The sequence below is a fragment of the Rhopalosiphum maidis genome, chromosome 2 (genome assembly GCF_003676215.2).
Source record: "Rhopalosiphum maidis isolate BTI-1 chromosome 2, ASM367621v3, whole genome shotgun sequence".
Classification (NCBI taxonomy): domain Eukaryota; kingdom Metazoa; phylum Arthropoda; class Insecta; order Hemiptera; family Aphididae; genus Rhopalosiphum; species Rhopalosiphum maidis.
The window spans coordinates 8,995,816-9,097,051 of NC_040878.1; the positions used below are offsets into that span (position 1 = coordinate 8,995,816).

At 27.1% G+C, this 101,236-nt stretch overlaps 7 protein-coding genes and 1 pseudogene across 11 annotated transcripts; 4 read left to right on the forward strand and 4 right to left on the reverse strand.

Annotated features, from left to right (window-relative positions):
• Positions 1–1,638: 1,638 nt before the first annotated feature.
• On the reverse strand, positions 1,639–16,802 carry LOC113551332 (chorion peroxidase-like). 3 transcript variants are annotated; one of them, XM_026953515.1, is made up of 15 exons: positions 16,747–16,802; positions 11,315–11,461; positions 10,767–10,843; positions 8,884–8,977; positions 8,404–8,795; positions 8,058–8,231; positions 7,612–7,690; positions 6,341–6,486; positions 5,970–6,211; positions 5,089–5,221; positions 4,753–4,990; positions 3,637–3,729; positions 3,408–3,577; positions 3,214–3,322; positions 1,639–1,747 (listed from the first exon to the last, which is right to left on the reverse strand). In XM_026953515.1, the coding sequence occupies exons 1-15, from the start codon at positions 16,752–16,754 to the stop codon at positions 1,702–1,704; spliced, it is 2,148 nt and encodes a 715-aa protein (XP_026809316.1). In that variant the 5' UTR covers positions 16,755–16,802; the 3' UTR covers positions 1,639–1,701. The 3 variants fall into 3 exon arrangements, with proteins under 3 accessions (XP_026809316.1, XP_026809314.1, XP_026809313.1); XM_026953513.1 differs by lacking the exon at positions 1,639–1,747 and adding an exon at positions 2,306–2,509; XM_026953512.1 differs by lacking the exons at positions 1,639–1,747; positions 16,747–16,802 and adding an exon at positions 2,306–2,509 and having other exon boundaries at positions 11,315–11,478.
• A 1,825-nt stretch (positions 16,803–18,627) lies between these two features.
• LOC113551333 (chorion peroxidase-like) lies at positions 18,628–29,105 on the reverse strand. The gene is made up of 15 exons (XM_026953516.1): positions 29,039–29,105; positions 25,700–25,846; positions 24,956–25,032; positions 24,326–24,419; positions 23,846–24,237; positions 23,139–23,312; positions 22,625–22,703; positions 22,317–22,462; positions 21,956–22,197; positions 21,509–21,641; positions 21,157–21,394; positions 19,660–19,752; positions 19,430–19,599; positions 19,240–19,348; positions 18,628–19,081 (listed from the first exon to the last, which is right to left on the reverse strand). The coding sequence occupies exons 1-15, from the start codon at positions 29,044–29,046 to the stop codon at positions 19,003–19,005; spliced, it is 2,181 nt and encodes a 726-aa protein (XP_026809317.1). The 5' UTR covers positions 29,047–29,105; the 3' UTR covers positions 18,628–19,002.
• Positions 29,106–37,748: 8,643 nt separating this feature from the next.
• Positions 37,749–40,040, reverse strand: LOC113553791 (viral IAP-associated factor homolog). Its single transcript, XM_026957320.1, has 5 exons — positions 39,889–40,040; positions 39,672–39,804; positions 38,978–39,209; positions 38,700–38,905; positions 37,749–37,957 (listed from the first exon to the last, which is right to left on the reverse strand). Exons 1-5 carry the CDS (start codon positions 39,892–39,894, stop codon positions 37,848–37,850), a joined length of 687 nt encoding a protein of 228 aa, XP_026813121.1. The 5' UTR covers positions 39,895–40,040; the 3' UTR covers positions 37,749–37,847.
• A 159-nt stretch (positions 40,041–40,199) lies between these two features.
• LOC113553790 (cytochrome c oxidase assembly protein COX18, mitochondrial) lies at positions 40,200–42,293 on the forward strand. Of its 2 annotated transcripts, none has more exons than XM_026957319.1 (6): positions 40,200–40,591; positions 41,181–41,318; positions 41,415–41,562; positions 41,647–41,768; positions 41,879–41,989; positions 42,069–42,239. In XM_026957319.1, exons 1-6 carry the CDS (start codon positions 40,550–40,552, stop codon positions 42,237–42,239), a joined length of 732 nt encoding a protein of 243 aa, XP_026813120.1. In that variant the 5' UTR covers positions 40,200–40,549. The 2 variants fall into 2 exon arrangements, with proteins under 2 accessions (XP_026813120.1, XP_026813119.1); XM_026957318.1 differs by having other exon boundaries at positions 40,533–40,871; positions 42,069–42,293.
• On the forward strand, positions 42,275–55,674 carry LOC113553789. Of its 2 annotated transcripts, XM_026957317.1 has the most exons (23): positions 42,275–42,289; positions 42,514–42,589; positions 42,662–42,856; positions 42,933–45,610; positions 45,794–45,927; positions 46,911–47,134; positions 47,338–47,488; positions 47,576–47,779; positions 47,884–48,162; positions 48,230–48,327; positions 48,565–48,743; positions 48,822–48,978; positions 49,064–49,190; positions 49,253–49,485; positions 49,578–49,730; positions 50,360–50,527; positions 50,616–50,786; positions 52,123–52,299; positions 52,869–53,021; positions 53,845–54,082; positions 54,183–54,365; positions 55,121–55,239; positions 55,562–55,674. In XM_026957317.1, the coding sequence occupies exons 2-22, from the start codon at positions 42,533–42,535 to the stop codon at positions 55,237–55,239; spliced, it is 6,078 nt and encodes a 2,025-aa protein (XP_026813118.1). In that variant the 5' UTR covers positions 42,275–42,289; positions 42,514–42,532; the 3' UTR covers positions 55,562–55,674. The 2 variants fall into 2 exon arrangements, with proteins under 2 accessions (XP_026813118.1, XP_026813117.1); XM_026957316.1 differs by lacking the exon at positions 55,562–55,674 and having other exon boundaries at positions 55,121–55,384.
• Positions 55,675–69,724: 14,050 nt separating this feature from the next.
• Positions 69,725–70,039, forward strand: LOC113550866 (annotated as a pseudogene).
• A 4,432-nt stretch (positions 70,040–74,471) lies between these two features.
• LOC113553259 (transcription initiation factor TFIID subunit 4-like) lies at positions 74,472–85,402 on the forward strand. The gene is made up of 15 exons (XM_026956489.1): positions 74,472–74,818; positions 75,791–76,062; positions 76,795–77,108; positions 77,409–77,573; positions 78,685–78,750; positions 78,819–79,040; positions 79,117–79,236; positions 80,648–80,779; positions 81,475–81,896; positions 81,981–82,147; positions 83,728–83,858; positions 83,920–84,102; positions 84,174–84,290; positions 84,688–84,732; positions 84,798–85,402. The coding sequence occupies exons 1-15, from the start codon at positions 74,472–74,474 to the stop codon at positions 84,909–84,911; spliced, it is 2,817 nt and encodes a 938-aa protein (XP_026812290.1). The 3' UTR covers positions 84,912–85,402.
• Positions 85,403–91,685: 6,283 nt separating this feature from the next.
• On the reverse strand, positions 91,686–93,749 carry LOC113550867. Its single transcript, XM_026952796.1, has 4 exons — positions 93,689–93,749; positions 92,896–93,319; positions 92,018–92,682; positions 91,686–91,900 (listed from the first exon to the last, which is right to left on the reverse strand). Exons 1-4 carry the CDS (start codon positions 93,747–93,749, stop codon positions 91,686–91,688), a joined length of 1,365 nt encoding a protein of 454 aa, XP_026808597.1.
• Positions 93,750–101,236: the final 7,487 nt, after the last annotated feature.

A 101,236-nucleotide genomic window follows, 5' to 3' on the forward strand; every position in this document is an offset into this window, starting at 1 on the left:
TTTCTATTAAATATTATTATTGCACAGCTATTCAACAATAACAATTACGTTTTTTTTTTTTTTGACATATTTGCCATACTACGTAGATATATTATGAACGATATATATTTATATTGAAAACCTGTTCGATACGATCGAACTTCAAATATAATAACGCTTGACACCTTTATACATTCTAAATTAAACCCAATTACATTATTACATGTATGTATAATTATAAATCTAGAAACCTTGAAATCCTATAGTTAGACGAATTTGACAGTCGTAACAACTAGTGTTGATCGCCTAGTACAGTAGCACGTACCTATATAGTAAAAAACGCATTAACAAATATTCGTGTAATAGTGATAAAGACATGTTTGTTTAACGGGCACTTGATTCATATTAATTAGAAAAGACGTTTTTTTATAAATATATAATGTCATATGAAATGGGTTATTGCCTCGGATTATTACGAAGGACGCGACGATTGACGTTGTTTATTAAATATTCCTTAAACCGTAAATCATTTTCCACGCTTATAATTTTAACAGGTATTTATTTATGAATGATTACGTAATGACACTATGCATAAAATACAATAAATTATAATATGCTATTTTAAGAACAAATTAATATTATATTTTAACTCTTAATTAAACTGAAATAAATACAAAATATCAAAAATATTGAATTCACGTGCATAACACTTAAATAAAAAAATTTAAAAAAAAAATATCTAAAGAGTAAAGACATTATATATAATATGTTATATAGATACTATATAATAAAGTGTATTGGTACATTAAGTACGTGGACAAAACTTAAAAATGTCGAGTGTAAAAATAATTAAAGAATCAAGTCTTGTTCGTATTATACGCACTGAAAATGGCAATTTAAAATTCTAGACAACAAAATAATATTGGCCTAAACATATATTATACAAGAACATAACTTTCAAGATTTCACTTATTGTTGCTCAACTGTTATTGTAGTTTTTTATTATTATTATATTTAGGATTGGATTATGATATTGTCACTTCAAAATTGTTATAATATGTATTATAATTATATAATCTAATTTTTAATTTGCTTAAATATTTGATATACATATTGATGTAAGAAAAAATACCACGAAAAAGCAAAATATATAAAAATGTACTTACCCTTATTGAAAATTTCACTATCACAGATGACTTCTACAAACTAGCACTGATACCGTCGATACACTAATATAGTAATAAATATGTTGGGTGCTTCTATACTTTTGTCAAGGTTGTTTTGCCCTACCTCTCTCATCCCTATACCAAGATCATACAGTTACGTAAAGATATCTTGTTAGACAATGATTAACCTTGGATAGATTATAAATTATAATATCTAGATCGGTATAGTGAACAATTAATCGAATTATGTTTTTAAAAGATTTTCCTTTTTTTTTACTGAAACATCGCTGTCCTATGATAACCCGATAGAAAAATATAGAATGTCTGATATAAACAATAAAATAAAATAAATATATATAGTTTTTTAATAGAAAATAATCGTACACAAAGTCAGAACAATTTAAGTATTTGTATTTAATATTTTGATTGTTTACGTTAAAAAGTAAAACCTCGAAATTGAAGCTATAAATTTATTGAAATGTTAATATTGCTATTTTTAAATTATGCCTAATGCTCATAAATATATGAATTATATTAACTGTTACATTTTTACCACCTATCCGTATAATAAATATGTATCTTTAATCTTCGAGTATATAATCCTAAAAAAGAAAAACAATTATAAATAGATTATAGATGAACTAGTTTAAAAAAATGTAAAAATGATTTTAAAACTCAAAAAAAAATATATCAAATGAACTTTGTATTAAAAAAAAACATAAATGGATAGATTTAAATTGCTCATAAAGTTTATCAATACCTACATAGATATATAAGTATAAAAGTTAAAATGTAAGTTTTTTGATTTAATTAAATTTTTTATACGTCATATTGTATATAGGTGAACTACGATAAAAACGGTTTTATGACCATTTTCAAAGTTAAAATTTACAAAACTTACATAATATTTTATATTTTAATTGTCGAGTTTAAACATTAAATAACAATAGCTCTTTTAAGTAACAATAAACATATATTTTTAATTTAAAATAAACGTGTTTATGTAAAAAAAATGGAAAATATTACAAATCCTATTCCTGACAATACTACGTAGGTTATTTTCATTTTTTACATTTAACTATAACAAAATTAATTTAATACATCAACAAATTAACAAAAAAATAAATGGATTAGTATGTAAATATTAACTATAAAATTATATATATACTTTTACAATAAATACATTGATTTCAAAACTCTCTCTTCGTTTAAGAAAAAAATATCATTAAAATATCGTTTTATATAGGCGGTGCTTGATCTAAAATACATATGGTTATATATTTCACGAGGTCGTTGGGAAATCAGCCCATTTGTTTAAGTTTAATAGTGGAATAATTCCGCTACGGCAGGGTACTCGAGGATTTCTGTAAGAAGACAGGTCAATTAAAAAATAGTTTTTAAATAGTTATTATTTAATGAAATTATAAAAAGTCCAAAACCTAATATAGTATTGAATTATATTTTCATGTGAATTAGTTTCCAAAATAAAAATTAAGTTACTAAATGTACGATATTTTAATCGGACTAATCGTTCTAATTTATTTTAAATTAATTACCGTTTTGTATTTAATTAAACAGGATTAAATAGTTTTAAAATAACTGCGAATTGAGAGAGATCAGAAAAATATTTCTCATTTTAATTTAATTAAAATTAAAATTATTCAATGTTTTAACTAATTATTAATTAGTTAGTATTGAAAATCACATTTTTTTTATAATTATTTTTCTAACAAAATGTAAAAAACATACAAAATACTATATTGTATTAACTAATATATTAAACACATAAATGAATAACTTCTTGATATTTTTTCAGATTTTAAAAATGTAAGATATGTAAATTAAATACATATTATTATTTTTATTACAGTATCATTTTTTGTTGTTGATTATAAATTTATTTTAAATCTTTTAAAATCATATAAATAATATAAAATTTTATTTATTTTAGATATTAAAAACGTTAGATTGGAGTTATTTTAATAGAAATAATTTAATATTGTAGACTTGTGGTTGATGTTTTGATAATATGAAATTTAAAATTAAAGTGTATCTAAATATTTCTTACATTTCATGATCAGGAAGAACGATTGGCCATAACTGAATAGTGTCGATCAAATCAGTGTTATCGCATAATACTCGGGCTAATCTTGTTTTTCGGATTTCATATAATTGATCTAAAGTAAATATAATGAAAAATACAATTTTTAATATTTATTTATTTATTTTTTATATAAAATAAATATTGTTCAACTGAAATACCTGGAGTAAACGAAGATGGCTGATTTGGCAGTTCGTACCAAAAACGATCACCTCTTCTGGCATAGCTAAATTGAGTAGCCAAAATACAAGAAAAAACTGGACCTGCCATGCTTCCTGGTAATGGTTTTTCAGATACACCACCAGACCATAAATCTACGTCTTCTGGAGAGCTGTAAGAATAAAATTAATTTTATAAATGATATCTTTAAGCTTGTAATTTTTTACTTACTCATATATTGTTGAATATCGATGAATAGTAGAGTTAGGCATATCTCCAGACAATGTTTGAAATAAATTAGAAGCCGGTAAGCCACAAAATTTTCTAATACAAATACAATTTGTATTTCAGCAAAAATAGTATAGTTTAAATATTTAAATTCAAAATTAATTTTGGTCTATTAAGTGTAAATTTATATAATTAATACATTTTAAACAAGAGGTATAATGGCATTCATCATATACGACAATATAATATAGTATAGAATAATTTCAACTAGACCTACAATAAAGTATAACCAATAAACATCATTAACTTCGTAATAAAAAAGAATGATACAACTTAATTTAAGTTGTATACACTCCATATTATACTCAAATACAATTTAAATAATATAATATTATTATATAAATAATGCCAAAATATATAAGAAATTGGCGAATTCAATGGTTCAGGGATTGATCGATCGTGGTTTTCTATATGTTTATAAGGAACCATTAGCTTATTATAGATTCATTCAATTTTTGTACTGATGCTATTTAAATGAATAAAGAGAAAATCCAAAACATTTTTCATTTTTAGAAACAGACAAGATATGTTTTTAATTAATTTTTTTTTCGAGATAATAAAATTTTTTTTTTAATTTTTAAGTCCTCTAAGACCTTAAAATAGAATTTATATCTATATTAAATTTTATGAGTAATTAAAATATTTTTAAAGTCATAATGCTTATTTTATTTTATAAGAGTGAAATTTTTCGAAAAAACTAAAATAGATATATTTAAGAAGAATAAATTATGTCGATGTTTAATACATTATGACTTGCAGGTTGCCAATCTGAGCTTCACTGTTGTATTTTAAATTTATTATAGTGTAAATAAACAATTATAACGATCTCTCAGTTCCCACTCATATTGTTTATAAACTAAACAATTATAATTTCAATCAATTGATGTTCGCATCTATGTAGGAATTCTTTAACTTAGAATTATAGAAAGTAAGAGATCCTACCTAACAACAGTATTCAACAACAATTAATGAAGTATTATTATATTACATTTCTTAGTATAATTTATGTGTAAAAAACATTTTGCACTATAATCAATTAATCATAAAACAATGATTTACCTGTATTCCATGTAGCCGGGTAAACCGAAGTCTCTACCTCTCTGGATATTAAATGCTACTAAGTCTACTCCAAACCTATTACCAGGTTTCTTGAACAACGCATTCGTTACTTCCTGAGTTATTGAATCGTCCATAGCTTGAGCCACTTGATTAGTTAAACCCATTATATACTCATCGAAAACTCCAACTCTATACAAATCGTATGGACGGCGGATGAGATCAGACAATTTTTTAGAAGCTAAATTTAGGTGAATTAAAAATTTTTAATATTTTTATTTATCTTATAATATATATATATATATATATATATATTCATTTTGATTTATACTTATTTACCGATAAATTTATGAGCTCTGCTCCATCTTTCAATTGAAGTTGGCAAAAATGTGTGACCAATTCTGAGAGCTGCTGCTGAAAATTCGGATAAGATGTTGGGGTTAACATTTGGGTCATAACCATCCCAATAGCCCTAAATCAAAATGTATATTTACTTCTGTAATTATTTTATTAGTATTAGTTAAGATAATTATTTATAATTTAGTTTGATATAAGCTGACACCAACACAAAAAATATTAACATAACTAAAACTAAATATTATTACAGTCATTTAACTACATATAAATTTATACGATAAATTTAATTTATATTAAACAATAATTAGTGGGTACTCCAAAAAATTCAATAGTGAGCCAAATTATGTAATTTATATATTGAATGTAAATTTATAATTATTTTCAGAAACACAAAAATATTTAGCTTGTAGTTAAACAAATAACAATTAAAAAGTGAAAAATTTAAAAATATTTGCAAAACTTGTACATCTTGACATGGATTTGTGTAAATTAATGTAAGATATTAATTTTAAATTTACATAAACAATTTGTGTAAATATGAGTTATTTATGTAAGTATAAGCATTATCAATTTACCAATCATTGACACTCATATTTAATTTAAATATAGCATGTACAGTCTATACAAGTACTTTTACATGGTATTGCTAGATATGTGGATTTATGCAGTTTACCAAACTAACATCGTTCAAATTAAAATTATTTTTGATTCTTATATTAAGTTTAAACATTATTTTATTTATTTATAAATATTATAGTTTCATTTAAAATGTATTTAAAATTTTAGTCCTTAAAATAATAATTCTTGAATTATAAAAATATAATTTGTTTAAAATTAATATTATATTAAGCTATTTAAATTACTTCTTTTTGTAATAATAGTCCAAATTTTTCCATAACTCCTTTTCCAAGTAATGTAGGCAAAAACTCGTTATAAGCTATGTGCTGAATTTCTGCTATAACGATTCGTCTCGCTTCTTGAAAAACAGTTTCGTCATCCCAATGTGGATTAATTCTACCAAATTCTTTTGCTATTCTATTATGCTCTCTTGCCCATATTATATGCATAGTAGCAAGCACGAGTTGTTCATTTACTCGAACTTCTCCTGTAAATTAAATGTTATATATGTATACATTTTTTTTTAAATAACTAATATAAATGGTAGGTATAATATGTAAAATATTTAAATATAAAACTATTATTTAATTATATAAATTAATATAATTTAATATACCAGCATCAAAACAATATTGTGAACGGTTCAATCTAGTACATCCTTCATCGGGATCTTTAAGTCTCAATGGCAACAAATCTTTTAATCCGTAATTAATAAACGCAGGGTTCATGCGAAGTAAACCTCCATAACCGGATCTTAAATGCCTATAAAAAATCAAAGACAGTTACAAATTGTTTAATAATAATTATAGTTTAAATTTTGAAGCTAAAAAAAATAGTATACCACAACATTACAATACATTGTTTTATTAAATTTGATTTTGGAATAATTATTCTTATGGGGTATCGTTTTTTTTCAATATTTAGGTAGCCGAAAACATTCCTAAACTATATACCTATAAAAGAATTTTGTCAAAATCTTAACTTTAAATGATTATAAAAATAAAACTATAACTAGGTATATATTTTAAATATTTTTATCTTTTATGTAAATAGACTTTTGTGGAAACTTGTATTAAATTTTCAAGAATTTTAACATATAGGTTAAAATAGTGAATAATTTTTTTATCGACATTTATATAGAAACAATTTTAAATTATCATGTTTTAAATTGTATCGTTCAATGAAAATGATAATCTAGTATATAGTAAAAATTTCAAATATCTATTGTAATTTATTTTTTTGAAATACAATAAATTACTAAAAATTGTTTAAAGAGAACTAATTATTTTATGTGTGAATATTGAATGTTATGAACATTTGAACTTAAAATGCTCATACAAAATTAATTTAGCTTTTCAGTGAAATTTTTTCTTCACATAAAAATTGAAAAAGTATTTAAAGAACCTTGTTTTAATTTTTTAAATTTTATAGATATAAAAACTAAAATGTTTATGAATTCTTACTACAAAATAATTTATTAATTTTCGCCATTATTATGGTTTTCATCAAAATTCTAACTACCTACGCTTACAAAAAAAGTATTGTGACTTTCGATCTTTGATATTTTTTAATTAAGAAATTAATAACTCATGATGAACTTTGTATTTATTTTTCAAGCATTTCTATCCAGCAAATAACTTTAATTGATATTCATAAAAAAAAAAAACAAAAAAAATTTAAAAATGTTTATGTCTGTAAATAGTTTAAAAACAGTTTAAATATTTTAATAATTTTATCATAAATAAAAAACAATAATATAAACATTTCGTGAAAATTTAAAGTATCTACGGTTATTCGTTTTTGATTTGGATAAAAAAAACAAAATAGAAATTGTTAAAAATTGGATTTGAGTAAAAATTATATTAGTGTTAATAAGAACTTTATTACCTAGCGTAATCTTCAGTAACACTATAAACTGTATTTGCGTCTATTACTCCTGTCAATGTGTTGAACGGTAACCTTGAACCTAAAATTAACAATGTAAATTTTTAAATTGCATTAGTTTACAATTACTATATTACGACGGAATAATAAAATACTATATAACTCGATGAATAAATTCTATAAACACTATTTTTTTTAGCGTCTAATTATCTAACATTATTTACGTAATTCTGGTTAATAATAACTAATTAAATATTAATTTAGATCCTGAGCAAAGAAAATATTTATTTTGCATCACTTATACATTCTATTTTCTATTTTTAATTAATTTTTTGGTTCTTAGGAACAGTGCTAAAAAGATAAAAATATTCAATTTTTAAATATCTATGTATTATTTTATTTAATGTTCCAATACGAACTTAAATACAACTATGGACATACTCTCTTACCTAAACGACATCCTGGTCTAACCGATGGAAAAGCTCTGACAAAATCGATACATTTTACATTAAATTTACTATAAAAGTAATCATCATCTGGAACAGGTATTTCGTTGCAGTAAGGATTTTTTAAATGTGGAGGTCGATTACAGCATTCTTCTGGTTCATTCTTTGTAATTGGATCTATAAAAAAACATGGTATTTATTCAAATTTGACTATTTATTAATCAATTGTTTTAAAAAATGATTGTTTGCTGTAATTGATTACCATACAACTCATATATTACATGCAATCGTTATTGTATTTTAAATTAATTTAATTAATCGCTTAAAACCTTTTTAAACTAAGATTTACCAGCAGGCGTTCCTGTGAGTGTGAAATCGTGATCCATAAACTGACCAAAAGCGACCAACATAACGGTAGCCGCGTGTTCGTGGTACCCTTCGTCGGGGTGCATTGTTCTGGACACTATTCTAGCTGTCGGTAGATCTCGATTATTGAGGCTGCTGACTTTTGGTCCACTCATGCCGTCCGAAAACAACGGTCCAACTAGTCTCGAAAATGGTGTATTGGTAGCGCCCCACGTTGGATGCTTAACGTTATTACATAGACCATCATATCTCCTGTACTTTCCCGGTCTGCACTCGACATTGGACAAGAACGCCGGACATATCTCTCTGATCAAAGTTCTCGACGTATCTATTTGAGGCAATCCTTTTTCTACTTCTTCGTAAGAAAGTCCATAGCTGTAATATTGTAAACATAATATGATGTTTACGAATGCCTCGATCCATTGCAATGTGTTTGCGTGCGCGTATTGCGAGTACACCTTACTTTTTAGTCAATTGTATGGATATATCCAACAATAGTTCGCCGACAGATGCCAATTCTTGAGCTGTCCACTTATCTTTATTTGTTTGTGCCACATCTGAAAAATTGAATATTTATATAAATCATCCTTCTCAATAATTAAATGTTACTATTGGTAATGTAATTTGTGACTGTTAATTAGAACTTAGAGTTGTTACACATGTAAGTATATCATATGGTTCGAAAATCTGAGTCATCATATATAACGGCAACAGTATGTTTTTTAATGTTATCTAAAAATGTTACACATTTGAGCACGAAATAATAATATGTTTAGGGCTCTATTTTTTTCTTATATTACATGTTTGAGTACTATAAAAAATATATTATGAGTATTTTTTGTATATAATAAAGTATACCTAAAAAAAGTTTAAGTATAAAGTATAAACCCTTTTCATATATTTATATAATTTATATCGTTACAGTATTCGTTACACTACCTACATAATTTTGACGTAACACGCATTATAAATATTATTAAATTAATTATTTATTAATATTATATTACAAATATATAATTATATATATATAATATCATATTATGTAACTTAAATATTTCCTAAAAAAAAGTTATATATTTATTAATTTTTAATAATGAAATGTAGTATATTTTTACATTTTAGTTTTTTAGGAATATCGAGTGTATAAACCTTATGTGAATTTTGAATATTGAACATATAATAGTACCCATTAGTGCTGAATTGATTTAAAATTTGAAATAAAAGTTACCCTTATTTTACAATACGCGATTAAAAATGTCATTATCTATTATATTTTTTTCGAGTTTTAAATATAAATTTTTTTTCATTTTCTTCTTATCATACAATATTATATAATATTCTCTATTTACTTAGGATGTTTTATATCCATAATAGAATTTATCCGAGGTTTATTTCAATTATCATAAAAGTTTGTATTTCAATTCCATCTATTTTTGGCTATCAATTAAATACCTATTTATCAATCATTACTATAGGCATTACAATATCTAAGCAAATGCAAATAAATAATCAGATTCTTCAATCACAAATATCAACTATCGAGTTAAACCGGTTGTGAAAATTGCATAGGTACACCTTTCACTAGTAATAGTGTATAGAGTTCAAAAATAGTATCATTTATTCTGTTTATATGCAGAATTGAAAATATTACGATCGCTTTAAGCTTTTTATTAATATATTATATTGTATCTATACTATAACCCAACTGCAACCGGATAAAAATTATCTATTGTAAAATACGACGTTTATCGATTGGTTGAGTGTAATTATTTCATTAGAAATCGATTTTGTTTATTATTTAGGTTTACCTAAATAAAATAAATATGCCTAATCTTACAATAAATGTGAATAACAATGATTTTCATATCAGCGATTTTAATGATTTCATAGACATTTTTTTTTTTTAATACCTGTAAAAACAAGACAATTATTTTTTCTCCCGCATAACAAATGGCAATCATAAAGCAAACCAAAAACTAAGCTCTCATAGTTTAAGGATAACAATTGTCTTTATGTCAACATTTGGGGGTTGAGTTTTGTGATAAACATTAGTTACTATGTTACTCCTGGTCCTGGCAAAATATCGTTGAATTAGTTTAATTGTTTCATATATTACCCCGGATAGATTAATAACTAACAGACAGGCACTTCAATTTTATTTGTATAAATATCGGAAAGAGCAAAATACTAAATAAATACAACTAATAATATTATGGTATTAAAGGTTAAATTTATGGTCATTTTTTATATATTTTTTTTTAAACATTACAATTTTCAATCTATTTGTTAGTAAATACAAAGCTAATTTTTATTCAGCAGTAATTTTTTTTGTATTCAAATACTTACTAATTCTTTTTCTAGCATCTATGTATGCTTTGTTGACTGCTTCATAAGTGATACATTGACCTGGTTGACCCATGCCTCTAATGAATAAAAAATAATAAATATAGTATGATACAATAATGTTACATCTTCAAACGTGGTGGTATTATAATACAGTTAATTTTTACCTGTAAATATTAATAATAGTTTCTATATTGTAATATAATAATAAAACACATTCATGATTAAGGGGCAGCCACACCAACATTTAATTTCTCTGTCTACATTACATTTAATATAGGAACAAGGAGATTCCGTATTTTCACGGTTACAAATTTCTGGTTCGGTTATGACAATGGTACCTAGTATATATTTTATAAAGAAGAATATTTCCTGTGCATTGATCGGAGAGATTTTTTTTATATTTTCATTTTTAAATAAGTTATTAATGGTTAAAAATAATCGTGATTAATTTAAATTAAAACATGTGAATTTTTACCATAATAGTTTTAGTTAATATTTACAACCTTAAAAATAAAAATACTGAAAAATTAAAAAATCTAGATACTTACAGTGGGCCCGCTCTTAATGTATTAGAATTGAAATCAAAAATACTAGTCCTTCCTGGACCTGTTAAATGTAGTGCACATTCGCCATCCAAAGATTGAGTTGTTCCAAAAGTACATAGTATCAGTACTAAACTGACAGTTATAAATAATCTGAAACAAATTATCATTATGATCTTGAGTACAAAAACATTTTTAATCATCTATTATTATAAATGCGTATTATATTTAAAGTAATCATGTCTCTAATACACTTAAACTTTATTTTTCATAAAGTAAAGTTCTTAAGATTAAAATGTTTATGAATACTAGTGTTCTAAATATACTCTTGTATATGCCTATGTATATAAACTATGCTTATCCATAAAGTATATAATATTATCAAGGACCGTTTAATAATATTTGTAGGTAATAAAGGCACAATCAAGGATTGATTTTAAGTACTACGTTTTTATATTTCAAATAATTACAAGTAGTTTCTGTGTATTAACCAATTAAATTTTTAAAAATATTTAATAACGATGTTTAGTTCTTAAACATAAGCCTAACGTCTTTCTTTACACAATTTATTACAAAATTAGTAATTTTGTTTACTTTTCTCAGTTGGTAATTTAATGTAATTGTATACTTATAGTTATATAAATAGCTTAAATTTTGCAAATTTTAAATCACATAATTTATTTTTAAATTATCATACCTTACAAGTTGTAACTCGTTAATTGCATATTAGTAATTAAATATTTAATTAGTATGAGCATTTTAATTATCTATTTTTTAGAATCCTCATACATTTTTTATCTATAATTTACATTTTTTTTTACAAGTAAAATATATTATAGTAATAATAATATAGTTAAATATATTATACATCAATAAGCTATTAACAACTCAAATTTTTGTAAAATCTTAAACATAGAATTGAATATAATTCAGTTTGCTATGGTATTTATAACAACAATCTATACAAAAAAGAAAATATTTTTGTATCTAATAAATGGCAATTTTAAATAGTTTTCTAATCTACATAAATAAATTAATAATAATTTATATTCCATATTGCTTTTAATTTTAATATCGTAATTATTGATAGCACGACAATGTTTTGATAAGAAAAAAGAACTTGGTTTGAATAAATAGTTCATCTTTAAATTAATTAATTAACTTTATTAAAGCAATAAATAATATTATATTTATTTTCATCATACCTATAATATATTTACATAGCATCTAGCAAAAACACATATTATGACCAACCCATTATAGATACGATTATTGAGAATATCAACATCTTAAATCCAAATGAACTCTATGAGCTGCTGTTATTTATAACCTAATAATAATTGGCAATTTTACGAACACTTTTATTACAATAAATATACATATTCACTAACTATTTGAGGTATAGCAAAAACATCATTTTATAAAATTTTCTGATATAGAAGTGCAGTCAATTTTGAAAACATGTAAACAGAAATTTTAAATTAATATGACTGCAGTCATAACTTATAATTACATATTTTACGCATTACATTTTACTAAAATTTAAGTTAATTAATTCCTAATATTTGTTACAAATTATCGATACATCGTAGTTTTTTATCTAGCAACTTTAAATTATTGTCTGCATATTTAACAGTAAGCCAAAATCGTAAGAACGTTTCAATTGATTCAACTATTATAAATACTATATTTTGGGTCCATCCACACATCCAATTACATTACTTATCATTATTATGTTTGTAATAATGTGGGCTATATTTGAATAGAATGCCGACAAATCATAACAAACACTATAACTTATATGATTCTATACAATATAAATATATATAATAGAATTTCGCTTTACAAGAAGTGGTGCTAAACTCAAACAGACCATCATTAAGTACATATAGATATAATCATAATTGTTACTCAAAGTTCAAGGTAGGTTACGATGGGTGTGTGGTTTATTATGACAATAACTTCATAATACTATCACATATTATCTTAAGTATACCCACATATTTAAATACAAAAATATACTGCGGCTTATAATGCAAAATGTTTAACGTAATTGAAATTAAATAAACTTGACGTTAGTTGTAATAATAATAAAATTAAACTAAAAAATACACACCGAAATAAATCCCGTAATATTCTTGAAATATTTACGTAATATTGGCGGTTTATATTGAATAAAAAAAAAACCATAGGTATTACATAATTTAAAGACTGTAACTATTACCCTGCGATCATTAAGCGCTCATCTCCACAAATGCTTAGTAATTAATTTTAATCTTTATAGTCATGCATACGTGTAATATAAAATGAAAAGCTTGTACAAGAATCAAGATTAGTAAATACCTATTCATTGTCTTAATTTTTTTTGTATGTTTAATGTTTTGTTTCGTACGTGTTAGAAGTTCCTAATTATAATGATTAATTAATATGTCTGGCAGTCTAGCAGTATCTAGAATAAGAAATAATAATATAAATTAAATTAATTAAACATTGCGTAAAACTGATATTAATACGACGTGCGTATTAATACGTAATAAATACTAATAATGAAAAATAATATGCAAAAATATCAGTATTTTTCAACGAAAAATGTATCGAATGTAAAGTGTATGTGCTGTAAGTATAATATGATATATTACTATAGACATATTTTGTTAATTATTATGCATGTTGTGTAATTTAATTCTAAGATATAATAAGATTACAATTAAATAACAAGGATCTATGAAATTAAATCGTAATTACCAATTAGTAATATGAATCCATTCAGTTAGGAGAATTAGATTTTTAATTTACCACAAATAGCCACTATTAACTAATAATATTATAATAATAAATTTATAATGTTATAAATTGTACTATTAAGCATTATGTATTAATGAAAATAATAAGAATAAAAAATAAGTTGTTGTCAGTTTTCAAAATAATCAATTAATTAAATACTACATACCAGATAACACTGTAGAATAAAATATATTGGGATAATTTAATTCTTTAAAACTATTTGCAAAAGTAAGATAATAATAAATTTAAACTAACTATAGTATGTAACCATACAATTGTTATTTTAATAACTCACGCTAAACTTGGGCTGTTTTACATATTGTAAATTAATTATTATTATACATTTGTATTTTATTATTATTAAATATTTATAAATGTTTTACTTGGGTGAGATTTCACGATTTGCAAAATACATAAAAATATTTCTGTGTAAGAGGTACTGTATGTCAATACTCAATAAAAAAGAATTTAATTTACTTTTTAACTTTAATTATATAATTATATTGTTATAATAAATGTAAGTAATTGGCCATCTACAGAGAAAGTGGGTACCAATATAGAAAGGAATAATGTATTTTAGTATTGTATAAATAGCAGTAATGGTAAATTATGGTTTTCTATTATATTACTGTAATTCCTTTAGTAAACTTATATTTTTATTAAAATGATAACAGTTAACAGTTGTATTATAGCAAAATTATAGTGATACAAATATATTTTTAGAAAGAAGCCATTTATTAATTATAACGACAATTTACTTTCAGTTTAATAATAATTTTCTAAAACTGGTCACGATTCATAATGTCAATTGGCAATAATTATGCTTTAACCTGCAGCATGAATTACCTGAAAACGTGTTGATAGGACATTATGGTATGACGACAAGTCCTATTTTTCTCCTGCATAGTATTAAAGAAAGATCATTATGAAGCATGACGTTTGAGAACCGAGAATAAAATCCGGAAGTACTTGTTTAATATATGAAAAAAAATATATTGTAAATTATATTTACTTTTTGATTTTTTTATAATTATTGAATCAGATAATTTAACTGTATATACAGTTATGGATATCAATTCATAAAAGAGTTAACGGGTGTCTATATATAATATAAATACAATTATCATGTAGAATGTCCTAAATCTAAATCGTATAATGATTCTTTTGGAAGAAATTACTAATAAGTTAAAAAAGATATAATAAACTAAATACAAATTGTGTATAAAATACACATAAAATATAAGTAAAATTGATGGTTTTTATATTATTATTAGCTTCAAAGTTGGGTATTTTTCCCAGGTTAAAACTAATCTATATTTCTATCGTTTTCTGTTTAGTTTCAGTTGGTATATATCAGGGATGAGAAACTTGCAGTCTGTGTACCTTTTTTTATCTGGCCCTTGCTACATTTTCAAATTACTTTATTAAATTTTATTTTATTGTCTTTATAAAATTGTTATAATGTTTATCGCAAAACGTAGATATAAATTATCCAAAGGTATTAGTATTGGTCAAAGTAATCATTACCAATATAATTTTGATCATAAATGTTTGATTCTAAGATTTGTTTTTTTTTCTAACTTTGTAAAAATATTTATATTATTTGCCATATTTCTACTAATTAATGATAGTAATTATAATAATATAAACTATATTATAATCAATGGCAACCATTTAAATAAACAAAAAAAGATATTCTTTTTTTGTGAACCTAAACTAAATTCATTAACAACTATAACGACCTATAAACAGATTGAAAAAAACTATAAACACCATTCGAATCTCGGAAAATTAATAAGACATTATCCCTGTATGTATTGAAATATTTATGTCTTGGTATTATAAATTTAGATATTTTAGAATATAGCAAATTTGTGTTCAGTTGAATGAATTTTGTTTTGTTACCTTTTATATTTAAGCGAATTATCGGTCTATTATCAAAAATAAGAAATATTAACTGTGCTTAAGGTTTTTTTTGATATTTTAATTTTTTAATAAGATATGAGTATTGCAAATATTATAAGATAAAGATGCTCATATCTAATTTTTAAATTAAATTATTGAAAAAACCCAACGCTTAAGCACACATGATTTTTTTATCTTCAACTTTTATAATGGATCAATTAACACTAATAATAAAAAAAAATAACAATATGCAATTTGGTTCTACTGAACAAAAATTGGCCGTGTTATATTTATATGTATATAAGATGGAAACAACACATACTGGAGCAGTATCCTCTTAATTCATACAACTCTTGATCATAACGGTTAAGTTAATTTTGAGTTTACAATCTTATAGAAAATAAATAATTTTTTTAAATATATGAATAGTACACTTCAATTATATGACATACATAGTAAATAAGTGTGATGTATCGTGATCATGTATTCGTGTACGTGATAAAAATAATTAACATGTGAATTAATATAATATATACCTATTTTTAAATAATAGTATAAAATATTTCCTAGTTTCCTACTTAAAAAATAATTTAATTTATTAAAGCGAATGATATTTTTTTTTTGTAATACCACATACGTTATTCTATCTAATTCTATTTTTAACATTATCGTATAAAACATACAAATGTATTACTTATACATTAAACTCCTAATTATATTATTGATACAAAATTATTGCCAGAACTTACCTGTCCATCAAAGTTTTTATGAATATCGCTCAACAAAATGTATTCACTGTTGTCTGTTACGTATCAGATGCATATATGCACAGATGAAGAAACAATCTGAAAGACCAACATCTTTCCCACGAAAAATTTCCACCACTTTTTTTTATTTGACAAAATTACTAAACACCTTTCACTATTGGTCAAGGATAACTCGGAAAATGAATAACATAAAATTAGATATATGAAATATGAAAGAAAATTGTCATTCCCAATTTTATTATTAAATTTAGTACCATTATAAATTATACCATATTTATATTCAAAACCATTATTAATTTAAAGCATTAGTGCAATCTTATATTATTTCAAACACTTGTATAATTTGTATTAATACTAATTATACTAATACCAAATGATTTGTTCGTTAAATTGAGAATAGTATTTATGTTATATTTAGAATATTCATTATACAAAAACATAAAATAATTTTTTTTTTTTTGAAGAAAGATCAAAGAAATATTATAACTCAATAAATACAATGTTTTAAAAATCAAATTATTTCCCGTAAAAAGTATTTATTAGTTATTACTGGGTTAGTTGAAATAATGTATGGTATAAATTGTTTTCTGAATGACATAAATATAAAACGTTGTTATGATATAATATTTCAATCAGCAACCATTGGTAAGAATGTTTACGTTATGTGCATTATTTGTTTATTATCAAATTTAAAAATGTTAAGGACAAAAATGAGTCCTCCTTTTATTGTGTACGTTCATTAGGTTCGATTAACAACTGTGGGAGTTCCATCAAAGGCTCTGTCTAGATGTTTGTTTTTTTTCAATGACATGATCATCACTCATCAATCAATATTGAATAATTCACTTGTCTCTATAAAACGTGACGTAAACAACATTGTATAAACAGTTTTTATTATCATCATACATATTTTTGTTTAATGTACTTAAATGAACAATAAATATAAGCAATTAGAATTATTTCAAACAAAAATAGAAGTACGATAATATTATACTTGATTTAGTAAATTTTGATTTTAGTGAAAAAAAAAATGAGTGGAAACTCCGGATACACCGATATCGTAGGTTTAACGTTTCTGGTATCTTACATGTATCATAGTGAATAATATAATAAAATAATGTTAATTTATTTCCAACCGTAAAAAGTTGATGACACGGCGTTATAGATAGGCTATTTCGCTACACTACTGCGTGGGACTATGTTTCCACTTTTTCATATTATTATAAGAAAATGATTGGTAAGTGATTGCCAAAATACAAGAGCTTATCAGGATATCCAGTTGTTATAAATGAAACATATTAAAACAAGTAAATCACACAATAATTGCAATAAAGAATTCTAGATTAACTTTCTCATTTTAGTAAGATTATGTGTTTTAATTTTGTCTAATGCTTCTTCAATGTTTAAATACTGTTGATCGAACTTGATTTATGACATTTTTAGTGAATCCTTTGCGCTGTGGTAATATTTTTAGATACGTCATATTTTTAATTATTGTCATAGTACTATAAAAATAATCTAGTAATCTTATCAAGTCATTTCTCATAGACAATATGACAATTCTATACGTTTCATTTTTAATATAGTTTAGCTTAAAAAAATATCATACGAAAATAATAAATATCAACTATTACATAATTTATTTAAATACATACATATATGACTTTTTTATTAGCTTCTATATTTAATTGTTTGTTTTTTTTTTTTTTAGGTTTTTTATATGTACACACTAAATTCATAATAATTACCTAAGTTTTCATAGTAATATAATCTGCAATAAATAATCAATTTAATATATATATATGTATGTGTATATATATATAATATAATATAATTATAAAAAAAAAAACAATTGTACAAAAATAAAAAATTGGTATTATATTTAATACTTTGATTGGTTAACATTGAGTAAAACGAGAATAAGGAACCCGACAGTCAATCATTTATATTAAGATATCAAAATTAAGTACTTTTTAATGATATGGTACTTGAATTTAATTTAATAAAAATATACTCTATTGAATTTTACATTACTTATTTATGTAATAAAAAAATAATAACAAAATAATAGTAAAAAAAAAAAATGAATACTTGTGTGTTTATGAAATTACCAATACATTATACAGTAAATAATCTCTGTAGTATGTTGTCAATTCAAAAGTCAATAATTGTAAAAATATGCCATTTTATGTATAATATAATAGGTGGTATTTAAACAAAAGTGAATGAACTCCTATTTTACGACGTCGGAAAATCAGCCCATTTGTTCAGGTTAACTGATGGAATAATTCCACTGCGGCATGGTACTCGAGGGTTTCTAAACAAAAATATTATTATAGTTATCGAGATATTTATTATATCACATGTTTAATATGTACATATAATGTTTATTAAACATTTTTTAATAAATCATCAATTTAAAAATTGAAATATAAATTACATTATATATTATAAACGTATATACGTTTTTCTTACATTTCATGATCAGGAAGAACGATTGGCCATAACTGAATAGTGTCGATCAAATCAGTATTATCACACAACACTCTGGCTAATCTAGCTTTTCGGATTTCACGAAGTTGATCTAAATGTAAAATTAATAAAAAATCGTATTTGTAATGATTATCTTTTATATTCTAAGTAGATAATTTATATTCTTAAATACCTGGAGAGAACGAAGATGGTTGATTTGGCAATTCATACCAAAAACGATCACCTCTTCTAGCATAACTGAATTGAGTAGCCAAAATACAAGAAAAAACGGGACCTGCCATGCTTCCTGGTAATGGTTTTTCAGATACACCACCAGACCATAAATCTACGTCTTCTGGAGAGCTGTAAGAATAAAATTAATTTTATAAATGATATCTTTTAGCTTGTAATTTTTTTACTTACTCGTATATTGTTGAATATCGATGAATAGTAGAGTTAGGCATATCTCCGGACAAACTTTGGAATAAGTCAGATGCTGGCAATCCACAAAATTTTCTAACACAAACATATAATTATATTAATACAAAATTAAGTTCACTAATTTTATTTTTATTCATATATTTTCATGTAACTCTGCTGTTTTCGAATGAAATTATTAAATGAAGAAGGTCACCTTAATGGATATGTTAAATTTTAATTCAGTAAGAAATAGCTATTAAGCGAAGAAATAAGACTCAATTTTTAAAGAAATTTTACAATTTATTTATGTAAGTATTAAATAGGTTTCTATTCTATAAACATTGTTTGAACTATTTTTGCAAAAAGCATAACATAATATATTATATAATATTAATAATAGTTTATTTATTGTTAAAATAAATCAATTAATAACAAACCTCCCAAGGGGCAAGAGTGCAGTAAGTAGTAAGTGTAGGACTACTAATTATCAAATAAAAAATATACATTAATTAAATTATAAATACATGCATGATAGTATATATAACACATTCTAACAATTCTAACATACTACAAGAATCAAAAAAAAAAAAAAAATAAAAATAATTTATTGGTTTGCATATCTTTGGTAGACGACATATCGTGTTGTTAACTATAAATTATAATATAAATAAATAACAATGTACCATGAAACGGTATGAATAAGATTTTGTTATATATTATATGATAATAAAGAGTAGCATAAAGTCAGTCTAAATATTTTATGTATATAATAGAAAAAAGTTCAATGCTTTATGATTATTTATTAATATTTTTTGAATTGAAATAAAAAAATTTTAATTATTATTATTTTGTTCAAAGATCCAATTTCATTAAAATTTAAACTTTAAATGTCTACTAAAAATATTGTGTCACTTTAGTTTAGATATTTATATATTGATATAAGATCATCTTACTACGATCACTTTATTACATTTTCAAGGCTAAACCATTAACATAAATTGGTGAACTTTTGACTAAAAAATACGTTGTATATTTTTGTGATTTGAATAAATTTTGAAATAATGTACTTGAAGCATTTGTACTAAAAATTATGTTAGTATGTAATTGTTATTGAATATATGGAAGTAAAATTTTATAGGAACCTCGTGATATATTATCAAGTTTTTTTACCTAGAAAATTAGTTCGAACATTTAAAATATCTTTAAATTGTTCAAAAATAACAAAAATTGTTTAAAATATAATATAATATCATATCTGAAAAACACTAATTTAAATATTTAATTAAAATGTTTGGTATCTACGGTTATTTATTTTTGAATAATTACGTAATATTATTTTGAAAACTACTCATTTTTTACTCTGTACTATATTTAGAGTAACAACAAAGCCACAAGCCCATTGCCTAATAATTAAATATTTTGAAAATCATAAAACAAAGTTTATTTAAAATAAATATGATGTAAATTTCATCGCATTACAAAGACTAGGTGATCACTTACCTATATTCCATAAATCCAGGTAATCCAAAATCTCTTCCTCTTTGAATATTAAATGCTACTAAATCCACTCCAAACCGATTACCCGGTTTCTTGAACAACGTATTTGTGACTTCCTGTGTTACTGAATCGTCCATAGCCTGAGCCACTTGATTAGTTAAGCCCATTATATACTCATCAAGAACTCCAGCTCTGTACAAATCGTATGGACGGCGGATGAGATCCGACAATTTTTTAGAAGCTAAATTTAGGTGAATTAAAAATTTTTAATATTTTTACTTATTTTATAATATATTGTATGTTGTATATTGTACTTATTTTATATATAAATGCATGTTAATTTATTCTAATTTACCAATGAATTTGTGAGCTTTGCTCCATCTTTCAATCGAAGTCGGTAAAAATGTGTGACCAATTCTGAGAGCTGCTGCTGAAAATTCGGATAGAATGTTGGGGTTAACATTCGGGTCATAGCCATCCCAATAACCCTAAATATAAACATAGGTTGCTTACTAAATATTTACTATGATAAAAAATTAGTAAGTTATACATTCATATTAGATATTAATAAATGATAACCACACAGGAAAATATAAACGTATCTAAAACATATTATTATGACAATAATTTAATAAAACTAATATTAAAACATATTATAATTTACAAGTATATTTTAATACTTCAAAGTGTGTCAAAGTGATAATACATTTTTAATATTATTTTAATAATTAAAATAAACTCAGTATTATAGCATTTTTAATTTAAATTTTGAATCGATAGTATTATAAATTATTTAAATTACTTCTTTTTGTAACAGTAGTCCAAATTTTTCCATAACTCCTTTTCCAAGTAATGTAGGCAAAAACTCGTTATAAGCTATGTGCTGAATTTCTGCTATAACGATTCGTCTCGCTTCTTGAAAAACAGTTTCGTCATCCCAATGTGGATTAATTCTACCAAACTCTTTTGCTATTCTATTATGCTCTCTTGCCCATATTATATGCATAGTAGCAAGCACGAGTTGTTCATTTACTCGAACTTCTCCTGTAAATTAAATGTTATAAATGTATACATTTTTTTTTAAATAACTAATATAAATGGTAGGTATAATATGTAAAATATTTAAATATAAAACTATTATTTAATTATATAAATTAATATACCAGCATCAAAACAATATTGTGAACGGTTCAATCTAGTACATCCTTCATCGGGATCTTTAAGTCTCAATGGCAACAAATCTTTTAATCCATGATCAACAAACGCTGGGTTCATACGAAGTAAACCACCATAACCGGTTCTTAAATGTCTATATGTAATTAAACATTATATATTTGTTAATTATAGTCAAAGATTCGAAATAGTTATTCGATATAATATTTTAAACTATAATATTAATTTAATAACTATGAACTAATATCCTCTTAAAATAAAAATAAAGTGCATCAACATTTTTAACTTTTTAAAATACCTGGCATAATCTTCGGTTACACTGTAAACCGTATTTGCATCAATTACACCAGTTAAAGTATTGAATGGTACTCTTGAACCTAAAATAACATAAGACATAATTTGTATTGTTTTAATATATCAAAAAATATTATACTGGAGAAGTAGTTATTATTTAACAAAAATACTCCAAAATATAATAACATTAATTACACATTTATTATTATATTATTTTTTTTTTTTTTTTTTTTATTAATGCATGCGCTTATTAGTTGTTATACTTATTCAAAGTTAACTTACAAAAATATCATAGATTTTTTAAATTACTTTAAAATAAATTAATCTATTTACATATATTAATATTATTAATATATATATATATATGTACCTATGTTAACACTTATTATAATAATTAATAAGTAACTATTTTATATAGATAAAAAAATATTACTAATAAGTATTTTATATACTATTTTTAAAAACATAAAATTATCTATATATCTACAAAATCGTAAAGATGCAACATACTTCCTTACCTAAGCGACACCCTGGTCGTACAGATGGAAAAGCTCTTACAAAATCGATACATTTTACATTGAATTTACTATAAAAGTAATCATCATCAGGAACAGGAATTTCATTGCAGTATGGGTGTTTTAAATGTGGTGGTCGATTACAGCATTCTTCTGGTTCGTTCTTTGTAATTGGATCTATAATATATATAAATATATTTATTTATTTATTAAAATAAAACTTTTTATTGAAATTTTTTTTATTTATCACAGAACAAAATTATATTTATAATTGCGAGAACATAATTTGTTATTATTATCAATCTATTGATCAATATTTAAATCATTAGGTTTACTTTATTTTTTTTTTCAATGCCATTTATACGTAGTTACTCACCGTTCGTACGAATAACCAAAATTGGTTATTTAAAATTTTTTGATGAACCTCCTCAAATTTTTTTTGTGTGCTTGCCTGTCTATTAATATTATTTATATAACTTACGTATAATCATCACTGTATAACTTATATTATTATATTAACTAAGAATTAAAGTTAACCTTAAATGTTATAGCAGATAACTTATATGATAAGAGTATCTTGTTTTACATCATTTAAGCATTTAAGTTTATTTACGCAATATAACAAATAATACAAAATATACCCCATTGATAAATGTTCAATATAATATCATAATATATTCCGTTTAAAATATTTTTAAGCTAATCCTCACCAGCAGGCGTTCCCATGAGTGTGAAATCGTGATCCATAAACTGACCAAAAGCGACCAACATAACGGTAGCCGCGTGTTCGTGGTACCCTTCGTCGGGGTGCATTGTTCTGGACACTATTCTAGCTGTCGGTAGATCTCGATTATTGAGGCTGCTGACTTTTGGTCCACTCATGCCGTCCGAAAACAACGGTCCAACTAGTCTCGAAAATGGTGTATTGGTAGCGCCCCACGTTGGATGCTTAACGTTATTACATAGACCATCATATCTCCTGTACTTTCCCGGTCTGCACTCGACATTGGACAAGAACGCCGGACATATCTCTCTGATCAAAGTTCTCGACGTATCTATTTGAGGCAATCCTTTTTCTACTTCTTCGTAAGAAAGTCCATAGCTGTAATATTGTAAACATAATATGATGTTTACGAATGCCTCGATCCATTGCAATGTGTTTGCGTGCGCGTATTGCGAGTACACCTTACTTTTTAGTCAATTGTATGGATATATCCAACAATAGTTCGCCGACAGATGCCAATTCTTGAGCTGTCCACTTATCTTTATTTGTTTGTGCCACATCTGAAAAATTGAATATTTATATAAATCATCTTTCGCAATTTTACAATGTAATTATTGTTAATGTAAGTTGTAATTGTATATTAGAGGTCACGGGATATAAATTACATTTGTCTATTATTTTATCTCCTTTCTATAAGCAATAGCTAGTATTTACTATTTTGCAATATTTAAATGGATACAAAATGTATTCGGATCCTCCAACAACAATGATCCAGTAAAACCGGTTGTGAAAACTGTAAATCCTTTCACCGATACTGATTATCATTTATCTTTATTCTGTACAGCTGGAGTATTTAACTTTTTTTTTGCGATTTTATTTATATAATATTTATTTTTTTATTCATGAATTTTACACTTAAAATTGATTAAAAAACTTTTACATGGTAGAGTTCATATAAAGTGAAATGCAAACGTTGTTAAGAACTTCTATAAAATTATTTGTATAAATATATTTTATTTCACCACTATAAATCAATTATTATTTTCGGAGTAGGTATCTAAACATGGATTTTTACTCAAGTTGTGTTTATACTTACTTATTCTTTTTCTGGCATCTATATATGCTTGGTTGACTGCTTCGTAAGTGATACATTGACCTGGTAGACCAAAACCACTTGAATATTAAAAAAATAAATAGATTACAAATCATTAATTTGTATTCTCCTAATATGTTATAATTTATAATATTCATAGTTCTACAAATTTATCAATTATTATATTCATTTTTTTTTAATAAAAAGTAATAGCTTGTTAATATGATTATAGTTCATGTACATTTTGTACCTATTTTTATTCTTTAATTTTGATTTATTTAAATAATTTGAATATCATGATTATTTATTAATTATAAAATTGTATTTCAATATATTAGAAATGAAATTAATTACTTATGAACGTAATATATAATACTTCTGTAGCTATGGTATCTTAAATAGTATAACTTATTAGTAATATACACTATACACTAATAGATAAATAATGAACTTCGTACTTATATGTTTGCTTGTGCTTATTATACTTATTTTAAAAATTGATCTTCAAAAATATTTAAATTGTTATTAATAAAAATCATTATTGTTTAAAAAAAATTTATTTATGTTAGCTGAAGAATTTAATTATACTTAAAATATACACGGACATTTTACATATAGACTAAAATATATAATGAATTGAGTTTCCTAAATTTCTAATGGAACAAATTAAGCAGAATACAGGTATAGGTTTAATTTGTCTAATTATTGATTAATAAATAGTTTATACTCGTAAATGTTTATACTTACAGTGGACCACCTCTCAATGTGTTAGTATTAAAATCAAAAAAACTAGTCCTTCCCGAACCAGTTAGTTGAAGTGCACATTCGCCATCTATAGATTGAGTTTTTCCAAAAGTGCATATCGTCAGTATTGAACTGACAATTATAAATACTCTGAAAAGAAACAAATCATTATGCAAATTACTAAAATTTCTGAAATTAAATTTTTTTATTATCTTTATTATGTAATATATAATATAAATACTTCTTATTATGTGCACTAATTTCTCAACATATTATGTACTATGCATGTTAATACATTTAAGTATAGAACTTTTATTAATTTTATAAAATAAATTATACGTAATGGTTGTATAATATTTATATAAAACTTTATTTTTATACATTAATTTTGTTTATTAACTTAAAATAATTATTTATACACTGTAAGTAAGATAGGTTATTTATTTTGAAATACAAAAATGTCACAATCAAACATTGCCCAAGTATTACATTTCTATAATTTGAAGAATGACCAGTAACCACAACAGCTAATAATTAAAAGCAAGACTATTTTAATATTATAAACATGTGTATATAAATATACTGTAATATATATTACTGTATTATATTCATGGTCCAGAACAATATAGTTGCACCTTAAATTAATTTAATTCAATTTATTCTATTTGAACCAGCCATTTTATTTCTCTTTAGTGACGCAATTACAGTGAACGAGGGGGAAATATTTTTTGAAATGAGCATGATTTGTTTTATTCATTTTCTAAAATAATCATCTTATTTTGAGATTAAAGTAATGGCTTTAATCATAAAATAACCATACATGCCACATCTCTATATATAATTAATTCATCCAGAATAACCAATCTAATAATTAATATTCTATAAAATATATACATTATAAAATTATAAGATTAAATTTTATGGTTTATTATAATTTATAATTTATATGTGATGTATATATTGTGCAAGTACCTACTTTTTTTTTATTTCTAGTATTTCATTTAATTAGTTTCCAACGCAATTCACTTTTAATTTACAACATAATTAATGTACAATATATAATATCCTTTGAAAGATTTCACTAATTCAAGACTTCAGAAAAATCAGATCTTCCAAGGCCTCGGCTTTTAAGAAATATCAAATAGTTTAATTTAAAAGAATTTCCTGTGGAGAATATGTTTTTGTAAAATATAAATGTCGGTTTCAAAGATTTGTAAATACGTGTCATATCTATGTGTGGTGCCTTAATTTATACCTAGTGTTATATATTTATGACATAAATTAAATACACGTCTTCCGTTACCAATTATTTAGGTACCTTGTCATCCAATAGGTTAACTTAGATTTTTAGATATAAACCGTTAGCGGTATACCTAGTTTGAATAAATGTTTTTAGAGAAAACTACAAAACAAAAATTACGTAAATGATTAGATTAAATTTGTTATCAAGATTTTATACAACAGATTTACGTAGCTAGAATATATTAATATAAACCATTATATTGTGTTTTTGGCTCACCCACACTTTCACTAACATCTGAACAGTATTAATATTATGCTTGCCATTATGCGGGACTTTAAATATCATGGTCACAATTTCTATAGCATATAATTTCATGTGCATTAAGCATTTAATGATGAGTAATTTAATAATAAAGAATATAAACGTTTTACAGTAAACAAATCGAGTGTTGAAATGTTACTAGTTCAAGCGAAAATACAATTCTACTACAACGAACGTGATTATGTACGGTGCCATTATATCATTATCAATAATAATTTCCATAAAAATGATTACATTAAATATTTTATTACGTAATAGTAAAAATGAATATATGATTGGCAAAAGAATTCTTAATTATTATTAGCAAAATCACGACTTACTGTTTCTGATAATTCTTTAAACTTAGGTATGTTGCAAATTATAAATAATAAACCTTCACACTTTAAACGTAATTGGTGAAACATTAAAAAAAATAATAGCTTTAGAATAATCTTATATATAATTCTTGTTTGCTGAGTGATAATATAATTTAATCAATAGATGAAAACGGATTTTAAACTTATTAGTATAAAAATAAAAACACACAATGCCATGCCATGCCAAATGTAATTGACCATCAGCAGAGAAAGTAGGCACCCAATAGAAATTATATTTTTTATTATCACAGAGTTTTATGGTGAAATACTTTATTCTATATCATATTGTCTGGTATTCTTTTAATAGCATACCAATTTTTAGCTTTCCTAAAATTTGTTTTCACACGAAACCCCTTCATATTATGTCAGTTGTTCAGTTAGTAAATAATTATGCCATTACCTACTTAAAGTTACGCGCAAATATTCCAATTTTTTCAGCATTTATAATATTTAGATACTATAAATACTTACATAGACCCTATTGAAAAATATTTCATAATATATATATAAATTACATATACAAAAAAAAAAAATTTATTCTTTTAATGTTTTATATTTCAAACCCAGTATTCAATAAATATGTATCAAACTATAAGATTAGTAATTCGTAATTAAAATTCTATAATTTACCTTTAGCTATAAAGTAATATACATTTAATATTTTAAGATTTTTTATTTTATATTTAATATAAACAAAAAATCTATAGCTACGATTTCAAAAAAAATAAGTATACAAAAATACAACTGATGCTTTCATACTTCTCCATAAGTTATTTATACGTTATACCTATATTATATCTTATATTAGGATATAAAATGCACTAAATAAAAAATAATTTTACGTTTATATAAAAACGATTAGCATAGTATTATTATTATGTTTTATCAGAATTGTATCGAATAATTGTTAAGATTTCATATTTCATTCTGATACATCTATCTACGTATAAATATGAATTAAAAAATATCTAACGAATACAGACAAGGAATACCGATGTAGTTTAAATTATATAATACACATAATTCTAAATTTTACAATAACTTTTTATAAACATTTATAACTACCTATATTTTTACTTCAATGTACATAATATAAGCAAAATACAACGTATGTATAATTTTTTTTTTTTAATTTAAATAATTGAGTTAATGATACAAAGTCATCCGCCAATGAATAAGTCATATAATTTTTCATCAAAATCCAAAATTATTATCATAGATTATATACCTATCCTAATACTTTTTTTGGATTAATTAAAATTTCAAATTCAAAAATAATCATTATTGAACAACTGCGATAACATTTTTCTAAAAAACTATTCGGTTTTATTTTTTAGAATGTTAAATTTTAGTTATGAACTGTATATTTGGATATTTCATGTTTCATTATTTTTATATTACAAATTTGGTACTTGAACTTACCTATCCATCAAAGCGATTTCCTACTGCACTCTGCACGTGTATTTACTATTACGCATAAGAAACATGTGAGTACACTACTAGAAACAGTCTCGATGACCCCTTTTTTCACAAAAATTTCCCCTACCAAATTTACATATGACTGTAAAAATACAAGATGCCTTTCACTATAGTCAAGGACAACTCGGAAAATGTATGGCGTCACACCGGTAAAGTGCATAATCTTAGTAAAAAAATCACACTCGGAAATCGCATCAGTCAAAGCAGATTGTTCCATATAAATTACTAGGTATTACAGTTATTTTAAACGATACTAATATAAATCTTATGATATCTACTGACTTCAACTTTCCCGATCATTAATTTGGAATATAAACTGACAGTATACTTAATCATCTATTAAAAATAGTCTGGAAAAATAAAAGTCTAACAAATAACGCACACAAATACAAATTTATATAAAAGGCATAGCATGTGAAAAATTACACTTATTATACAACTGCTATAAGTTCCATCAAATAACTATCATTTAAAAATATATTCTCGCATCGTTCAAATACCGAAAAAAATATATATAATATATTTAATTATATTTTTAACAATAAAGATAGATACATTGTTCAATATGGGTGCATAATAATACAGTATAATATTATATTGCTATTCAATTAGTAGTCAGCGGAGAAAGTATGTGTTTTTTTCTTTGAGTTATCCAGTTATATAGCGAATAACGTTATTATATTATTATACAATACACTCTCTTAACCTCTAAGTACTAAAATCTTTGAAACCATATTTAGCAGCTATATAAATATATTATTTATGACTAAAAATAAAAGATACCCTTTCACTGTACATAGTTGAAGACAATTCGGAAAATGTATGATTTCGCATCTTTGGAAGACTACTTAATACGTAATATATTATTCCTGACAAAAAGTATTCGAAGAAAGTAGTATATATGTATAATATGTTGCGAGTGATGCGACCAGGCATGTAAATACACATATTTTATTAGAAAATATTCTAATAAAATTAATAAATTATCTCCTTCTAGGACTCTAGGTCAAAAAGTTACTATCTTTAGTTAATAATTTTTTTCACAAAATAAAACAATATGAAATTATTTTACGCAATATGAATAATAAATAATTACTAATTAATCATTAGACATTTATTTTGAGTAAAAAATTTAATAAATAGGTAGGTAGTATTTTACAGCAATACCTATTATAGTATTATTTAAATCCTAACGGTGTTTGAACTATTATTGTTCCTACAAATATTCTTTGCGGATTATATTAGCTTTATTAATAATTAAATACAAACTAAATCACCATAAATGTATTATTAATAGTAATAATATATTTCACATTTCATTAAAAAGACAAAAGATTTTTAGTGATTTAATTTGTATTTTTCTCGTAAGACTGTTTTAACTTTCCCCATATTACGTAATAATATAATATCGTCATATTTAAGTACATCGTGCACCATGTGTTTTTCTATTGTTTCAAAAATGTATCAATTAAAACATTATGTAACAATGCTCACAAAACTTCCATAAAAAACTTGGTTACTATAATTTAAACTGGGTGCAAATTGTTTTAGTTTTTAAGAATAATTTATAATTATTACCATAATGATACACATTATATTCTAAAATTTTTTTTTTTTAAATATATCAATAGTCTATGAAATTCTTAGCTTATAAATCAACATATTTGTTTTATTATTTATAAAAAAACATTTATGTAATTTTAAAATAATTAAATTTTTAATTGCCTGTAGTACCTACCTATGTTATATTTATTCTATACAGGGTGATTCATCAAGCATAAATATTCGGCTGCATAAGAATTTATTGTGTCCCGATATAAAAATTACGATTAGTGACACACTCTCATCTATTTGCGTCCCTGAATTCAGAATGTATAAAAAATAATATTAATGATGTGAACGAAATAACACGTTTTGAATTTTAAATTATATCAAAACTGTATCATTCAAATATTTACCAATCCATAAATAATATTATAATAGCATTTTAATAGGTATAATAATACAATAACCTATCATTACTTGTATTTTTTTAATAATACATTGTTATTAGTTAAACGAATCAACGACGAAAACAATATTTCTGATATACATAATTACAAAACAAAGAAATACAATAGTTTCATCCTACCATTAGCAATATAATATTTAATGCTGCTTTTGACAGTTCTAAGTCTGTCTTAAACGGAAAATAAAATAATTTGATATCGGAAGTAATTAGTGTAGTTGTTAAATATTATCGGGACGCAATTCGTTTATAATCTCTGTCTGATATTATAATAGAACCTGATAATATTTATTTTCGAAATTAAAGTTTCTCTAACTTACACATTTTCACTTACAACAAAAAAACCTTCATTCCAAATTATCTCAAACTTTACTACATATTCCGAGTACCCTAAGTCCTTATAGTCTGTGACCATAATTTCTATTTAATTTGATACTTAACTCGGTAGGTCACACACTAAACGAATACCAAATCTGATGTTAGAAATAATAAATTAATAATAATACCTAGTTACTACATTCAATATTATATCTATTTTAAGAATTCTTATGCTTAGTATATATATTATATTTTAATAACTGAAAAAAATCATTTGAAATTTGAAATAGGTACATTATTAAAACAATTTTATTCATTAAATAATTAACAGTAAAAAGAAGAAGAATTTCTCTTTAAAAAATAGAAGTTGTATCATAAATATTTCAAAATTAAAAATTGAAAAAAAGATGATGACCATACTTGGTGAATCACCTTAAAAAGGTATATTTAATATAATATATACTTCGCTAATTTTATAATTTTTCTAGCATATATTCTGGCAACTTTTCAATTGGTGTAGAATATAATATACTACTACTATACTTTAGTATAATATTCTAAATAGTACTATATAATTAAATAGATAATGTATATGATATTAATTATTATGTTATTTTACAATGTGAATTGTACGTCGCCAATTTACATTCTACAGTTAGTGAATTCGGCGTTTACATAATATATTAAATAAGTATGACACTCTTACGTGTTATTAATTTATTATTATTGCTTCGAATAGCTAGGTTTATTATTATTTTTTAACACTTAAAAAGTGTATAATTAGTAAAATTACGATTTATTTATAGTAAAGCTATATAATATATACCATATAATTAATAGATGTTAAAATTCCAAATTGATTTACAAAATATATATTTAATTGGTTTTCTTTCAAACACTAAAATGGAATGAAATCCCATATACCATCTATCTGTACATAAATTATATTATATTTATGTTTATATTTGTTAACTGATTAGAAAATATTTTAAATCAATGGTACATAATTATTCAAAGAAACGAATTAAAAGTATTTTATTATTTAGGTACAATAGTTTTTTGTAAAAATATTAAATTCGATTAGACAAGCTTGACGAATGTTCCATAATTGTTAATAGTATTTCTTCTAGTAGCTTATAGCAACTGGTAAATGGTGATGACTGATGACACATTATTTAATTTTCAGATTTTTACACTCTCAGTGGTACTAAGAAATCCGTATCGATGTAATAGAAATAACGTCAGAAGATATTATTATCAAAGTCTTAACTTTAGATGATAGTCATAGTAATCATACAATATCGTATTACTTGTCAGATAATAACGATAAACGGTCCGCAAAATAAAAAATATACTGTATAAAGTACATAATAATGAATTTTTTATCATTTTATCGTTTATTTAATTATATTAAATAGTCAGTTATAAAAATGTGTAACTATATTGCTTCATATTTCAAAACATATGTTTTTGTGTACAGGTATTTTCGCTGTGTAAAAGGTCCATAAATGATGAGAAGGAGGATGATAATAATCAACTTGAGATAATTTAACTGGATGGGATGATGCTGAGCAACTATGTAATAACTTTTATTTTTATACATATATTTTTTTTTATTAAGATATTATAATACAATTTTTTAAATGTTATTATATTGTTAATTAATTACATTTGTCAATCATTTCAGTTAGATAAACTATATTTATATAAAGCCATAGATGAGGTAATGCGTGCCGACACAATTGGCTGGAATGCAACTATAGACCTTATAAATAATTAGTAAAATATTTTCAGTATGTTTATACCTTCTACCAGTTCTACCTATACCATATTATATTTAAAATAAATAGTATTAGTTTTAATACAATTTTTATCAACTATTAACAATATTACTTATAATATTACCTTTTTATTATATAATTAAAACTATCATTTTACCTTCTGTGATTGTAATTTATAACCATAGTTAAAATACATATTATAGAATTGAACTAGTTTATTATTAGCTTAAAGATTTAACTATATACCTAGGTTTTATTTTTAATTATATCACGTAACAAAAAAACCATTTTAATTATTATTTTACCTCGACCACTACAAAAAAATTCTATAGTTAAGTCCGAACAATGTATAATTTTGTTAAAATTATGCATCAAAATCGGTTAGTACGATAATGTCCAGATAATATACATATTATGTCTACACTTTATTGAAAAATCCGTTACCTTTATGCCTACCAATTCACTCAAAACGTATTACATAAAAAACAAAACACCTTCCGTTAGTTCTAGATAATTTTTGAAAAATAATGATACATACATATAAGTATAACTAATTTTATTATTCATGTAGTCATATAAATAGGTAGTATACCGTTTGTCAAAAAAAAATCAAATCGAATTATTTACGGATTGTAGATAAATCGTTTAAACGAAAATAATTCTCATTATTCTTTATTGATCGTACTAAGTAGCAATGAAAATGTTTTAAAAAACTGTACTGTAATATAATAGTATATATTATTTTTATATGCCAATATATATATAAGCTATAGCTATTAGCTATTAGGTGCTTACGCATATAATACCTATATTTTTATCTAATCTAATCTCTACAACTATTACATTAGATAAATTTATAAAATAAAAACAAGTAATAGTATCTTGCATTGACTCATTTTTAAATAATAAATAAATTATTTTACTGAAGAATAAATATTGATAAAAAGCGAATCATGCTTAGTTCGCACAACCATTCAACATTATGATAAACTGGAATAAGAGAGTATTGACCCTCCAGCTGCTAGATACTGGCTAAACAGATGTTGCAACTTGATGCAACTTCAGTATCTACACAATCATAATATGTATTATTATCAGAGGTGTACAAGCGGAAATAATTAACTTCAGTTAAATTAAGTGCATACGAGCATACGTTATCAAAGTTAGTAGTTAATTAATTAAACATTTATCCTTTAAGCCTAAAGTCAATACGAAAAGAAAATTTTGTCTAACCTAACTTATTTAAATAAAGTTAATCTACTTTTTTAATAATCAATGCACGTGGATCACATAAAGTATAATACATTTACGTAAAAATATGTATAATATTATTTTTTCAAGAAACATAACAGAAATTATAGTATATTAGATTGTTGTTATTTAAAACCGTTTAGGTATACAGAAGTTAATGTATAAAACTATACAACTATTAAAATTAAAAATGTCAAAAAGCTTTTTAATTTGGTATTATTATTAAATCATCTCATAAAATCTGAGTTATTTCATCAGTCAAGTCTTGTCTGGTGACAAACTAGTTAACTTCTGAAGTTAATTATAAATTTAACCAAGATAAAATAATAATTTATTACCCATAAAGGCAAGAAAACAATTTAATACATCACGTATTGATGTATAGTACAATATTAATACAATAGTATAAATATACAATTATGCAAACATTAAATAATATAAAATATTTACAAATATTTTGGCCCAATAATATTCGACTCACACACCGGTTAATGAGGTCATTTGAAAATTAGATAAATAAATAAAATATGTATATACATTGAAAAAACGTGTTTATGGTTTACGTGTTTACGTAAAAGTTTACAATATAAATCGGTACTGAGGTATTTTGTTTTTATTGTGGAGTTAATTAAATCAAATTACCTTTTCACGATAAACCAAGCAGAAGCCAGAAGCGAATGTTACTTTGATAAGTAGCGAGGTGGCGTACGAACATACGTGGTCGTGTTCGGTGTATGCTGCGTAATTACCTGTGATTACATTTTTAAATATTCTGTGTGCAAATTTAAATCTGTTTTCTTTGTCATTTGACATTTTGTTTGTATTATAATGAACAAACGCCGTGATTTTAGTATGGTAAAAAAATTAAGTACCTACTTAGGTCTTAGGTTATTACAATATTTTGTTTTTATTTAAACAGAATGTTACATACTTAGTAGCATTGATTATAAATACTAGTATTTATAATCAATGTTAGTAGCTTAAATTTCAATAAATATTTTTAAGTAAACAAATATTTTTATTATTTTTTGGAGACCATTCACCTTTCACCTCATTGACTCATTCGATTAATGGACTCAAAGGTCTGGTCCCAAAATGAGTCTAATAAGCAGCGACCACTGTAGTTCTAACGAGTTTACAATGTAATATATTATGTAGAATACTATTTAATAGGTATAATTTAATCCTGTTTTAATATAATGACTGCCTGATTTTAGTGTTTTAGATATTTGATCACTTATTAAGTTATTATTTTTACATGTATTACAGATACAACATAACTAATTAAATATAATAATTAATTAAATAAAAAAATTAACGTTTTCACTAATAACTAATTAATTAGTTAATTAATATTAATTATAAAAACATTGATAACTAATATTTATAGATGGACACGTCATGAAAAATTCATATTTAAAACTTGGTCCTTTAGAACAACCGCCCCGGTTCTGAGGTAAATCATTAGCTGAATTACTATTAGCTGACTTACACATTTAACACACTATTCTGTATGTTTTTTATGATTAACACTTCAGCACTTGACTTATCTATATAGTGTTGTTATTATGTATAATGTTTTGTGAACATTAAGTTACAAAAATGATCTTGCATTGCCTACTTAACGCGCCGTAGTAAATTTATCTGCGTACCTAATTATGATAAAAATAGTAGTAGTATTACCTTAGTACAGTTGTACTTATCATAATAATATAACTAAGGAATGTTATTAATTTATTTTTATTTTTTTTCGCTGTTTATTTATAGTAGAGAATACCTACTAAATAGTACTTACTTAATGATTTACTAGTAATTGTTTATACACGTGATGGATTCCGGACGTCGTCCTACTTAATTAATGTTAGGTATTATTTCTTTTCACTACACAGTGTGCATATTAAATTAATTCAGTAAATTATTATTGATGTTTAACAATGAAAGTTAAAGTGCGATATAAAAAAAGACTATCACTTTGGTATTATCCAATTAAATTACAAATACGCATAGAAGTGTTATTGCTATAATTAGTACAGTCGTTAAATATCAAAATATATCTTGATAATCACTGTTCAGTGACCACTGCATGTTTATTTTACTAAATATTGAGTGCATAATGCACATAAATAAGTTAATAGGAATTATGTCCGTAAATCGCAATCAATGAACAAAATAATGAGCATTTTCAACGTTATTTGCAGCCCAAACATTCGTAATCGCCTATTTCTGTACGTATCATATCAATCTAACTCAGCACTCGCTCAACAAAATATAATCAATATTATTATGTATATTGTATAAAAAATACATTTGGTTCCTGTATTAATATACATTAATGTGATGTGATCGATAAAAATATTAAAATTTTGTAGGTACCTATTACTTTTACACCAAATTTTATAAGCCCAAATTATAAAATAGTTTTTACATTATATTCCAATATTTTCACGTTTATTAATATATGTAAGAAATAAAATAATTATTCATAAACACGATGCAAAACTTATAAAATAATTAGCTTTGCTTTAGAATTGAAAAAAAATGTAATTGTTTATTGTTAATAAAGTATACGAGTAGTACAATAATAATAGTACCTCTCTATTATTAATATGTACATTCAAATTTTGATGAGATAATATACTATTTCATATGTCAATATATGTTACTACATTTTACATTATGCAATTTCTACAAAAAACAAAAACTAATTAATAAGTAATAAAGTAGTTGAATTTATATATAACTATATACTTATTTTAAGTAAATATCTCATAAATTAGTTAAAAGGAACTATAACAAAAAATAATTTTGATTAAAATTGATTTAACTGCAATATCATAAGAAGACATATCAATGAAGCTATTTAACTACTCTTTTTTAAGTGATATGATGCGTTATTAAATTCAGTACATTTAAATATGTTCTATGCAAGAAGAATACAATTATCGACTATGGAACTATTGAAGTCACAAAATAAAAATTGTAAGTATTTTTTGTAGTACATAATATTTTTAATCAGTTTATCTGTATTATAATAGTGATACTCTTTGTGTAAACTGAAAGTATTTTTGAAAAAAAAATCAGAATAAATAAATGATAAAACTAATATTTTTGATTCTTGTAGTAACAATAGAAAACAATATTTAGATATTATTATTCAAAATAAAAGTAATTAATTTCTAAAAAGCAAAAAAAAATATGTATTAAAGTACAATAAAAATTTAATTTTTTTTCATTTTAATATTGCTAAATTATTTATTTTGTTATTAAAAAAAAAATAATAATAAATAAATAAAAACAAACACAAGATGATTAGTTATAAAAAAAAATTGACAAACATACAACAGTAAGGAAAAAAATATAAATATAACTTAAGAACATATTGAGCTTCTTTTCTTCACATATTAGTGAGTAAATTGTCAAATAATACATCTCTAGTCTTTGGTCTGGGATTATCTTTCAATTTTGTTTTTACAGCGCCAGTTTGTCCCAACATCCACTCAAACTCTAAAATTAATAAGAATCAATTAGATAAAAAAAAGTATATAATATAGCATAACATAGGATATGACTATTGTATATATTTTTTAAATTAAAAATACCCATATCTTGCTTAAAAATTAGAATATTAAAAAAGCCATCTTTAAATTTGCTCAATTTACTCTAATATTAGATGACACAAAATTTTCTGTGTTATCTATTTGTAAGACAGAGAAAACACACGTGATAGTAGCATCCTTTTAACATATTATACACATACAAATATACATAAATGTTGAGTAGGTATTTTATAAATTTTGTTTTGATGACAACATAATATATATTTTAAATTATTTAATGGTCGATTTGATGACATCATTGAATGAGTCATATAGATTCAAGGAAGATTGATTTTAATACAGCTGACTAATATTTCCCAAAGCATATGTATTTAACTTGCTTAAATAGGTATATTATGCCAGACAGGTCTCCAAAAATGTTTTGAAAAGACCCACATACACGGACGCACAAGTTAAAATATGCTTATAGCCTATAGTCTATAATTCTCAAATATAAAAGCCTATATATTGAACCTCTATTAGTTTATTTAGATAAAATGTACATGTATCAATCATAAAATATTTAGATAGTGCATACTATTAATTATTATTACAATTAATTAATTATGAACCTCCTTTTGTCATGCCATGGTTTAAAACCACTACTTTAAATTCTAAAAATCTAATGTTAATAAAAATTTAACACTCACCATCTTGAGTAGTTGTTAATGAAAATAATCTTGGTCCAGCAAATTGCTGTTTTAGATCACCTTCATAATATATGAAAATAGTGGGCAAATTACTATCTGGATAATTTGGGATGCAAGTTGTTGAAATACTTTTAACAAATTTTGTAGCAGGAAATTTTCTTGCCAAATGATTTAAATATTCAGTCAATAATGCACAAATTGGAATGCTGTAAAAAGAAAAAGTAGGTAACATAGTGAATAAAATATAAAAATACATTTTGTACAATTAAAAGAATTACCCTTGTTTATGTAACAATAACACCACCCAAATTCCAGGTCCTGCTTTATTGATTTGATTTACAAAATCTTGACCACTTATTTCTATCACTTCACCAAAAACGTCTTTCCGTGCTTGTTCTTTTAACTCTGCAATTCTACGTCTACGATACTCTTCTAGTATCCGTTCATCTTCATCATCTTCTAATTCATCCAATTCGTCCAATGACATATCAACCATATCTTTTTTTTCTCCTAGGCATAAAAAAAAATATTAATTTTATAATTGTCAATAAACATATAATATGTTCTAAATGTATGAAGAATTTCTACTACATAAGAGACCAGGAATCGTATTGACCCATATAAAATCAATACATTAAATGTAGCACATTACATAAATATAACTCAATTTTAAAGCTATAGGTACTTAACATTATAATGTTAGAATATTAAATTAAAAGCTAAAATACATAAAAATAAAATATATGCATATTAGCTACAATTATTAAACATAACAAAATTAAAAATCCTTGCAAAAGATGACATTTTAAAAAGCCACTGTTTATTGACAACTGTTTATTATTGTCTATCAGTTTATTTATTAAAGAAATAATATAAATTGAGTCGAAAATTGTCATAAACAAATAATTATTTAAAATCCAATAATATATGATCTAAAATTTTTATACAAAGGAAAATTAATTTCAAGCTTACCATTTTGTTTTTCACGGACTGTCTGCTCTACAAGATTAATGACATCTTCTTCAGTTATTTCTTTTTCTTTTTTAGGTGGAAGTATTCCTTTAGCACGCAATATATCATTCCATTCAGTGTCTTCATTTGGGTTCTGTAATTAGGAATAAGTTGCATAAATTGTTTACTTAACAACATTATTATTTTATTAAAAATAGGAATTATATATCGTATTTACCTGCATTATTGATTTCTTTTTTTTTCTTTAAGTTCTGTAGGCTATAATGGTATTAAATAAATTACTACTATTTATTCGTCTTATTCCATAAATGGGGTGAAAGATTTAAGGATTATCTTAATTACGAAAATACTATTTAGTATTTACTTTTTAGGTATGGGAAACAAGAATATAGATCTTTGAGGTTATAATGATAATATATCTGGATATCAAATATCCTGTGATAGTAACTTGGAATATTTATATTATGATCCAAGCACCGTGGATCCAAAAGTATACCATAGAATAAATTTTTCTGTGCATATATCATTAAAGATAATAACAACAACAATATTATCATTTATCATATAATATTATACAAAATATACAATTGTCCGGTAAAATATCGGACTGTCAGTGCCGTATAAAAATCTATATAATAATATAACTAGGGTTTAATTTTAATTTGTAGTTTATTTTTTTAAATTATTATTTTTATAATCTCAAACTAAATAAATCACTAAACATTTGGACTATTTGACCATGTGTCACATTATCATACAATCCACTATATTATGCTATTAAAGTTTTAAAAAATTTTATTTATTTTTCATAATTGCAAGTTATTCTATTTTATATATCATTTGAAAGCAGCAAATCATAAAATGATTTTGCAGACATTATGCACTCGTCAAACAAACCTAAGAAAATTCATCGACTGCCGGTATTTGAGCTATTATATGAAAAGACCAAATCCATGTTCATCACATCATAGTAAAAAAAACGATTATTATTTACATTCATTGAACAGAAATGTTACATCTGTTTCCTCAGTAACATTTCCTTCTTGGTTTATGGCATTGTCAAACAGTACACCAGTAGCTTATGCCCAACAATTTATAATTTCATTTCATGAATTTACCGGTACGCCTTGGTGGGCTACAATAATGCTTAGTGCTGTAACTCTGAGATTAGTGATAACTCTACCACTGACAGTGTATCAAGTAGGTAAAATTCCATTTGTGTAATCTTATTCCTAAAAAATTAAAATTAAAACATTTATATACAAAGTTAAATGTTATAAAGTTAATTTTTAAATAAAGTTTGTACTTATAACAAATGTGATATTTCAAATTAAGTAATAATATATTATTTCTATAGCTTAATTTTCCAGTAATATTTCACTACTAGTAAGCTTTGTGTATACATAATAAAATAAGTAATACTTAAATAGAAACTCGAGAAATATATTCTATATTTAGATTTAGATTGGTATTTGGTACTTAATAAAATATTTTTATTTTTTATTTCAGCATTATAATAATTCAAAATTGGAAAATCTTTCTATTGAATTTCAATCAACAGTAAAAGAAATACAAAAAGAAGTAGTTAAGTCATTAAAATTGAATAAATGGCCAGAAAATAAAGCTAAACGTGTTTATAACAAAGCTGTAAGTATATAAATTATTATTAAAATAAAATATCTCATTTAATAAACAATATTTCCATGTTTAATATATTTGTCTACTTTTTGGTTATTATTGTAGGTAAAAAAGTATTGGAATGAATTAATAGTAAAAGAAAACTGTCATCCTGCAAAGTCAACAATTGTAGTTTGGGTACAATTACCATTATGGATTTGTATGTCGATAGCAACTCGTAATCTCACATTAATGTTACCACCAAGTGATGATGGTAAAATTTACTAATATACCTATTACCTAATACTATATTATATTTTTTTCATGTTTTGTTATAAAAGATCCACATTTTTAAAAGCTGTTGCTAGGTTTTATGAACTAACTGATGGTGGAATTTTATGGTTTACAAACTTAACTGCCATAGACCCAACTTTGTGTTTACCTCTAATTATGTGTCTATCAAATCTTTTAATTATTGAGGTAATTTAATTTAAATAAACAAATTATTTAGTATATTTAGTACTGTTTGTTTATATTTATAAAAAAAACATATTTGTTTAACTATACAAATCTTATTTATATATTTATAGGTTCAAACACAATCCCGAAACAAAGAACCAACACGTAATCAAAAAATTATAACAAATGTCTTTCGAGGTCTCACTATTATTATGATGCCACTTTCATGTTTTCTGCCATCAGTATTTATATTTCTATATTTTGTTTTAAAAAATTAATTGATTTAAAATTATGATCGATGTAAACTATTTTTTTTTTTAGGGTGTGAGCTTATATTGGACCGCATCTAGTATTTATGGTCTTTCTCAAAACTTATTCTTATTGTCTCCACAAGTACGTAAATGTTTTGGAATTCCAACAACACCTTACAACAATGAACATCCATACAAATATATATTACATAAGACTAAATCTAAGTTAAAAATGTCTTGATTGCTGTTATTGTAATAATTATTTTCTGGAAATAAAGTTATTATTTATTAGTAAGTAATTAGTATTATTTTTATAATATAAATACATATTTTCTATTGTTTGTGGATCAAGAAAGGGTTATCTAACCGGACATATTGGCAAGGTCCATTTTACTTGTGTTGTATATAGATAAGCCTATAAAATAGTCTTGTTTTTCTGTAAATGTTTTTCAACCTTTGATCTCTTGGACCTAGATAAGTATTAGAAAACCCAAGTAAAATGATAATATTTTCAGTTTAAATGTGCGCATCAACATGAAGAGTTGCACCATTTTTGTAATTTTACTTTTTTTACACAATAAAGCTTTGTATGTAAGTATTTTAGGTATAAATAAAGAAGTATTATTATATGTATTAATCAATTTTTGTAAATCGGATTATTAGACTATTCACTTCGCAAATGCAGTGACTAAACCGTCACTTACTGAGGAACATTTGAACTGGAATGCATTTAATGGAAATGCTAACTCTGGAGTAAAAAATGGAGGTCCTAGAGAAAACAATAAACCTGAAATCAAACCTATTGCTTCTTCAATTTATAAACAACAGACACAGAGTCCCCAAGATATAAACAATGAGGTAAGAATTTTATAAAATTATTATTTTATTCAACAAAGTAGGTTTATTTATTTTGTTATTACATTTACTATTGTAGAATAATGCAGTTATATCATCGGATGGAAAAAATTGTCCTTCTAAAACAACTGGCTTATTCCCTATTCAATCAGATTGCCAAAAGTTTTTAAATTGCTTTAAAGGCCGTGGTTATGTCCAGTCATGTGGACCAGGAACTTTATTTAATCCCAATACTTTAGAATGTGATTTTCCTGCTAAAGTACAATGTCTAGATGGAAATCCATCAAAAATTGATTCATCATTCATAAATAGAAATCCTAATCAGAATTTTGATTTAAACGCTGAAACTTCTAATCAAGATCAAGTATTTATTAACAATGCCAATGAATACCAACCTCAATCAACTAACCAATATCAACCTCATTCAACTAATCAATACCAACCTCAGTCAAATAATCAATATCAGCCTCAATCAACAAACCAATATCAACCTCAATCAACTAATCAATATCAACCTCAATCAAATAATCAATATCAGCCTCAATCAAATAATCAATATCGACCTCAATCAACAAACCAATATCAGCCTCAATCAAATAATCAATATCAACCTCAATCAAATAATCAATATCAACCTCAATCAACTAATCAATATCAGCCTCAATTAAATAACCCATTAGTTGGAACACAATTTATTGTTGAAGGTCAAAATTTGAATACAGATACTTTACAACACTTTGGTTCAGCCGTGACCACAGATTATGGATTACAAACTGGAGAGTCCAAACCACTCTATGGATCTAATTTTGTTGTTAATGGATATACTCAACAAAACACTGAAGAACAATCACAGCAATTTTATCCAAATGAACAAAATACACCTGAAAAACAAGAATTTATTTCAAGAATCTCTCCAAGTTCAGAACTACCTACTAGTAACACAAATTATCCAGGACAAATTCAACAGCAATCCCCTAACAGACAAAACTTTATTCAAAATCCACCAACAAAATTTGAGCCAGTAAATAGAAACCCAAATTATCAAGGACCTATTCAACAGCAATTCCCTACTAAGAACAATTTCTATCCTACTCCACAATCAAAACCTGAGCCAATTAATAGTAATTCAAACTATCCTACACCCACTCAAGAGCAGTTTTCTAATCAACAAAATTTTAATACAAATCCATCAAGAACCAATCCTAATGGATATGTGAATCTAGAACAAGGAACTATACCATTTTCAAAAGGTCAGTCAATTGTTGAAGGCCATCAATTTTTAACAAATCAAAATAACTATAGGACACCCAATAATTATGGTAATGTTCAAGAAACTCAGAGTACTTATTTATCTGAACAAGAACAAATTAATCAACAAAAAAATAAAATACGATTTCCATCCCCATACCCACCTTATTCACAAAACGGTTATAACGGAAATCAAAAACCAATTTCAAATCCTTCTACTGTTAATCCAAATTCTTGGATTCGAGGACAGCTTAAAGTGAAACAGGGTTCTAGTCTAAGTTCTTATCCTAGCACAAATGAAGAATCAGAATATGAAGAATTTCAAACACCTAATAATCAATTCAACAAGCCAGCATCGACTTTTGATCTAGGTAACAAACAACAAATAGATTATAATAAACCAAATAATTATGATTCATCAGGATATGCAAGTCAAACTAACATAAATAATGGGCAACAATCTTCTATTTCAAATGGTCAAGGTTATAACTCAAAATCTTCACCTGTTTATTTAGATCACCCTAAGGTTAGTGAAACTGAACAACAATATTTGAATCCAATACCACAAAATAGGCAAACTAATGGAGATTCAAGAACGAATAAACAATTTAGAATAGTTGTTTCAAATATTTCCAAGCCTATTGATAATACAGAACAGTCAAGACAAAACACAGAATTGATTTCTAATAGAGATTCTTCTGGTAAAAAATTATCAAATAATTACAATGGTTTACAATACCCTGAACAAAAAGAAAATTTAGGTAAAATTCAAAATCCTAGCTATACGGATAATATTCAATCTCCTTCACAAGAATCTCCAGTATACTCATCATCAGCTACCAATTCTAAGTGTCCAAATGGCTTCAGTGGTATTAAACCACATCCTACAGAATGTTCCAAATTTCTGAGCTGTGCAAATGGTAGAGCATTTGAAATGGACTGTGGTCCTGGAACATTGTTTAACCCTACTATATCTGTCTGTGATCACCCATATAATGTAGAATGTAATCAATTTGTAAGAACTACATCAACCACAGAAGAAAATGATTATATTATTATGTACACTACACCAACATCAATACAAGAAGATTATACTCCACTCATTGATGTGAGACGAGACATTGATCAAGAAACTAGTAATAGTAATGTAGTAACTAAAACTGAACCTTTAGAAAATCATAATCAAGCCGTGGTAGAAACTTTGCTAATTGAAAATAAACAGTCAAAAATCTTAAGAAACCCTACATCTATTGATTTACCAGATAACTTTCTACCAAACTCTTCTATAGTTTATACGCCCCCTAAAAATATAAATAACAATGTAGTAGTGAGAATTGATTTGAAACCAAATAGTACTCAGTCAATTCGGTTACGTGGTGGTCCAAAAAGTTCTGAAGGATTTTTACAAGTTCAAGAAAAGCCTTTTCAATGGGGTGTGGTTTGTGATGAACTCAACTCATGGACAATTGATAAAGCAGATATTGTTTGTAAACAACTTGGGTTTAAGAGGTATCTCATATTAATTAATTATTATAATTTTTTTAAACAATAACTAAATAGCATATTTTTAGAATATTAGTAACTTAATTTAATGTAAAATATTGTATTTATATTAGAGCTTCATGAAATTACACAATTTTTCTTGAAAATAATTAACAATCAATATGGTAATTTATTATTTACTTTAATTAGAGGAGCAGAACAAACATGGCAAGGTTTAACTGTGACTACTGATAATCCTACTAGATTATTAAGAAATATAGGTGTTACCAAAGTAACATGTAATGGTCAAGAAAGTGTATTTCATAATTGCAAACTCCAAAATGGTAAGTTTGGTATAAGTACTATACAAAAACTAAATATTTTTTATTTAATAGTTATAACAATTAATTTTATATTACATAAATAAAAAAAGTATATTTTATAATATTTATAAAAATTAATTATACTAAATTATTTTTACTACCTTACCAAGTATAATCTATTCATCTGAACCTATATATTAAATCATATTTTAAATCTGAAATATTAATTAACTATATTACTAAATACCAGTCTGTATTCCTCACTGTGGATTGTGTACAAACTTTATCAAGTTTGCAGATAAGAAGATCATTTTTATTTAATTATTTATTTATTATTTTTTTTTTTTTGATAAATTGAAAGAAATTTTTATTACTTTTTATTTAATTTTTTTAATCTTATTTTTGATATAAACATGTACATTCAATTTTGACGGCCCCTAAAATCTTCCCGAATCTAAAAGTAACCTCCTAAAAATATGAATTGGTGATCCCTACTATAATATTTATATTATTATTATTACCATAAACATTATCCATTGATCAAAATTTATAAATCTAACCATAAAACATTTATACAATACTTCTATAAACAACATATTAAATATAATAGTATCTGCTTCATTGTTATTTAATATTTATGGAAAAATTAGACTTTTTTTATATTAAATCTAAAAACAATATATTATATAGTTCTTTTTATAAATTCATAAATCATGTTCTTTTAATTTTTTCATTATGATTGGTCAGACAAAGTGTTGTTTTAGGCGTTATATAACTTTATTCTAATGTTATGAAAATTGTATCCTAAAATAGTTAAAAAATTTTAGTTTTAAATATATTTGTTAATGATATGTAAACATAAATAATTCATTAAAATTGAATAGAACATAAAATATTTATAATTTTGTTCTTTTTAAATTATTCAAGACTATAAATATATAAATCGATAAAATATTTAACTTAATAGTATATTAATTTATTACTTTATTTTTTCATTTTAATAGATAAAACTTGTAATGTTGAAAGAGATGCAGTCTGGGTAAAATGTCGATCGAATTCAGGCTCTGAATGTCAACCAGAAGAAGTATCTTATGATGGAAAATGTTATAAATTATTTATTCCTGTACCAGAAAAACAAAGTAAAGTTCAAGACATTGGCTATAGCAAAGCTGAAGCATTGGAACACTGTCTTAAACGTGGAGGAAAACTTTTAGATATTAGCTCACAAGTAAATACTCCAAAATAATTATAATAAAAAGTAAAAACATTCATTTGTAAAAATTACTTGTTTTTATTGAATTTAAACTTTTTTTTCATGCTTACAAAGTTACAATCAAAATACATTTACTATTAATAGTCAATATATAATTATAATTATACATTTATCATTAACTATTCTATTATTATAGTGGACTATTTTATTTGTTTTAGAAAGAAAATGATTTCATATCTGAATGGTTATCTAGACAGAAAACAGAAAGTCCTATCCTGACTTCAGGAGTTGGTGTATCATTATTAGGAAGTCCCATATGGATTTGGGAAGGCACTGAAAATCCATTTGTATACCAAAATTGGTGGCCAGGTGATAAACATGATTAGTTGTGTTATGTAGTGTTAACATGTAGTTTAATATGCAATACTAATTAATAATTATATATTATGCTTATAGGTTGGGAATTTAAAAAAGTTCTTTCACCCAATATCAAAACAAACCGTGCACTATGTATTGTCTTACAAAAATCATTCCCTTGTCCTTCTAATCCGAACAGCACAAAATTATGTGACTCTGAGTACTATTACTGGGAAGCCATTGATTGTGGAACAAAGACTGATAGACTACCTTACGTTTGCGAACGAGATGTTGATGACATTGGTAAGGTTTTTTTCATAAAAAATGATGATTCAATAATTTATTGTATGAACTAATAATATGCTTATTAACACTAATAATATTAATTTGACAAATAAAATTACTAGGTTGTGTGAATGGGGCTGGTTCAGATTACATTGGTTCTGCAAATACGACTTCATCTGGTAATGCCTGTTTATTCTGGGAAGATCAGCAAGTTTTAGTGGCTATGAAGTACAGAGTATCAGAAAAAACTCGAAGATCATTATTAGTCAAACATAACAAATGTAGAAATCCTGACGGTACTGATTTGCTGCCATGGTGCTATGTACAAACATCAAATGGAATAGTGCGAAGTGAATTTTGCGATATACCAGTTTGTAATGCTGCCACTAAACCACAAAAAGGTTGTATAGAAAATATTTTTACAATATTTAAAATAGTTTTTATATATTAATATGTTTTAAATTGTAGTCAGTCGAATGATCGAAGAACCAAAATGTGACGCAGGATTTTTTGAATGCCAACCTAATGAATGTATTACTCAAGCCTGGGTTTGTGATAATCAAGCAGTAAGTTGAATAAATTCATGTGTTAGAATAGTTTAGAATAGTTAAAAATGTATTGGTTTCTTTTTGAACTATTTTACTTAGAAAATCATTTTTCTTAAATATTTCTACAATTTAAATAATGAATGCAATCTACATTTTATCTTCTAGTCAAATTAGTTGATATCTTGTATTCAAATATTTTTTTAGTTGAAAATATTTTTCAAGTAATTTTAATATCATTTTATTTTTATCTATTAGGATTGTAGTAACGGTATGGATGAAAAAAATTGTTCTAATATTTTGGACAATTTTATTAAAACTCCAGAAGCTCGATTGACAAGCCATGAAGCTGAAAAATGGCTTCATACTACCGTTAACACTTGTGCTAACCGTTGCATGCAAGCAGATGGTTTTGTTTGTCAATCATTTTCTCATAAGTTAGTTAAATTTATTTAATTGTTAAATTTTATACTGGTTAAATAATTTATTTTTCATTAATATTGTATTATTTTCAGTAAAAATGAACAAACTTGTATATTAAATGAAAAAACAAAAGTTGATACTACAACAGTTTTAGAATCTGATAAAGATTGGGATTACTACGAAACTGATAAAGCTCTTTGTATAGGAAAATTTATTTGTGAAAATGGAAATTGTGTTGATAAATCAAAAGTATACTTTAAATTTGTATTTACAACTTTTAAGATTTAACAAAACTAGTAAATATTATTTAATGATTATTTACACATTTTGTTAGGAATGTGATGGACATAATGATTGTGGAGATCGAAGTGATGAAACTAAATGTACTAAAGATATGATGGGATATGAAATTAGACTGATGGGTGGAAATACCACTAATGAAGGACGTGTTGAAGTCAAAAGTAAAAAAAAAAAATAAAAAATTGAGATTAATTTTAATTTAAATACTTATTTATTATTATAGTCTTAGGTGAATGGGGAGTTATATGTGATGATAAATTTGATTTACGAGAAGCTAATGTCATCTGTCGAGAACTTGGTTTTCTAAATTCTGTTGCTGTAAAATCAAATTCCTATTATGGAGTGCCTAACAAAACAAGATTTGTATTGGATGATCTAGATTGCAATGGAACTGAAAATTCACTTTACTCTTGTCAATTCAAAGAATGGGGAGTTCATGATTGCAATGCTCAAGAGGTAGTTTTTTAAATGGAAAATTTATTTTTATTGTTCTAAATACTATATTAATATTTGATATTAATTTTTTTTTTTTTTTTACTGTGTTATAGTCAGCTGGTGTTGTGTGTAGAGTTGCTGGTGGAAAAGCTTGTTCAAATGATGAATTTGAGTGTAAATCTGGAGAATGTGTTCCAGTACGTTTCTTATGTGATTCATATACAGATTGTACTGATGGATCGGACGAATCACCAGAACGTTGTAATGTGAGTGTCACTACTTCTAAGGCTACTACACCGATATTTCCATCAACTAGTACAACAACTAAGGCTCCAAAAAAATTTATTCAGAAAATAGCTCCTAAGAAAAAAGGATAATTTTGTGCATTAATATTTGTAGCTATTATTAATTATTATAATATATTATGTTAATTCATATGCCAGAGTTTGATGTATTTGTTTAAATTGTTTTTATGTATTAATTTTGAATCAAATATTTTTATTTTTAAATCTGTTACACATACAAATCATACAATAATTGAATGTGATATATAGATTAATAGCTTAATGAAATTGAAGAATATTCCTTAATAGAGAATCTTTAAATATAAATAATTTATTTTAATGTGTTTTTATTTTTATGTAAATGAAAAAAACCAAGTTAAAACGCTGGCATTTGAATTAATAGATTATAATAATTATTGATGCCAGCATTTTAATGTGGAATTTTAATTATCAAAAAAAAAAAAATGTGTTTACATGTTTGTAAACAAATGTGTTGAGTTTCAACTTTCGACTTTCAATTCCTTTGTTTTTTCTTCTGATCTAGTTCTACTAAAATGTTTGTACTTTTTATCTAACCTAACCTACTTTAATATTAATTTTCTATGGTGCAGTCGCCTTTAGAGATACGTTTAGTCGGTGGTAACGAACGTCGAGCAGGTATGGAAGGCAGGGTCGAAGTACGTCAGTTTGGTGTATGGGGAACGGTGTGTGATGATGATTTTGGTACGAACGAAGCACTGGTCATTTGTAACGGTCTAGGTTTTAAGGGAACTGCAGAAGTGAGCGTTATATTTCAATTAATTTGTACTGTTTAAGGATGTGCAAGATATATTATTTTCATTTTTCTTCTGTGTAAAATATATTTAGTTTAAAAAAGAAGCAGCTTTTGGTCCCGGAAATGGACTGATCTGGTTAGATCAATTGCGGTGCGTGGGCAACGAAACATCTTTGGAAGATTGTTTGCATGAGAAATGGGGACAGCACAATTGTAAACACAGCGAAGACGTGTCTGTTATTTGCCATTCGGATTCTAAAAAAGTAATTAAATTTAAAATTCAGCTTTGTAAAAACATTGCTGAAAATATATTGAGGTATTTTTAATCCTGGATGAAAATAATAAGGCCTGGACATGAAAAACTTCCAATTATGTTTTCGATTAAATGCAAATTTTAACTTTCAACTTGGACGTATACGGTGATTATCTACCTACTGATATCTATATACGTACTTGCAGAGTTGTGTACATAAAAATAAAAATATTATAAATTGAAATATACCTACTCATTCTATTAGATGACAAAATAAAAGAGGGGTTCCGCCCTTACAACTATTTCAATAGCCCATCCCCATATATACGTGGTACATCCGTCATTAGTGGACTATGTTAATAACCTCTAGGTGCGAGCCAATTTACTTTGAATATTACTTATCCCCTCACCTCTAAAAAAAAATCAACCAAATGTCTGTCCATGTATACTATGATAAAATAATATGTTAACCATAAACAATAAAAAAAAACAATGTAATAATAAACCTTGTAAACAGTCTCTACGTATATTACTCAAATAATATGAATAATAGTATTCAATATTGCATGTTAAACTATTAAAGGTACCTGGATACCCGCTACTGTTATTCATTACCATAATCGCATGGATTTCAGAGTACCTATACTGCCAATTTCCATTAAACTATAATATCGATAAAAAAATACCTACGACTATATCTACAGTATTTACTTATTTAAAGTGACTATAAAAATATAGAGATGATAACTACCTACATGATTGATTAAAAACAAGGCCATATTTACATTTTTAGTAAATAATTTCTCAAATGTTTGTATATTTATAAAGCATTGTATTCCATCCTCTAACATCTATTCGTGGTCACGACGTTGGGCCCATGTATATAAGGTGATCCTCTTAAAAGATTAACTATTATTTTTTCGAAAAGTTAAAAGTTCTGATGAGAAGTTAGAACCCAAAGAGTGTTGTAGACAAACATTTTGCGAAATAGGTATCTACTTACCCGCCACCCAGTATCTCTGTGCTAATCTCACACATCATATAATAAACTTTAAAATTTAAATACTTATAATATAAGCTTATAACTATCTAGGTACATATGACATACAGTAGTTATACTAATATTATAGGTACTTATATAAAATTCAGTTTTTATATGTTTAAATTTCTTAAAAGAATATTTTGCTTTGGAATAGGTATGAAATAAAAAGAATCATCATAATGGTCTATTCACAAATATTGGATATTTACTTATGTGACGCATTCTATTGCTGCCATATTGTGTATTAGATTTTTTTAAACTATACTGAAATTTTCCACTTTTTGTTTCATTGTTAATCGCTAAGACGAACGACACACAGGAAACGACGACAAAAAGTACATTGCCGAAGAAAAAGAACCTGAAAGAACTGTTGTCCAATCAGTGTGGAAGGCGATTAGTGACAGTTCCAAAGTCTATGAGTATGGTGCAACAGAGAATTGCGTCGGGATTTAAGACCGAAAGAGGAGACCATCCTTGGCAGGTCAGTGCATTATAATTAATTTGAGTGAAGGAAAATATAATATGTGTTTTCGAATAAAATAATATTGTTTGATTTGCGCCGTTACCTGTATAGTTAAATAATAATAATATAAAATCAGATAATCTGATTAAATCTGCGTTGGTACTTATACTAATATTGTTACGTCGGTTCTCAGTGAAACAATTTAAATATGACCCAACAATTAAATTTTGCAATATTCACGATAAGAAATAAAATTTATGCAATTTCATGAAGTATCGGACCTCGAAACAACTGAGAGCAAATACAATTTCAAAAACCATTATAAAATAAGTTATCGTTTACTTTTTTGTGAATTCAAATTATATATTATAGTTGGTACTACTTACATCATTTTTGGTAGAATGTAATTTTTTTACCATTCAATATAAATACCTCTTAGACAATAGTAAAATACGGTAATTCATATTTTATAGGCCATCCTCGATAATTGGCTTGAATTGCATTTAACCAATTACCAGTGGTTATATCTTATATATAATTATTTTCGTTTACTTATTCTTGATCGTCGGCTAAACCATGTTTTATAGGCTAGTATTAGATCGAGAACACCAGCCGGTCAAACGGAACACGTTTGCGGAGCGGTAATCATTTCCAAGTACCACGTATTGACAGCGGCGCATTGTGTACGTGATTTGGATAAAGACTTCTACTTCGTTAGGATTGGTGACTACAACATGGGGGTAAGTAATTACCTTAATTACTTGCAGTATAGGAACTATATACCTATCATATTATACTATAAAATAGAAGAATTATTTAAGGGATATAATTACCAATATAGCATTATAATGCATAAACTCACCTCCTTATTCTTTGTTTAAAAATGAAAAAATCTGATTTAAAAAATAAAAATTCACTTTTTGTTCTTAAATTGAAAAATTACATACATTTATAATATTGTAAAAAGCTGGTATACGCCAAAGCAGCAACCTCACTCCAGAGCTGTTTATTATTTATACGGCTGACATACCTGTGGACTATGACTACAAACACCACCATTACCACCTACACTGACGATACTTCAATACTTAATTCCAAAAATAATCCTGATGAAACATCCAGCCTAATATAAACCCACTTAAATTCAATTGACAATTGAGCTACTAACTGGTGAATTAAAATAAATCCTGTCAAATTTGTATATGTAACATTTACGTTAAAAAGAGTCGACCATACATCTATTCACTTTCAACTTTCAAGGTACTCAAATATTGTATCATCTTCTAGTATAAAATATCTCGGAATTATCCCTGATAAAAGAATAAATTGGGGCCCCCACCTTAAACTAAAAAGAAAACTCCTTAACAGTAGACTACATCTACTTCGTTCAATTTTAAAATCAAATCTTCCAATCGATCGCTCTCCGTATGATAACCTCTGCACCTTGGTTTATAATGTTGTATCTAACCCTACATTTCACTCTGACTTCAAAATAGAATAAATTAATCAAATAACTACCAAACATGGTACATACGCCTAAACGAATTCATATATTTGATTTAGACGCCCGAAGACTCCGAACAAGATATTTACATCGATGAAATTTACATTCACGAGAATTTTGAGGTAAGCGTTAAATTGAACAACGATATAGCCGTAATCAAATTAAAAACTAGCGGTGCGGGAATCAAGTTCAATCAATACGTTCAGCCAATTTGTTTGCCAACGGAAATTATCAAATTAAATTCTAATATGAACTGTACCATCACCGGATGGGGATCAGACGGTTCCATCAGTTCGAGTAAGTTTACCACAATAAATACCAGCTATGATTAATAATAATATGGTATAACAGCAATTGATATATACAGTTTTTATTTTGGTTGATTTAATTTTAACAGGTTTCGCTAACACCTTGAGATCAGCAACAGTGCCGATAATAGACATGAAAATATGTAAAGCTGCTTATGTGTACGGAAAAACGACAATTAGCAACGGGATGTTTTGTGCGGGAAACTTAGACGGCGGAGCCGATGCCTGTCAAGGCGATTCCGGCGGCCCTATGGTGTGCTCTACAGAATTAGGTAAAAGTTTAAAACAATAAATAAATTGAAAAAAAAACTATACCTAATGACATTAGGCTAATCGCCATGTATACCTATTGGCTATTTTATTTAGTTTAAAACGACTTTTTTAATAATATTAAAGCATTAGAATTTATAATAATATATGTCAACTACTAACTACTGAGTACCTATTACACGAGTGATAATGATAAATATACATATTTTATTAAAAATTTAAAAATTAAAAGTTTATATCACTATTGCTAATGTTATTGCATTTACTATTATAACCATACCATTCTAATGTGTGTGTGTGATACGAACAAATTACATAAGTGCATAATGCATATTACGAACTTAAAAATGTGTGTAATTTTAAATTTTAAATCGTCGGAAAAAGTTTATCCATTCCACATTAGCTATTTAATGAATAGGTATGTAGTAGTATGTATACATAGTAGATGTGGTGATAATATTTATTTTTCAAAAATTAGGGGACAAACATACTGCTTGCTACCTGTATAAAAATTAACAATTGTGTAATATGTGTACATTATAATATAATTATTTGGTATATCGATAAAACTATAGCTAACGTAATTTTCGTATATTTTAATGAGTTATTCATAAACAAAGTAATATTAATTATTCGTATTTTATAAATTATTTAAATGTTTTATGTGGTTATGGTATAGATATGTTCTTATATGTTAGATATCTGTGTTTTAATAATATCTTATATATATATTTATTCTTTACATGTTTTTATTCAGGTGAAACTGTTATGGGTATAACGAGTTGGGGTTATGGCTGCGGACGAGCCAACAAGCCAGGAGTGTATACCAATGTCTTGTTTTACGAAGAATGGCTGTCAAAAACATTATTGAAATAAGTTAGGATCTCTAATATAGTAAAATTTAAAATGAAATAAAATAACAAATATTAATCTTAATCACCATAAATACTTACCTTTGGGTTTTAGGCTTCGACCTATATTATAATTAATATGAAATATCTTATAATATTCCAAAATTATGTTGTAAAACAATACAAATAAGTTAATGTTACACTAATTATAAGTTAATGATATTAATATTTTAATTTATTTTTACAATATACTTTATATTACCTATTTGACTAATTAAAAAATAGGTAATGACTATTTTATATCATATAACAATTTATAAAATAAAAACTATTTTGTTTTTTTTAAGGAGTTCAGTCTTATGAAGATAAAAAACTTTATTTTGAAGCGATACATAATATCATCCTGCGTTTTTTGTCATGTACATATAACACGGTATTACAAAAATGTTAACGCAATACAATTCAGAATCCGCTAACATTATTTAAAATATATAATAATAAATTTGCGTTTTGTGTTTGTATTAACTATTGTTCATTGCAAAACAATCTTTTATTGGAAACTTAACCCTTTTGAATTTAACTGGAAAATTTCAGCTTCTCAAGTACTAAACAACATATTTTGTATTTTCTTAAGTAGTGACACAATTGCAGTGAACTATTGAAGACTTTCGGCATCAATAGCTGAATGCTATTCGAAAAAACGGGCATCGTGAGAGTAGTTAGAACAACTCTATGAAATAAAAGTTAAATAGTGTCGTACTGTCGTCATCAAAGTGATACATAAAAAAAGCTTGTGGTTGTTTTATATATGTATAATTTATAAATATTTAAGGTTTATGTTATGAATTATTATATTGATATGTTATTTACTTAATCAGTTCGACTATAATATACATATCACGCGTTTATAGACACCTCATCAAAACATAACTAACACTAGATACGGTAAAACATGTTCATTAAAATCGTTGTTCAAAATGATTGAAAAATAACCGATAGATACCTCTAATATTACAATAACATATTACAATATATTTAAATAAAATTTAAATTATTACAGATTTATTATTACTTTATATGGTATAGGTACTCGTAATTTTATAACAGTTTGATAACATTTCATAGTAATGTAAAAATTTAAACTTATAATTATTCACATTAGCATATATAATAGAAATAAAAATAAGTATACCGTACACCATTATTTATATCGTACTTTCTCGACTATTTCGAGATCTGTATGAAAAATAATATCATATACCAAAATTACCATAATCAATTATCATGATATTACTAGATAATATAATACATCGATAAATAATAGTGTTCAGAAAAATAAACGGGACAGCAAAATCCTAATGTCGACTGCGATTAGAATTGATGAACATACAGGTATTTGCTGGCTTGTAATAAACAACGCTGTGCTTGTCGTCAGGGTGATTTTCGAAATCATCTGCCACGGCGGCGAGCAACGATATTCTAAACAACTTTATTTGTCAATCAAAATCCTAAGACGTGTATACACAACTGCTCATTTCCTCATAAAATAATGGCTTCTCAATTCATCGATATCAATACGACCAGAGCGTTCTTGGACTATGCGTTCCAGGCGCTCCAAACCATCCTGGACCGCATCATAGAAATTGAAAACACCATGATTGAAGCTGAAAAGTCCACTAACGAGTCCTCTGATGAATCTGCTGACAAATCCGCCGATGAGTCCGCCGACAAGTCCGTTGATTTATTGATTCGCGATATCGTTGAACATTTATTGTCGTCGGTATGTGAACCGCCGGTTGGCGAGGACGCGCCGCCCGATGTCGCGCTGCTGCAGGACGTCGTCGATACCTCCTGCACAGCAAGAACGACTACGGTAGTCGACGAAAACGGGCCGTCAGACGACGGGAAGCTCGCGGAGGACCGCCGCGTGATCTCGGAGCCGGCCAAAGGACCGGAAGTCAGAAATAGTCTCGGCGAGATCGTGGGTTGGCTTCGCCTGGATGAGACGCCCGTGCAAATCGCTCCGCGCCGTCCACGCCGTTTTGCCACGGCATGGCGAGACGTCAAGCGCTTTGTGTTGGGAGCGTGCTGCATCCGACGTAAATAGCGTCCCGGAAGTGGCCCCTTCGGCCGGAGGTCATCGGTCGCAGGATGACGGCGACGAAGGATTGGGGGGGGGGATGTACGAGAAAGTGCGCGGACGGTACTGGCGGTATGTCGTCCGAGCACATTCTCCGCGGTAACCTGCGAGCGCAACGTGTTCTCGCGGTGGTCGTGCGTTCGCGGTCGCCGTGATACAGTCGATCCTCTGGTGGTTGTGCGGGCACTCGGACGTTTAGGACACGCGGAACGACGGACGACGGCGATGCGGTGGCTAGTTATGGTACCGACGTGGGCAACGATTCCGCCCCGACGGTACCGACGACGACGGCGACGACGGCGGTGATGATGACGAATCAGTTCGCGGGGTGAGTTTATATACAGAGGAGTAAGGATCGCGGACGTCAGCGGCGCCGGACCTGTGGAAACTTGTGGTTTCAGGGTTCGGCGGCGCGTGTGACTCCGACGGCGGCCGACGAGATCCTGCTGGACGAAATCTAAGTAGAGTATCGGAACTGCGGCGCGCGTCGTGGCGCAGTCCGCTGGCTCTCTTTTTGGTCCTCCGAAGCAATCCCATCAGCCGAGTCCCACGACTTGTTCCGTAGCGCCGATTTATAAGCTCGCCCCGTGTTTCGGTCGCCGCCACCCGTCGCCAGAATCGTTATTCATTGCCACTTCAGTATATGTCGTACCGCACGACATCGTGCACTAGCACCACAATCGCTGTTAACCGTCGTTCCCACGCGCCCTGAGCAGCCGAGCCTCGTCCTCCGCAATGGTCGACGCATCGCGCGCCCGAGCTAACGACCCCGCGACACTCGTCGTCTGCCCGCAGGACCGGTCGCGAGAATGTGCAGAGCCGACCAGTGGCCTTTAATTCACGATATTTTGCACCGAATACGCCATCTCATACCTCCCCCCCCAATCAACGTTTTTTTGTGTCGTTCTGTCATCCGATGTGTTTTTTTTTATTGCTTTTTTGTTGTGTTTCTTTAAGCTATTAGCGACTTTTTTCTGATTCATATGTATTTATATTTTGTTTTTTTCTTTTTTGTAATAAGCCACTTTTGGCAACTTTTTTCAACTACACTCACTTTATATTTGTCTTACCTTGTTAATTGTTTTTTTTTTCTTAAAGCTTAACTTTATCAATTTTTTCTGATTTAAATGCCTTTATTTTGTTTTTTTTCTTTTTTTGTACTAAATTTTGTGCCACTTTGAGCCACCCGATGTTTTTTCATTTTTATAATTATTTTGAAATTTAAAATGTATTTATCTACGTGAGTCAGTAAGCCACATTTTTTCCATTTATTAAAAATGTTAATAAAATTTCTCTGTTGATATAAAAATTATTGTTTCTTTTTTTTAAATGGTCAAGGATATAATACTTAAATTATTTTACCTAATCAACGAAATAATGACTAATAAAATCGTTTGTATTTATAGAGTTACATGAACATCTTCATGGTCGTTGTATGGAACTGCATGCGCTATAAATACTATAAATACGTATTAAATAATATTTCAAAAAATAGTTGATACATCGTAAACATTAAGCGCACGCAGTGAATTGTAAATACTTAACACCGATGGATAAATGCAGCAAGGATAGGTATATAAACTAGGTATAACTGTATATGAATTAAAAATGTGTTATATTATGTGTTATGTGGAAAATTAATGTCATTAGTCAGATCTTACATAATATGATTAATAAAACAAATTAAAAATTGTATTTTACTTATACATAGCTATGTCGAAAAATATATATATTTTTAAAGCATTATAGGTGATGTGGCTATTTATGATTCACGAATTACGATATCAAATTGTCAACTATCAAGGTAGGTAATAAATATTAACAATGCACCTTATTATAATCGATGAAAATAAAATCTCATACAACTATAGTTGGGTTAGGTTATTTATATTTTCTAATTTTAATAATCTCCACATTTCAAAATTTCCAAAATATAAATGTTATTTTAGACAGTTAGATACCTATACAATATACATAGAACATAATATATAATTGCTTATAGTGACAGCTTGCCCTGATTACCACATTTTTAACTATTATGTGTGTATTACAACTTAATAATGAAGAGTTGTTCTGTTATTATAAACGAATTGTAAAACTGCTGGATGAATGTATATCAAAATTTAAAAGGTTATTTTCCCTGAATTAAAAGTTCTCATCTAGTGAGTTTATCGTTTTGGGCTATTATGTTTAGAAAATAAGGTCCAATAATAGTAAGAGTTATTAAAATTTTAAATTGTCTTTTCATCATAGATACTGTATTTTTAATGAGTGGTATAAAGTTATTTAAATATACTATAATGACTACGAACCTAGGGCTACAAATAACAATAATTGATGGTATAATTATTATTATAATAATATAACAAAGAAGACATATGTATAATAACTAATAAGATACAATAAGTTAATAAGCAGAATGTGAACTGTCCAATATTGACAATAAAATACTCATCATTCTTACAAGTGGCTCATTAGCAGCATAGTTTGTGCTACAAACGGATAGTTATTACGTGTAGCTAAAGTAATGATTTTGAAATTAATGTAAGGGAAGATAATTATTGAGTAGTCAGTTACACCTGAGAGTAAATTTTAAAGTAAAGTTAAATTCGCTTGTATTTTCCTATTAGCCAACGTAGATAATTGCAGAGAATAAAGAGCTGGATAATAGTTAATTATGTGGTTAATGGTTAATTTTTAATACATACCCAGCTACGAACTACGTACAAAAATATACGCAGTGCACGTTCCCTGAAACAGCTATGATTAATTGCATGCGGATTCCATAATACAGATCCGTATTCAAGCATAAATTCTACAAAGGCACAATCGCACAGAATAATAATTTGATAAGTGCAACGTGCGACCAATTTGAACTGAGTACAAATACGTTTGACATACCCAAACATTTTTAATGCTTTACAACAATACAACTATTAGAAGATTCTATCTGAGGGGAAACGTTAATAATTTAATATAGTGTCAAAAACTATACTCAAATCTTTGACCGTGTTTCCTTCCCTTATGTCCATTAACATTATAATCAAATCAAAGACAATCAGAGAATTAGTGATACATCTTCCGAATCTTCGAACTTTCCAACAATATCATATACATAAAACATAAGTCCACGCTTTCAATGAAATCCGACAATCATCTTTCTTTATACATTTAATATGTATGTTATGTTATGTCCCTTTATGAAAATAACAACTTATTGGAGGCAGTAATACTATATTGCACCATTTGCACCAGAGTTCCGTACACTAAACCAGTGTTTCCCAACTTCTTTTACTCGCGGAACCTTTGCAAGAGCTTGAACGTCTTGTGGAACCTCCATATATTTGTCGGGAGCTATTCTATGTTAGAATCATGATTTAAATCAAAAATATTATTAATTTATTTATATTTTCTCAAATTTCTCACGGAACCCTTGGCAACGACTGACGGAACCCTTAGGTTCCGCGGAACATTAGTTGGGAAACATTGCACTAGACTGTGTAGTTTGTATTAAAAAAATTTTTTAAATAATTTTCTCATATTACAAATTATTATGATTATTATGATTAATAAATTTAATAAAAACATAATTTTGTTAATTTTCAAATTTATCGGTAGGTATCTATAACTCTTTTTAAACATTCGGTGAGATAGTTAAATATTTTCAACTTTTGGGTAAGTAGTATAATAATGAGCGTTAACAAAATTTTGTTACAAATAACATCAACAAATCATACTGCTCGATTGAACACATATAGTGGTCTACACTGAATACACTTAATAATAGTATGCTTAAACGTCTATGATGCCCGCCGTCATCAGCCACCGCTAACCATAAAATGCCAGACAAGTGTAATAAATAAATAATAATATATGTTTATGGTAAGATAACCAGACGGTTACCAGGTACAGACTAAAGACGACGTTTAATGGCAATTATAAATTAATATCATAAATAAACATATACGTCAAAATCATTCTGCTGCAGCCTGTTGAATTTTCTATTTTAATTTTAAAGTTGTTAAATAATAATGTAGGCCATGGGGTGATAATAACGTAAGACACTCATATCAGAAACACTAACGTATGAAAAATATTCATTTAACATAGATAATTTTAAGTCGTTGCAAAACAACATTTTTGAAGAAAAGAATTATATGTTTTAATATTTTTTATCTTAAAAACTACTTGACCAAAATTTGATTTGTATACATTGAACTATCAAAGTATTTAAAAAAATTTTCTGCCTTGAGTTAAGGAATTAAAAATACACATTGTCATTAACTAACGATAACGATGAAAATAGAAAAATATATTTTCAGAAATTTTTAGGTTCGCAATCTTGATACATACCTCGTGGCTCGGAACCTGTGTTTTATTTTAATTTGTAATAATGTAATCGTATTAAATAAAGTCTTTTGTTTATCGTAGATTAGGTAGGTACATAATGGTCAATTTTCACTGTAATTAGTTACTTATCAGTAATATACATTTTTGTGAACAATTTCATATTATTATATGTTTATTGTTTATGTGTATCAACTATCAGTATTCACTATAAATAAATATAGATATTATTTACCTAAAAAAACGATAGATACGGAAAAAACGATACGGTAAAAAACATCAAGTATGTTTTACATAGAATCACATAATTAATTTATAATTAAGTTAATTATCAAATTAAAATATCAAAATTATAAATAAATAAATAAATAATAATAAATTACAAATATCGTATAGAATATGAGGGTTATGCTACAGCTGTTAAAACAATTTAAATTTATAAAAACCATAAATATAATTTTTAAGCTAACTATCAAACTAAAACATAAAGTATTAATAAAAGTATAAAACACAGTATAGTTCAGTTAATTTACTTGTATTTTTCAAGTCATTCTTAATTCTTTCACTTTGTATTTAATAACTAATAGTAACCCGTAAGTAGGTACCTACCTAATAGTATACCTCTATATTTTTCTTTGTGATAATAAAATATCGTGATTGACTTAAGGCCACGCCACTATTTTTACGCCGTCAAATATGTGTATCGATTTATGACTATAACACCCAGGCACGTATACAGGGAGGTTTGGGGTTCAATCCCCTCCCCCGAAATTTTTTTTGTATACGTGCCTAATAATACCACAATAAGAACAAGCTATAGGTTATAGTTATATAGTACCTCAACTTTCGTATACTTCTCCTATAAATTCAATGTTATTTATTTTCATTTTTGGGTTTAGGTCTCATTATAATTTATATTATATGAAATATATTATATATCTGCCAAAATCGAATGGGATATGTATGTACCTCGCGTGACTAACATATAACACATTACCATAATACATTTATTTTATTTTAGTAGCGTAAAATCGAGGCAAGCCAATACGATACAAGAAAAAAATAGGGCCACCAGGCACCAATGTATACCCTATGACAGTGTTTGGCAAGTTCCTTATAAAAAAGAATTCGTTCCGTTCGTCGTTCTTTTAAAAAAAAAAAAATTCGTTCCTTGGTCGTTTCCACCTCATATCGTTTCTGCGATACTCCAAGTCCCCAAATGATGACCCTGGTGTGGTTTAGGATTTAGTAGTTAGTTTCCTTACACATCAGTTGGCATCTCGTGAATCCGCCTGACCTACAATGCTATATATTCCTATTAGGCACGCCACTTATGGAAAATAATGAAGTGTGTACATACATATTTAAATAATTATATAATAATCAGATGGATAAAATATAATCTTAACTACCTATATTATTTAATTTGATAAAAAAAACATTTGAATACAGAATATTAATTACTTATTATTTAGTAATCATTTAATCTTCATATATAAAGTGACTGCGCGTATGTCACTAAACTCCCCCTTAACGGTTGGACCGATTTGAATGAATTTTTTGTATGCGTTTAGGTGATACCCTGGATGGTTTAGATTAACAAATCAGCCCGATAAAGATAATTATTAATGAGCCCCTACATTACTTAAGGGACCTCTGTACAAAATTTCAAATTTCAAGTTTTTATTTTTTTTATTTTTAACGGTTACTAGAATACTAATAACATAAAAAAAAAACAACAACAAAAACATAGACATAGACATATTTAAGTACATATTTGACATACTTATCATTAAAGATTTTTGATTGCTAAAGGATACTAAATTAAGCATCTAAATAAGGTACTGAATAAGTATAGAATAAGAATCTACATACGACATACCCTATAAATATGAATAAATTGGCGGGGATGAGTTGAATTTTGAATTCTATTTTTAACTTTAATATATATATATATTTATTTATTTAATAATTATCATACAAATCGATTTTCAAAATTATTATCATTTGGCGTAATATTATAACGTATTACGTGTATATTTTATGTCATAAATACTTTGTAATATTTGTATAATAAATATATTTCTATATTGTGCATTATTAAATGGTTCCTAATCTATCTTGAATAGCCAAAACTGTCCCTGTATTTTATAAATAAACAAATAAATATATATATATATAGTATTAGTAGTATAACTACTTTGAAAATATTTTAATACAATTTACATTATTAATATTAATAATAACATAGGTATATTTTATCATGGCTTTTGCGCTCTTTTTTATGTGCCCTTAGCTTAGGCAAGTCTTGTCAAGCCCAGCTACGACTCTGCAAATTGATATAAATAAATTTACTAAACCGTATTTAACGTATGACAAACGGATACATAACAAATATAACGTTAATCACCACAATAAACCTTTTTAAATTTAACGAATGGACCATTTTAACTTAAGAGTCTTAAATACGATTTGAAAAATATCACGTATTAATTATAAATTACGTAGGTAAGTATAAAACTATAATTGAGTTATTTGAGTACGATCAATCAACTGCACTTAGTGGCAGTAAATATACCACTGCTTACCCAATATATTTCGTATGAACAAGAAAAACTGATAAATAACTATTAATAATAAAATTATTTAGTATCTAAGACTTTAGATACTAAATTGTATCGAATTCCTTTATATTTTGTCGTCGGTGTTATAAAGATAAGATAAGTCTATCTCTTATAATTAATTATATAATAAGATAATATTAAATATGACAAAAATAAAATAATAATTCAACAGTATTGTAATAATGAATTCATGTCACATATTGACGTATATTATATGATTTATATGTTAAGGCTGCCGCGGATCACAGGTTAAGAACTGTTGTAGAATATATATCTTTACTTAGTCAATTTTACTTATCTTGTTTGCCAGCGGCAGGGGCGGATCCAGACCAAGATAACAGGGGAGGGGGCGATTTTTAAAGGGCACACATTAATTTTGATGAAGTATTTATTTAGGTACATACATATGTTACTTTCCACAGTCTCGTACAGAACAAAAAAAAAAATTTTTGTATTAGATAATAGTAATAAAAAAATATATCACTATAATTTTGTTATCCTTGAAGTATAATTACGTCAAAAACTAAAATCAGGGACTTAAACTATTTTTTTTGAGAGAACGGGAGGGAGGGGCGATCGCCCCAATCACCCCCCTCTGGATCCGCCACTGGCCAGCGGTGTATAACTACGTGGAGAAAGGAGTGATGATATGATATATCACCTAAAGAACCTTTATTTAACCGTAGTGTTAACTTTTTTTAAATTTATAACATTTATTATTTTGGTTTATAAATTGTCACATGTTCTGTGAATTTAACATCAGAGATTTCCTATTCTAACTATTAACAAATTATAATAAAGAATCTAGTATACCTATCTCAATCCAAAGATCCAAGAAAATTAGAATAATAAACAAGTATGAATTACTATGTATATTATAAGGTATGAAAATTTGTTTTACACTTGGCAAACATACTAAACGGGGCAAAAATTAAATATTTTAAAAATAGGAATGCAAATTGAAAAAACTTGAATCGATAAAACAAAATAGCATTCATTAGAATATAAGTACACTCGTGAACCATTTATTTATTTTATTCTTTTTTTGTAACGTAATACCTTATTTTTGGTTTTGGGATGGATAAAAGAATATTATTTTCCCCCTCAAAAGTACCATGGGGATAATTCCTACACCTACATAATCCTCCCAAATAACATCTATGGTTTTATTATGATCCTGGTTACCCCACAGTTTGCTTTATCCATTAATACGTAATCAGGGGCGTATTTAAGGGAGGGACACGTGCCCCCCCCCATTAACCGTATTTTTATTATATGAGATATTTTACAACTCTACGCCCCATGTACGCAAATTTGAACTTTTTTTTTGTGCCCCCCTCCTCTTATGACATTTCTAAATACGTCCCTGTACGTAATTAATTATAGTACATACCTATATTTTTGTCATTAAGTCGATGTTTACGTGTGTTGTCAAAGGTTAAATACTTGTAATTTATATAAGTATTATAAGTTATTATTTTTTCTAACAATTTTTCTAGTAACATTCTTATGACTTCAAAATAAAATATGAACAAAAATAAATTTAATAAATATTGCACATACTTTACTTTACTTTACCATCAGATTAAAAATTTAATAAAAATATAACACTCGTTTTTGTGCAGACTGCAGGAACACTAAGCAGCCTCCAATTACGTTTGATATTCATGTATTGTACAGCACGAATAAAATCAATAATTCAAATGCCAAAACTAACCACCAAAGTCATGTATTTGAACGACTTTCTGGTGATAAATATAAATCAGACATCTCACTATCTCAGTATTTCGTTTATCTATAGTTATGATATATCATCGTCCATTTTGCTAATGATAATCTAAATCCAGCAAGTGCTCCATAACGAGCTGCTACAGTTTGGCATAAACACCAAGAAACCCACCCAATTGAATAGCAAAGCCGCTATATAAAAAAAAAAACGAAAATTAAATTTAAAAATAATTCATAAAAATAAATATATAAAAAAAATGGATTTTGAAACAACAAGTGTCTTATACTTTAAAGTTTAAATGGATCATCCGATGTAATACTATGATATTGCATTTATACGAATATATACGTGACACGTCTATTATAAATAGTAACATGGTAACCTAGGCCGATAATCGATACTATAATAATTATCACACATGAGATACGACATTATACAGTACAACTGCAATATTATCACAGACTTTACACATAATTTATTATTTTCAATTTTCATATAGTATTATAATTTATAATATGTGGACTGCGATAATGATATTATAGCAGTTGGTATTAAATACATAAACATATACAGCGTAATATCCATTAGTGATCAATGATCAACTCAACAGCAAACGCAGTTTATAACGAAATCGTTTCAATGTTATACATTAACATAAAATAGATAGCAATAAATCGTAGCATTATTTCAGAACCTTATCATTAATTTTATTTTAATTAATCGTCTTATTTATCGAAAATTATACATAATATAGTTTCTCACTCCTCGTGTTTATAACAGTATCATCGGCGTGGTATGCCGATTATAAAAATGCTATCCGTATCTACATTATACATTTATACGGGGATTAGATGACAAGCCGATCATGTCCAAATTATATATATTACGTATACTGCGTTTATAGTCATAGATTAGATAAAATAAAGTAATTATTATTTAACAACACATGGCAAAAATGTGAAATATAATATACTTACTTTATGTACCTACAACCTACGTAAATGAAAATGTGTATATTACTCTTGTCTCTTACGAAGTATATATTGCAGTATATATTATATATTAATAAATAATAATTATTAACAAACATACCTAGTAAATTCATGATAAATGGATAAATTGATGTCAACGTTTTAGTTATATTGTTCAAAATATCATGTTATATATTTTTTCCATAAATTATTTAATCGATAAATTGTAATAGGTACTGAAAATTATGTGTTTCCCACATATTATTGTATAATTTCCAAGGTTTTTTTTTTCATTAGTTATTATACTCGTATATTTATTATTTATCATAATAATATAACATAATATTTGTTTATTGAATTTATACCTATTTCCTAAACTTGAATACTCGTGAATTGATCATTTGTATATAAAATAACATGAAATAAAAAAAACAGTTTAATTAATAAACTATTATAGCATTTATACTTTATAGCATATGTGCCTGATTCATTAATTAATATAATTCTCAGCAAGTAATTTATTACTTTATTCAACTAGGTAGATAGATATATTCACGTCATTCACGAATTACCGAAATATTTAATATTGTATATTATATTATTATTATAAATAACTATTAGTTTTTTGTCAACTAGAAATTCTCGAGACTATTAGAATGTTTTTCATTTATTTTGATGAGTTTTGAATTTCTATAATAAGCTGTAATATAGAAATAAACGTAGGTGTATTTAAAATTTTCGAAAACCTAAAAACAGTATATTGGCCCTTGCTCAGTTGCCCCTTTGGGTATATACTTTTTTCAGTGTCGGTAGCAAGGATAGGCCTTCAGAGTTTTAGGATTTCTAATATTTGATTACAACTAAGTACTGCATAGTTTAATAATTCTACCTAATAATATTTTCTATGGATTTTTGTACTAATTTTTCATTATCATAGAAAATAAAATTACAACCATATATATATTCATAATCGGCCCCTATTTTGAGCGACCCATTGAGATTTTTTCGCTAGCTCGTCGGCTCAATCGTACATGAATATATAACACATAAAAACTATGGTAGGTATATGGTTTTTTACTTTTAAGTGTTTACATTTTGGTGTTTTAATTTATTTTCAACATAACAAAATGTACAAATTGACTACAAAGTACCTATATAGGTATATAAAAACATTTTTTCGTTGTTATTTTCAGAACATGTTAAAAAAACAATTATAATTAGTATAATTAGCCTTTTATTAAAAATATACGATGCGTAAATACATGAATATATGATCGACTCGGATATTCGGAAAAAATACTACATAATAATAATAATAATTACCATTCGTAACTATGTCAAATTTTTTTTCACTGAATTCGAAAACAAATTATTTTTCATTGATAGTTTTTCAGTATTATTAAAACTTATTTAGCACTACAATCTCAAACATTTAAAATTCAGCAAACAATCAGTTTTATTCGGTACCTACATATATAATATCAATCATCGAATTGATTATAAATAATACTATTTATAATCATTGATAATATAATTTTGGTTTAATAGTACGATATATTACTATTTACGGTACATATGTTACACCAAAAACATACGTATAGCGTAAGTATCATCAAGCAGTATTTTATAAAATAGGATGAATCAATGTAAATGCTGCAATGCGCGGTTCAGTATCCAGCAGTTGATGTCGAATCTGTGGTAATATTATATTATTGTACAATAATAAACTAAAACTACAGTCTACTTTGAATAAAATGCTTTATTAATTATAATTTAGAATAATACTAAATATATATATATATATATATATATAATAAGAAAGCACGTATAAATGAGGAAAATATTCATGGAATTTCATTTTTCTTGATTTTCTTAAATAGTTTAAGATAATCAGTGTAATTATTAATTTTTTTTTCATAATGTGTGTTCGAGGTGCGAAAAAACCTGTGGTTTCATAATTTGTCCAATTTTAATTTGGTACTCAATAAATAATAAATTAACCAATAATATACTACCTAATACCTATATTCAATACGCGTCACACACGTCTAAGTTACACATAGCATAGGGCTCACATTTGCCGCATTTAAAAATATATCTTATTCTTATATTATGGTATCTTTATAGTCTAAGTATGTGTAATTTCTTAACATGCGGCTTATTCTACCCGGCTCGTTCAGTTAAATACCGAATATTGATAGCATAAAAAATCGTATTATAAATAATCCTATGAATTCTTATTTTTAATAGATTAATATTTATTAGTAACTAAGTGCGTAAAAAATGTATACAAAAAAGCGAATAATGACAAATGGTTGTAACGTAATTTGGACGCAACCGTTTGAGTATGTGGACAAGATTATATAAATGTAATTCTTTTATTTTCATAAATACCTATGACAATCAGAGCCGTATTAACCATTAGGCACTGTAGACACTATAACTAGGGCCTATCAGAAGATGACTAAAAAAAAAAAAAATAGTATTCAAAAGTGTCTATGTTATGAAATTCAATTTTTACATACGAACTACGGGTGGCTTAATCTGGCCCTGATGACAATAATACAACAATATATAAGTTAGAATAATTATATAACATTATGTGTAATTTATAAGTATACATTTTATTCAAATATGCATAAATGTAAAACATTGCTACAAAACATAATAATTATAATTTCATTTAAATTTTAGTGAAAATGACTGTAACTTTGATATTCATTCCAATTAATGATATTGATTTGGCAATTGAATTGTTGTTAGAATACTTACCAGAGAAATACGACCTTTACTTGATTGGTTTGAAGACAATTATGTTGGACGAATTAATGGAAATGGAAAAGGTTACTATTAATTTCATCCAGTATTTGGAAAATGTATAATAGTTTTGAATGGAAAAACAGAACCAACAATCACGCTGAAGCTGCAAATATAATACAGAAGACTACATGGAATTGAGCGTTAATCATCCAAGTTAATGGTCTTATATAACATATCTTCAAAAGTACAGGTAATAAACTTTAATTATAATCATTAATCATTGAGAAGCAGGAAATAGTCCCCTTAAAAATACATTGATGTTGATAAGAGGATTTTAAAAATAGTTCAAAATTATGAACAAATTAGAATTTTGTCATTTTTGAGAAGGATGGCCCAAAATATTTCTGTGCAGCAACTATTAAATTTTGAATTACTATATTTTGTAGCAATGTTTTGAATTTATATATATTTGAATAAAATGTATGCTTATAAATTGTAATGTTGTATAATTATTCTCATAGGCGTGTCTAGACCTTAAACGCAGAGGGTGCAACCTGGTGCGTACCCAGGAGGCTAAAGAGCTTTAGCCCCCCTTTTTGAACAATTTTTCTTAATTCATGGTGCCATCTGAGGTCGCGGGGGGTCCAGATGCATATCCTGCACCTTCGTGGACACGCTATGATTATTCTAATACCCATATGAATATTACATGATAGATAATAACTATGCATCATGTTTACGTGTCTAGGTGTGGTCATTAATAATCGTAATAAAATCTTACGATAAAATAGTCATTACGGGGTTTCCATCAAAATATTACATTTTGTCCAAGTATCGTGGTCAATCTCGATTTGTCCGGGTATTTCTGAGGTTTGACAAATTTTCATCCATAACATATTTATTATAAGGAAAATATATTTATACAAAATGTATTAATACATAAAATGAAGAAATAAACTATAAAAACAGTTAGACCACACATAGTTTTTAGTACCCCGCACAATTTTAGTCTCTGAGCTATAGTATCACTGTAGATTCAATATAAAATAAATACACTATATCACACCACGGTTATCCGGGTTATCTAATAACTACTTGAATGTTAGATTATCTAGTTATTTATAATTGTAACTAATTACTAATATCCATATCAGTTGTGTTATTTAGAATCTAAATTTTAGATTATGGGGTTCTAAATGATCGTTTACTAAAACGTTTAATTATAATATTGTACAATCGGCTATATTTTATCCCATGTCGTATATTTTCAATCTATTTTTTATCAACATTATTTTTAATTTAATATTGCATTATAGTCAATGGCCACAGCGGCATAGTCCACAGTATATTTCAATTTATGAAATTTTCTGAATATTATTTTACACTGTAAACTGTAGAAGTATAAACATGAAACAAGTGACTATTATAATAGTCAACGATCACGGTAGGCACATACGCTGCAGACATTTTTTTTAGGCGTTTAATGACTTTCCGAAAATATATAGGCATTTGGGGTGATCCATTTAAGACATTAAATGAGTTACCTAATAGTGCATTATATTCATAGAGTAATTTATACAGGTAATATAGAGAAACAGTCTCTTTATTATATTACTCTATGATTATTGATTACCTATAATACTTAATACTAAATTATAGACTCGAAGAAATGTATCAAATTATTTCAGCTGAAATACCTGATAAATACTTTTTTTGGCTCTACTTTACATAAAATATACATTTTATTTGCTATATTGTATTGACCAGTGACCACATGTTTTGACCACACCTGTAGACGAATTAAGGGGCTGCCACACCAATATTTGTTTTCTCTGTCTATCTCCCACATAATATAGGAATAAAGATATTCTGTATTTCCAGAATTACGACTTTCTATTTTAGTTTAGGGCAAAGGCACTTATTATATATTAATATTTTATAAAAAAGAAATAGTTCTATAAAAATTGCTATTAAACAAAAAAATTAAAAAATTAAATTGTTCGTTGATTTTTTATTCTTATGAATACAAATTAAGCATTGATTACCAGCGTGTTTCCAAATATTCAAATAAATTATAGAGATCATGAATGGCTAAATTAACGTGCTATTATTGACTACTAAAAACATTTATTTTGATACATTGTATTTTACCATACAATAAACATTAAACATGTTATCCGGTCAACTAAATTCATTCAATTGATAATGTATTAATGTAGTTAACGAAAATGAAGCTGGACATTTTCGAACAGAATTTTTGAATTCTCTCGATTATCTAGGTCTATACTACTGCATAAATTACAACTAAAAATTGGTTTATCAATAATTTTATTAAAACAATATTAATTCACCTCGACTTTACAAGGGAATTTGATTAGTTATCAAAAATACTATCAAATTAACAATCACATGAATGGTAAATTTAAAAGGGAACATGTATTGATGTCCAAAATATCAAACTTTATAAAATTCGCAAATTAAATTCAAAAGGTTGCAACATGCCCGATTCAGCTATCATTTACCATGATCATAAATAAAGCACAAGGACAATTAATGCAGATATGAGAAAGGGATTTTGAAAATGTTTGTACTTCTTCCTGTAGACAATTATAATAAATATCCGTTTGTATGTTGATAAACTTCGAGATTTATTTATATGTGAACAAAATTATAGAACTATAAATATTATTCATGAAATAGCATTGTAATATAAATGTCTAAATATACCTAAGTATTTTATTATTATTTAAATTACAATACTAACACAAGTTTTATTCCATTTAATTTAAAATGTATTATAAAATGTTTATATTGTAAAACATTTAATTGCACTAAACACACAAATTGTAGACATTTAATTTAATTAAGATCAAATTAATATTTCCTTATATACATAAAATAATTTCTTTCATTTCAATGCATGTAAATATAAATATTATTTACTAATTAAATAATTGTTTTCTAGGAGGCAAAAAAATACAAATATTATGTTTATTAAAAAAAAAGTTATTCATTATAATAACATCCGTTTTTCAAATCCCTCCCCCTGTTATAACTTTTTTCTGCAAGGGTCGCTGACTGACGTATTAAAATTTTCAGTCAATGGGTTTTCGTATATTTTTATTATTTTGTGTCATTTATTGCATATTAACAGAATTTGCTGCCCCCATACAAGCACAACAATATACGTATCCATCACTGCCCGATAGTCTGCATATTATTTGTAAAATTAATAATTATCAATTCTAAATTGCGTACCAACTTATTTACCATGTACAAGACACAAGTTGTTGACGTCAGCCGCCTGTTGTATAATAACGACTATTGTTTTTGTTATAATGATACCGTGACTAAACAAACGTAAGTACGATCACTAGCCTAATTTATTATTATTTCACGCAGATATTCTTCTTCCGACATTAGAGGTAATAGGCAATACTGTCAATACTACTTACCACATTGAGAAAAACAATATTAGAAAACATTGAAAATAAATTTTCATTTACCGAGTAAAAATTGGATGGCTTTTTAAATACTAAACCTAGATACTTACTTATTATTTTAAAATAAAACTCATAAAAAAGCAGTGCCTCGGGGTCATGTAGATTCAAGTCAGTGCCCACGGGAGAAATCCTTATGCGACGCTAAGATTTATTCACCTTAGGCAGTAGACAGCATTACAGCAGTCGTATGGAGACTATAATAATATTATATCCACGACGCATTTCGTGAGCGCGCAAACTATAAAAACTACTGCTGAAGTGATGACACGTTTTGGTCGTCGCAATACCGTTACCTTGTAACGTATTACATTGTATACCATCGGAGATACTACTACTACTACTACTACTACTACTATAACAACAGTAATACTACCAATCACTCACTACTGGTTACTACACAATACTACTACTACTACTGGTTACTACAAGATAGTGGATACTACAACTGTCTACCACTACTCTATGTACGACACCCACACCTCGCGACGTCGTCTTCGACGTGCAAACGGTTGGTTCATTATACGCTTTGATGTCGCGTCGGCTTGGCAACACTGCGCGCGGCGTGCCGAATAAAATAATATTATGAATAAATCGAGTTCGTTACGCGCGCATCGTTACGAGTACACACACGCGCGCGGATGGTGTGGAATAATATAATAATAATAATAATAATAATAGTACTACGGTCGCGCGTATTCCCCTCTCCCCCTTACAGCACGGCATTTGTACGCTGATGAATTACGGGAGCGGCGGCCGCGTCGTCATCACCCGCGGCGCACGGCCACAGGGGGTATTGCGGACAGCTGGCCGCGGGTGTTGCGGTGGCGTAAAAGCAAAGTTTGTTATACTTCGGAGATAACGACGCATAGCGGAGAACTTTTTTTTGTCGAAAACAAACAATAACAACAACGTACGCGCTAACCGTACACACGGGTACGTTGCACTACGCGGGCGGCGTAGGAAAAAAAATTGTTAAAAACGCGCCGTTTTCAGTGCTACGGGTGAGTAGAGGGGATCGGTCTTTGGACGGCTGGGCGAACGAGCGCGACGGGGAGGGGAGCGCGCGCAACCGACGGCGACGTCCGGTGTGCGCGCGCGCCGCTTCGCCAGGCAGTGCGCGGTGGGGCGGGGGAACACCGTGTACGCATGCGCACATCAGTCTGCGATCCGAGTCGGTCAGAAAATGGCGTCAGTCAAGTTTCTGGAGGAAGTACTCAGTAAGGACGTGGACGAAAACGCGTTCAGTGCAATCGTGGTGTCGCTGGAAAGCGAGCTCGTCACCAACACGTCGGTCGTGTCCACCAGTAACAGGAGTCACCACCACAACAACACCAACACCAACAACAATACCAGCAGCAGCAGCAGCAATAATGCTGTCGCAGCTACAGCGGCCGCGCCGCAAAAACAACAACAACAGCAGCAGCAGCACGTCTTGGTCAACGGTGCCCGGGCCGCCGCCTCCTCGATGAACAAGTGCATAACCGCCGTCACCGCCAACAACAACAACAACAACAACAATAGTCTTATAAGGTAGTCGTTCGTTTGTTGTGTGGGGGGGTATCACGGCCGTTTTCGCGCACTCGACGATGACGACGATTTTTGGCGCGCGCCCTCCGAACAGGGATCTCCTGCCTCCGTTGACCTGTCGACGGTCGTACGATATACGCGGGTACGTGGTCGGGGGGGGATCGTCGTGAACGAGAGTAGTACGGTGCAAGGTTTCGCGACATAACTTCGGCTCGGCATGCCGTGTGCGGCCAATATCGAGATCGAGAAAGCGCGAGCTATTTGACCGATACGGATCGACAACACGCACTCTGGCCGTCGAAATCACAACTACGACTTTGGCATGGATTACGGACGACAAAAATTAATAATATTAATATATCAATTAATAATATACTACGACAATATATAACTGTATGTGGCCGCCGCGGTAACATACACTACTGTGACGAATGATGACTGAAGGCGTATGGTCCGTTATAAGTCGTCGTCTACGACCCTGCCGGTTAACGGTAATAGTAGGTGCTCGTTTTACACGTATGGGTCGTTGGACGTGGGTATTCGAAAATCGAGATAACCCGTAACAGCTTACAACGAGACCGAATTAAATTTTTCCTGATAACAAACAATAATATTTACCTTTCACTCGTTCACGTACAAATTATATTACGGTCGTGGTTTCGCGCACTAGATTTATAGCTTTATAAGTCTGATCATTCCGCGTTTGTACGTCAAAATGTCATTGCCCACTGAGTGATAGCGTTAAGTAACCCAATTTCGCGCGATATGCCTTTTTGAGGTTAGACCACTACCGAGGTGTTCCGCTGAGTGGGCACGTCGTTACAAAATGATTGTGGATAATAATAATTTGGTGTACGCCACGGACTTGGATACGACTTGTTAGTGTTTATCTCAGTCCGTGGCGAACGCGCTCCAGCGTTTAACCTGTGCTGATCGTTTTGTAATATTTGTTTTTTTCGTTTGACGTGTATATAGCCACTGCGATAGTTTAATGCCGGGCATCAGTCAGGCGGATTTTGTTGGCCAACAGCAACAACAGCAACAACAACAACAACAACAGCAGCAGCAGCAGCAACAGCAACACCATCACCATGTCGTCAATCCAACGCTGGCGCATAACTACGCGGCACCGCAACCCATGAAATCGCTAGACCAGGTCAAAGTGGTCTACTCCAATTCGGCCAACAGTCGAAATTACGTGCCCGTCAACTCGCTGCCCAACGGCACTATTAATTCTACCAGTACAGGTTAGAATTTGTCTTGTTGCGCGTTGTTGCCCTATGCGTCGCTAACGCTACACACCTTACACCGACACTATATGATATAATATAGGGATAATACCTACATGTCTTACATGACTTTGTCCGGACTGCCAATGTTTCATACGAGTAGACTACGAGCCCTACTGTGTTGGGCACCACCGCAAACAGTCTCCGACTCCATTCTCTGTACACCCATTACACTATGGAACAGTGTTAAATAACATGATCCGTAACTTGCTGATGACTTGCATTGTCAATGTCATGTTATTCCGTATTGCCCGTACGCTGTTGGTTAATAGTGGTAGCTTATTATGACCTATTTTCGATAAGCCCCAACGAATAATCATCATTTCATAGGTAGGTGGTAATCCATTATTTCTTAATTATTTTTACGTTTTAAAATATATATCATAAAATCAATTAGTGATATTATTTAAAATTCTGATTCAAATGCTGATGGTTGATTTACTGAATCAGATTTTTAAAAAAAAGTTGACGTTTCTAATTTTGTTCTCCCTCAGATTATTTCTTTTATCGTGTTTTCTATAAGTCCGGTAAAAGTTTGAAGTTTTTTAGTTAGTTTTTTTACCAATCAAAATAATTTTTGAAATTTATTCTGTAGGCAGTACAATCTGTTATTTAAATTACTTATATCAAACCAATAAGTTGTTGATAGCTTAGTTTGATAGTTAAGTTGCTAACATGATTTTTTTACAGGTACTGGAACTGCTGTTGTAATTAAGTCAACTTCCCAACAACATCACCATAACTCGCCTCCGGTTTCCACTATGACTTTACCCGGACAAGTATCGTCCAATCAATCCTCTGTTTCATCTAATGTTATTACTGTTTCCAAGCAAATGGCGCAAGGCGTAGTTACTGGTAACTCTCCTCAAACAATTTTGCCAGCAAATGTACAAATACTAAATGTAAATGCACTGCGGCCACAAAATTCTCAAGGCGGAGTTAATAAAAATATGTCAAGAGTAATGATACCTCAAGTAGTTGGGGCCCGTCCTGGTGCACCTGGAGTAAGTTAAACAATTGTATACATTATATACTAACTTTGCTTGTATTAAATAACTTATAAAAAATAATTTCTAACTCAAATTATTATTGGAAATACTAAGTTAGTCTTGATAATTTGGATAAGTTCAGGTTGCTTAGAAATTAAGAATATTCAAATGATTAAGAAATGTTGTGTCTACCCTATTTATCTAATAACAAATTTAAAAAAAAATGTGTTCACCAGATTTTTTAAAGGTCTAAAACTGAACTATTGATTTTTTACCGGATATATACTTAAAATCATTTTTATTTGTTATCTTTAGCTTACTCTACAAACACTCCAACAAGCACAAGGTGGACATATATTGTTAAAGACTGAAAATGGCCAGTATCAGTTATTACGAGTTGGTCCAGCACCTAGTCAAGGAAATGCTATTACTCAAAATAATGCAAATTTTAGAGTTCAATCTGTTCCTTCAGTTGCAACTGTAAGTTATATTTCATAATTTTATTTTTTAAACCGTGATAAGAATAAAATTTGTTGTTAACAAATTCTAGTAATAATATATTAGGATATTGTAGAATAACAGGGAATGTTAATAATTTTAAAAGTAAATATATTAATTATTACAATTTAATTTTTGTAATATGATTATATTAACTATAACCATTAATCAATAATAGACTATACATGACCTTATATTATTTAATATGTGATATTGGACATTTTATGAGACATATAAGTTAAATAAATATATCACTTCACAAAATATTGAAGTAATATTAATAATAATTGAAACTAGGCTATTGATATCAATTATTTGTTACCCATAAATTTTTAAACACGGGGATATGTTATAGGTCGTAAATAACTTAATATAATTTCTTTATATATATTCTTTTGATCATGAAAGAACACTTGTTTTGCACATGTAGACCGACACCATCTTTATAGGTATGTGAAATAAGAGAGGAAAGATGTGCGAGTTTGGGTGCATTTTGGTCTTCATCCGGGTACGTTCTTTTGTGGGCCTAAATATAGGGCTTGGGTTTATATGCTTCGAAGTTTTCATTTATGTCCTAAAAGATTCAATAAAATACACAAAAATAATTTTATTGTTAATAATATAGTATAATAAATATTTTATGAATAAAAAATCAATTAAACCATGTTGAAGTCATAAAATTGGCATCTGTATGTATATAACAGCCCAGTAGTCATGTGACGATCTTGTCACTAAGAAAAATGTGATTCATGTAATTTTAATACAAGATTATGACATACCATACAAAGATAAAAACACATACTTTATTTTATATTTTAAATTACCTAAAAATGGAAAAAAAAAATACTCAAATAATGTTATTGGAATAAAATGCTCTAAAACATATTTGTAACTAGGAAAGTATCCGTGTCTTAAAAAAAAAATAATTAAAATACAAATGCATTGAAATCTGATCTCTAATCATTATAATTATTATTTATATTGTGATTTAAGTTAATAATTATTGCATGATATAGTAATAAACTGCCCTTCCTAACTTATTATAAAAGAATCTGTGTATGTATTTAAATTTAACTAAAGTATATTATTTCAGAACAATGTTTCCATTGCTGGTACACCAACTACAACACCAACTCAAACGATAGCTCAACCTCAACAGGTATTGTTAACAATTTATTCAATTTTATTTAAGTTAATTGAGCTATTTATAAATTATTCAATTTTTAGGCGCATCAAAAAATTCAACAAGATAATACTAAAGAAAAATGCCGTAAATTTTTAGCCAATTTACTTGAATTGTCAAGTAAAGAACCTAAACCTGTAGAAAGAAGTGTGCGAACCCTTATACAAGAACTGGTTGATGCCAAGGTTGAGCCAGAACAGTTTTGTGATCGACTCGAGAAACTTCTAAATGCTTCACCGCAACCGTGCCTTATTGGTTTCCTCAAGGTATCATTTATTAATTAGCTTTAATTAGCCTTTACTTATTTGATATTAATTAAGTGTATTTAATATATGTTTATAGAAAAGTCTACCACTTTTGAGGCAATCACTTATGTTAAAAGAAATGGTGATTGATGGAATTCGACCACCACAACTTAGTGCTCAACCTACTGTTGTTTTAGCTAATCAGCAGCAAGCAACGGTAAAGATTATTTTATTTCTTTTTACATCAAAATTTAAAAATTTGGTATTTGTTAGTTGTTACGAATCATTGATGATAAAATTAATGTTTTTGTCCAAACCATTTTATATTTGACAACATTTATAATAAAAAATAAAAAATTGATTAAATAGCTTACATTTTTAAATTGTAGATATAAAAAGTTAAAATTATAATCATTGAAAATAAATACTTAAAATTCTTATTTTTTTTTAAATGTATACTACTCGCAAATTCATTATGTGAGATGTATAACATCAATGATTAGTTTTTTTCTACTTAATTGTTTTAATAAAATCAATTTCATGTTCTTTATTTTATTTATTTGGTGTTTGAAGAATTCATATAAAATAAAATTTACTAAAAGAGATTATTCTAAATAGTAATAATTTTCATTTAATATATCCTTTATCCCATTACTTTTTACGTTTTGGCAGTAATTAAGCAAATAGTTTATGTTTATTTTTCAGTGTGTCATTTTATATGTTACACTAAACATTTTGTGGACTAACCTTAGATTTAAATCTGGTGCGTTCCACTAAATACTTTGTAGTATACAATTTGGGAAAATGTATTCATTTAATTGTATAATATTATTGTTGAAAAATTTTATTTGGTTGTGAGTTTTGTATTCCAAATAATGCTATTAAATATTTTTGAGATTGTATTGAAAAATACCTATTTTTCTTCAAATTGTTAAAAAGTTTTTATGAATCCCATTAGTTAATCTAGACAGTTTCAAAATATTGTGATTATAAAATTTGGAAATCCAAAATTTGTATTTAGGATTACATAATGCCATTTATAATATATAATTGTGATATTATTTTTTACGGAACATTGTCTCATTTTTATAATTGTTTTTTTTTTTTTTAAATAAAGATTCATATTTTGAAAAACCACCCACAAATTTAAATTTTTTATTCTTAACATAATATTTGTACTGAAACTCTGGATAAACTATTTGTCCAATATTAAAATTTTTTATTTTATATCCTTGCAATATAAAAAAAAAAAGAATTGACTGAAAAATTAATCTTGGCGCTTTTAATAGATAATAATCTGTTTAAGATTATCTATGTAAAATAATAAACAAGTTATAAAACAAAGATTGCCTCGGAATTGTATTCAATTCTTACATAGTAAAAAAATATCTATGTCTATTATAAAATATCTCTAGCATGTCTTTTCAATAATTCTTGACTGGAGATCTTTTAAGAAGATTTCTATACTTACTTAAAACTATTAAATGATTTTATATTATTTAAATTTTACAAAACAAGACATAAAGTTATAATCAAAATAATTATTGTATTTTAATGTTTTCATAATCTATCAAATGTTTTCACACTTGAATTTATTATTTAATACAATATTATTATACTTTTAATAGAATACACAAGTAATGGGAAATATCTTAAGTAATGCAGCATCTAACCAACAAACGGTTAGAATAATGACTTCCCAACCAGCCTTAACACCAGCAAGGACAATTAATTCTCAACAACAACATAGAATTGTTTCTGTAAGTTAATGTCTTTTCTTTTTTTAGCCTTCTAATTTTCATAGATCCAATCTAAAATTATAAAGCAATATTAAAACTGCTTTTACTCTACTCTAGTTGCTTGATTATAACTAAATTATTTTATATTGTTTGATGTACTTAAAAAATCAAATTAAAGGTTTATATATTTTTAAAAAGTTACGAGTGTGTTGAAATATTATATACTGAAAATTAGGGTTGCCATATGTCCCAGTTTCCCGGAACTGTCACTGATCTTTGACTTAGTGTACCGGTGTCCCGAAAATAAACTTTCAAACGCCTATTTGTCCCAGTTTTAGGAAAAAATTTAAATTGTTAAATTTCGACAACTTTTTCAAATAATAATTGTAATCGAGAGTCAACATTTTATTGTTAACGAATAATTTATAAAGCAATGATGCCAATCCATAGGCTAAATATAAAATAATAATATAGTGTATAAAATTATAACCTATGGTGTTGTTTTTGTAATACATACCCTATACTCAATGGCTAATATGAATCAATAATATTTATTTATTTATTTATTTGATATTCTTTTTGTCCGTCCCGGATTTGTTTGATGAAATTATGGCAACCCTACTCAAAATATATAGCCATTCCTTAATAATTGAATTTTCAATAATTGTTCACATTATTGTGTTCATTTCTTAATTTGTTGTAATTTTATATTACAGCAACAAGTCAGGGTACAAACTCCAACAGGTCTTACAGCTGTTAATAAAATGGGTTCAATTCGTATTCAACCTCCAGTAGTATCTTCTCAAACTGCTACACTTCCTCCACCACTTACATCAACATCATCCCCAAGACCACCAGTGGGTAGTGGTCGGCAGATGCTTGTTAAAGCAGTACCTCTTAAAACACCAACTGGATCACACATTAAAATTAGTACTCCTATAGTATCGACACCACTACAAACTAATAGTATAACAATGCCTCAACCTCGGATACCACCATCACCAAATATTATAGCACAACCAACAATGATCAATAAAGCTCCAACACCAATTACTGTAGCTCCACCAACAGTAGCGTTATCTAAACCTCCATCCAAGGAAAAAGAGAAGAAATCGTTTTCGTCATCAGCAGCATATGTGTAATTAACTATTATTTTAATTGACATAAAATTATAAATTATTGTCAAGTAAAATTTAAACATAATACATTAATTTTTAATTAGTGGTGATGATGATATTAACGATGTTGCTGCTATGGGTGGTGTCAACTTAGCAGAAGAAACCCAAAGAATTTTAGGTTCCACTGAATTTGTTGGAACACAAATTAGATCATGTAAAGATGAAATACTTTTACCGCAAAATCCATTAGTAGCAAAAATTAAACAAATTGGTAATTATAAGTCATATATATTTTATTTAAATTGATTTAAGGTATACTCAAATATTTAATGCATTTATTTAAAGTATACTATATACTTTAATTGAAACCTTATCCAGACCATCTTTGTTATGCAGATTTTTTTTATAATTAGGACATCATGTTAAAGTAAAAATATAAAATGTTCTAATTCTATAAAAATTATTTCAAGTAACAAAGATAATTTTAATAAGATTTCAATTTGAGTAATAAAATTATAGAGCATATTTTAAATTGAACTATATAATATTGTATTATCAATATCAAGTAAACAAGATTTTCATATAATTAAATCAGTAGTTTTTTCTGGGTATGCAAGTTGTATGTCAACGCTTAACACTATTTATTTATTTATTTGTTTAATACTGTAATGTATATTAATATATTAATATTAGTATTTCATCATTTTATTTTCAAAATTTCTGAATAATTGTAGGTGCTCATGTCTATAAATAGTAATAAGTAAATAAATTATTTTTAACTCTAAACTTGGCCGTATGATGACATTAGCTACAACAGCGGTCGATATTATAATGAATTATTATATTGTGTAGGGCAGTGGCGTATATAGTGATGGGGAGGGGTTAGGGGTTCAAACCCCTCCCGAAATGTATGGTTGGTACAGGCATTGATTTTGATTATATAATTAATTGAAATTTTTTTTTAACCCCCCTGAAATTAATTTCTATATACGCTACTAGTGTAAGGCGTTAAATTGTCATCAATAGCTTGTAGTAGCAAATATACCCGTGGTCATAATTTGTCGTGATATTGTTGGTCAACTTCAGTATAATGTTAATACTAAACCAAGGTGTTGAAAATAAAATAAATGAGTAATGATTAGCCATTATAATATCTGTCAGTGTATTCTCAAATTTTTGTAGGACCTTCTATGAAATATTATAATTAACTGTTAAAAATGTATTTATTTTTGCATTTAAAATACTATTATTATTTATTATAATACTTGCAGTGTATTGTATATATTTCTGTATAAGTATTATTTTATTTAATTTTGAGGTATTCTATCTATTTTTTAATACTTTAAATATTCAAAATATATGATTTTAATTAAAAAAAAAGTATAAGTATTGTATTATTTTTTCCATAAAAAGATTTTCCTAATTATCAGAAAAACGCTACTGATTTATATGTATTTATTACACCAACAATTGTAATATATTGTTAAAAATAATTAATATAAGTGAAATGTATTATTTAATTATTAATATATAATTTACATAATACATTAACCATCATTTATTACAGTTTTAATTATAATGGTTAAATATTTTACATTTAACTATTATTATTTTCAGCATAACTTTTTAACCTATTTTTTTTTTTATGCTCAAAAACAATAAATTATACTTATTAGTAAAATATAACTATATTTTCATACTTTCAAATGATACTTTTTGATATTTATTTGATGATTGGTTATTACAGTAAAATTATTCATCGTAACAATATCAGTTTTTTTATCTTATCTCATTGCACTTTATAGAGTTTTATGGTATTTAAAGTTAAATATTTTATAATTTTGTTTTCAGTAAATAGAGAAGGTTTAGAAGATGCTGCAGCAGATGTACCAGCATTAGTATCTCACGCAGTTGCTGAACGTTTAAAAGATCTTTTAGAAAAATTTGCCGTTGTAGCGGAGCATCGTTTAGATTTTAATAAAGTAAAATTTAAATAATTATCAGTTAATACAATTTTTTAACATTTTATATTTTAATGTCTAGGCGGATAAACGATATGAAATTACTAGAAATGTTCGAGGTCAAATCAAATGTCTTGAAGAAATTGACAAGGTTGAACGTAAAAAGCAAGATGAAATGGAGCGAGAGCTCTTGTTACGGGCAGCTAAAAGTAGATCTAAAAACGAAGATCCAGAACAAGCAAAATTAAAAGCTAAAGCCAAAGAGGTATTATTAATAATTTTATTGGTATAAAAATTAGTTTTAATTATCAATTAATATTTATCCTCAATTTCAAGATGCAAAGGGTAGAGATGGAAGAACTACGACAGCGAGAAGCTAATTTAACTGCCTTAAATGCAATTGGACCTAGGAAAAAACCAAAATTAGAACCAGGAACAAGTCCTAGTTTACAGGTATTGTTTTTTTTTAATTTAAATTTAGAATTTGAAATTTGAATTATAATTACATACTTTATATTAATTTAATTGAACGTATATTTAACAATTTTTATTATTTCATTGTTGATAATATATAATTTATCTTTCAAATCGTATTAAGTCATAAATTATACAATTTAAAAAAATGTACTCCATTGAATGGTTAAGTGGTTGAAATTACCTGTATTTGTGGTTCATATTAACTAATAACTTCTACATACATTACAGTAGAAAAATTTTGTTTGATAGAGTAAATAATATGGTTTTATTATTTTTAATAAAAGAGCAAATTTAGATAATTTTTATTGTATATATTACATAGCTTAATATTTTTTTTAAGACTTAATGTTAAATGATTTTGTTTTAATTTCAGAACCAAAATTCTAGTATTAGTACCAGCATAACAAATAGACAAACAGTAAGTATAATTGTAGTTATCAAATAGTTTCATAAAATAAAAAAAATATGTATTTATATTAACAGATACCTAGACAAAGGATAAAACGTGTTACTATGCGAGATACACTATTCGTACTTGAACAAGAAAAAGATATTCGTAGGAAAGCAAATTTCATGTTCAAACCATTCTTGAAGTGATATTTACCATCAGATTGTCATTGTAGCCGTTCCTTATTGCGGCTGATGGCTAGTCATGTTGACTACGTTTTCTGCCGCATTGTCGAACTAATTCAAATTATTGTTAAAAACCATTTCATGCTAGATTAATTCTATCTACTAAATTGTTAATTTTTGTTATATTGTTTTTTTTCAATCACTGTTAATTTTTACCTTTTTTGTTTATCGCAATATAAAACAAGAAAAGAGGTTATAGACCGTGTTCATGTTAGTTATAAATTGAATGCAGTGAAAAAAAAACTTATGCGATGTATCAAATATGGATATTAATATTAATATCACTCATTAAGCCTATGTTAAAAATAATGTATTTTTTTATTGTAAATAACACTAATGTATTGTATGTATGTTAAAAAAAAAAGAATATTTTGTTAATGTAAAAAAAAAGGGAGTTACTCAATTCTTATTCTGTAAGTTATAATCCGAAATAAGTGAGCACTCATTATATTATTTTGTATAATGTATATATTTTTTTATTATAATTAATAAAATTAATAGGGTTCAGTGATTTTCACACGCAAAAAAAACTGTTACCTCACTTTTCAATTATATCTATTTTTATCGTTCATAGTATAATAGTAAAGTGTACAAGTATATTTTTAAAGAGATAGTTATGATTTGATGACAGCCAAAACAAAATATTATGCATTTTACTGGACAATGTTGAAGAGAGAATACTACTTGTCCTGGCTACCAAAGATTACAATTTATATTTTACCTGCCATATTTTTTTTATATTGCTGGAAAGAATGATTAAAAACAGTACATTCCATCGTGCAGGTAAATACATAGATTATTTAATGTTTGAGTTCTACGTAAATTCGGCAATTTTTAATCTGGCCATGTTTTTCTGCTGTACTCTGATGTGGTCAAATATATTAAGATCTTTTGTTTTTTGCTGAATTTACATAGAATACAGCTTCGTTAAAGTTCAAACAACTATCTATTATCTAGTATTTACATATAATTAAATTATTAAATTAATACTGCTGATTATACTATTTTATATTGTAACACTGCTAATATCACTTATTTTGCATAATTTTTTTAACTAAATATTCTTCATTTATCCCCCTCACTCTCGCTATCATAATGAAATGCTATGACACGGTCTTATAGAAGACTGTGTATTGCTGTGATGAGGCCTTATCGTAGATCACGTTTTAAGATATAATGTAATATTATCTTAAATTTTTATGATATGATAACTGGGTGTCTAGGTTGCTCATCGACACTACGAACAAAGGAATAATCCCATAATATCTTATTTCTATTCACCAAGCCATATGTCACCACTCGCCTTATTTAGCATCAGTAGCCAATGTGTATAACCAGTGGTATCCTGAGAGGCAGTCTTATAAAGTACTTAAGTAGTTCAGTACTCAAATACATTTGAAAAAAGTGCTTTGGCACAGTATTTTAGTACTTTTTTTGAAAGTATAAAATTGTACTTAAAATCAAATAGTTTTTTATCTTGCTCTATGTGTAGGGACGCATAAATTTAAATAAATTAATACAAATTGTACAAGATTTTTATCTATAGATCATTCATTATAGTGTCTAAATTAATATATTGTAATATTTTTAGAAACCTAAAATATTCATCTAATTGAATGATTTACACAATTCATCGATTTCCTTATAAAATTGGAATACATTTTTCGGACTACTTGAATAGTCAAACTAGGTACATATAATTACACGTTAAACAAAAACAGTATTTGTAACTTTGTGAGTATACATAGATACTTTTTAAAAGCATCTTTATCCGTACCTGAATAGTGAATACTGTTTAAAAGTATCTTTTACCAGACTGCCAAGAAAAGTGTGTTAGAAATTATGCACACGCTAATGGTATTACTTACTTTGTCATATCACTAATATTATTTTAGTTACCTAGGCTCTTAAAATTACGTGTAGTAGGTACCTATTATTGTTTTTAACTACCTACCTGGCTACTTCAAAATATTTTCATATAATTATATAATTTATTATAAACATCAGTAGTTCCCAACCTCTTATATTCTTCGCCTCCTTTGTAGATTTTTAAAAATCTCGCACCCCCTCCTATAAATTAAAAAAAATAGATCACCTTTTTTGTGTACTTTAAAAATCAACTATAGAATATTCGGAATGACTATTTTTTTATTGATGATAATTATAAAATATAAATAATAAAATGTGTAACAATCAATTAAGGTGAAATATTATAGTAATAAATTAGTATAAAATATTAATAATAGTAAATAAAAAAAATACATAATGAAATTAATAATTAATGTTAATGCTGACAACACCTTTCTTTGGCCAGTTTCGTAATAACTACTTGTGCCTCTCCATCAATTTGTACACGCCCCCAAGAGGGTGGGGGGTGCTCACAGTTTGGGAACCAGTGATATACATATTACATTATTAAACGGTAAAAATAATAGCAGCTTATTCTTAGACAATTATAATACATCCTTGTAGTTTCTATAGGTAGATGGTAGATACTGCTGTTATAATGACATTGATAATAGATACTTACAACCTATGTAGGATGTACCTACTTACCTACTTAGTACTTATAATATTTCATTTAAGTTAGTTAGGAGGTTTTAATTCATAAAAAATTCTAAATTCTGCTTAATGCCCTCATTGTACTTCCGCTAAATTTAGCGCTAATATAAATATTATTTTATAAAAATCACAAATTATTTATACAACTACTAAACTATGTGAATAATATAATAAGTCATGCTTAAAGCTGTTGTTTAGGGAAGAATATTAATTACTTAGTAGGTACCCACCTACGCCATTCAGCATTGTTAATGGCATTATTGGTATAAATATTAAATAGATAGGTAAGTACTAGTAACAATATGTAGGTAATAAAAATATAATCAGCATTTAAATGTACATTAAGTAAATACTCTCAGAACCTTTTTAAACTACTACAGTGAAATATAACTAAAATACTTACTAAGTTTTATGATACTTAATATTATATTTGTATTATCTTCAAGTAAAATGTTTGGTAGGTATCTTTATCGTTAAAAATGTATACCTAATTGTTATCAATGCGTATTGAATTATTTAAATTCATGTAAGTAGCCGAATTTGGTTCCCATTTGAAAAAGGAATTTCATCAATAAATTAACTATAGTCTATAACCATAAATGATTTGATATTAATTTTCTGTAGCCCGTAAGCAGAGTATCAGCAGCATATTTTTACATATAAAACCACAAATAAATTACGAATATAGTATGACGTATTTTGAAGATGGTAAAAATAGTCATGATGAGAAATATTCAAATCCGTATAAAATAAAGCCACTCAAAAATTGTCAACTCTTGCCAGTTGCCACGCCACTGCTTTAAATTAAAACACATTTATTTTTGCCAAATTTGAATTTTTATTTCGTCCAGTTCTACATTACCCTTCGAGGATGTTATCGTATTACATAAATTAATTAAAAATTAATAAATAAACAAACTCAATATTAATGAAAAAAAATCGATAGCATATATTGCAATGGCTGCATATGAATACAGGATATTGCGTATTTGCGTCCCAAAATACGATAAAATATACATCGCGATTTTCGAATTGCGTCCGTGATTTTCTCTCGACATGTACGATTTGCATCCTGATTATTAACTGATTAATTCATAATTGGTTAATAATAAACATATTTTCCTTCCCATTTTTACGAGATGCAGCTTAAGGATATTAAACATATCTGTTTCAGCTTGGCAAATCAACGATTCTGAAATGTGATTCACGTGTCTTCGTAATTCCTTCGTATTAAAAACACGTAATAAATTATTGTTGTTTAAATACAACTTAAAACGCTCCTTATAACATAATATAATCATGTTTGAAGGACTGCGTTAAACAATTATTTGGCACTTACGAGTATAATAATATTAAATGAAAAATGCTTGGAAAAAATTCTACAGGTGTCCAAGACCCTTCTATGAAACGCACACCTTCTCCTTTATATGCATACAAATTTATAAAACTCGCAAATCACTCCTTCACCTAGTAAGTAAATATTACATGCATTATTCAAAAACTTTGATATTTTTAAGGCCTCATTTCCCAATAAATATCTACATTTTAGAGATGATCGTTATATTATTTATGTATAATATACGATGATCTTGACAGCTTGTTTTTAGTACTTTCATAAATGTCTTAAATTTTCTTTGCACTTCAAAATACTTAAAATGAATAGTAGGCACTTGAAAAAAATATGCAACAAGTTTACTTGACCCCTCTTAGATAATATCATTATGTCAATTTATATTTTCCATGTATTTTTTCACTGTTTTACATGATATATTTGACCATTAGTTCGGCTCGAATCTTTCAACTTGTTTAGGTATTATTATATTTACTCTCATAAGTGTGCTAGCTTTGTATTATATAGATCTACTCCAGTTACCCGATTATTTTTATATATTATTTTGAAATACCTACAGGTAACTGCAGCTATATTTAAAATATATATTTTGAGCTGACTTTTTTATGTGTACTTGACACTTGTTACTAGTTACCATTGATGAGTTGAATGTTTATATTTTTGATAGGCCAGAATACGAGTAATAGCCATATTATTATTATTATTATTGTATAATAATTACAAGAAATCTAGTTCATCGTATTGTCGTATTGTATTTATTTGTTGATCATGTATTACATTATTGTTGACTGTTGTACAGTTAATAGTAATAGGTGTACAGCTACACTTATAGATCTCTTGCCAAATTATTTTGTACAGGTATTTTATTTAAATTTATATTTTTAAACTTTGATTATTAATTGTTATTTAATTTTCTTAACGATTTTTTTAATATATTTATACAGAATATGTATGTATAAATGCTCATTTAACGAGTTTTACAGTTTATAACGATTCATGGTTAAATACATTGCAAATATTCTCCATAAAAAAAAACAAAAAAAAAAACATAAATAATTCTTAGTATTATATATTTATATGCAACATGCATTGATTATAGAATATAATAGTCTATTCTATAATCAAGGTAAATGTATGTTATTTAGGTTGAAGTAGCAACTATACATAGCAGTTAATGCAATATTTGTGAAATTTTTGTTTAATCATAATCCGTTCATCGCTCATCGTAACTAATGGTAGATTGCCAGACCCGGAGAAAAATTATCCGTGCCATATTCGGCGTACACACGGACGAGAAGCGAACGTGAGTATATACAACACTGGAAGTTGGAATATACTAAATGTGACCACTACTGCGCAGGTGAGTAGGTGACGGCTGACGCACTGTCCAGTCAACAACCAAATACCAATACCTACTGGCTACTGAAGTCACAATATGTTGCAAAGTGAATGCGTCGTGAATGCATTTGATACATATAATTTGTAAATAACTATTATCTGTTGCTTAAAATGTTTATTGGTGTAATAACTTCGTAACTCTGTGTTCTGTTCTAGCTAAGGAAGCATCCATCATTTGATTCATATTTATTAATTAATAATTACATATATTTTAATATTTAATGGAATAAATTAAAATATTAAAAAAAAAAATTATTATCAATTCAAAAAAGAATAACCGTAAAAACTTGAAAATTTCATTAAGTGTTTATATAATAATTTTCTATTATGGTAATTTTTCAAAATATTTTGTCTTTTTTTTAAACTATTTATTGACAGTTGAAATATTTTAGTGTTTTTTTGTAGATGATATAACATAAAAAAAATGGTGAATGGATAAAAATATTTGAAATTTTAGTACAAGGTTTCTAATAAGTTATTCATTTCCCAATTTTAAAATGTCGATAATTATAGTTACAATATTTTTTAAAGATTTATAGTTAGATTTTTATCAAAATCACAAAAATTACAAATCACAAGGGTTTTGTAGAGTAAAAATTCAATAAAATCTTTCGTTTTTAAAGCTAAGGTTTAAAAATGTAATATTAATTTAAATTTCTCTTAGGTATTGTATAATGAAACGAAAAATCTAAAAACATATATACATTCACAATATTCACATGCATTTGAAGAAATTCAAATTTTAACAAAATTGAGTATATATTAACGATAAATAACCATATTAATTATTTTGTTAAGAATCAAAAACATTTATAGGAAGGGGGACTTAGAACTTTTACATATGTATATAAATTAATATATTATACATTGCTATGAACTTTACAATAATACGCATTACGCAGTGACATTTTTGAATTATCTTAATATATTATCTATTTATAGGTACCTATTATGAATCTATTACTGCTGTTTTATGGTGTTTTATTTATAATAATTAAATAGATACTCACTAATAATATAATAAATACAATATTTAAATATTTTCGATAAAAATTATTAAAATAAATAATTTTATCGTTTTTATATACAATATCAGTATATCATTGAATTTAAAGTTATAACACTCATAACAGTGATCTACTTGACACCTAATCAGTGGCGGCTCGTGGGTTTTTAATGAAGTAGTGCACATCCAAAAAAAATATAACCAATATAATATATATATATATATATATATATATATATATATTATAAATTGTATTAAATAATATTGTTTACAAATTTTAGTTATTTACAAATTACTTTTTCTTTTGCTTATACCTATTTTTACAAGTGTCAAGTACCTATAATAATAGTAAATACATAATAATAATAATAGTAATAATACATTTTCAAGTAAAAAACTATGACAAAGTAGATACAAATTATTATATTTCAGGTACATATTTATATGTTAAATCGATTCTCCTCTCTTTTTTTTCTGCAAATCTGTTTATTACTTCTTCGTTGAAGTTTGGAATGTTGTTGATCATCCGTTTTTCGATCGATAACATAGCTAGTGCTGTAAGTCGATCTTCTGTCATTGAATTTCTCAAAAATGTTTTAATACGTTTCAATGTAGAAAACGACCTTTCGGCTTCAGCTGTAGTCATTGGAATAGTTGAAATTATTTTTAAAAGTTTGTAGCTTTCAGAAAATATATGTATTAAATTATTTTCAATTATAAATTTCAATAAATGAACTGATGAATTGATATCACGGAAATCGGTTCTTTTGTAGAACAGTTGTAGTTCAGTTTTAAGTTTAGTAACATCCAAAAAAGGATATGCTTCAATTGTTTTATTAAAATGGTCACCTGGGAAGTTATTTTCGTACATAAGAAATTTGGTAGATAAAAATAGGTGCGAAGCATTTAAGTGGTTTTTATAATCAAACCGTTCTTTAACGTTGACAATAAAAATGTCACATACTTCTTTTGCAGCGATTTTTCTTGTTTCAATAGTATCATCATGTTTTCGTTTTTTCGTTGGATGATTTTGAGAAGTTTCAAAGATGTTATCAATATTCTGTCTTTCTTTTAATATATTTTCTTCGAACCGAAAAATTGCCTTTGAAAGTTCTACAGGATCCATAGTTGGTTTTTGTAGTTGATTATATAAAATATCAACATGAGGCATTAAAGAATGAAACACTCTTAACCAAAATATAAATCTATCGTCAATTAACATCCGATGCAAAGCTCCAGCTTGATTAATTGCTATGGTTTGATTGAATGTTGATTCAATTTCTTTCATACATTCAATTAACGACTCAAGATTCTCATACACAGTATTTACTATTCGACTTTTAAAATTCCATCTAGTATTAGATGATCGAGGAACTCTGTGTTTAAAAATTTTATCTAAAACCGTAACCCGCTGCGGACTGTTGGAAAAAAAATTGGTTATATCAGTTAGGTTTGAAAAAAAAATTCTTATCTCATGATTTTGTGAAGTTGGTTGAATTAAAATTAAATTAAGCTGATGAGCATAACAATGTATGAAATGTGCATTTTTATAGCTATTGTTTATTATTTTTTGTACACCATTGAGATGTCCACTCATCACGTTTGCGCCGTCGTAACTCTGACAAATCAACATATCTGGTGACTCTAGGACTTTTTCCAAATTAAATATTATACATTCAGACAACGATTTCGCATCGTGTCCAGTAGGATTGAAAAATCCCCAAAATCTTTCTACTGGTGTTCCATCCGATAGTAAATATCTAAATATTATTGACAATTGAAACTGAGCAGATACGTCAGTTGTTTCGTCAGCCATTACAGAAATATATTCTGTTTGTTTTATTTCATTTTTAATTCTTTGTTGACATACAGCTAAACAACATTCTAGTAAATCATTTTGGATTGATTTGGATAAACCTTTAAATACCGAAGAGTTCTCAATATGACATTTTAGTACCGAATCTAACTCTGAACTAAAGTTTATAAGACCTCGAAATACGCCGGGATTCTCTGAATTTGATTTTTCATCGTGACCTCGGAGTGCAAGCTCAAATGCTCCACAAAATTTAATACAATTTATGATTTTATTCAATATATAACGATTATGACTTATTTTTTCATTGTATTGTTTGATATTCAACCGATATGCACTAGAAAGTTGTTGTCTTATGTCTTGTTTCCCTAATAGTTTTAAATTTAATTGAGAATTTATGTGTGTCATTGATTTTTCGTGTGTTTTGATTTTAGAAGTTAAATGAATTAAATCGTTTATTCCATTCTTTACCCAAGCGGCATCATTAGATTTTTGACCAAAAAGTAGACAGGGAAAACAATACAAACGATTTGTTTCTGAACAACCACAAATCCAGTCATTAGTTTTATATATATCATTTTTAAATTGTCTTACATAATCTCTCGTTTTACATTTAGTAATTTGTTTAATATTTAAATCTGGAGTAGGCCTACCTTTATTTTTTATTTCCATCTTTTTCTCCAACGAGATTGATGAAAAATTACATTGCAGTATTAATTGCTGTACTGAGTTCATTTTAAAAATTGAAAACAAATACACGAGTAATAATATATTAATATACGTTAATGTCGGTCGTCGATAATAAACAGAAACACGATGGTCACGATTAATAATGTTTTGAATTTCCGATAATGATCGACTAGCTAATATTATCAGCTGATAATCGAAATAATATAATAAATTAATGAGAGTAAAAATAAACTATAATAACATAATAATGCCGATGCCGACGCTCAGCGACGCGGCGACGTCGAAAATAATTCGCTGAAAATAATTTAATTGGTTATGTGCACACAAACAAATGTGCACACCAACTCCATTACAACGCGGGCTGCGTGTATCGACTTGCTTCAATTTTTACACTGTACAAATGTGCACAATGATTGTGTGCACAACTGCACTACTATAATAATACACGCCGATACCGTTCCGTCGCGGACAGCCATTTAGCAGTCGAAATAACCCAATCCAAATATTAAACATAAATACATAATATTATAATATTATTATTTTCATAATACTCTGAATTTATATTTTTATATTTTGAAAATAATTCTTATTACATTACAGGTACTTAGTTGTATTATTATGATTTGTTTTCAATTTTTCTTGAGTTTAGGTAGGTAGTGCACGTGCACTTGTGCACATACACACGAGCCGCCACTGCACCTAATGTACACCCACCATGACCACATTTTATTTTCGAAGTGTGCCAGCTATACCTATAGGTGGCTACTGGCTATGTCCTATTGCTGGCTGTCTCTATATTATGTTTATGTACCTATATTTTTAATTTTACGGGGAAGAAATGCAATGTCAATTTTAACATTAAACTGTAATGTTCAAGAGTGTGGCATGTAATGAAGTTGTTAAAAATTTAGATCTTAATTTTTCCTAGGAAGATGCTGCATAAACGTGTTTTTGTCAACTTTGTGCAATTTTGATTTGGCAGGGGCCAGGGGAAGGTGTTTTGTGTGAATTTCAAAATTAGATTTGACTATATACGCCTTTACGAGAATAAAGTGTTTTATTATTAGTACAAAAATTATTTTGCTGTTAGTCTATAATTCGGTGTATAAAACCTTAGTGAAAAACACTACATAATTTTACCGTAACCACAGACGTTTAAGTCCTTGTGTTTCGTTCATCGTCGTTTTTATTACACATGTAGGTAGGTAGTATACATATAGATTATAGGTATAATATAGGTACATCAGATTGTTGATATATATTTATATATATAAGTTTGTATGTATATAATTTAATTTCGTCGACCCTTTTCAGATAATTCTGTTATCAATTTTATTGACATGTCTATTATACGTAGGTATGTAGTATTATTTATTTATTTATTATTGGTAATATACTAATATGCAATATGTACATATATGTATTTCGTATTTGTTTTTCATGTTATTGACAATCAGTTGTTTGATGACACTCGCTGTCCACAATTCAGTTTTCGTATACATACGAGTACCGGAGTACATATTATAATATATTATGCAATTTGTATCATATAAAATATAAAATATTTGATAATACATTGTTATTTATTGGCAAGAACATAATATTATCATAAAGTGTGTACAAAATGTTTTACTTAACGTTTTTTTTTGTTAACGTCTTGTTTTCTGGGAATCTAACATTGACGTTAAACGAGGACTTACAGTATACACCGACGCCAGTGGCAGACCATCAAATATCTTTGTGTGTGTAGCACTGAGTTGAATACATAATTATTTACAAAAAATAAAGTGTATTTATTTTGAAGAGTGTGAGCTCGACGAAGCACGGCCAACTTTCTTTTGGGGATAAGTAAGGGAGGGGACGATTTACAAATTTCAAATTTGTGCTTACAAATACTTACAAATTGTGCATGATAATTTGGCATAGTCAAAAACTTTGAAATGATGAAACGGCTAAGTTTCGCGAAAGTTAGACGTAGACGTGATTTAAACTTTTGTGGATAATTGAAAACGGCTGAACTTACAAATTTCCAATTTATGCTTACAAATACTTACAAATAACTTACAAATTATTGACAAAATTTGGAAAAACAATTTTCACATTGGGCGGCCAACTTCACGGAGCCATACTATATTTATCATCAGTATAGTGTTAACGTCTTCCTAACCAAGTAAAAATAATGATGAATTATTGTATATTTGTATCTGTATGTGTAGATATGTGTGATATTTATGTGAGATATGGGCGCATAGCCGCATAAGTTTTTGTTTGTGTTCTCTTGTAATATATTATTTATAAAAAAAAATGGTAACAATAATATTTTGAAATTGAGATGCACTGTTTCCGTACAGCGATATGGTAATAAATTAATAAACAATAACATTCACAAATAATTACAATAAAAATGACAAAATCCTTAGGTAGCACTTGTGGCTCAACAATCATAATAAAAAGTTCTATTAATATGATATTGATAATAAATAAAATGTATTAGATAAGAATAAGAATCATTAAAGATTGGTACTCAAGCTTCGTGATTCCGTTCAATTACAATTTTAAGTTCAAACCTTGGGTTTTTGACTTTTTGTTCATGCTCCGTTTGTATTATCTATTCAGCATCAGATTATATTTTAAGAATTTTTTATTATATGTGGCACTATTACTATAAGCCACAAGGAAATAATAATAATTATGTGCAGTGACGTATATAGAAATTAATTTCAGGAGGGTTAAAAAAAATTTCCATTCTTAAATTCCAATTAATTATACAATCAAAATCAATGCTCGTACCGACCATACATTTCAGGGGGGTTTGAACCTCTAACCCCCCTATATACGCCACTGATTATGTGCCCCAGGACTTAGGGCATGGAGTACAATGTACAAGGCATATTCAATAACCACAAGGTGGCACTTATGCCATCTATACTTTATATATTAAAATATAATTATTTTATTGGCAATTGATAATTGATCTATATAATTTAATATTTAACGTACCTATATATATATATGGTTATATACAAATATATTCATGGATTATCTTTATTATTTTTTTTTTTACATAGATTGCCTAATGTTTATTCAGTTGAAAAAATAGAAATTAGTAATTGTCTAAATATGCAGGGCCGGCGAAAGCTATGGGCGACCTGGGCGTCTAAAATATTCTAATGTCGTTTTAATTGAAGATGCAATTGTCTCATATTTGCAGGGGTGGACTTGCCTGGCGAGACACCGGGACAAATCCCGGTGGTTCGTTACAATAATATATTAAAATAAATGGCCTAATAATATTTAAAAAATAAAAAATATATAGTATACGAAAGAACATAAAAACATAATAAATTTAATGCATAAATAAGTATTACCTTATCAGCTCGTGTGATTTTAAGTATTATGTTAATCGATAATATTATAAAATTATTATGAAGTGATCTATATACTGTTGAAATTCATAATCAGGTGATGGATAGAATAGTTGAAAGTATGAATTCAAGATTTGTGAACAATAGTCTATTATACATGGATTTATCGTTTCTATGCTCAGTCAACTTCAATAGTTTTAAACACGGTTTATCAAAAACAGCCTTGAAAGTCCTCTCTAAAAATTTAATCCGATTTACAGTCAATGATAATTTTGGAAGATTTCCATCAAAAATTAAGAGAAGAATTAATAAGTTTTGGTCATAATTGGGATAACATAAAAAAATCAGTTGAATATGAATATAATTTTGAAAATTTCTATTCAGAAGATGAATACCAAGAAATTGAAGAAATTGTCGGATTAAATATAACCTGTAAAATATGCAAAAATTGTGCTTGATTCTGTTTAAAGTTATTAGTCAAATACAATTTGTATAGTGCGTATACAAATTTATCTTTGGCTTATAATTATCTTTTAACACTACCGGTAACAGAAGTAGCATGTGAGAGAGGTCATTTTCAACACTAAAATTCATAAAAAATCGATTACGAAATACTCTAATTAATGAGAATTTAGATGCGTTTATGTTGATGTCCGTGGAAAAGCGAAAATTAGCTTCTATAGATGACGATATTTTAATCGACAGAATCTGGAAAACTAGTGAAGTTATGAAAAAAACCTAATTATGTAAAAAAGTTATTACTTTAAGAGTTAATTTTAGTATATAGATATTATATTAAAATGTGTACACTGTATCTATATAAATATCTTATATATTATGTGTAATTTTTTATATCTACATAAAATGTTGAAAATATTTTTTAAATAATAAAGGTTTTTTATCGTTATTATTTTTTTTTTGCATAATTATGACCAACTCGTTGGTCTTCTGTTAATTTTTGGCTTGGCAAAAAAAATTTCCGGCCTGAAATATCAACCCAGTCTGCCCCTGTATATTTGTATAATGTAAGAATATGACAATGCATCGATACCGCTGGTTTTGATGTAAAAATGATGCCTACACACCACCGCATTTGTGTGTGTCAATAAAATATATAGATGTGTTGTAATAATTATTTTCATATAATATTTATCCATTTATAAATAAATTCATACATTTAACTAGACGATTACGTCTAGATTCGTTACGCAATGCGGTAATTTTATACGCTATAATAAAATAATATGTATAACCTTATTACAATATTGTATGATTAGGTTTAGGTTAAGTTTAAAGTTATGACATAAACTACATACTAATTTTATTTAACTTACTAAAAACTTAATTTTACTATTACTAAAACTAGGGAGGAGGGGGTTGTTAAAGGCGCCAAGACATGGTTTCGCCCAATACTTCTTACGCCGGCCCTGTAAATATGTATACCTGAATCGGCTGAATCTTCATTCTTCAGTTGCCTTGGAAGAAATTCCTAGAGTATTTTAATCTAATGAAAATACGTGATTCTCATCAGTGGTGTAATTTTGTCATGTTTGTGTGTGGTGGAAGAGGGTGAAATGTTTTAATACCCCCACCCCCGAAAAAAAATTGTATTTATTGTAAAATTTCAGTATAATAAACGTATGAACGCATATGACATTACGGGTCACACGGAAACAAAAAATTACAAAATATTCATTAATATTTATTGTTAAATCAGTAAATAAAATTAGTTAACCAGTCTTTAAAAAAAAGTCATAATGGTTGGAGGGTGGTACGACACCAAAATCCTCCCCCGTAATTACGCCACTGATTCTCATAATTCTTAATCATTACACTAATAATTATTATTTCAAGTTAATCGAAGAAAAAAATGTTCTGTAGTCCTCCTCCAAAGTATTTGGCAGTTTGTAATACCTATGGGTTATGACTTAGATAGCAGTGTATAGGAAAGTATCACTCGTCATAAGCACATTTTCAAAAGATTAAAAAAGTATTTATACTAATACCGAAATAGGTACTATGTGTATGTACTATTGTACTATGTATAACAGTAACTAAATTAAAAGGATAAATATAAAAGATTTTACCTATATGCACAATATAAGTGTATAAGTAGCCGGTAGGTATATGTTAAAAGGTCTTCAGTACGGGGATAAGTTAATCGGGTCCACGATAATTTTTATTCATTTTGAAAGCGGTAAGTTGAGTCTCGAGTATAAAAAGGTAGTAACCAGTAAGTAATAGTATAAGTTGGATCCCAGCTATAAACCATTGGCGCAACTAGGTCTAAAATATCAATAGGTACCTATTTATACAATTTACTTTTGAATAATTTTGTTTTGTGGATGAACTATTACAAGCAGAGTAGGTACAGTCAGTCTGAAACATGTATGAAATTACGAAGTACCTACAATACAAAAATAGAAAATTACACTTGGTAAAGAAAAACACTTAATAGTTAATGGTGCAAATGATGAAATACTCGTATAGGGTACTAGTAAACCTATTGTTAGATAGGAATTTGTTAAATATGGTTCTAAAAACAGATTTGAATTCGTCGTCAAGTCTTCTTGAGATCGACTTTCCCACATTTTTAATTTTTTGATTTTTACTACTCCAAAAATTGAAATATGTCAATTTTTTAATTATTCTTTTTTAATATAACGTTTTTAGGATTTTGGGGGGACAAAATCAAAAATGTGGGAAAGTCGATCTCAAGTAGACTTGACGACAAATTCAAATCTGTATTCAGAATTCTTATCGCTTCATTATATCAATCGGTACATTGGAAATAGAACACATCTATAATGCTATGTTGCGTGTGTGTTAGACAAAGACAGAAAATCACCGCTTCCAATCTCCTTAAGTTTTTATCTAAAACATGATATTTATACGTACTAATATTTTTTTCCTGGACTCAATTTTTAATTATTTATACCATATATATATATTCATTATTTAGAATATGATATTATAAAAACTACATATATTTTAATTTATATATTTTTTCCTGGACCAGATTTATCGATTCAATGTAATTTACTCATTTGGGACCGAATTTACCTATCTCGTTTAGTGCTCATCTAAATCTAATACCTATATAGCTGTATCTAACACTTCACTAGGATGTAAATCGACCTAGCTATTTTCCTAGCTAACATTTTGTAATTTAGATCTGGTTTGATAATTTGATGAACTTAAATTTATATTCCAGGGCCAATCACTTTTCATTTATATGATATTAAAAATGATGAGATATGAACTGATACGTTAATATATACTATTTTTTTTTTTAAATATATCGTAGGTAGGTATATACTATATTGTATATTGTTTATATTATCTAACATATAGGTGTAAATATAAAGGTAGTAGGTTTTGGAATCAATTTTGAAAGAATTTGACTAAAAAATAATGTTTTACTCTCTTCGTATAGATACAACATCTAGTCCGTTAAAAATATTATATTTCAATCTATTAATGAAGTCGAAAGCGTTTTATATTGATCGTGTGCTCCCTCAATCGGGGATTGATCTCGAGTAATAAATAATATCGGTATTATAAATTATTTTTATTCCTACAATGGCTACATTTGTTCGTTTCAATCAATGTTTAATCAAAATAATAGATATATTGTTTAATATAAATCCATTGGCATAATGGCACATATTTTCGGGCTAAACAAACATTGGAATAAATATAATTGGGTATAATGAGTCATAAGACAAAAAAATATATTTGAAAGTGACAATACCTAATGAATAGATTGTGGATCAAATATTATTTTGAATGAATAAGCATTGGGACAATAAATTTTAAATCAATTAAATTTGGAACAAAAACTAGTTCCTTATAGGTTTAAGGTAGAACACGATAGCTGTGGAGGAGGTTGAAATAATTGAAGTTTTAAGGGCGGACTAATTGTAAGTAAGATATTTTTTTAAACTGTGGCTGATCGCGATACCACACTATCTTGAATCCCGGCATCCACGACGATAACATAAACAATAATGCCAACCACATGCCTTCGTGTACTCGAAAAAAAATTAATTAAAATAATACCTATTTTATTATTTTACTGAAAGGGCAATGAACCCAAATTGT

Coding starts and splice junctions, on each gene's coding strand:
- LOC113553791 (XM_026957320.1), bottom strand. Junction 38,906..38,977: donor TTATTGTTACATAAACAAGG/GTAATTCTTTTA, acceptor TTCTTTTTACAG/CATTCCAATTTGTGCATTAT. Junction 37,958..38,699: donor ATTAACAACTACTCAAGATG/GTGAGTGTTAAA, acceptor TATTAATTTTAG/AGTTTGAGTGGATGTTGGGA.
- LOC113550867 (XM_026952796.1), bottom strand. CDS start 93,749: ATGGAAATAAAAAATAAAGGTAGGCCTACTCCAGATTTAAATATTAAA. Junction 93,320..93,688: donor TATTAAACAAATTACTAAAT/GTAAAACGAGAG, acceptor AATTTTGTGGAG/CATTTGAGCTTGCACTCCGA. Junction 92,683..92,895: donor GTCCTAGAGTCACCAGATAT/GTTGATTTGTCA, acceptor TTTTTCCAACAG/TCCGCAGCGGGTTACGGTTT.
- LOC113551333 (XM_026953516.1), bottom strand. Junction 21,395..21,508: donor CAAAGCTCACAAATTCATTG/GTAAATTAGAAT, acceptor ACCTAAATTTAG/CTTCTAAAAAATTGTCGGAT. Junction 19,349..19,429: donor ACCATCTTCGTTCTCTCCAG/GTATTTAAGAAT, acceptor TTTTACATTTAG/ATCAACTTCGTGAAATCCGA.
- LOC113553259 (XM_026956489.1), top strand. CDS start 74,472: ATGGCGTCAGTCAAGTTTCTGGAGGAAGTACTCAGTAAGGACGTGGAC. Junction 77,574..78,684: donor CTGTTCCTTCAGTTGCAACT/GTAAGTTATATT, acceptor ATATTATTTCAG/AACAATGTTTCCATTGCTGG. Junction 84,291..84,687: donor GAACAAGTCCTAGTTTACAG/GTATTGTTTTTT, acceptor TTTTAATTTCAG/AACCAAAATTCTAGTATTAG.
- LOC113553790 (XM_026957318.1), top strand. CDS start 40,533: ATGATTTTGCAGACATTATGCACTCGTCAAACAAACCTAAGAAAATTC. Junction 41,319..41,414: donor AACGTGTTTATAACAAAGCT/GTAAGTATATAA, acceptor TTATTATTGTAG/GTAAAAAAGTATTGGAATGA. Junction 41,769..41,878: donor CAAATCTTTTAATTATTGAG/GTAATTTAATTT, acceptor ATATATTTATAG/GTTCAAACACAATCCCGAAA.
- LOC113551332 (XM_026953512.1), bottom strand. CDS start 11,478: ATGATAATTTGTTTCAGATTATTTATAACTGTCAGTTTAGTACTGATA. Junction 5,222..5,969: donor GACTATTATTACAAAAAGAA/GTAATTTAAATA, acceptor ATTTTGATTTAG/GGCTATTGGGATGGTTATGA. Junction 3,323..3,407: donor GCCATCTTCGTTTACTCCAG/GTATTTCAGTTG, acceptor TATTTACTTTAG/ATCAATTATATGAAATCCGA.
- LOC113553789 (XM_026957317.1), top strand. CDS start 42,533: ATGAAGAGTTGCACCATTTTTGTAATTTTACTTTTTTTACACAATAAA. Junction 48,163..48,229: donor TGCCACTAAACCACAAAAAG/GTTGTATAGAAA, acceptor TTTAAATTGTAG/TCAGTCGAATGATCGAAGAA. Junction 48,744..48,821: donor TGTCAATCATTTTCTCATAA/GTTAGTTAAATT, acceptor TATTATTTTCAG/TAAAAATGAACAAACTTGTA.